Source organism: Diabrotica undecimpunctata, chromosome 6 (assembly GCF_040954645.1).
Source record: "Diabrotica undecimpunctata isolate CICGRU chromosome 6, icDiaUnde3, whole genome shotgun sequence".
Taxonomy (NCBI): domain Eukaryota; kingdom Metazoa; phylum Arthropoda; class Insecta; order Coleoptera; family Chrysomelidae; genus Diabrotica; species Diabrotica undecimpunctata.
In genome coordinates this window covers 16,398,739-16,528,421 of record NC_092808.1, presented here as the reverse complement: position 1 = coordinate 16,528,421, position 129,683 = coordinate 16,398,739, and the positions used below count along the sequence as shown (strand labels likewise).

Here is a 129,683-nt window from a genome sequence, read left to right as displayed (position 1 = left end):
TTAAGGTAAATTATTTAAATTTTTCCTATTTCAATTGCATAAAAATGAAGTTATGTGATATTTACTTTTTCATATTAATAGCACGGATCCATCTTTTTCTTTTCTCTAATTTATATGTAATCTTTGGGAACCTATAAAAACTACACTTACTATTTTTGCTATTATTAGCTCAATTAAATACGCAATATGTATTTGCACACATTTTTGATAAAATTTATGCGTAAAAAGGTAGGTCCAATTTTGTCACATTTCGCCGCTACGCACGCTGGCATCGTTTCAAAGTACCCCTACCATGGTCACGCACGGAGAGAATACAGCTCTGACGTTTGGCCACTGAAAAAAAAACATTGGCAACGCTGAGAGAAACGTAAATGAATTTTTGGAGAAAAGTGGTATAGAGTAGAAATGTTTTAAGGTGTAAAAGCATTTTCTAAGTATTTAGCGAAGACTTGAGCTTTCTGTTGTTGTTTTGGTCCAATTACCATTATATTTGTCTGATTGGATATATTGAAAGGATTTCTTGGTTGATTTCCATTGAGAGTGTCGGCAGATATAAGATTTTTGATGTAATAGTTGAAAACTTAATGAAGTCTTTAATAACACCATGAGTAGACGTAGTATAAATTATATAACTCCATTATCAAGAGTATAACATTGGAAATAAAGTATGAAAGATTACAGATAAAACAGAAAGATAATTATTACAGCTACAGAGATGGATTTCTAGATAAGCGCAGCAGGAAGGTCGAGAATGGAAAAGGTGACAAACGAAAGAATTAGAAAGATAATTGAGGTGAAACACTCATTAGACGATATCAAAACTAAACAGTTTTGATTGAACAGACACTTCCAGCAAAATCATCTCCAACAATTAATATACTTTGAACATGTTATGACATCAGACAGAAAATTAGAAGAATTACGGGAATGTGCAAAAGACCAATGCATGAATTAAAAGAAATGACCTGAGACAGACAATACACGACGACCCTTACAGTCCCTCCGGGGGGTCAGACCTGAAGAGAGAAAACTAAACTAATTTACGACTACGAAAACAGATGTTGAAATGGTCACCAAGAGGAAGAAGAAGGCAAGAAAGACCTGAAAAGTTGGAAAGACAAGTTATGTGAGCTGACATGGATCAGTGGCCGTTATTCATAAGCGTATGAATTATGTCTATAAGTTTTTTAACATTTCGTGAGGATTTATTGTATTTTGCAAATGCCACACACACACACACATTAACTGATAGAATAAAAAAGGAAGAGTCTTAAGTTGTTTGGACACCTACGGATGAAAAAAAGTAGTTCGCCCACTAGAGTATTTAGATGGAATCCGCCAGGAGCACGTAAAACAGGAAGAAGGAAAACCAAGGTTTCCATGAAGTGGAAATATCAAGACGGCTCTGGAGCGCAGGAATTTGAAGGAAGAGGACGCTGAGGAACAGACAAGGATGCTGACTAGGCGTGGGAATACGGCGTTAGCTGTTAAAATCCCTTAATATATATATATATATATATATATATATATATATATATATATATATATATATATATATATATATATATATATATACATGTATGTTGTGTGTGTGAAATATTTGTTTATATATTATGTTGACATATCAACATGCTTTATTTCTAATTTAGTTTCCTTTCATAATTAATCAAAATTTCGCTGACAAAAACCGTCCGCTATCGAGCGATATAGACTTATTTATTGAAACACTGAACAATACATAATAAACGGCGTTGGGCTAAAAGTGCATAGTAGGCGGATGTGCTGTTTAGATGCTACAACAATTAATCAAAAGACAGTCCTTCTTTGTAAAATTGTGAACGTACTTGGGACTTGAACACTTCTGTTTAAATCTTACTGTGGCCCGATTAGACTCACAGATTTAAAAAGTCTAACTAGGCGGGCTGGTGCGCCCGCATTTTGATGATTAACCCAATTAAATGCCTTTTGGTAGTCATGAAACGTACAATTATTAGTACCTGCAATCATCTAGAAAGTTCAATAAGTTGTCGCAGTTTCGACATTTGATCTCGAGCACCTTTTCCTTTTACAATTTGTTTTTGTTCTTTTGGTATTTGGTGATGTAGATAAACTTTTTATTTCTTTGATTGTAGCACCTTTTAATAAATGCAATATAGTAAAACAGAAATGCCAACGACGTTGAAATAATAAGTAAAAGAGATTTTCTAGGAACATAATAAAGATGTACGCTGTATTCTAAAGTTTTTGTGTAATGATCTAAATTAGAATATTAAATATATAGATTTGGATGAATCTCAGGGAAGAAAACCTTAATATTTTAATAAAAAATCTTGTAAAATTACTTGTTGCCAGTACACAGCCATATTAGTTTATAATGAAAACATGTATATATTAAAATTTCGCTAGATGTCATCGTATGTTCATAATCATCATAGATGCAGTAGGTGAACCTTAAGATATAGTTTTCTAAAATGATACTAAAGGGATCCGTATTTTTCTGCTCATATTTCTAGGGTTTTGTACTTTTATAAATTTAGATAACTAGGTTAGGAGTGTCGAATGGCGTGAATGTAAATTTTTGTTTTGACTATTGTAAATTTGTATATTTTTGTTTTTGTTTGTAATATAAGTATTTGTAGAAACAAAGTGTTTTAATACAGTTTCAATACCCTTTTGTCTTTATGCCCTTAAGAGTATTTATCTTTATAATACCCGTAATATACTATGTAATCTTAAATAGCCCCATATATATGGAGAAATTCACCAGTGGGATTTTAACTTTCAAATATTTTCATAAAAGGCATCTTTTATTTATATAATTGGATGTCCCGACAAGGCGAAAAGATCGGGTTCGTTCGAAAAAATATTCGAATGAGAGTTTTTTGCATAATCACTTTGATGAGATACCCCAAAATAAGCTTCAAGATGTCGCCCAGGCGAAAAGTTGTTCAAATTATTTTAAACAATTTTTTATAAACAAATTGTAACAATCAATTTTTTCAGCCTGGAAAATGTTTTACTTTTTTGGATGATTCTGAACAAAATTGAAATTTTTCTGTAATCTTGATCTTTTTCGGGTTATAAACAATTTGAAACTGAAAAAAAAACGCAAAATTACGATTTTCAAGGCTTAAAAACACGAGTAAGAAATATTATTTTTGAAATCATTAGCCTTTCAAGCCTTCTATCAGCTCTTGATAAAAATTATGGGCTTATTTTATTTTAAAACATTGTTTTTTAAATGTTAATCAACGCGTCCAGGCGGGCGCACATTTGTACAATCAGAATTTAAATCAGCAAAAATTTGTGCCATAGTAGGCTATTACGTCCAAAAAAAAAGAGGGCTACGGAACGTTAAAGGGGTTTTATACAGTGGCGGCTTTTGGGGGTAGGCAGGATAGGCCGGGCCTACCCAATAATTTTAAGAGCTTTAAAATTGAAAAACATATATTCAAAAATTATGTTAATGCATGTAAATAACTTTTAAATGTACTAAATCACTCAATACATTAGCGTCCGTTATAACAACTATGTTATTATATTACCACAGAAAGCATCGAATCGTATTCAGGCATTTTAAATATCATTAATAGGCCCGACCGGAACTGGCCGACCCAGCTCACATAAGGTCCCCGTACCAAAATCGTATGAAGTTAAGCAGCTTTTGCCGGACAACGATTTATATTGTCGTGTTTATGCTTGCTGTTTAGGCACCAGACGATCGGGCATACGCCGACCATCGTTGTAACTTGTAACGTAATTATCGAATTGTAATATAAATTTTCTTTTAAATTATCATAAATAAATATGTAACATAATCTATAATTGTAACATATTTTTAAACAAACAACACAATTTCAAACAAGTGCACGGTTGCCCAAATAAATTTAAAAAAAATCGTAAAATTCGAAGAAAAAAAAAGATTCCCGCTCAACCAAAAAAAAGATGTATTACACACACTGGCGGCTACAGAATTTTTTTTGGGGAGGTTATGGATCTTGAGGGTGATTACTTTTCTCTGATGCAAGGTCACTTTTAGTCTTATCACTAATACGATAAGTGGGTTTTCAAATATTTTTAGGGGGGGAGGGGTCATAACCCCGTGACCCCTCCCTCTGGATCCGCCACTGATTACACATAGGTATATGTAATTTGCTGGCTTGGTCTACCCAAAATTTTACCACACCAGCCGTCACTGGTTTTATAGTTTCATATGGTCAATGGACACCCAACTATGAAAAAACCGCGGAATGCGGTTTTTAAATTAAATGTAAATTAAAAAAAATTTAATTAAATTTAAATTAAAATTTAATTAAATTAAATTTAAGGGGTGCGTTTTTGAGTAAGGGGTGAATTAGTGCATATGCACTAGGATACATTTGGGTGAATTCTATGCACTTTTTTTTATATATACATATACAGAAAAATTGTTCAAAATTAAATATCCTATCCTAATGTCACCTTTTATTTAAAGTCAAAAAAATTTCTTTTGACGAAAATGTATTCAAAAAACGGGATATGGTACTCTCGAAGTGATCGAGGAGGGAAAGCACAGCTTTCCAATCGTCTACGCACGATGCGATGGTTTTTAATTTAGTTTAAATTAATTTATTTTAATTGAATTAATTTAATTCGTTTCAGTTTGATTCCGTTCGATTTTATTCGATTCAATTTCATTTAATTGGATTCCATTCTACTGCATTCGATTTGATTAGATTCGATTCCATTCAAATACATTCGATTCAATTTTATTTTGTTTTATTTTAATTTTATTTTATTTCAGTTTATTTTATATTATTAAGAAATACGCATGGGACTGCGTTTACTTCTCCCCGTAGTGTGTTGTCACACGATTTACGTTTCATCGCGTTGCTTTGGATTTTATTTTTCACACCTCAGCGCGATTCATTTTACCGGTCAATGCATTCCATCCGTAGTTAAATTAACAGCCACGATTAGATCATGATTAACTAATCGGGCACAAAATTGACCGGAAAGTGCCGAAACTTATTAAAAAGTAAAGAAACGGAATAGAGGACATCCAATAAAAAGCTGGATAAATGTAATTATAAAAGCACTTAAAGCCAGAAGGATGAACTACATAGAAATGAAAAGAATATCGAGAAAAAAAAAAGAATGAAAAACAAAAATAGACAATAACAGAGCAAAAAATCCGACACCCCAGTGGGTAAAAGGAGTTTAGAAAAAAGGAAGAATCAAAAGAATCATTTTTTGCAAAATATTTAAAGACATTTATCACGTCGGACTTATTAGGCGAGCGGTTTACCCCTATAAGCAGAGCATCAACCGACTAAAATTCTTTTGGCATTTCTAATGCACCAAACCTTTTTTATTCGATTCTATATATTTTTCCAAGATGAAATGTATTTTTTTTTTTTAATTTTTACAAGTGGGCCGGCAATTGTTATTAACAAATAACTTATACAAAAAAGCAATTTCACCGAATTTCGGAATCAATTTTTTAGGTGTATCTCATCAAAATAAACACTTTCTCTCTCTTGATAATTTTTCGAAAAATGCTTCCTTTTCGAGTTATTTGCATTTTTTTGTTGAAAAAATGCCTTAAATTCATTTAGTAGTTTTTTAGAGAAAAAATCCCAAAAATCACTAATTAAGGCATTTTTTCAACAAAAAAATGCAAATAACTCGAAAAGGAAGCATTTTTCGAAAAATTATCAAGAGAGAAAAAGTGTTTATTTTGATGAGATACACCTAAAAAAATTAATTTCGAAGCAATTCGGTGAAATTGCTTTTTTGTATAAGTTATTTGTTAATAACAATTGCCGGCCCACTTGTAAAAATTTAAAAAAAATACATTTCATCTTGGAAAAATATATAGAATCGAATAAAAAAGGTTTGGTGCATTAGAAATGCAAAAATAAATTTAGTCGGTATATTCTGTTTCTAAGCGTCTTTTGAGGGATAAACCGTTCGCCTATATTGATCGACGTGATAAATGTCTTTAAATAGAAAAAGAAATAAAATTGACAAATTGAAAATATTTTTCTTTAAACCTCCTTGTCGAATCCAAATGATTTGATAGCGAAACATTTTCTACTTACAAAAAGTTGCCAATTGTTGAATCTACGCATCAAAACTAAGATGTATGAGACTGACATTTATAAAATCTAGAACAAAGAGAAACAATTTTATACTTATATATTTTTTTTGAAATTCCGTAATCTAAGGAAATTCCAAACTCCTTGATCTGGATCAAGATTTCGAAACTAAAATAGTATATTATTATAACACATCCAAAATGTTAAAAACATTTTTCTTAAAACAGGTTTTTCTTGAATGGTTCGTTGCGAGGCCAACAAATTCAAAACTTATTGTTAGCCAACATATTTAAAACAGAATTCCGAAGAGAATTATTACGTATGTGTAATTTTAAGAGTAGCTGTTTAGTATATAAAAATTAGGTAAAAAAATATCTTGTTGGCTATTGGGGCTTTGGCCTGGCCAGGTAGCTGACAAGTTTTTTGAGTTTTATGGACCCTATAGTCTAGGAGCCAGGTGGGTTGAGTATGCGCTTTTATGTCCCCTCAGTACCTTTTTTATGTATTTTTGGGGCGTAGATTCAATTGTTCGAGAGTACCAGCCTGAAAACCGGTCAGTTAATTTGTTATTAATAATTTAATTGTTTAAATTATTGTTCTTATCTCCTAAACTATTAGAAATATTTAATTTTACCAAAATGAAAATTGTTCCTTTTGATGAAATGAACAAAATGGCGTTTGATACTTTGGTCCGATTGTTGAACTGCAATTTAAATTCGTAAAAAACAATTGCAAAATAGGCATTCGATGGGGATCGGATAACTCAGCTTTCATACGTGTAATGGTATTTTAATGGTAATGGTTGCAGTTTAAATTATTGCCGCTGGCGCCAATCTTTGGTTGCATTGTCGCTGCTCTGTATAGCTGCTTGTTAGGCATCGATAATCAATTATCACTATTATCAGTACTTGCTGAGAGTTTATTGGATATGCACGTGCGTTTTACAGATATTAGTAAATTTTTACGTCTGGTCTACGATTGTAGCCCGTACGCCTAATCTCCTAAGCATTTTTTATGTTAGGTGATTTCTCGATTACCATAAAATTTGTTTTTTTTTTACAGAAAATAGTATAAATAACATTGCAAAAACAAAGGAAAAGTAGTAATTGTGGTATTACATTTTTTAAGGAGTAGGGTATCATATTACCAAAACAAAACAAATGTGATGGGCTAGACAGTAGTGGATGGAATAAATCAGAAAATCGGGACCAAGAAAGGGAAAACAGTGCAACAGATCGAGTAAATGACAGGAGACCTAGAGGCCTAAGCAAATGGATATACCCAAAAAGATCCGACTCTCTCATACCTACGACATAAGGAATGCGAGAAGTAGAAGAAGAAGAAATTTATATTTGTGTAAATATTTATCTCAAAGGAGATTTTAATGCAAAAATTGGAACAAAAGAAGAGGGCGACACACAATATATCGGTCGCTTTGGGCTGGACAACAGGAACGAAAGGGGTGAGATGTTGTACAACTACTTAAACAACGAAAATTTATTTTGTCTCAACACTTTCTTTAAAAAATCTAAACAACGTAAATGGACATGGATCAGCCCAGACAAGAAAACTAAGAACGAAATAGACTATATACTCTCCAATAACAAAAACATAAGCACCGACGTGACAGTACTAAACAAATTCTATACCGGAAGTGACCATAGATTGGTTAGAGCGAATATTAAAATACAGACGAGAGTAGAACGAAACAAACTTATTAAACGAGAACGATACCCAACCACCGATGTCCTATTTCAAAAACAAACGGAATACCAAAAAGAGCTAAGCACAAGACTAAAATCAGTAGAGACACTGAGACAAATGGATATAAACGGACTAGCCAATAAAATAAAAGTAACTGTAACAAAATCGGTTAAGAAAATATGCTCAAACACGAAAACAGCCAAAACATCTAAACTTCAACCCAATACAATTAAATTACTAAAAGAAAGACGAAACAGAACAGATCGAACTTCGGACAGCTTCAAAAGTTTAAACAAAAACGTGAAGAAAGAAATTAGGAACGATCATAGAAACTATACTAACAATCTAATAAAAAATATAATACAAGATAACTGCAATATGAAAATACTCAAAGCAAAAAACTCAAACGGCACAAGAAAAATCATAGAAATAAAAAATGAGAAAAACGTCACCGTCCGAGACAGAAAGGAAATAAGCGAGGCCATTGAAAAATTCTACACTAAATTATACTCGGCAAATACACAACCACAACAACGACGTACTGAACGAACAATAATTAACACCGGCTCAGAAGAAATACCGGACATAACCGACTATGAAATAAGAATGGCCCTAAATCAACTAAAAACAAATAAATGTCCGGGAGAGGATAAAATTACAGTCGAAATGTTGAAAATCGGTGGAAGAAAAATAGAACAGGTATTAAATATTTTATTTAATAAAGTAATTGATGAAGGAAAGATTCCTCAAGAATGGTACAACTCAGAAGTCATTTTACTATTCAAGAAAGGAGACAAAGCAAACATCGAGAATTACCGACCAATATCCTTGCTCTCACATCTGTATAAATTACTAACTAAAATCATAACCAACCGCCTAACACATAAGCTCGATTTCTATCAACCTATCGAGCAGGCTGGATTCAGAAAACATTTTAGTACCATAGACCACTTGCACACCGTAAGAACACTGATAGAAAAATGCACCGAGTATAATGTTCCAATTCATATGGCGTTCGTCGATTTCCATAAAGCATTCGATTCCATCGAATTATGGGCAGTGCTTGAATCTCTAGAAAATGCACGTATACATTCAAGATACACTAACATAATTAAAAACATATATGAAAATGCCACCATGCAGATAAAGCTGGACGAAAGCACAAAAACTAATCCCATAAGACTACAACGGGGAGTAAGACAAGGAGACACCATCTCTCCCAAACTATTTACCCTTGCTCTAGAAGACATTTTTAAGAAACTAGAATGGAACAATAAGGGTATCAACGTCGACGGATCATACTTAAACCACTTGCGATTCGCAGATGACATAGTTTTAATAGCCGATAATATCCAAGAACTAAATGATATGTTACAACAATTAAATGCAGTTTCAGGAGCGGTAGGCTTAAAAATGAACTACAGCAAAACAAAAATACTGAGCCGAGACCAGACAAATATAACAATACAAAATCATACCATAGAAAATGTTGAACATTATGTATATCTAGGTCATGTTATCAAACTAGGAAAACCAAATCAAGATGCTGAAATTAAAAGAAGAACACAACTGGCATGGGGCGCTTTCGGCAAATTAGCATATATCTTGAAAAACACCTCCATTCCTGTAAACTTAAAGAAAAAGGTGTATAACACATGCATACTACCAGTTTGTACTTACGGCTTGGAGACGGTAGCCCTTACCAAAAAATCTGCTAAAAAATTAGAAACAGCGCAAAGAGCAATGGAACGAATCATGCTTGGAATATCACTAAGAGACAAGATTAGAAACACCGAGATAAGACGTAGAACGAAGATTAGGGATATTGTGGAAGAAATTGCAAAAATGAAATGGCGCTGGGCAGGTCACGTAGCCCGATATAGTGACAACAGGTGGACACGGAGAATTCTAGAATGGAGACCAAGGACGACAACAAGAAGCACGGGAAGACCTCAAAAAAGATGGGTAGATGACATAAGAACAGTGGCAGGCAAACAGTGGATTAGATTGGCGCAAGATAGAGAAAGATGGAAGCAATTGGGAGACCTACATTCAGGAGTGGATGGAAAATGGTTGACAAAGAAGAAGAAGAAAAAATATTTATACAATGATTTTAAAAACCAAACGTATTTATTGACTCATAGACAATTTTGAACTCATTACTATAGGTCACCGATTCTATAATATTTTTAAAAGTAATAAGTCAAGTACAACTAATATTTTTAAACTCTTGGTTTCGTTCAAACACATATTTATATTAATGCTATTAATTAAAATTATCATTAAAAACATTTCAGATGCAGCCTACAAACGTCCTTGAAAGTTGGAGCGCGCTTTACGGCTTTTACACTGCATTTAATGTTTTTATGTATATTTATATTTTTAATGTTAGAAATAGATAAAATAGTATTTATGACAGACATTTCAGTAGAAAACGTTCTAAACGTATATTAAATTAGACCCTGATACAACCTTATATTTTTAGAGCGACTTCTCCACACTAATAGGCAAATAGCGAGCACTTGTTCTTCTTCTTCTTCTAGTTCCATGACCGTTATCGATCGTTGGATATCATGTTGGCTACCATATTCGCTATCGTGACTTTATTGACAGCAGCTCTAAATAACGATATAGTTGATTTTCCATACCATTGCCTTAGATTTTTCAGCCACGATTTTCTTCTTCTACCAGGACCATGATTACCTTGGATCTTTCCCTGAATGTTCAGATGTAAAAGATCATATTTTTCAGGGTGTCTCATAATGTGACCGAAGTATTCCAGCTTGCGGTTCTTTATTATGTTGACCAGTTGCGTTGTTTGGTTCAGTGGTCTAAGGACCTCCTCATTTCTAACTCTGTCGACCCAGCTTATTTTCAGTAGTCGTCTGTATACCCACATCTCAAAGGCTGTCAAGCGTCTAAGGATAGCCTTAGTTAAAGTCCACGCTTCTACTCCATACAGCAGGACAGGAAAGATGTAGCAAGATGTCATTCGAACTCTAAGGTCAATGCTAAGATCGTGACTGCAAAGTACGTTTCTTATTTTTACAAAGGCAGCTCGGGCTTGTTCTATTTGGCTTTTAATTTCTGCTGTATATAATTGTTCAGTATTTGCCAAATACCGCATGTCTGGCGCCGCCTTTATAAAAAGGAACAGGTAGAAATTAAGGGGAAGTAAACCATTCAAATATTGAAGATTGAAAAGAAATTCTTGAGGATGCTAGTTATATTTAAAGAAAGATTGATGATGGTGATAAATAGAGGTCGACCCCCAACGAGATGGACAGATGACATAAAAAGAGTAAATACAAATTGGATTCAGATGGCGAAAAATCGGACTAAGTGGAAAAGCATGCGAGAGGCCTACGTTCAGCAGTGGCCGTTAAAGGCTAGTTGATGATGATGAAACATAGGATACGCTCACATAAATCTGAAACTGATAGTAAAACACAAATACACTAACTAACAATATTTCGAAAAATAGAGTAACAAAGTTAGCATAAAAAAAATGAAAAATGTTTAAACGCACAAATATCTAATCTCATTTTAATCACACATAACTACATAATTAATCACAAAAGTAAATAAATGGATAAACCATGTCATAGTCTGAGAGCCAGCAGCCATAATGATCGAAATTTGCATATTTACAAAAATACGATTGAAATATTTTATAGTGTGGTACAATAATAATTGAAGGGTTTATTTCAAAAACAACTAATGTCAAAAAAGTAAATTTTCAGAAATTAATAAAAACTTAATGAACTGGTAATATTTAAGCCAATGTTTATTTTTTCTAATTTTTATGAATTAGGATATATGCAAACAAATATTATTTAATATACTAGGGCCAAAAGGGTATTTACTTTTTGAAAAAATAATGAAACACACTTTTACATTCTGTTTTTGACTGAAATGCAAAAAATCCCACGTTTTGCTGTAAATAATTTATTAACCAGAACATAGATGACAACATAGTATGTTTTTTAAAAATTTGAGTTACTCATATCCACTGCTAGCGTCATCTTCATCAACTGCAACGTCAACAGTTGGTGAGGTTTCAGGGACTCGAAATTTTTGATAAAAGGGAACGCTTTTAGGGTTTTTTAAAAATGCAGATAGTGATACAATATTCTGAATTTTAAAAGAACTAATAGCAATCGGACACTAATACAACTTACCTAAGTCTATACCATTGGCCAATGGTCTCTTATTCCGAACAGCACAGTGAGTCCATGGACCAGAATATTGTAGTATTTTTATTAATCTAATTTATTGTCTTTATTTATTATCAAAAGTTCTACATTTCTAACACTTATAAGTTTATTAAAGTCTTTATTACAATATTCACTAATTTATTTCACAATATTTACTTATATTTATTTCCCGCTTACAAATTAAACTCGCTATTCAAAACTAGAACTAGAACTAACTCTTGTCAACAAAATTCCCTCTTTAAATATAAAATACTGTTAATCGAGAATGCCTTCGAATTCGGACGGCGACCCTTTTGAAAAGGCAAACAGGTTTTTTAGCTGAGCGGCGAACTTACTAGAATAGAATAGAATTAGAAATATGTTTACAGTTTTATGACTCATAATATTTATCGTAACATTGCCCCCTCTTAAAAGATGGTTCCTCCTGGAACCTTGTCGGGACTGGAACTGGAACGGTATCTGCAACTGGACCCTGTTTTACAACTTCCAGTTGTATAAAAATGACAAGGTACGGTTTTCTCTCCGCACCAGTAACTATGCGGATTGCAACAGACTAACACCTGGACTTTGGTGTCTTTAAAGATCTCCTCCACCATACTTCGGATAACCCTCCAATCTAATTGGCGGCACTCTAACTTTGGCATGACTAGTAGAGGTAGAAAAGGTAACGTGATGCATCTTGGAGTTTCAAGACTTTCCCGGGAGCTGGCACTTGGCATTAAAGTTCTGCAATTCGACCGAACTGCCTTTGAAAGACGGATGCTAACCCTGGTGCGTCTTTGATACTGTCCGAGATGGTAAGGGCCAGTGAGTAGTCATCGGGAAGCGCGAGTAGATCTTGCCTTTTTTCAGTGGTAACACCATGTCTTGTTTTACCAGTACCTCCTTAGGCACCCATGAATTCCTCAAACGTGAGGTCAGACACATCTTGGACTTGGTTTACTTCCACTTCTTCATCTACGTCATGGTCACCTTCAAAAGACGTCAGCCGGTTATGATTTACTATCATCGGCTTTCGCCTCTCTCCATAATGAGGTATGGACCTTTCCAAAACTGCTGCAACTTGGGAGAACAACTTTTTCGCTTCTTGGGATTATAGAGCCAGACTTTGTCGTTCTTCTTAAAGCAACCCTTTTCGGCTTGTGTATCGTACCGTTTCTTCATTCGGTCGCTAGCGATCTGAAGGTGGGAACGGACCAAGTCGTGTACATTGTCCATTCTTCTTCGTAGTTCGATCACATAATCTTCACCCGCTACGTCTTCTCCAGGTCGACACCCAAACTCTAGATTACAAGGTAGTCGCATCTCGCGTCCGAATAGGACTCTGGCTGGTGTTTAGCCTGTTGATTCGTTAACAGCAGATCTGTAGGACATTGTGAAGAACGGTAGATATTGGTCCCAGTCTCGCTGATGATCGGACACCATCTTTGTCAAATACTTGCCAACTGTCCTATTCATCCGTTCTACCATACCATCCGATTGCGGATGATATGCTGAAGTTCTTGTTTTCTTCATGCCTAGTCTATCACATATTGACTTGAGTATTCCAACTTTAGAGAGATTTTCCTTCTTAGTACGGCATACCAGATTTTGTCCCTGATACTTAACGAACGACTGGGACAGTATACTGACAATACAATAGGATCCTACCAAAGAGGCTTTTCGAAAAACAATGCTACCATTGACCACATATCATCCATCAAACATTACAAACAACGACAGAGCACGGCATAGACTTCCATTTCATCTTCGTAGATTTTAAAGCAGCGTACGATATTGATGACATACCTCAATTATATTTGGCTATGATCGAATTTGGAACACGAAATAAAATAACCATGCTAAATAGGCCTATCGGAAGAAGAAGAAGGGGACGACCTAAACTCAGATATCTGGATGATGTACAGGATGATTTAATGAAGATCAAAGTAAGGGGATGGGGAAGATAGATACTCGACGGAAAAGGATGGAAGAATGTTTTGAGGCAGGCCAAAGCTCACGAAGGATTGTAGCGCCAACTAATGATGATGAATATATTGAGAAATGGTTCCTTTTGTTCTGTTAACTGTGGTTCTGTTCGGTTATCCTTGAAGAGTTCCTGTGCTGTATGTATTTTCCTGTTTATACACGCTTCAATAATCCACGTTTCTCCTTGGTACTGTTTAATTTGCTAAGTATTCTCGTAAGGTCGTCTTCACTTTGGGTGGTAAACACTGAGTGTTTGTACAGTGTAAGTTCTATTTCCACCAATTGAAACGGCACCTTCTCAGTAATCTAAAACCAGTCCCATTCAAATCCAATTCACTACGAGTATCACGAAGATTAAAAACCTTTATATTGCTAGCTCTCCTACTAATACGCTGCTGTAAGCCGAGAAGCAGACAGTGCATAGAGCGTTAGTCACTGCTTAATTCCTCCTGAACTGAACTACGAACTGTGTTTACATCTGCAATGTGCTTTTAGCGTCTATAAAGACGGGTACCGAAATCATTGACGTTGAGTGTATTTCATTTCATCTGTTGGTAATTGCAGATAGTAGATAGATTATTCTTGTCAAAAAGAATGCAGAGTAGTGAGTGAGTTAGTGCAGTGCAGTATTGATGTGGGAGGATGTAGGAAATTAAATGTACAAAATATTAAAATAATCATGACAAAAAAAACGGACAATAAAAATTATAAATTCGGTGCTAAATGTCACGCGATAACTCATAGTGTCGTTAATTTTACAGAAACATTTTTTTACAAGTAAGTGTTACTATATTTTTAGGTTAGAAATATTTATTTTGATCTATTTTGGATTTAGAACAGCTGATACGAGGCGATTACCGGTAGCAACGGTAGTTTATCGATCGTTCAAAAGGACAGGGGCGGTATGTAGGGACAACAACTTTATAAACTTTTTTTTCCATTTTTTTATCGTTATTAATAGAAGTAATGCACTTAAAATGTGATTATCGTTAAAATGTTTACTGATTATACTAAAAATAATATGTATTTTGAGGAATCTGCAAAAATGCTAACGGTTGTTTATTTTTTGATACAATGATTTCTTTATTTTCCAATGCTTGCAGGTTTTTTATACTTGCATATCATTCAATCTTTTCTTTTTAACATCTGTTATAATTTATTTTTCGATGATAGTCCAGCGAAATGTTATTCCCAATTCCCATTATAGTACGCCCGTTAACTCTTAAGAATCATTTGGTGTCCAATATCGAGATCTTCCGTCATTATAATTCACCATCTTCTCTATTTCATCTTCCTTATATTTATTTTCTTCATTTGGTTCATTTTCTTCCCGCCTGGTCACTTTGTAGGATATTTTGGAATAAACACTTGAAAGCTTTTTTTAGTGTATGGTCTTTGGTTACGGCCTACATGTCATTTGTCTATGCCTTCTTACAGGGGATTGTTTGTTGAGATTGCAGGGAGCTTGTTTTTCAAAGTACTTATTTTCACGTTGTATTGATTTATATGACGTCTGTTCAAAAAAAATAAAACCTATTTCGATATCTACTGGCTCAAATCTAGCCAAAAAGCCAATCTAGAAGTGATTATTCGTTTCGCTTTTATCGCAAACCCCAAGCAGAAATATGTACCTATATCATAGACTTATAAGGTAAAATTTATCTAGTTTATCTGCTAAAGTGTGCTATCTAATTACTGGATGCGAATTGTGTGGAAACCACATAGCAGGCCACTTTAAGAAATTAAATGCACGGTAAATAAAAAAATTATGTAGACCTAAAAAAATGCTACAAATATGTTTGAAGGATGCTAATGATTCATTAGCTGTCACGTACGTACTATGGCCTTTCACGTGAATGAAAACGCGAAAAAGAACCAATTTGATCGAAGAAAGTAAAAAAATGATAGAATAATTAGTCAAAATCGGGGTAGGAAATAGTATATTACTTTATGAGGCGGAGAAGCATGACTTTTCTTGACGCGCCCGACATTGCGCGTAATAGAGGGCAGGTCAAGAAAAGTCGCTTCTTTGCCGAATAAAGTATACTATTTTTTCTTCAAACGTAGCAATTTTTAACCATAAATAGTACAATTCATACGCTATTTTTACTCGAAATTAACTGTGACAACTATCAAAGTCGTCTAGATGTTAGATATTAAAATAATTAAGTCGTCGGTGGGATTTGCGTCTCCCTGGTTACAGTTGTTTGCAATTATTAAAGACAGCTTATTGTTGTTGCAACCGCAAGCGCAAATTTAGTGCGAAAATGGAAAACCTAAACGAAATTGAGTCCGCGGCTAATGATGCAGTTGCACGTTGGAATGATTGCTGAAAGTTGTTCTCGACCATCAGTATCATCAACAATTACCAATGCGTATCAAGAGTCGGGAACATTTTTGCACGGTTTCAATTTTGAAAATGCCTCATTAACTAATTGTACTTTTAATATTACTATAAATAAAAATGATGTTTAATTGTTGTTAATGACATTTGTATTGTTGCTTTGTGACATCTTTCATATTGTTGCCATAACAACATTTTTCCCTCCGCCGTAAAGAAATGGGAAAAAAACTGCTGCCGGCGGAGACATCAAACTTTGACAGGATCAAGTTAGATAAGTAATGTCATCATTATTTGACGTTTGAAGAAAAACATGTTTTTAAAGTTAGCATATCCATTTTATAAGGTGGAATTCAGACCAAAACTATAATTTATTGTAAATTATTACAAAAAGAACAAGTTTATTAATTTAGCCGTTTACGATAAAGAATGATTATGCTAACTTCACGGTAAAACTAGCTTAGCCACAGTTTTATGTCGGCAAGGAGAAGGGCTACAGGGCTTACCTTGGCGGCATATTTTATTGCCAATTGATTGGAGATTGGTCAATATACCAATCACTAACAATTACTTAGCAATAAAATATGCCGCCAAGATGGCCCTGTAGTCCTTCTCCTTGCCGAGATATAGCTATGGATATGCTAGCTTTACCTTAAAGTTAGCATAACCAATTGCCTTCCAGCAATAAATTTTTCCTTTTTCTAATAAAATAGCAATAAATTATAGTCTGAACTCGGCTTTATAAAACGGGTATGCTAATAAAAACATCCTATTATATGGGTTGGGTATTTCAAACAATTGCTCTACGCAAAACATATCGTGCTTACTACTTATGACGAGTTAGTGCAATTTGGGTCATATGTAACCAATCTAAAGCAATAATCTGCTACAGCGAACCACATAAAGAGTCTACTTTGCCTTTGTAATGGAAAAGTGTTAACTATGAAGAAATTGCGACTTTATATTGGACCTAGTCTTGATAGAATCTGGCATAAAGGACTGACATATAAATAAAATGAGAGGCTATTGATACATTGGAGCCATGACGAGACTGATCTCTTCGTTCTTGGGCAACCGAAGCCTCAGAGTTCGAATAGGATAAGTCCTGTCCGAACTCGGAACGCTGGAGTGCCGCAGGGAGCGGCAGTGTTACTCCTAATGTACACAATATACACCGTCGATGTTCTAAGAACATCTGGAACACTACTTAGCCTTTATGCAGACGACACAGCGATTGCGGCCAAACACAGAAATATCGGCATAGCGGTCAACAACTTGGAAACAGCACTAGACGGCATTGAAGAATGGAGTATCTCTTCAAAAAGAAAAGGGAGAACCCAGAGGAACAATTGACGGTGCAAAACAATTCCATCGAATGGAAATGAGATACTAAATACTTATGATTCATAATGGACCAAGGATTGACATTCAAAAAACACGTAGGTACAATGTTACAAAACAAAAATTATATTAATAAATAGCATCATATTGCCTATTTTAACATATGCATCTCTCGCATGGATACAAAAGAACACAAGCGGCCCATAACAGCAGCCTACGCGAAGCAATAAATGTACCTAGATACGTCGCTGAACGTTTCTTGTTGGGAACTTCAACAAGTAAAGGTGATTGACAAGATGGTCGAAAAAGCTAGAGTTAAGTTCACTGAATTGGAAAACCACTAAAGTCCGATATTGCGAAAGATAATTAGGTACGATGCGTTCTATGGATGGAAGCACAAACGTCCAAAGCAACAAATCCTGGCAAATATATAAATGCTAGATAAGTTCGTAGCTCTATCAACGAAGATACTCATGGCACTACTTAAGTTTTTATTTTCACAAAAGTGAAAACGGCTTCGGCCACCAAAAAAATTACAAAACACTAACAAAAGGCGAAAGACACCCAAAAAAAATTAGCAAAACACCAAAACCTGGGCATAGCCCAGAGTCGCCGGACTAGGCATAGCCCAAAGCAGAGACTCGAAGCCCGAGCAGCAATTTCAGTTCGAAGATACGTCAATAAAGAAAGCAGGAAAAAATACCTCACGCTAGTCTGCATTGATCGGCTTAGGATATCGTGTTCTTATACCTCCCAGACGACAAGCACTTGGCTAATAAGAGAGCCCCTATCGCGCATCAGAGTGCTATAGGGAGGAAAGGGATGGTCTGGAGCATTGGAGCGCGGTGGAGTGGTTCCTGGTTTCAAGAATTAAGTAATACACCTCTCTCCAAAGAAGTGTAACACCCGAGTTTCATTTAAAGGAGTGTGTAAGTCTCTCAGGCTGAGTTTAACCAAATTGGTGCTGCTGCTTGGACCTACAAAAATGTTTTCTGTCACTTCCGTCAAAAACATTTTGAAGCTCTGTAGACGACTCAGTTCAAAGGCAATCTTTTTCAACCTCTTTACATTAAAACTTCAGTTCTTTATCCCCTAATTAGGTTTCTTAATTTTTATACAAACCAGCTATGTCTTAAAAAGGGATTAACGTTGCCCCTAATTTTTTAAATGTGAATAAAGGTCGCGGCATATTATCGTTGACGTATAGTTTCCGGCACGTAGCGTTTCCACTCCAGCAATTGGGATGCGCGTTCACATTTTCATACATAGAACGTTTTAGTTTGGTTCGGTGAAGATACGATCTCGCTTTTCTCGACAAAAATTATGTGCAATTGCTCTTCTACTTAACGATGAAGAATGAAAAACTGTGTTAAAAAGAAGGTTTAAAGTACATCCAATGCTAAGAGAAAGTAAGAAGGAATATGAATACTGGACTTTATACAGAGAATTAATTGATGACGATGAAAAATATTATGGACATTTTAGAATGAATAGGATTCAGTTTAAATATGTTTTTAATTTAATTTTACCTTCAGTTAAAAAACAAAATACTACATTTAACGAAGCCATACATATCAAACCAAAAAGTATTTTTGAAAAGAAGAGGTATCACTTCCGTACAAAAGTCCTAATTGTTTATCACTTCCGTGATTAATTGTCACAAAGCAATAAAAACACATGCATAAATGACAAAATAGCCTCGAAAATTATTTTTTTAAATACTCTGTATCAAAATCAAACAAATACCTAAATAAACAACAAGGGGAAAACGAAGGACATCTAATTCACATTATCCTTACCAACCGGTTACGACTCGTTACGTAGCCGTCGGCATCAGTAAAATATTGTTTTCGAATATATTGAACGGAAACGTTAAGTGTCTGAAACGCTATATTCCGGACAGTGTGCGTTGTTCATATTTAAAACCATTTAAATTATATTTTTCGGAAACTAAACGCTATGTGCTGGAAACGCAACGTGCATGATAATATGCCACGACCTTAAATGCCAACTTTTCGAATATGAAAAAATTTTTTTCCGAGCAGTAGTAAAATATATTTTTTTGTTTTTTATAAAATTGTTTTATAAGCTAAAGTTTTGGTATGTCGAAAATGATTTTTTTAAATTCTTTTAATATAAAACTTTCCCTCTTTATAAATCAACATTCAAAAATGGCTGTTTTAAAGCTTTAAACGTATGTTATTAGATAGTTACCTGAAATTTCATTTAAAATGGTTTATTTCTTACTGGTAGACAAAAGTACTTAAAGGGTGCCTCCATGGTTTACCTTAAATTGTCATTAATTTAGAAAATTCACCAAACGGGGTCAAAGTCCCGAGAATAACTTATTTATTTATCTGGATTACGTCGATTATGTATGTTTAAACAACCTTTGCCTAGATTTTAGATAATGAATGAAAAAATTCGTGAAGATGGAATAAATAAAAATAAGTTAAATAAAACAATATATAGATTAATGTATCAAATTAGCATTTTTATTGATATCTTCAGAATGATGTTTATGACTTTTATGATGATGATTGATTGAATCTTTGTTTGTAGCATCAGTTATCTTTAGTTCGGTACAACCATTTGACAGAAAAAGTTCTTTAATATATATATTATTATCTTCTTTATTTCAAACATTTCTAAAGTTAATTACGTATTTCTTATTTTTTAATATTTTGGATTAGATTTTCTATTTTTAGCTTTCTGATTTTTTGCTTTTGCGATCTTTTATATTAACTAATATTCTTATAAATTTCTGTCTACCTATAACTTTTATAAATTTCTATAGATTACAAGAATATTCAGAATATATCGTCGGATTTGAAGACTATAAGAAAGCTTTCGACAAAGTTAAACATAGTAGAGAAAACTTACAACAAACCTTTTTTGTTTATAATGATCCAAATAACATAAAAAAATATCCAAGCCAACAAAATTATTGTTACAAATTGTCTAAAAAAATTGTTTAAAAAAAAATTGTTTAAAAAAAATTGTTTAAAAAAAAAATTGTTTAAAAAAATATTGTTTAAAAAAATTTGAACATCTTTTTGCCTGAGCGAATTATTGAACCTTATTTTGGGGTATTTTATGAACGTGATTATGCAAAAAAATCTCATGGGAATATTTTTCCCCATGAAACCGTGATTTTTGCCTTGTCGAATAATGGGTTTGTTTCTGCAGTAGTTGGAAACGGTTTTACAACGCAGGAGTTTGCGCAGTAAAATAATTGTGTTCGTGCACGTTTAATTTCAAACTCCAACTGTTTGGTCAGATGTTCTTGCAGATTTGTCGACCATTTTCAAATCGTTGTCAAATAGTCATTCTGGTTTGAAGATTATTTTCCAACTAATAGTTTGACGCAGTCGTAGTAAGTATAAATCATGGTACAATGAATACACAAAGTATGATACATAATGTTCCAAAATCGGTTCGCTTTCGCGCATGACGTAGTCAAGAACGCTTATTCCCGCAACATTTGAATGTAGTTGTATAGGAAAGACTTGTAATGTTACGTTTTTTTATATAATTTGGCTAATTTAATTATAGTAATTATAAAGAGATGATAAAATTATGTTATTATAATATTTATCCTTTATAAACCATAGATATCCTTTATAAGACAAGTTTTAATTATCTTTTATTACACGTAGGTACAGGTTAATTAACTTATACTCCAGAGTTCGATATTTCAGATGTTTAAAAAGATACAGAAAAGTGGTAATGGAGGTACACAAAATTTGTAAGTATATATACCTACTGAACTAAACACAAAATCAAAATAAATAATGACAAAGTCAACTTTATTGATATCGAATGAGCTAGCTGGCCATCGAATATGAGTGTAGTGAGGGCACACAATATTGCACAACATTTAAAATGGCATCTTTACTGTACTTAACAAATCGATATGAAAAAACCATTTAAGGTTTCATGACTATTAATTAATAAAAATAAAGATTTAGACTTACGTCGTTGACCTAGAAGTAGTAAGAAGCTGCTCAACATACTTTTTGGACTCTCTGTGTTCGCTTCCTTGTACGCGTTTCTTTTGGTTGGTTAAAAGGGTAGCCGATGTTGATTTAGGCAAATAAAGACTAGGTACTGCCTCAGGTTTCAGTTTTAGACCCTTTTTAGGAACGTAATTTAAAAGTTCCTGTTGTAGATTTCTTTGGTAATCTTTAGTTTTAAAATGTGTAGAACAAATTCTTGCAGTATTACAATTAAAATTATCCTATCTACAACAAGATATAATCCACAGTTTTCTGGTCACACTGTCTTTAGGAAATGTATGAAACCTAAAGATTTTATCTTCATTGTCACTATTGCAACAAGCAATTGCACAGCATACTTTGAAAAAGGTACAAAACCAGATATACAATGGCAAATAAAAACTTTCAGTTTTACAAAAAAATATTATACAGTATAAATAAATAGTAACTAAACACCATTTGTATAAAGACACATATGTAAGCATATATCTAAATTATTTTTCTATTATAAAATAGATGACTCAGTCAGTATTGAGTTACTTTAAAATATATTTATTATCTTATAACTTGCAATTTGCAATAGTCACCATTGATAACCGATATTATTGTTGAACTTTTGTTTTTATACAAGCTTTCTGTCTTGCCGGTGTAAAGTCGTCTGAAATCGATATTTATTGTGTTTTGCGTTTGAACTAATTTGTGTCTTATTTTCATATTATTATATTGTTTGATACGTAAATTTTGCATATAATAATCGGTAGGTTATAGTTATGTGTATATTTTTTATTTTACTAAATTTCATTATAATTCATCTAAAATACTATATTGAATTGTAAAACAGATTTTTCTCTATTGTACTCTATTTTGTTTTTATTTCAGTAAAACTGCTTGGAAGTGAGTGACAGTAAATGAGAATAAGCAAATCTACTACTATTTACCTATTCACAGTATTTCCTCTGCAGAAAATTTTTAAATTTCAAGGGATTTGCATACAAAAAGAGTACTTATATTATTAGTATATGTATGAAAACAAAAATAAATATTTCGCCTGAATCTCTAGGAGAAGTAAAGGTTTTACGCTACTGAAAATATATTTTTTATTCATTTATAACCAAAACAAAACATTTAAAAAAAAATTAGATCACTTTTTAACCATAATTTCAAAATTAATGTGTACGTTAAGCTGTAATAATGGGTTCGAGGTGATTCAGGCGATCTTAACTACGTCACACTCCTGGGCCAGCTGTCAAATGTCATGCGCAATATCATACCTTGTGTATTCATTGTACCATGAGTATAAATAAACAAGGTTTATTCTAATTATTAATTATTCTAAACAATTCTAATAAGGCTATCCTTAAAAACGTTAAAACTAGGATTGGCACTAAACTATAATTTCCAGAAAACAGAAGGCAACAGGTGATTATAAACCGACTAAGAATTGGACATACAGCGTTAACTCACCAGCATCTCATAACAAAAGAACTACCACCGGAATGTTTCTATTGTGAATGTCCAATAACTGTTCAACATATATTGATTGAATGTCCTCTTTATTCCTACGAAAGAGCCATCAACAACGTACCAGAAAAAGCAAAGAAACTTAAAGATGTTTTAAACTGTAATGTATCAAATACAATCAAATTCCTTAAGGACATACGTTTACTACACAAAATTTAAGTTATATTATATGTATCATTTTGTAATTTGGTAATTTGTTATTTGTAATTTAATACGCAATTTGTAATTAGTATATTTAATACCAACTGTAAAATCTGTAAAACCCGCTAATAACCTTTAATGGTTGATGCGGAAATTCTGAATAAATAAAAAAAAACACACACACATACAGAACAACACTTTTCAATACGTAAACAAACGTCAGTTTTTATAGGTTGACAGATAAACTATTTAGAACATGGCGGATTCTCACAGAAATTTGGATTGCGAAAAAGCCGTTCGTTTCGCTTCTTGTTGTGTGGTGTATTCTGTGCTAATAATAAGCGATGAAGTTCATAGAAACAAATAAAACACCAAATTATGTCTTTCTAAAACCTCCAATTTTAACTCGTATTTTTTACCAGTTTTTTAAATTTTTATCAGTTAATTTTTCGTGGATTTCGAATATTCTCGAAAACTGGTCCTTTAATACGAGGTATTTTTAGATAAAGAAACCTTTGAAATGATATGTCACACGATCTTTCTATTTAAAATTTTAAGCTTAAAAATCACCCTCACTTTTAAGGTTGAAAGTTTAGAATGATTATATTTACAAAATTGCCTCTTAAAAGAACAAAACCTGTTTTTTAGTAACAGTAACAAACAAAGAATGATTATTATATTATCATCTTCCAGTATTGTTTATTACAATATAATAATTTAATTGCGTAATTATTAATACAGTCATCCATTTTGATTATTTAACACGCGAAATTTTTTTATGGATTTAATTAGAAATTAAATAATTCATAAATCATTAGTTTTAAAGATTATTAACATAAAAAATAAACTATGCGGAAATGTGTGTAAATATTAATCATGTGAAGATATGAAAACGAATTTAATTAGGCGTTTAAATTTAATTTATGAATCATTAGCAACTAATCTGTTTTTATCTAAACACGTTTTCATACAATTTTTTTTATTGAAATCATCCTTGAAACTAAAATTACTATCATTTTAAGTAATGTTTTAAGTATATAGGTATACTGAGTGTCCCAACTTACTTGTAGGGTACTTAATAATATGTTATCCGTTCTCATTAAAATTTAATATGTGCGTCGTGTTCTTGCGTCTTGGTTTTTGAAGTTATACTTCTATACGCGCGCTCCACGTTTTAAATTTGTACGGGAGTGAATCGGTGAAATCATTACATATGTAAGATAATGAGTACGAGAGAGACATAAGATATATTTTCTCTCTCTTCCTCTCTCGAGAATAAAAATGTTCCTTTTGTATATATATTTAATATTATAAATATATTATATTATATATAATATTATATATATAATATAATATTTATTAATATTATTATTTATGTGATATGTTTTGTATTATTTATTAAATGTTCATAATTATTTTAGTCTTTTGTATTTCTAAATAATAATCTCAATAAATCACTGTAAGACCCTAGAATAACAGAGACACATAGAAGCGACATAGCGGTCCAAAAGCGTGTACCATTTTTGTATACGCATGCCCGATTCTGGTTGTATTACTGTCAAAAACACGTGCTTATTCTTTAATTCTGGTTGTTTTCGATAGTCCGTAGGCGTCTATGGTAAATATTCGACACAACAAGTGCATTTGACCATTTATATAATTTATTTATAGTTAAAAGGTTATAGTTATAGTTTATAGTTAAATATATAAGTTTATAGTTATAGTTTATAGTTAAAAGTTTAATTTATATTTAAAATGTCTGGATATATTTGTGCGATTCGCGGATGTTCATCTGTGACAGGAAAAGGAATAAGTTTATTTAGATTTCCTAAGAATAATAACAGGTAATTACTATTGCTTTGTAATTATTATTAGTTATTACTAATTACATAATAGTATTGGTTTGACTTTCGAACAGTAAGCCGACGCCGACGTGTCTGTCCGAGCTATAAAAAAATAAACTTTGGTCTGCCAAGGGATACCTAGTTCAAAATGAAAACATTAAATTTGGTGTCAGTGCTATTTCTTTTATTGAAAGACGCAAGTCTCCGAAGGCTCAGGTCAAAAAATCAACAGATGGTGGCCAAATGTCGGCGCGCTCGAAGACAACAATACGAATATAGTATTTTTAAGAAATAAAAATATATAGAGGGTTTTATCATAGAATAATCGAACACACATAGAAGCGACGCAACGGTCCAAAAGCGTGTACCATTTTTGTATACGCATGCCCGATTCTGGTTGTATAACTGTCAAAAACACGTGCTTATTCTGTAATTCTGGTTGTTTTCGATAGTCCGTAGGCGTCTATGGTAAATACTCGACACAACAAGTGCATTTGACCATTTATATAATTTATTTATAGTTAAAAGGTTATAGTTAAAGTTTATAGTTAAATATATAAGTTTATAGTTATAGTTTATAGTTAAAAGTTTAATTTATATTTAAAATGTCTGGATATATTTTTGCGATTCGCGGATGTTCATCTGTGACAGGAAAAGGAATAAGTTTATTTAGATTTCCTAAGAATAATAACAGGTAATTACTATTGCTTTGTAATTATTATTAGTTATTACTAATTACATAATAGTATTGGTTTGACTTTCGAACAGTAAGCCGACGCCGACGTGTCTGTCCGAGCTATAAAAAAATAAACTTTGGTCTGCCAAGGGATACCTAGTTCAAAATGAAAACATTAAATTTGGTGTCAGTGCTATTTCTTTTATTGAAAGACGCAAGTCTCCGAAGGCTCAGGTCAAAAAATCAACAGATGGTGGCCAAATGTCGGCGCGCTCGAAGACAACAATACGAATATAGTATTTTTAAGAAATAAAAATATATAGAGGGTTTTATCATAGAATAATCGAACACACATAGAAGCGACGCAACGGTCCAAAAGCGTGTACCATTTTTGTATACGCATGCCCGATTCTGGTTGTATAACTGTCAAAAACACGTGCTTATTCTGTAATTCTGGTTGTTTTCGATAGTCCGTAGGCGTCTATGGTAAATACTCGACACAACAAGTGCATTTGACCATTTATATAATTTATTTATAGTTAAAAGGTTATAGTTAAAGTTTATAGTTAAATATATAAGTTTATAGTTATAGTTTATAGTTAAAAGTTTAATTTATATTTAAAATGTCTGGATATATTTTTGCGATTCGCGGATGTTCATCTGTGACAGGAAAAGGAATAAGTTTATTTAGATTTCCTAAGAATAATAACAGGTAATTACTATTGCTTTGTAATTATTATTAGTTATTACATAATAGTATTGGTTTGACTTTCGAACAGTAAGGTAAGGAACAGTAAGAAAACATTAAATTTGGTGTCAGTGCTATTTCTTTTATTGAAAGACGCAAGTCTCCGAAGGCTCAGGTCAAAAAATCAACAGATGGTTGCCGGGTGTCAGCGCGCTCGAAGACAACAATACGAATATAGTATTTTTAGGAAATAAAAATATATAGAGGGTTTTATACACGAGAATATTTTTGATTTAAGAGCGTAGGCGCAAAATTTCGGGCAAATGTTTTTTAAATGTATTCATTTTTTTCGAATCCTGAAAAAACTAATAAGTATTTTTGAAAAGTTTAAACACAGAGTGAAAGACCACATTATTACTGAGGGCCAAAAGTCCCCGAAAACTTCTATAATGTTTATTTTAATAAGTTACAGGGGTGAAAAAAAAAAGAGAAAATTTAGTGTGATTTTTAATTTCAAATATCTCATTCAAAAAAACTTTTTGTTTATTCTAAGGGACTTTCGGCCCTCGGTAATAATGTAATCTTTCATTCTGTGTTTAAATTTTTCAAAAATATTTGTTAGTTTTCTCAGGATTCCAAAAAAATGTTAAAAAGCATTGGCCCGAAATTTTGCGCCTACGCTCTTAAACGAAACAAAGAAATTACTAAAATGCTCAAACTAAAAATTGTTGGAAACATAATTAGACCGATAATTGGGAAAATCTTAAAATTACAACAGAACAAGACTTCAAAATTGCAAAAACATGGTTGCAAATAAACAAACTTACATTAAATTATGAAAAAACTAAATAGGTACTCATCTACTTTTTGCTATATACAAAAGTTGTCTGCCAATTTTTAATTCGTTAAATATAAATAAAAAAGATCAAATATATGGATCGAAGTACATAAAATATTTAAGAGTTTTAAATGGGAATTACAAATAAAAAATATTAAAACTTTATTTGTTGCATATCTCAATATTTACTGACATTTTTGTGACTTAGTCAGGAGAAAACTGACAATATACATATTACAATATACTTAGAATATACTAATACTCTTATAGTTGTAAGTAATAAAGTATTATTTATAAATACAGAAAAAGTTCTTTGTTTAAAATATGTTCTGTTAAAAATTTGTAGTGCCAAAGTGTGGATAGAAGCTTGCAGACGAGAAGATTTGTTATTCAAAATGGATTCACTTTATAATAATTATAGGATTTGTGAACTGCATTTTGAAGATAATGTTATTGTAAAAGGAAATAGAAGAAAAACATTGGCGCATGACGCAGTACCTTCAATGATCTTTGTTATTTATATTTAACGAATTAAAAATTGGCAGACAACTTTTGTATATAGCAAAAAGTAGATGACCACCTATTTAGTTTTTCCATAATTTAATGTAAGTTTGTTTATTTGCAACCATGTTTTTGCAATTTTGAAGTCTTGTTCTGTTGTAATTTTAAGATTTTTAGTAATTTCTTTGTTTCGCTTAAGAGCGTAGGCGCAAAATTTCGGGCCAATGCTTTTTAAATACAATAATTTTTTTCGAATCCTGAGTAAACTAACAAATATTTTTGAAAAATTTAAACACAGAATGAAAGATTACATTATTAACGAGGGCCGAAAGTCCCTTAGAATAAACAAAAAGTTTTTTTGAATGAGATATTTGAAATTAAAAATCACACTAAATTTTCTCTTTTTTTTTTCACCCCTATAACTTATTAAAATAAACATTATAGAAGTTTTCAGGGACTTTCGGCCCTCAGTAATAATGTAGTCTTTCATTCTGCGTTTAAATTTTTCAAAAATACTTATTAGTTTTTTCAGGATTCGAAAAAAAATGAATGCATTTAAAAAACATTGGCCCGAAATTTTGCGCCTATGCTCTTAAGAATTTATATTGTGTGATATGCCCACTGACTATTAATTTTCTGGTTGTTAGCTGCCATTGGCGGCTTGGCCACGTAACTTCAAAGGACTGTCGCTTCTCTGTGTTCGGTTGTTCTCTGGTAAGACCGAGAACTGTCAATTTTAAAATACGTTTGTGTCATGTCTGATTGGCAAATGTTTTATGTGTTTGGTTCATACGCTGGTGTATGTGAGTTCGAATCCCAATATGAATTTACTTTTTTATTTTTGAAATATTTAAAAACCCCTCGTTCATTTTATTAAATATATGTAATATACACAAAAATGCTAAATTTTAAAATAAAATGAAAATTTACAACATAATCCGAGTTGTTGGTTTTTGAAGTTATACTATTATTATATTGAATTATGTTGCAGTGTATTGTATTGTATTTTTATATTAATAACAAAATAAAAAATTAATTTCACTGCAGAGTACGTGTAAAAAAATGTTTTTTAATTCAATTCCTTTTATACATATATGAAAATAAAAATATATATTTTCATCAAAATATTAATTCAATCCTTTATTTACTTACTATACTTCTATTACAGGTCAAATGTTTATATACAGCAAACGATGCACCTTATACCTGTATACCTAATTCTTTTTCTCTTTCTGCTCTCTCTTACCTATAGCATTACATAAGTAATGATTGTGCAGATTGACTCCCATATAAATTTGTAACGACGAACGCGTGTATAGAAGTATAACGTCTACCCATGGTACAATGAATACACAAGGTATGATATTGCGCATGACATTTGACAGCTGGCCCAGGAGTGTGACGTAGTTAAGATCGCCTGAACCACCTCGAAACCATTATTACAGCTTAACGTACACATTAATTTTGAAATTATGGTTAAAAAGTGATCTAATTTTTTTTAAATGTTTTGTTTTGGTTATAATTGAATAAAAAATATATTTTCAGTAGCGTAAAACCTTTACTTCTCCTAGAGATTCAGGCGAAATATTTATTTTTGTTTTCATACATATACTAATAATATAAGTACTCTTTTTGTATGCAAATCCCTTGAAATTTAAAAATTTTCTGCAAAGGAAATACTGTGAATAGGTAAATAGTAGTAGATTTGCTTATTCTGATTCACTGTCACTCACTTCCAAGCAGTTTTACTGAAATAAAAACAAAATAGAGTACAATAGAGAAAAATCTGTTTTACAATTCAATATGGTATTTTAGATGGGTTATAATGAAATTTAGTAAAATAAAAAATATAGACATTACTATAACCTACCGATTAATATATGCAAAATTTACTTATCAAACAATATAATAATATGAAAATAAGACACAAATTAGTTCAAACGCAAAACACAATAAATATCGACTTCAGACGACTTTACACCGGCAAGACAGAAAGCTTGTATAAAAACAAAAGTTCAACAATAATATCGGTTATCAATGGTGACTATTGCAAATTGCAAGTTATGAGATAATAAATATATTTTAAAGTATCTCAATACTGACTGAGTCATCTATTTTATAATAGAAAAATAATTTAGATATATGCTTATATATGTGTCTTTATACAAATGGTGTTTAGTTACTATTTATTTATACTGTATAGTATTTTTTTGTAAAACTGAAAGTTTTTATTTGCCATTGTATATCTGGTTTTGTACCTTTTTCAAAGTACGCTGTGCAATTGCTTGTTGCAATAGTGACAATGAAGATAAAATCTTTAGGTTTCATACATTTCCTAAAGATAATGTGACCAGAAAACTGTGGATTATATCTTGTTGTAGATAGGATAATTTTAATTGTAATACTGCAAGAATTTGTTATACACATTTTAAAACTGAAGATTACCAAAGAAATCTACAACAGGAACTTTTAAATTACGTTTCTAAAAAGGGTCTAAAACTCAAACCTGATGCAGTAGAGTAGAGAGTCCAAAAAGTATGTTGAGCAGCTTCTTACTACTTCTAGGTCAACGACGTAAGTCTAAATCTTTATTTTTATTAATTATTAGTCATGAAACCTTAAATAGTTTTTTCATATCGATTTGTTAAGTAAGAAACTAGCCTCATCCTGCTATGCAATTTGCAATAAGAACTGTTTCGGAGGAAATCAATTTAGCATCTTCCAAAATAACATATTTTTCTTTGTAAAATCATCATACCTTGTGTATTCATTGTACCATGACGTCTACCGACAGTCCCACTGGACTGCCACACCCGTTTTTTTTCCTGTTCTGGCATTCATGTCTCTGATCAAGGAAATAGTCCAGGGAAATTAGTAAATTAAAATCGTTTATCATGACACTCTTTGATACAGGTAGCTAACAACTGCTTTTAAAGGCAAAACTGCAAAAGATTAAACGTCATTTTTTAATTATAAACAATGTATAAACACGGTAACATCGCTAGGTATTCGATTTTAAATACTAAAAGTGAAAACCGGTAAATTATATGGAAAAGTGACACAAGTTTACTGAAAAAGCATAGAAAATCGTTTTAAATTAGAATTTGTAATGTATTTTTGTTAATTTGACGCTTAATTATTGCAAAATTTTCGAGATTTTAAAAATTATTAATAACTTCTCTAAAAATGCACAAGAAAACTTTTGCTTAATTAACTTTTTTAGAGAACGATTTCCGAAGTGGAAATTGAAACGTCAATAAACGTACTTTAACCTTTAATTGTGGCTTATTCCCATTTAAATAGTAATTAATTAACTTAATTTCGCGCGATAATTGGGAGAGTATCACATGTATTGAGCTATAAAAAATTTCAGAAAGCTTTTATCTACAACGTTATTATGCATAAACTATTATAGGCGCGCGGTTTACCCCTAAAAAGACGCTGAGAAACGGAATACACCGACTATTTCTTTTTCATTTCTACCTCACCAAACCTTTTTTATTCGATTCTATATATTTTTTAACCAACTATGAGCAAATATACGAGAGATATTGTGTTATAGAAATCGGTTGAAATATTGGGCAAAAACAAGTAAAAAAAAAAAAGAAATCATTGGTTTGATCATGAGTGCGAAATGACCACAAATAGAAAGAACGCAGCATATCAAAAAACCATCGACGCAGGTTGTACGCGGAGAAAAAAAGAAGAGTATAGACGTCTTAGAAGAGAGGAAAAACGTATCCATCGACGTAAGAAGGGGGAATACGAACAGAACACTCTCAATGAGATAAAAAGTTTATTCGATAAAAATGAAACGAGGAAATACTACAAATCCTTTAATAATAGCCGTCGTGAATTTAAACCACGATTAAAAATTTGTAAAGACACTAGCGGTGAAATTCTACATGATAAAAACTTAGTTCTTAACAAATGGACACAACATTTCAGCGAACATCTAAATATAAAGGATATTGAAGGAGATTACAACATAGAAAATCAACAATACCTACAACGTGAACTACACAGTGAAGACCCAACAAGAGAAGAAGTGTCAAATGCTATCCTAAAACTCAAAGACAATAAAGCCCCAGGAATCGATGAAATCGTTCGGAAATGTATAAAAAAGGTGGTGATCAACTTTTTGCAGCAATCCATAAACTAATAGTACTTATATGGCAGAATGAATTGGTACCAGAATAGTGGCTAAAGGGAATAATATATCCGTTGCATAAAAAGGGTGATCAACTGGAGTGTAAGAAGTCGATGGCAAATAATCCTCCTCGAGTACCCATTCCATTTCGGAACCCGAACTGCGTCTCACTAATATCCTCCTCTAGCCTTTCGTATATTCTCTTATGTATTATTTTCAGCAGTACTTTTAAAGTATGACTCATGAGGCTCAGTGTTCGATAATCAGAGCACTCTTTTGCTGCTTGTTTTTTAGGGATGGTTATAAATGCTGGATAATGAGAATGAGATAACGATAATGGAGAAAGACTAATTGACCTGTACGAACTGAACAATCTGAAAATTACTAACGGCTTTTTCAGACATAAGGACATACATAAATACACGTATGTACAAACAACGAGAAACATCAGATCCATTATCGATTAAATAATTGTCAGCAAAAGTAGTACTATCAAAATTAGAGATACACGAGTAAAGAGAGGAGCCGAATGTGGCACTGACCACCGATTAATAATTTCACAAATGAGGTTTCCCTACACGTTGAACACCCAAACTAGAAGGAAGAAAGAACACGAAGAAGACCAAGTAGAAAATGAACAGAAAGAAGAAGAAATGAAGTTCAACATAAATTTACTTCAAGAGGAATCCATAAGGGACCTATACCAGAGAAGACTGGACCAGAAGTTACAGGATTTCGGTTTCAGAAACGTCAAAGAAACGTACGAGCACGTCAAACACGGCATAAAAAAGGCGGCATTAGAAACTTTGGGGAAACTTGAGAAAAGAAATACCCAACACAAAGTAAAAATAAACAAAAAAACCAAAAAATGTATTGAGGAGAAGAAAATTCTATATATGAAAAGTATGAGCACCCAATCCCCAGAAGACACACAGAAGTACAAAGAGAAAAACAGAGAAGTAAAACGAAGAAGGGCAAAAGAAAAGAATGAATAATGGGAAGAAACATGTGCACAAATTGAACAATACATAGGAGGAACAAGGAATTCGGAATCCTGGAAAATACTGAAATCTTTAAGGAAGAATAACAACGAAAAGGTTCAAATACAATACATATCAGAAAAAGAGTGGGAAGACTACTATAAAAAACTACTCACAGAAAACCGCCCAGATTTCATAGAGACAGACATAGAACAGGAATAACAACAAAATCAGAATGAAGAACAGATTGAGATAACATTAATCGAAGTAAAGAATGCCATAAAGACTTTAAAAAACAAAAAATCAGGGGGACCAGGAGGAATCGTTAATGAACTAATTAAGTACGGAACGGACAAACTACACAGAATTATACACGAAATGTTCAGTAACGCTATAAACCTGAACGAAATACCAGAAGAATGGTCCAAAGCATATATAACCTCGATACATAAAAAGGGAGATAAGAAGAAATGCGGGAACTACAGAGGCATCGGTGTGATAGCGTGTATGGGCAGGTTATATGGAAAAATACTGAAAGAAATACTGGAAAAATCTATCTCAAATAAAATCTGAGAAGATCAGGCGGGGTTCACGGCAGGAAGATCTTGCATAGAGCACATTTATACACTCCAACAATTAATTGAAAAAAAAAATGGCAAAAAATAGACCAGTACACATGGCATTCATAGATTTAAAAAAGGCATATGACACGGTCCCCAGAAAACAACTATGGAACACGATGAAGGAAATCGGAATAACCCAGAGGTTAATAGAAGCCGTAAAAAACCTTTAAAACAACAACAAGGTAAGAGTTAAAACCGGCAATAAATACTCCAACGAATTTAAGACCACAAAAGGCTTATTGCAGGGATGCTCTACATCTCCGACACTGTTCAAGATATTCCTCGAACAAATATTAAAACCATGGAAAAGGAAATGTGAAGGGATGGGAATACCAATCCGGGACAACTTCTTGTACACATTAAGCTTTGCAGATGAAGGCTCAAGATGAAGAAGATCTGTGCTATATGCTCCGAAAATTAGAAAAGGAATACACAAAAAATGGACTGGAAATAAATCTAGAAAAGACCGAATATTTAACAACAGAGCAAGAACCAGTGAGAAACTTGGAAATGGACGATAATAGGGAAATTAACGGCACTGACAAATTCAAATATTTAGGATTCATACTCTCAAAAAATGGAACCACCGAGCAAGAGATAACCAGCAGATTAGCACAGACAAGAACATGTATTAAACAAATGAACGGGGTACTGTGGGATAGACAGATTACCAGAAATACAAAGAAGAGAATTTATATCACCTTGGTACGCAGTATAATGACCTATGGAGCAGAGAATTGGGTAATAAATAAACGAAACAGGTCCAAAATCACAGCAACTGAAATGGAGTTCATGAGAAGAAGCTGCAGAGTGACAAAAATGGATCGCATCAGAAATGAGGAGATAAAACGAAGAATGGCAGTAGAACAAGACATACTCAGCTACATCGAAAAAAAAACGTTTAATTTGGTATGGACATGTGAGGAGAACAGATCATACAAGGTGGATAGCAAAGATTTTGGATTGGAGCCCAATAGGAAGGAGGAAAAGAGGTAGACCCCGAAGATCATGGAGGGATGAAGTGGACGAGGCCATGGAAAGACGAGACCTTAGAGACGGAGAATGACAGAACAGAAAGGACTGGAGACGTTGGCTGAAAGAAGGAAGGCGGCGACAGCTGTAAAAATCCTTGTATAGATAGATAGATATAAATGCTGACTTCAGCCACTCTTGTGGTATTATTCCCGTATCGTACACCGTGTTGAATAAATCTGACAATACTTCCATGTTATCCTCTTCCACTAGTTTTAACAGTTCTACTGGTATTTCATCTAATCCAGCTGCCTTATTGTCTTTAGAGTTTTGATAGCATATTTATTTCATCTATCGTGATCTTCTGTCCCTCTAAAGGATTTAATTCTTGTATTTTCTGCATTACACCTCTTTCTGTTCTGTTCTACGAGTATATTCTGCATTTTTGCTGTTAGCTTTTAATTCCTCTATTTTTGTTACTTATCAAGCATATTTTTTCTTATTATTCCCGATAGTGTTGTTATGTAGTTACTTTCTTAGCAGTAAATACAAAGGCAATTAATTATTCTATTGTTAATTTTACTTTTTACTGAAAGTTAAACCCCATGTTTGTTGATAGTGTTATGTAAGATAACGATAATAATGATATATTTTGCGGTTGTACGATGACGTACTTACGTTAGTATAATGCATGGTGTACGTTGTTTGTTGAAGTGTTTTTCACAGCGATACCTTGAAATAAAAAGTAGTCCAACTATTAGTTGCGTAAAATCGGTCTAAAATATTATCGATTAATGAATGAAAAAGCACGCTTTGATTAGTGGTATTATTATCATTTTCATCATCGTTTTTCTGGCAAAGTTTTAGGACGTCAATTCATCACGTTCGGTCTCCATTCCAGTATACATCATCAGTTGGCGCTACAGCCCTTCGTGAGCCTTGGCCTGCTTCAAAACATTCTTCCATCCTTCCCTATCGAGTGTCTGTCTTCTCCAGCCCCTCACTCCAATCTCCCTCAGATCTTCCTGTACATCGTCCAGATATCTGAGTTTAGGTCGCCCCCTTTTTCTTCTTCCGACCGGCCTGTTTAGCATAGTTATTTTAGTGGGATCACTCTCATCCATCCGCATAACGTGGCCCACCCACCTTAGGCGGTTTATTTTGATGGTCTTCACAATATCTGCATCACCAAAAAGTCTATAGAGTTCAAAGTTATATCGCCTTCTCCACAGATCCTGTTCGTTTACTCCGCCATATATGGTCCTCAATACTTTTCTTTCAAAGACTCGCAGTAACTCTTCATCTCGGGTCGTCATTGCCCATGTTTCCGATCCGTATGTAAGCACTGGTATTATTGTTTTATAAAGTTTGCACTTTGTTGCTATCGACATACTTCTCGCTCTTAGTTGAGGGCCCAAGCCAAAATAACAGCGGTTAGCTACGCATATTCTTTTTTTTATCTCGTTGGATGTGTTATTTTTGTAGTCTACCAGTGATCCTAAGTAGCAGAATTCTTCTACCATTTCTATCGTTTCGTGTGGCACCTCTAAGTTATTTTGTTGAATTCTTGATATGGCCGGCATATATTTAGTTTTCTGGATGTTAATATAGATAATATATATATATATATATATATATATATATATATATATATATATATATATATATATACGACTCTCCAAAATTTCTAAGTAATTATCTATATCTAATAATCTATTTCTAAGTAATTACGGTATTATTATTTTCTGGGAAGTGTCCTCCTGGAATTTCACCTAGATACGGGGTGTAAAAACAAATTTGATTTTTCATCTAATTTTGCAACACCCTGTGGAATTTACTTAAAGCAAATGTTACATCTTAATACTTTAAAAAAGTTTCATTTTTTTTTCAACATTTTCGTAAAAAAATCATCGATATCTTTATTATCAAAAAAGAAAAGTACGTCCAAAGCGTAACGTGACTTTATTGAATTGTAAAAATTCAACATTCAATTTCAAGAAATCTGAGCCGAAATGAATGTGTTCAGGCAATTACTTTAGCTGATGTATGCTTAAGTTATCGTGAAATAGGCTTGAGGTTAGGGGTATTTCATACTACAATCACGAGTCATTCAACGTTTTCGAGAAACAAACGACCATACAAAACGGCGTATATAAGGAAGAGGAAAACTTACAACACCTCGACAAGATCAGTTTATCAGGCTTCGTGCTATAAGAGAACGTTTTCTCACAATTCACAAATACAAGTGACAAATGTTCATAATATTCAAATTAGTAGAAACACTATATAAAGGCGTCTCGCTGAACAAGATCTGCATATAAGGATACCAGTCAGACCTTTAAACGTAAATCATTGTAGAAGTGGATTACAATTTGCCAGAGAGCACCTTGACTGAAATGTTGATGACTGGAAGTACGTGTTGTTCACTGATGAATCGTGGTATTGCTTATATAGCTCAGTGTGAGAGTTAATCGACGGCCAAGAGAATGCTACGCACAGTGTAATATACGACCTATTACTTTATTCAATGGTGGATCTGTAATGGTTTGGGGAGGAATATCTCTTACAGCGCAAACGGACCTTGTTGCTTTACGAAGAGATTTTTTAACAGGTGAAAGGTATATTAGACATTTTGTCTAACCGTGTAGTTCCATTTGCTCCTTACATAGGAAATAATTTTCTTTTAATGCAAGATAACGCTCGACCACATGTTGCACGTGTGGTTCTCAAATATTAGAAAGAGGCTGGAATACAAACCATGAACTGGCCACCCTGCAGCCCTGATCTCAATCCCATAGAGAATTTATGGGATATTATTGATTGTCAACTCAGGAGCCGACAACCATTACCTGTCTCTTTTGATGACATAGAAGTTATGGTGAGAGAAGTTTGGGATACCATTGATCAAGACCAAACTCCGCTTGATTTTAAGTATGCCTCGCCGCTGTGAAGAAGTAATTAGATATAGAGGTGGAAATACTCGTTATTAAATGTTTCCGGGAAAGGGCAATTGTTAAAGAATATTTAGGTTATATTTTCTTAGGCTTTATTTGTATTAAATGTCAATAAAGTTTATGTAATTAATGTTTTCTTTGCTTTAAATGTTGATAAAAACTTGTTACATTTAAAGTTCTGTATAATCTTTGAAAATAGAGATATCGAGATAATTTTTTCACGAAAATCTTAAGAAGGAATAAATCTATCTCAAAATATTAATAAGATGTAGCGTTTATTTCTAATAAATTTCACAGGGTGTTGCAAAAAACGATGAAAAAACACAACTTTATTTCTACACCCCGTATACGGGTAAAACGTTGATATTTTTCAGAAAACATTAATACATTGATTTACTAGAAATAGACCTAAAATATGAAAAAAACATCATCAAAATCTAATCATTCGTTCAGAAGAAAAATAGCTTCAAACTTCTGGTACATTTAAGGTGGTGCGTTAATTTTGGGCATTAGTGTATATATATATATATATATATATATATATATATATATATACCGGAAAAGGTTCGGATGGAATTGGTCTATTGGTCTTTTAAATTCAGAAAAAAAATTAACCAAACCCACACAATCGGTAATTCATCTATCAAAACCTGTATTTGGCTGTAATAGGAACATTACTGAGGATAATTGGTTTTCTTCTCTTCAGCTAGTGAAAGATTTACAGTCCAGAGGCCTCATCTATGTCGGAACCATGAGAAAATCAGAAAGGGAAATACCTCCAAAATGTAATGCAAACAAACAAAAACAAGTTGGTTCTGCATTATATGGATTTTCAAAACATGAAACGCTAGTTTCATAATATTCCTAATAGAAACAAGGTTATAATCCTCATTTCCTCTATGCATCACTGTCGTGCTACGGATGTTGAGATTAACAAACCTGAAATAATATCATTCTATAATTCACCAAAGGCGTTGATGCATTAGATGAGAAATGCACCATTTACAGCTCATCAAGGAGAACTCGGCGTTGGCCAATGGCTATTTTTTATAAAATATTAGATATGAGTTGTGTTAACGCATTTGTAATGTCTAATTTTTTCAAAAATAAAGAAAATACATCCCGAATCAAATTCCTGACAGAACCTTTTATGAGGAAACTATTTGAAAATCCTAGAATTAGCTTAGATATAAGAAATTCGATAAGAAAAATACTTGCACTCAAAGAACCAATAACATTTCCACCCGAAGAAAAATTAGAGATTCGGAAATATTGTTATTTATGCCCATCTCTACTTCATACTACCACCTAAGATTTGCCGATGACATCGATTTAATATCTGATAGAGTTGATAAAGCTACAAAAATGCTGCACACGCTCTATAAAGTGTCAAAAACAATTGGTCTTAAAATTAACACCTCAAAGACAAAATTTATGACCAACCTTGTAGTCAGCGGTAAAATTCTGATTGAGAGACATAGCATCGATCAAGTAATAGCTTACAAGTATCTAGGGCATGAGATTCGCTTAGGCCGAGACGATCAGACAACTGAAATACAAAGAAGGATAGGTCTCACATGGGCTGCCTTTGGTAGATTGAATAACATTTTCAAGTCTGTTATCCCAGTTTGTTTAAAAAGAAAGGTTTTTAACCAGTGCGTTTTACCGGTTCTTACATATGGTGCAGAATATCAGGTATCTGACAAAAAGAACAATAGATAAAATAAGAGTTACACAACGCGCTATGGAAAGATCAATATTAGGTCAGAGATAAAGTACCAAACTTAGAAATAAGAAGAAGAACAGGAGTCACAGATGCAGTGGAAAAAATAGCCATGGCTAAATGGGCTTGGGCCGGATATGTTGCCAGATTAACGGATGATAGATGGACCAGAAAGATTCTGGAATGGCGACCAAGGCAAGAGGCATATCGAAGCAGAGGACGACCACCGACTAGATGGACGGATGATATCAAACGCATCACCACAAACTGGATGCAAGAAGCACAAGATAGGAATAGGTGGAAAATTTTACGGGAAGCCTACGTTCAGCAATGGACAAATATAGGCTAATTGATTGATTGATTGATCTACTTCATAGAAAGACATTTTACTTATGCTATGATTGTAAAAAGCCTATACAGGGTGAGTCATGAGGAACTTTACATACTTCTACCATATGTAGAGTCCCTCAGGGAGCATATCATGTGGCCACTAAAAAATGTCAACTCCTCTTCTTTATTAATTAACAGGGTGATTTGTGTAATTGACCATTTATTTCATTTTACTGTAGTGTTTATACGGCTGATTTGATTTTTTTTATTTTTGCATGATACAGTACACTACTATCAAGCATTCGACTGGTATTAGCTAAACTAAAAAATTCCATAACTGGCTTTGGAAAAATTAATTTAGGGATTCGTATTAAATATTACACCCTGTATAATTTGTTTTTAAAATGCAATAAGTGATTTTCAAACTACATAAATAGTCAATGAAAACGACATATGCGACAATGTTGTCGCGCTTTTATTAAATTTTTAGTGAACGATAAAATCTTACCAAAAATAGAACAACCATAATGAAGTATCAAATTATAAGGTATTAATTTAAACAAATGTTATAAATTTCAAACATTTTAATTAAAATGAGTTCCTACAACATAACCTAATACGTAGGAAATTAACATCTTTACTGTCACTTTACTTTATGAAATACCATAGTTAATCCTACAAGGGAAGATCGAAGGTAGGAGGGGAGCCGGCCGCAAACAATTATCCTGGTTAAGGAATATTAAAGAATTGACAGGAATACACAATACAGGCGAGCTGTGTCACGCCGCCAAGAACAGAATTCTAGTAATGAGATAGTCGCCTACGCACTTTGGTGTATGGCATGTTAAGAAGAAGAAGAAGACTGTCACTTTGTATTATCTCTACGATAGAATCAATTGTTTTTCAATTATAAATTTTTACTCATAGATCGTATTGGGGCATTATTTTCGATAAATAATAAATTAAATTGATTAAAAAGTCAAACCTCTTGTATGTGTTAGTTTTTGTTGATTGTAAATGAGTAAAATTTTATGTCAAATAATAATACATTGCATCAACTGTACTAAATAAAAATAAATCTAAAAAAGTTTAAAATGAAGGTTGGCGTTGACCGTTTGACGTTTCTTGATATTTTATACCCATTGTGATTATTGTCATTATCAATTGTTATTTATGTGTACAAGAATACATATTTCTTGTGTCATATCTACGTTAAGTACATTGTGTTAGTTTTGGTAGAGCTTTTGTTACTTTCGTTCAAAATGCCACATCAGTTTTCGACCACAGAATATGCAGACATAATATTTGTTTATGGATTCTGTAATGGGAATGGTAGGGCTGCTAGTAGAGAATATCGCAGGAGATTTCCTAATCGTCGAACTCCCAGTCATCCAACATTTGGGTCAGTTTTTAATTATTTGCGAGAAAATGGCACTTTTCCTAGTGAAACAACAGAGCGACATGTAGATGAAGCGCAGGAAGATGACATTATGGACGCCGTTACTATGAACTCTACAATAAGCACTAGACAAGTAAGTCGAGAACTCAATGTTACTCAATCAAAAGTAAGTAGAGTCTTACAAAAAAAATAATCTATACCCATATCACATTCAAATGGTTCAGCGACTACATGCTGGAGATGAGATCGATAGGTTGGAATTTTGTAGATGGATTAACAATAATCGACCAACGCTATACAGGACACTATTTACAGATGAAGCCCAATTTACCAGAGACGGGATAAATAATTCACGAAATTCACATGTGTGGGCAGAAGAAAATCCCCATGCTATTCGAGAACGTCGTTCTCAGTTAAGGTTTTCGGTTGACGTGTGGATTGGTGTCATAAATAACCAATTAGTAGGTCCTCACTTTTTTGATGGTCCTTTAACAGGGCAGGTCTATTTGAACTTTCTACAAAATATTTTGCCGAGTTTGCTTGCCAACGCGAACGTTGCTATCCAAGGGATGTATTTTCAGCATGATGGGCACCCCCACACTTTTTACTGGCAGTGAGACAACATCTCAATAATGTTTATGGCAACAGGTGGACAGGACGTGCAGGTCCTATTTCGTGGCCTTCAAGATCCCCTGATTTCAATCCCGTTGATTACCATATTTGGGGACGATTGAAGCAACTAGTTTACGCAGTGAATATTAATAACCGACAACAATTAATTGATAGAATTATACATTGTTGTAATACTATTAGAAACGATCCCCAGAGTATCCGTAATTCAATACGTCAATTAACAATTCGGCAACAAAAATGTGTACAGGCTGCAGGGTTCCATTTCAAAAATCTATTTTGAATTATTTTTATTTTGTTACCATTATTGTATCTTTTCCAGTTCTAATTTATGGGTTTATCATAACTATGTACATATTTTTAGTTTTTTTTTTAAATTGTTCTTTGTTAGTAGTTACTGTTTTTTGTTGTGCAGTGACTCAGTTTATCATTTCAATTAAAATGTTTGAAATTTATAACATTTGTTTAAATTAATTACCTTATAATTTGATACTTCATTATGGTTGTTCTATTTTTGGTAAGATTTGATCGTTCACTAAAAATTTAATTAAAGTGCGACAACATTGTCGCATATGTCGTTTTCATTGGCTATTTATGTAGTTTAAAAATCACTTATTGCATTTTTAAAAAAATATATACAGGGTGTAATATTTAATACGAATCCCTAAATTAATTTTTCCAAAGCCAGTCCTGGAATTTTTTAGTTTAGCTAATACCAGTCGAATGCTTGATAGTAGTGTACTGTATCATGCAAAAATTAAAAAAATCAAATGAGCCGTATAAACATTATAGTAAAATGAAATAAATGGTCAATTACACAAATCACCCTGTTAATTAATAAAGAAGAGGAGTTGACATTTTTTAGTGGCCACATGATATGCTCCCTGAGGGACTTACGCTTTAAAAAAATCTATGGAACAAAACAGGGTACGTAACATGGCTATTCTGTCTACTGAAAATTCTATGGCCCTTTCTTTAAACTTTAAACAGCTCGAGATAGGAGAAAAGAATTGCATTAATAAATATCTTGTTAGCATTAAATTATTATTATAAATATGTAATAAATATGATTCTGAAAATTAGATATTTAACTAAAATTAACACAATATTACTTTGGTTAGGTCACAACTATCTCTGTGATTTATTAAAATTAAGTTACAATACGACGATTTTTCTTGTGGCCTCCATCCAACTGAAGCCACGGGCCTCAAATGGTATAGTTACGCCACTGTACTGAGAGATAGCATGAGAGATTAGTTTTTATCAATTTTGCATTCATTATAATTATGTTACGATAAGTTACTGTAGTTTAATGTCTACTGGAATATTGTGGACTTTTAAAACTTCCGTTTAATTTTCATACCCCTGCACGTAGCGATTGTGCAACCCACTTTAACTTAATACCAACCAATTTATGTTATCAGCTAGACTATAAATACAGTAGAACTCTAATTATCCGAATGAATTTTGATTTTTTATAAAATAAATAAAAATTATCATATGTAAATAAAATAAAAGTCATTGTTTCCTGAACATCTCGGTCAAAGTAAGCTGTTATGATTATCGTGATCCGTTTTCGGGCAGCCAAGTCACACATCCGCTTGACAATAAGAAGTTTAATGTGGTCACATTCGGGCTGACGCTCCATCCACTTCAATGCAGTTTCGAGACCAGCAAATGCTTCACTTGCTGATGGTCTCGTGTACGCTTAAACTTTAACATTAATGTCCTCTTCTTCCTCGACATTTTCTTCTGTCAAACTTTCAATAAGCTCATCATTATTTAGAATATTTGATATCTAAGGTCTGATCAATCACACACTATCCTATATCTTTAGCGCTAACTTCTCAACAAATAGGAATTTTTAAAATAATGTTTCTTAATTCCTCAAGCATTTGCTGGTCTCGAAACTGCATTGAAGTGGATGGAGCGTCAGCCCGAATGTGACTACATTAAACTTCTTATTGTCAAGCGGATGCGTGACTTGGCTGCCCAAAAACGGATCACGATAATCATAACCTCTTACTTTGACCAAGATGTTCAGGAAACAATGACTTTTATTTTATTTACATATTATAATTTTTATTTATTTTACAAAAAATCAAAATTCATAGGAACAGTATATAATCAATCTATTCCATTACGAGAGGGAAAATGAACAAGATATAGGTGAAGAAAAACAATAAGTATAAATTTTACCCTCAGAAGTAAAGAATGCCCTACATAATGCAAAACAAGGAAAAGCACCGGGTCCTGATCAAATTCCAGTTGAACTGTTAAAAGCCTTAGATGACGGTAATATAAAGAGACTCACCCGAATTCTCAACCAGATATATGTAGAGGGTAACATCCCGGAGGAATGGCTTAAGTCGATATTTTTACCTCTACCAAAAAACAATGATCCCAAATCATGTAATGACTATAGATTGATAAGCCCAATGTGCCAACCTTTAAAGATTCTCTTGAAAATTGTTCAAAACCGAATGTATAAGAAATGTGAGAAGCAGATAGATCAACCGCAGTTTGGCTTCAGATGAGGCATGGGTACAAGAGAGGCATTATTTGCGTTGACGGTACACTTGCAGAAATGTCGCGAATATAACAAAAGTGCATATGTATGCTTCATAGACTTTATAGGCCTTTGACCGAGTGCAGCATATGAAGTTAATAGATGAATTAAAAAACATCAATTTAGACAAAAAAGACATTGAGTTTATTAAGGCTTTATACTGGAACCAGAAAGCAGTAGTAAAGGTGAACGATATAGAAACAAATAATATACCGATTGCGAGAGGGGTCAGGCAAGGATGCGTCTTGTCTCCGACGCTTTTCAACGTGTACTCACAGGTCATATTCAGAAAGCCTTATGGGAAAGAAAAGAGGGAATAAGAATTGGTGGAAAAATCGTAAACACCATGAGATTTGCAGATGACACGATAATTATGGCTGAGAGTATAGAAGAACTACAAACTTTACTAGATGCAATAAATAGTGAATGCATTCAAATCGGACTTGACATCAACACAGATAAGACCAAATTTATGATAGTATCAAGAAGTCCAATAAATAATGAACAACTAACTCTTGGTGAACAGCAAATAGAGAGAGGGACAAAATGTAAATATCTGGGAGCTCACATCAACACAGAATTAGATCCAGACCAAGAGATCAGGATACGAATAGAAATGGCAAGGGCAGCGTTCTTAAAATTCAAGCAATTGTTCTGTGACAAAAATCTGAATACTGGGCTGAGACTGAGGTTTGTTGAATGTTACGTCTGGTCTAAACTATTGTACGTAGAAACATGGACGTTAAAAGCGCAAATAGTTAAGAAGCTTGAAGCCTTTGAACTTTGGATATACCGGAGAATGTTGACCATTCCATGGACTGCCAGGGTCACCAATGAGGAAGTGCTGAGAAGGATGGGTCGAGACAAAAAAATGTTGAGAACAATAAAAGTACGCAAGACTGCATACCTTGGACACATACTGAGGAATGACAAATATAGTCTTCTGCAGGTCATCATTCAGGGTAGAGTCGATGGCAAAAAGGGAGTAGGTAGAAAGAGGAAGTCATGGCTGCGAAATATTCGAGACTGGGCAAACATGACTGTAGACGAATTATTCCACATTGCTAAAGACAGAGAAACTTTTAGAAATGTGGTCGCCAACCTCCGTTAATGGGGACGGCATAAAAAGAAGATGATTCCTCAAGTGGCAAGTCATTTTTATCATCTCCTGCATCATCAGCTGATATGATTTTCAACTTGTTCCACGCACGTCGTAAGCATTAACCAAGCTACAAGCTTCCGCCACCATGTAAGCGCAATCTTTCAATTTTAATTTTTTATGGTTAACCAACACACTTTCGTCTTCGCCCTCTACCAAAAGTTTCCCTAAAAGTTGCTTTCTATAACTGCGTTTGTTTAATTGTTTCGATAACAGACTGGTCCATTGGTTGCAGCAAGCTTGTAACGTTTGGGGTAAAAACATTGTTGTAAACTGGCCATTGACTCTTTCCAACAATTCTTCGGTGGGATGACTTGGTGCATTAACAATAATCAAAAGCATTTTACTGTCTTCTTTTCCAAGATATTTTTGGTACTTTTTCACTTCAGAGATAAAAATGTCGCCATACCACTCGGTAAACAATGCTGAAGTCATCCAAGCCTTGTATTGGTTTTTATAAAAAAGGGGAAGCCTTTTCACATTTTTAAATGCTCTTGACTTTCCTATCAACAGAAGCGGTATTTTATAGCTTCCCGTAGTCCCGTACAATTCGCTCAGTTCGCACCGTAACACGGTCTTTACTAACTTTATGTTCGGGAGTACTACACTCCTTTTTAGAAGCTAAAGTTGTTTTAGACAGACCCCCCCCCCCCCAAAGAACAAGAAATATTTCATCGGCGTTGTGCAAAAACTCAGGATCGTAGGAGTCTGCTACAACTTTAAATTTTTCTATAAATTCTTCTACAGCTTTGTAGTCTGCTGATAACTTCTCGCCGCTTACGTCAAAGGCGCAAATGACGGACAATGTCTTAATTCACAGACATGATGCCTGATCTTAAAATTTCTTAAAACCAAGCTTCTCAGCTACGATCTTAGCTTTTTCACAAAGAATAGGACCCGAATTGGGGTTTCCCAGAGCACGTTGCTGCAAAAATCTCTTGAAAATGACATTTTCTAAATCTTTGATGATTGTTGCTTTTCATAATTATTTTTAAACACAGACACGAAGTTTAAAAGTGTATGTTTGTCTGAAATTGTGGAGTGTTCAACATCGTACATTCTCACTCTTTTTACTCGTAACTCGTACTTTTTACCCGTAACTCCTTTACCTGGTTGCTATATCTTTCCTCCGCCATAATATTGCGTGTTTTATGCGGATGATTCAATTAAATAAATGTTGAAGTGTCATATAAGGAAGTATCAAACTGTTTTGATAAATTTATCAATGTATTACTGTAATATTATCACAATAATAAACAATATTATATCTGTCATTCTTTTGAATGTTTTTGTTTTTAAAAGGACAGTGTAGAGTACAATTTTTAATGTAAATAAACAAAGCGATATGATTTAATTTGATTTTGATTATATTACATAATAAACACTTTTAAATAAAAATTGTGATAGTGGTGACCGCGAACATAAAAGTGCTAACGAACTTGTCGAACGTCGTATTGCTGAAAATGAAGCTTGTTGTGTTAGCTGCCCCTTGTTGTTACACCTAGTCTAGAATTTTTCTACCCTTTAGAAGTGTGTACCTTTTCTTTTTCTTGGTGTGTTCTTAATATACCAGGGTCTCTCCTTGACTACCCATATAGTTTCCGTCTTTTGCAGTCCAGCACTTCGCCAACATTCCTGTTACTTTTCTCAGTTTATTCCTGTCCAAATGGAGCAGTTATTTTGTTCTTTTTGTACATGGTCCACAGAATCTCTTTTAACATCGCTCATGACGTTTTCGGGTCCAGTCCTCTGTAGCCTTTGGTACTTCCTTGGCCACATCTGGTCCGTTTGATTAGTGCGATCCTCTTTTAGCAAATTGATCTGCATTTTCATTGCCTTCGACGCCCTAGTACTCAGACAAGCTCAACATTAGTCTGGCCTCCCAGTTTATTCAGTTCTCAGATGCAGTCCCACACCAGTCTGCACGTCACTTTCAGACACGACAGTACCTTCAGACAGCTTGACTCTCAGGCAATATGAGATCTCTCTCATTATTTCTCTTTGTAGATTACAGTATCGTATAAATCTCCGCTTGGAAAACGGTGCAATTCTTCTCCAAGGCAGAGGTTTTGCTAATTCTTCGATTTTTGAAGTATATTCCTGCTCCCACACCATTTACAGTCTTGAATCCGTCTGTGTACCAGGTCTTACTCTATTGATTATATATTCATTCCTTATACATTCCCTTCTGGAATAGACATCCTCTATGAATTCTTAAAATTATATCTTTTTGTCATGCGATCCAATATATATATATATATATATATATATATATATATATATATATATATATATATATATTAAACGTAGATCTAAGATTAATACTAGACAGGAATTAATATTAAACTTAACAGTCTTCCGCGTTGAACGGCGTCGATTATCATTGCGTGACCTTTCGACATCCTCTTCGATGTCTTCTTTTGATGTAAGGAAGAAAAGCTTTCGTATGATGAGGGTCTGTAGTATATATATATATATATATATATATATATATATATATATATATATATATATATATATATATATCGAGAAAAGGAGTACGACCGTCAATCCAATATAAACTAAGGAACACTCGAAGAGTGGTGGGTTTTTCAGTGGAGAAATAAAAGACAAAGAAGGTGTCTACTTCATCTATTTATTGAAGACGTTTTCAAGAAGCATCATCGGTTCATCTAAAAAGAACAATATGAAAAACCAAACATCCATGAAAAAGTTATTATAAGTAGGTTACCTTAAAAAGATATGTAGCAGTCAAAGATATAAAATGTGTAAAGAAGCTTATGATAATGGACATTAAATATTATGTTGTATAGACAATTAATTGAACTAAATACAGTTTACAAATTAACTCAACTTAGCACACCAAAAGACATGTGGTAATGGTACATGTATATAAAAAATATGTGAAAAAACTTAAGTAAAAAACATTAATTTATAGAGAACCAAAAAGATCATATGATGCACTTCCAACAGTATATAATTATTTAAATTTGATTTTAACTTTAGGTAACATTATTAAAATTGAATTGTAGATATTTAAAAAATATATATAATGAAGTTACCACTCTTAAGCTTCTCAGTCGCTGTCGGTGAAATGCGACCAGAAATTTAGGTACCACGCCGAACGAGAAACGACAGTGGCCTTGAGGTCAAAAATGTGACAGAACAAAATTTTGCAATTTTTAAAAAATGCCTTGCTGTTCTGTCACATTTTTGACCTCAAGGCCACTGTCTTTCTCGTTCGGCGTGGTACCTAAATTTCTGGTCGCATTTCACCGACAGTGACTGAGACATTGTATTGATATTGGCAAACAGTGTGCAGTAGATATAGATACGTTTATAATTATTTTCTTATTTGATAGCAGTTATTTTTAATTAGAAAATAAATATTATAAACAAATTTTTGTAATACCTAAGTAAGGAAAAATTAGCCCAATTACTGCTGCGTATGTTATGGACGATCTGTTGGACATAGTCATTTTTGTTTTGCCCTTTAAACCTTTTTTTATTAAAAAATATGAAGTTGTCATTATTTTAGCTATACCCAAGGACATGTTTAAATAATATTACTTTTAAAAAGGGATAATCCCCAGGAGTTGGCTGTATACGATATAGTTAAAAAACTGAAACATACAATTAAAACACGTCTGTTGTAGTTGGTATATTTAATTAAATTAAATTTAAAAACCAAAAGGATCAAGTTTAGAACGTTTTCGGACTATCGCTCCGAGAATGAGCAACGAGTACTTTGTAATGTTTCTGTGCACGATAGGCTTATTATTTTACCATCTGATCTTCTTCTCTTTGATCACCTTGAGCTGTTTTTCGTTACAAGAAAATCGATTGTCAGTATTTCATTTTGTATTGGATAGCATTATACGATCTGTAATTCAATCAAGATTAGATGGTAATGCTTTTATCTCAAAGCTGGATAAGTGTATTCCACAATTAAAAAAAAACAAAACTATGTTGTATAAATATTTGCGTTCTAAAACTAATATTGAGAAGTGTTTCTAATTTTGATTGTTAACACAGATACTTATTTCAACTTTAATAACCTTCACGTAGGTAGACCATACATTTATATTAAACACACTCGTTTATCTAGTTGAACTACATACATACTACAATGAATTTTCTTAAATAACTTACAACATTATGAAGTATTTTTACGGAACTGAGCAAATATTAACAAAATACAAAATGTCAGGAATAATTGAATTGTCAAGTAAAGTTTACAATAACGATAAATTTTATAATAAATTATAAATAGTTGCTACAATCTCAATTATATGGCATTTTAAATAAATATGTTCTGTATAGTGGCTATAAATATAATATCATAGTCATTTCTCAGTGTGTATACTACTGGTCAAATTCCTGAGGAATGGCTGAGGCTGTTTTTATAGCGATTCCGAAACAATAACGAACAAAATATACCAAGAATACAGATTAATTAGTGTGATGAGCCACACATTAAAAATTTTTCTTCGCATTATTCACGGAAGAAACTAAATGAAACCCAGTTTGGATTGAGGAATACGCTAGGTACCCGTGTACTTTTTGGCTTAAATGTAATTCTCCAAAAATTCCGCTACCAACGTAAAGATTTTGAACATATTCAAAACGAAAAGCATTGATGGTAGCGATCTACGTATTATAGAAAAAAAAACTTATATGGAAGCAGGAAGCAGTCCTTTGAGTCGATGGGATTAACCGACGAATATTACATTTAAATAGGTGTCAGACAGGGATTCATTCTATCCCCACTGTTATTTAATATCTATTCGGATATAATTTTCAAATAGGATTAGCAAAAATATGTTGGAATGAAAATCAATGCTGAACTGATTAATAATCTTTGATACGCTGACGATATCTTGCTATCTTATGTGATAGTCTCTAAGGCCTTGAAAATTTGTTGGATTGTGTTGATTCGACAGAAAGAGAAATGGGTCTAAAAATGAATGTTTCTAAGACAAAATTTGTGATATTAAGTCGTCAGTCTTACAACAATGCTTCCCTACATAAAGATCAACAAAAGATTGGGAAAGTACATTAAATGTCAGGGATGCTACATTACAGACCAAACTAGACCCAAGTAAATAGATCAATTCCAGAATTGAAGCAGTTCGTATAACGTTCGAAACAAAATATTGAACGTACCAAACTGGCATCTCGCCAGAACAATGAATGAGGAAAAGGTAAAATGGGCCATATTGTGCTTCACCCCTTTCAAACCACTAGGGCCTGACGGCATATATCCAGCCCTACTACGGTGGGGACTGGGTATCCTTCTGCCGCACCTTGTGAGAATATTCAGAGCCTCTTTGGATCTGAGATATATCCCTCTTAAGTGGAGAGAGCTACTTGTGGTCTTCATACCAAAACTAGGTAGGATGGACTATACCCTACCAAAGACTTTCCGACCAATTAGCCTAACATCCTTTCCCTTGAAAACGATAGTTCATAGGAAGATAGTTCTAGACACCCTGGTTGACCAACAAGTACCTTGGTATTACCCTTAACAGTTAACATGGAACTCACACTTAGATGGTAGAGCTAAAAGAGCATATATATTGCCTATGAGCAGTGTCGACGAACGGTTGGACGCACCTGGGGCCTTTCATCCAGGGTGATCGCCTGGGTCTACACTGCTGTCATTAGGCCAATGCTAACTTATGGAGCTATTGCACCAAAAGTGCTACAGGCAACAGCAATTACCAAACTAAACCATATTCAGCGGATGGCTTGCGTAAATATAACAGGTGCCATGAAAACAACACCAAATGTTGCAATCAAATTGGTCATTGGCATCACGCCTCTAGACATGTATGTCAAAGAAATGGCGCTGGTGACAATGATGCGACTGCGCTCAGCTGGTGCAAACCTTGATGTAGGAATGGGACAATTGAGAACTCGTTTCTGGCGGAGAGAGCTGGATGCGCTGGCAGGCTGTGACTAAGTTAAACCAAAGTTTGTCTTTGACAAACCCTATAAAATCGAAACACATCGGAACACATCGGTGTATATGCAATGCGTATTGCATATACACCGATGGCTCCAAAATAAAGTGGGGTATGGGCAAAAATGCCAGCGCAGTTCAGACAGAACTGGCTGGTATCTCTATAATCGCAAAAGAGATAACCCAAAAAGGTATAGCCGGGAAAACTATAATAATCTGCACATATATCAGACAAGCGCTACTAACCTTGAATAGACCACGTGTCACATCAGGTTTAGTAATGGAGAGTCACGAGTCACTAACTCAAGCTTCGAATGGTACTACCATCATCCTCAGGTGGGTTAAAGGACATAGTAGGAATAAAGGCAACCGCATTGCTGACCAATTGGCTAGGAAGGCGGCAGGCCTAAGACTCTTAGGACCTGGGCATCTTTTTAGTTGGTCCGTGAAACCGTGAAAAGATGGGAACAAGGGCAAGGATGTAGACTTGCTAGGGTAACACTAAGTAACCTTGAAAACTCAGCATCAAAAAAGTACTTGGAAATGACCAGGAAAAACCTACGCTTGACAGTTGGTTTTTTAACTGGTCATTGTCCACTAAGCAAACATCTCCACACACTGGGGCTAGTAGACACACATCTATGCAGGAAGTGTGAACGAGAAGATGAAACTGTAGAGCATGTCTTATGTCAATGCCCGGAGTTATCGTTAATACGAGAGTACGCGTTCGGCGAGTCTTGGCCCACACCTGCCCACATAAGAGAGATGTCTCCTGGTGACTTGTCCACCTTCTTAGAAATGGCAGGATTGACAAAGAGCTAAGGGTGACAGCTCCCTGGGAGGATGCACAATGGGTCAATTGTGACCTAAGTGCTGTGGAAATTAACACGCCCTCCCTACTCTACAGATAGAGGGATACAGATATTGAACGAAATTTAGATTGTGTATGAAGAAGATTAATATTGATATGATACAAAAGTAGCCTACTGAGAAATGTCACTAGGAAAAGTATAGGGATATAGGCAAAAAAATATAAAAAGAATGTATAAGAAAAAAAAATACTACTGTTAAAACGGAGATACAAATTCGCGAGAAGAAAAGATGATATCTTTAAAGATTTTATAGTCCAATTTATGATGCAATGAATTCGTTTCTAAAAACAATAGTTGCATTTGAAATATAAATTGCTTCAACATTTTCAAGGATATCAATATTGATGTTTAAAACTTAATTTATATTCTATTGGATATTATTTTATAACAATAGTGTTTCCCTTCCTTGATAAATAAAATTGAAATGATGATAGTGCTAGTTAGCATGTTAACGTTATTATTTATGAGGTCATGAACGTAATCTTTGAACGTAATTGAACAAATTAGTAAGTAGGTAATTAAAATGGTATGTAATTTAAAAGTAATTAATTGTGGTAATACATTAATAATTCCCGTAATAAAATTAACATAGCTACAAACTAGGTAACTAACTGATATGTAAGTCCTCAAATGTCAAGTTCAAGTGCGGGACATGTTTGCAATTTAAAACTTTTAAACTTTTATTGAAATTATTGCACCATTCTCTTGTTTTTTGCCTATCCCATCTCACTATATCTTGTATGCCGCATTGTTCGTATTTTGAGAATGATTTCCGAAGTGGAAATTGAAACGTCAATAAACGTACTTTAACCTTTAATTGTGGTTTATTCCCATTTAAATAGTAATTATATTTAATTAAGTGTTCAAAAATGTTTTATGGTTTTAACAATCTAGAAACTCGAAAACTAGCACATGAGATGACCAAAATGAACAATATTGACTGTCCTAAAAACTGGGAAGCTCCAAGAATGGCAGGAAAGGACTGGCTATACGGTTTTATGAAACGCCATCCAAGATTATCTCTCCGTGCTGCTGAAGGATGCAGTATTGCACGTGCAATTTTATTTAACAAACATACTGTGAATGCTTTTTTAATAATTATGAAAAATTAATCAAAAGATACCCAGAACTCTGTGACTCGTCCAGGATTTGGAATATGGATGAAACAAAAACTGAAACTAACCAAGAACCTTCTCGTGTGATTTCACAAAAAGGCCAAAAACAAGTAGCAGCTGCTGTAAGTGGTGAGAGAGGAACTCTGGTTACTACAGTTTTGTTTATAAATGCAGCTGGAGATACAATACCTTCTGCTCTAGTATCCGAGAGTGCACTTCAAGAGCCACATAATAAATGGAGCGCCAAACGGGACCTTGGGTTTGGCTCATCAGTCAGGTTGGATGACCACTTCCAATTTAGTTCATGTGATGTGATGACTTTATAAAATGTTCAGGTTCCTCTGAAAAGAGAAGAATGCTTCTAATTTGCGACAATCATTAGAGCCACTTGTCAATTGAGGCAATAGAACTAGCAAGAGCTAATGGCGTGCATATTCTAACAGTTCCACCCCATTGTACCCACATGATGCAACCACTGGATGTGGGATTGATGAAACCTTTTAAAACATATTATAATGCTGCAATTGATTCATGGTTGAAGTCTAACCCAGGCCAACGTTTTGGAATCTGTCACCTGGCCGCATGTGTTGGAATAGCACATAGCCGTGCCATGCTACTAGAGCATTATAAATTCTTTCAAAAAATAGGAATATTTCCAGTTGACAGGCACATTTTCGCCGACCATATGTTTGCTCCCAGTTTGGTCAGTGAGGGACCTAATCCTCCAGACGAAATTCTTCCTGATGAACCTCTAACATTCCAACTAGCTGCAAGTATACCAATTTTAGAATCTGAAACACCACCCTCATCTCCCCAAATTTCAAGCGAAAATTTTCAGCAACCAATAGACACTCCATCAACATCAAGCTGCCAAAACTCTACGCCTATGCCCTCTCAACAGCCTGACTGCTATTTAAGTCCTATGGAGATACGAGGATATCCAAAATCGAAACTTAATACTAGTTCCAAGAAACCAAGAGAAAAGGGGAAAAGTAGAATAATAACTAACACCCCAGAAAAGCAGAAAAACAGATCAATGAAAAAACAAAGAAAACCACCAACTCTAATGCTGAACGTACTAAATCTACGAAAAGAAAACTACTAGAAAATGAGAAGACAACTGATGATGAAAATGGCAAAAACTCTGATGATAAAGTATTAGAAGAACCACAGAAAAATTTGGACAGGAGTGAATTGAAAATTGAAGATTTTGTGCTGGTTAAATTTGGGACTGTAAAACAAAAAGATATGTACTATGTTGGGAGAATCATTGGTAAATGTGATGATGGGATGTTGAAATTTCATTTTTGAGAATGTCATCTAAAGTAAATTATAAATTTTTCTACCCCATCGTACCAGATAGCTCTAGTGCTTCTTTATCAGAAATTGTAGCCCTTTTTCCAACTCCTTCTGAGCAGGGTACAAAGCGACAGAAATCATTATTATCTTTTTCAGTTTCATTGGAAAACTTCAATATGCATTAGGGGTTTGATTAGTATCATAATATAGTTTTAAATATTGTAATAAATAATTTCTAAAACATTTATTTTCATTTTTCCAATTGTGTCTGAAGCTGCCCCATTCCCTGTCTGAAGGTGCCCCCAAGTGGGGCACCTTCAGACGTTTTTGAAAAAGTGGTTTTGATTTTTTTTACAAGTATACGGTTTAATATTAATAGCATATATACAGTGAAAGTTGGGTGAACAATGTATTTTATGAATATTTTCTTTCTTTATTTGGTGAGGTATTTAGAGTGATATGACAGTTCAAATTTTTATGTCTGAAGGAGCCCTACTCTCCCCTACCTCAGACAAATAAAAACATTGAGGAAGAAGGTAAACCTTGTTTATATCGATGAGTATTGGACTAACGTTGGTGCTTCAGTCAAAAAGGAATGGAGGGACAAAACGACTAAGAATCCACGAGATGCCTTCCTAAAAGGGCTCTCTACTGCACTGAAAGCTCCCACCCAAAGAGGTCCTCGGTTTGTTCTTCTTTATGCTGGAAGCGAAACTGGTTTTGTGGCATGGCCCGAATTGACTTTCTTGGTCAAGAAGGGAACCGCTGATTACCACGACGAAATGGACGGGGGAAAATTGTGGAACAAAAGGCAAATCAAGGATTGGCTAATCGAAAGAACATTTTTTTCGAGAAAGATTACCTAAAAAGTGAATTACTGGATACTGTGGCGGCATTTAGAGACGAGTACGGCAAGTACAAAATTGAAACAATTGCGGAAAAATATGGCGTTAAGATTTTGAGATTGCCTCCTAACCATTGCGAGGTGAACCCGATTGAGAAGGTGTGGCGTCAATTGAAAAGGTATGTGGATTCAAACAACGTCGATTTTAAAGAAAAAATGGTAGAACGGTTAATAAAAGAAGCTTATCAACGCGTATCTAAAGAGCAGTGGCATAATTATGTGAACCACGTCAAGAAAGTAGAAGAAAAAATGTTTGCGATGAACAATTTGCAGGAAAATATTGAACCGGTGATAATTAATATAGGAGATGATTCAGAGGATGAGGTCGATTTACACATGGATTGCGATTAGTATTAATTAACGAGAAATATCTCAGATTTAATGCTCATTTATTTTTTTATCGTGTCGTATAGGGTAAACTACTTGCATTTTTTTGTGTATATGTATATAAGTATTTACGACGTATTATATATTTTATGTATACATGCATTTTTTATAGAATTAATTTTTTTTTGTTTGTTCTCTTAGTTGACTCAATTAAATTAATAAGTAAATATTTTTGAAACGAAGCGCGTACGGATCTGATTCCTCAGTCTATCGCCAAACTACCACATACCTACCCTTGTGCTGACATGAGCGGCATCGCTGCGCGCCGTAAGACCAACACTGCTTTCTAACTGACGCTGCTATTATAGAATATCTGATAATATGACAAAAACATTTATTCTTCATAATTCTGATTAATTGTATTCTATTTTTTTAGGTTAGGATTATATATTGGACAACACCCAAAAAGAACAATTGTGATATGTTGGATAGTAGTACTTGTAAGCGCTTTAGGATTTATACGGTTTCGCCAAGAAAAGAATCCTCTTAAACTTTGGGTTCCTCCAGATTCATCTTTCGTTAAAGACTCAGAATGGCTTATGAAATCCTTACAAATTGCGTACCAAGAAGAAGTGGTTATGCTTACGGGTGACGATGTACTTACTCCAGAGTACATACAAAGGGTAAGTTTTCGAAAATTGAGATATTTATGACCAGCCGCCACTGTTTTCTGTGTATTTATACACAGAAAACAGTGGCGGCTGGTGAATGGGTGCTACGAGACACCAAACTACAAAAATTATGTACATAATATTTAATATTGATACTATAATTTTTAGTTATACCAACTCGACCAAGAGGTTCGGAATTCGAAGAGTTCTAAAAATTTAACGCTTAAGGACGTATGTTTTTTGTAAGTATTGATTTAATCTATTAAATTTATACTGCTGTTTAATCATGTATTGCATTGATTGGCGCTTTCTATAAAGTTTCATGTAGACTAGCAAATGCTACTTTTTATCTTTTTTTAGTTACCTATGTAATTATTGTTCTTTTATTTATTTTGCTTATAATAACAGTTCTGAAACATGTTCTAAATATTTGTGGTAGTTTCTCTTGTTTTCGGTAGTCTCACTGTGTAAGATATGTGCTTTTACCCATTTTACTATTTTTTCTGAATCCATTCCATCAAAGAGGTTATTGTTACGATAAAGATGACTCAATATTTAAGCTGTAAATGTAAAAACCTGCCTGGTTCCATGTCGTTCGAGAAAGTTCAAAAAAAAGGTCATCAAGATTCTACGGAACTCCAGAACAACGGTTAATAAATATATATATATATATATATATATATATATATATATATATATATATATATATATTGTTATGATTCATTTTATCCGCCAAAGATAAAATTAAAATTACTAAATAGACCATCTAAATAGATTTTCAAGATATCCTGGAGAGTTGTTATACTATGTAAAATTAAAAATAATATTGGTTTGCTCTTAATATATTTCAAATTATAAAACATAATAATTCAAAATATTTCAACTGATAAACTATGAAAGAAATAAAGTCCATTATCTTTGGATTACCTGTAGTAAACAAAATTTAAGATATGCATAAATTATTTTCTTTGTAAAATATATTTGAGTGAACGTAGTGAATTGAACAATACGACCGGGTTTTCCAAATGGACTTGTACAGTGAATAAAGACAATAGGGTAGAATTTAGAAATTATATTTCTCCGTTAGTTTTTAAGAATTTGTAGAAACGATTAACATGTTAATAGTTTTTAGGAAAGTTATAATTGTAGTTAAGGTTGTTGTTTGTTATCTAAATGGGGATGAATATGACGAACTTTGATTGGCAAAGAGTGAAAAAAAGTGGGAGAGATAGATGAATGAGAGTTTAGCTAGATTTTAGAGGAAAAAAAGATCATGAGTTTTTTTCAAAATGTGCAAGGCGAACAGTCGTTGTTCTTTGGCAGTTCCCAAGTGATAGTAAGCATTAGAAGTGAATGTTTGTGAGTTTTCGTGGACTAAGTGTATCCTGACGGAAGCTGATCCAGTAAAATATTGTAAGTCATACTTTTCTACTTATATATTCCAAGAGTCACTGTTCAGGCCGGAACGAGAGATTCAGTTTATCAAGAGGAGAAGAGGCTAGCGTTTTTTTTAACGATACGTGTATCTGAAGGAGATCATTGAAGACGAGAGGCTCGCAATAATTTGTTGTAAGATTGCTGATTACCTAGGGAACTGCTAACAATAGATCGTGTAGGCTACCAGGAACAAGGATTTGGACAACTCATCATCGGAGAGATATTTTTTTCACCATTCGGCAGTTTTTCTTTATCAACAAAGTTTTTTTTATTGCTTCAGGAAAGATAGAAATATTTATCATAAGATATAGAACAACAATTTTGATTTGAAATTTTAATTTATATAGTGTATAACATTAAATTTTGAAGGTTCACATACGTAGAACAAAATTTTTTTGATAATCATTATATGAGATATTTTTGTTTAAGATATTTGAGTGTGGATTTTATTTCAATATATAATTTTCTATCATATATGACTATTATTCCGATATCCCTTAGACCTTACCTATCATATGTAAAGCATAGATATTGATTATTGAATAGATAGGTAAAGCATAGATAAGTTAATTAATTAATTAATTAGCTAATTAATTTCTTGGTGCACCTCTGACTTTTAATATCACATTAATATATATATATATATATATATATATATATATATATATATATATATATATATATATATATATATATATATATATAGAGAAATTTTTATTGTGTAGGTAGTCGGCCTGAATAATTACATCGAGTCGTTGAATTGTAACGCAGAAATAAATTAGTATTGTAAATAAATAATATAGTAGAAATAAAAAAGCAGGATACACCACAAAGATAACAGTTGAAAGCCTGCAAGATGATTCAATAAGAAATCTTTTCCAAAAAAATATAATCAAAAGAAGCAGAAACATATAATATAGAACGTTAGGGAATCAAAGAAAGTTAAGCAAAAATTAAATTAAATATGTTAGACCTCGCTAAGTAAGTTCTTGGTGAAAGAAAGTTACAGTTAAAGAACAAAATAAATGGTTTTTATGGCGAATCAATCTATGATAAATTCATGTACACAAGTGAAAAAAATGTAACGAAACGAAAAACGCTTTCCTGAGATGCTTGTCTCGTATCTTGTATATTACAAATGATCTTCTTCTTTATGTGCCATCTCCTCGAAGGAGGTTGGTAATCATTATGGCTATTCTGATCTTAGATGCTGCCGCTCTGAATAGTTCGATTGCTATGCATCTGTACCATTCCATCAAGTTACGCACCCATGAGATTATTCTCCTTGCTACACTTCTCTTATGTTGTTGTATCTTTTACTACGCATAACATGCCCCAGGTATTGCAGTATTCGTGTCTTGATAGTTTCCAATATTTCCATTCATTTGTTGACTCTTCTCATGACTTCGTTGTTTGTTACATCCTAGGTCCATGATATCTTCAGGATTCTTCTATACACCCACAGTTCAAATGCTTCCAACTTTTTAGTAGTCGACGCGTTAAGTGTCCATACTTCTATCCCGCAAAGCAGAGTCGAGAAAATATAACACCTTGCCAGCCTAATTCTCAAGTCTAATTTCAGTTCTCTTGCACAAAGTACTTTTCTCATGTTATTGAAGTTTGTTCGTGCTTTCTCTATTCGAACTTTGATTTCTTTGGAGTAATCATTTGTGTGGTTAATTATTGTACTAAGATAATTGTAGTTTTCAACTTGTTCTAAAATTTTACCGTTAATTGTCAGGCTTTTATCATTATTTTGGGTTTTTGATATGTTTATTATTTTGAAGCGGTTGGTCAGTAAGTGTGGGATTCCTTATACCCGCAATCGCTCGGTGGAATTTTCGCCATATCTGGCTACCCTCACTTAGTTTATCCTGCAGACCAACGCAGTTGCCCGGGGTGTGGCACGTGGAGCCATAAGTGAGAGTTAATTGTCTTATGAGGACCAGTTATCAAGAACCATCTCCCGTCTATGACGCTAGATGGGGTCGTTCCGATAAAAGGTATTACGCCTATAACACAACTCTACATCCTTACAAATGATATAACGTGTATTACAAACGATATAACACGTTTAAAACTGCTACTTTTCAATGACACAAGTATGTTTTTCAAAACTAAACAGCTTTAACTATAAATTCAACCCGATACCGTCTTCGTGGGTTAATTTTTCGTGACATGTTCCCAAAACTAAAAATCGAAATTTCATGCTATAGATTTTAAAGATTAGTCTCTAGAAATAAAAATTCCACTACGACCGGTCAATGAAAGTGATAAATTTTATTGATCTCATGAGAATCGTAAAAAATGGCAAATATCACGCAACGTTTATTTATTGAACAGATTTATAGAAACTGAATTCATTTGCGGCAAAGTACAAAAATTGCATACGAATGCTGCAGTCTTCATCTTTAAAACACATCTTGACTTTTGTTGATGGGACTCTCTGATCAAAAGATATCTAATTTTTACCGCCGGGTTCCCTCCCTACGAGGTGGAGTTTTCGGGGGAAGCTGTTTAACGTATGAGTGCAAGTTTTGCGTATCTTTTCGGGGTCCTAAAATTGACATTCTCAGCAAAATTCTGCTTGTTCGTATGATTTTTAGAGGTCAACTCTGACGACTGGACTATTTCTTTCCTTGGTTTATTTCTCAAATAATAATGTTTAAGGATGACGTCAACTTTATGCAGCTTTGAAAATTATACTAATGGCTACATCGCGCTATTTGTCATGTATGCCTAAAAAAGGTTATGAGGTTTTATAACTAATGGTTTTTTTAGATCGTAACACCCGATCGTAGACCGTAGATGTTTTAGACATACAATACAAATAGACTGAGTGCTACAATACGGTCGCGTTCCCCCAGTACGACAGAGAAAACTGACGCAAAGCAGTCCCAGCATATCTTTCTACTTTGCCAGGTTTATCGACCACGTGACACAAATGACCAATGAGAAGGTCACGTGGTCGATAAACCGGCTCATTAGAAAGAGATGTAGTGACTGCTTGGCGTCAGTTTTCTCTGTTGCACTGGGGGAACTCGACTGTATCGCATCAGTCAGTCTATTTGTATTATACCTATGTGTATGGTAGCACCCTAATCGGCGAAGGAGTTTACTTATCAGACCACCAGATATCACCCTTGAGATTAATTTATCCATACACTTTCATAAAACTTGTAATGTCTAAAATGTCTTCTAATTTTAGTATCAAATTGTAAGATGTGTCACTTTTTTAATAAAGACGTTAGCTAAAAATGTTGGTGATATTTTTGTGGGGTTATAACTAGTCATCTACCACGTGATTTGTAGTTGTTCGTTCCGACATCTTGCAGGACATTATACACAGTCTTCTTATAGTTCGAAACATACGAGTGAAAGCAACATATTCTTACCATAACCCTTTTAAAATTTAATAAAAACAAGAAAAATATAATAAAGCAATAGACATTTATATATTTTAGGATACCGAAGGTAGAACCGAGTCTTCTAAAATTACTCGACTATAACGATACTCGTGTAGACCCAAGCTCCCAAATGAATCCTGCGTTATACTGCAGCTTTGTCGAATCAATGAGGAAAGAGTGTTATGTCAAAAGTATATTAGATCTATGGGGATTTAAGAAAAAGACAATTATGGCACTTACGAAGGAAGAAATTGTCAATGCCATTAATGTTGAATCTGAGTAAGTACAAGAACCTATATTTTAGTTTTTATGTAAAGGTATTTATTATATTTTGGTGGAATATTTTCCGAATATGTTGAATAATTTAGTGGTGGAATTATTTAAAGGGTTGTCGACAAAGCACTTGAAAAATTACTGGGCGCTATTTTTCAACTGGAATATCTGGAAGTCAATAGAAAAGGCATATCATCTCGTGTGTCTCGAAATTTTTACTGCTTCATGTTTTTTTATTAATATTTAAGCAAAAAAAAAACGGCTTTTCATTCATTTCAATATTGTGACAAAAATACACATTCTAGATAAGAACGTTTAACAGACGACTTTCTTGAAAATACTTTCTCTTTAAAATGAGATTGTCTAATAAAACATGTTTGTAAACAAAAAAGTTATTGCAAATTAAACTTGCGAAAGTAAGCATTTTTTCAATAATTGTTAATAATCATTAAAATAAACAATAAAAACGTTTAAAGTTACTATATTTGAGAAATATGGGTTCGATCGGTTTAGTACTTTTTAAACAATTCTAGGTACAGTACAACCTCGTTTAACCGGACTAACTGGGACCGGAAGCGATCCGGTAAATCGAAAATTCGAATAATCCGGAAATATAATAAGGTTAATAAAACTACATGTGAAATGATAACTTACTATATTCACACCCTATATGATTTACGCGAGCATTAGTTTTTATTTACAAAAAAGTCATTGATCTTCCTTTGTTTTAATTTTGTGTGTCGTTTCAATGCGGCACGATAGCGTAAACGTTTCTCCATCATTATACACACTTTACACTACGTGATTTATCATGTGATTTGTCATATGATTTGGTCATAAAGTGAAATTTACATGTTTACACTGTGTGATTTGTCATAAGTACTGTGATGCGGCTCGTCATAGCTTGTCACAGGAGAATAAGACGGTCCTATTCCGCATGATAAAATCATATGATTTTCGGTAATAATACGGGTATCACCAACATATTTAAATATCGCGCCTTATTCTTATGTCAATTCAGTAACATTTCCTTATCCAGAGACAAGATTATGTATTTATTTTTTGTTTGTTGCATTGATATTGAACCTGTTATCTAATTGTGTCGTATTTTCCTTTATTTTTTATTTAGTTTATTTTATTCTTAATTTAGTATTTGATAGTCTTAGTCATAATTTTAGTTTAGTTTCTTTATTAATTATTTTTAATTTTTTAATTTAATTTAATTCAACACTAAATTTGATATAGCCTGTCCACGATTTCTTTGTAAGAGCCACTTGCAAGCCCAAAGGCGTCTGATATTTTTCTTCTTACTGCTGTACGCTGTACGCAATTGTTGCCGGCGTATTATTATTAAAAGTCGGGAAGCCAATGCAATCAAATATTTATTTTCCATTATAATGGTTTCAAAATCTAATAGTTGATATCTATACTGTGTCTAATATCTAAAAATTTAAAAAACAAAATGAGTTGTGGAATTGATGAAATACCCACTAAAATCCTTAAACTTTGTATAAAGGAGATAGTGAATCCTCTCACTACAATCATAAATAATTCACTAAAATCTGGTGTATTTCCTGAATGCCTGAAAACTGCCATAGTAACACCTGTTTACAAAAAGGGTGATCCTAAATTAATTAATAACTATAGACCAATTAGCCTTCTATGTTCCTTTTCAAAAATCTTAGAAATGACTATGTATAGGCGGATAACAGAATTTTTAACAAAATGTCATATTATTAGTGCAAATCAGCATGGTTATCAACAGGGAAAATCAACTCAGACTGCGATTTTTCAATTTGTCTGGGATATTTTGAAATGTACTGAGATTGGTCATATGGCTTTGAGTCTCTTTTTGGACCTATCAAAGGCATATGACTGTTTAGTGCATGACCTATTATTTGATAAATTGGAGAAATATGGTATACGTGGACCAGCATTGAACTAGTTTAAGTCCTACTTGGCAAATAGGAGACATTTAGTAAAAATACATAAAAACACTGAAATAGGCATCTCATCTGAAAGCACTATCAATATTGGAGTACCACAAGGAAGTGTGATTGGTCCTTTACTGTTTGTGATCTATATCAATGATCTTCATGGTCTAGTGGCTAATACTACTTCCAGCATAACAAATTATGCAGATGATACAAACATTTTAGTCAGTGGTAAAGACATGTCTGTTCTAAGCGTTAATGCTAGTTTAGAGTTCCAGAAAGCTAAAGACTGGTTTTTTATGAATAGGTTGGTTTTAAATCAAAATAAAACAGATCTTCTTTTGTTTAAGACAAATTATGCACATTCAGATATGCCAAACAGTATTATTGTAAATAATGACACTTTAAATATTAGCAGCAGTACCAAATTTTTAGGATTATATATTGACAGTTTTTTATGTTGGGATAAACATGTTGACCAGTTATGTATGTCTTTGAGTAAAGTGATTTACAGCTTTAGAGTTCTAAAAAAATACATGAATAGTAGGTAACTCATTAACAACAGTGTATCATGCTAATTTTGAAGCAAAATTTAGATATGGTCTAATAAATTTTGGCCACAGTAGGGACATAAATAATGTATTTCTGGTTCAGAAAAAAATAATCAGAGTTATGTTTGACTTAAAAAGTAGGGTATCATGTAGAGGGCATTTTAGGAGTAATAATATTTTAACAGTTTACGCTGTATTTATTCAAGAATGCTTACTGTTTCTATATAAGAATAAAATACTCTTTAGGAACTTTGCCGCCTCGCCCTCGTCTGCTTCCTGAGTAGATGTACACGCTGCAATTATTTCGTCATCTGTCATGACACGATAACCTCCCTCGTTGTTGTCTGATAACCAATCATTGACGTCGTCGATATCAACATCGGAACAACCATCAATTCTTGCAAACATGCCTAATAATTCCTCTGCATTAACAGTGGTTTCATCTGATTCACTTGTGTGCGAAGTGCCAGCATTCATTATAAGGCATATGTTTGGCCACAATTTTTTTCCAAGACTTTTGAAGAGTGATTTTTTTTACATGATCCCGAGCGTCTGCAAGCATGTAGATTACGTCTTTAACGTTTATACGCTTTAACAAATCAATCAGGCTCTGTTCGCCTTCTTCAATAACTTTGCTTAAGAGTTCCGTGCTATAAACACGCTTGACAGTTTCCAAGACACCCTGATCCATGGGTTGCAAAATTGCAGTCACATTTGGGGGGAGAAATTTAACTTTTGATATCCCCGTTTATGAGATCTTCTTCTGCAGGATGAGATGGTGCATTGTCCTCAACTTTAGAAGCCAAAGTTTTGCTCGGTAAAACAGTCCTGTTTCGTCCGCATTGTAAATTTGGTCAGGTGACAGGTTCTCAAAAGAAATAATTTTTTGAAATTTGTCCTTACATCTTTCACTACCTGCCTGATCACTAGAAAGGCTTTCGCCAGTGACGGATAATTGTCGGATGCCATGCCGATTTTTGAACCGCTCTAGCCATCCCTGGCTAGCTGTAAAATCTGGATCTGGATTTGGTAAATTTTTGTTTTAGACAAAAAACCGCTTTCTCAGACAAAATCGGCCCAGAAATAGGGACACCACGTTCTCGCTGAGCACTATACCACATAAATAATGCCTCGTCCAACAATTAATTTTTAGCCTTTTTGATAGTTCCTCTACCCTGTAAACTGTCTTTAGATATCATCTTGAAACAAAAGTCTTTAATATTTTTCCGTTTTTTTTTCCAGTCCTACACAGTTGATGTCGCCACACCAAGCTCTGCAGCAAGTTTATTTAAAGGTTCGCCCCTGTGATTCGGTTCGACGCATCTAACTTTTTATCCATTGTAAACACATTTAGTTTCCGTTTCGACGCCATTTCAACGCACACACGCACACGCTAACGCACGAATATCTGATCACAGTGTTACAAAATATACACCGCACCGCACAGTACGATAGCAGAACGATGTCTTCCAGTGGCTAGCACGTGACAGACTGACTGTCTGTCTTTGTGTCCGGGACTCCTGTCGTCCGTGGCGAGGCCTTTGCCGCATGAGTTGGGTGAGGGGTGGGGGTGCGGCGGTCATTGCTCCTCGACTTTCTCTTTCCAGCGTGTTCCTCGACCGTCCGATCACTCAAGGCAACAAATTGGTGACCGGGAAATCGCATTACATACATACAATTATCAAAATTTTTTTTTTATTTTTTCATTCCGGATTGATCCGGATAATCCGGACATCCAGATGAACGAGGTCCGGATTAACGGGATTGTACTGTACTTGTTTATCCTTTTTGAGAAAACAAAGGTCATTTTCAAATGATTGTACCTACGGGTACTTCGTCAATACTTAGAATGGTTTTTTTGGTACGATTCTCTTTACAAGATCTCAAATTTTCATGTTTTTAAAAAAGTATGTTAATTTTTATTTGTTTACTTATAAATATATGATGCAGAATGAAGCACCATTTTTCGCCATTTTTGCTGACACATTCCCCAGAATTTTCTGCAAACGCCTGGCCTATTTAACAAAATTATCTACCATATCGGCAAAAACTTTTATCACTGTAGTTTTTCGTCGTATGCTTAAACCATAATACAAAGAATACCGGTTATAAATAACAAGTTATTCTTTGTATCAAGCACTTAAACGGCCTACACAATTTCCGACAACACCACCCAACTGTCGTGACCGACAACGTTGGGCCCGATGGTTGGTGTTTGCACGCTTGTTGACCATGGTACAATGATGTAGAGGAAAATGCCTAAAACTGGACCCCCATTTTGTTTTTCAATTCATGCGTATGAAAAATAGCAAAAAAAATATTGTAAAAGTACATACCATTTACTTCATAATGTTATAATTCATTTATACTCAACTTTTATTAATAATAATTAAAAATTAATATAAAAAATATGTATTTTCCAAAATCCAGCCTTTGGCGAATTGGGAAAATAGTTTCTAAAAGTGGACCCCTTAAAACTTATTTATAAAGTTGTACGAATAATTGGAAAAAAGTATTAAATAAAAGAAAACATGATCTAATTTCTAAATCGACGTATATTGCAACAATTTCCAATATAAAACATAAAATATACAAAAATATTTAGCACAATTATTAATTTATCTGCAAAAATCGCATATGTAGGCATCCTTATCAGCCCCAGCACAATCCACATGAGCCCACAACGAACACATAATGCACAAGACCCAAAGTTCGCCTTTACAATCTTCCGAATATTTTCTGTAACAAAACATGCACCAAGCGTCATCCTCTTTAGATGGTGACATTCCCGGAATAATGTCCAATTTAGATGTTCCAGAAGAGACACTGATTTCATCTTCGGTGTCTGATTCTCGTTTCTCAAAATTTAGACATTTTTATTCTATCTCTTTCCCTTTTCTAGAAGGTCCTGCTGTCGAACAACCTTTTATGCCGCGGTTGCCTTTGAAACTTTGATCATGTTCTTGCTGTTCAGTTTTCAGGGCTTCTTTAGCTTTTTTAGATTCCATCAACTTGAATTTATAAGGAGAAGCTGTGATGATTGTTGAACTGCAGGCTTTCCGTCCCCTATTAGTGACCTCTTTTTTGATTTTTGGAATAGGAGTGATTTCAAACGGGCTTATCATAGACGATTTTGGACTATGAGGATTATCAAATGTAGATGGTAACACAGGATTACCTTGACCTGCCGAAGATGTTGACGGTTGATTCGGGTCAAACTCTGCATTAACTTGTGATTCATTCATCGTCATAACACATTTTTCACTGATCCTGCCGTTTTTTGCTTTGACATGGATTCGTGGAAAGATGAATCTCGCATTTTGTTTTCAATTTTTCAATTGTTCTCTCATATTTTTTCTTTGAAAAATCACTAAAGGAGGTACGAATGAGCCAGTGGCATTCATACAAGCAACAATCGTTATAAGGGCTCCACGTTCTCGTGATTCAGGGCAGCAATCTGCCTTTTACCTTTAAGGCCTATAATTTTGGGTATTTTAGACTGCACCAGACTAATTCCGCTCTCGTCTACGTTATAGATTCTATCAGGAGTATTTTGCGCATTTTCCTTATTGAACCCAAGAGCCCTGCTATAAATGTTCCAGTGGGCTTTCTTTCTGAGAGTTTTGTTTTGTGCCGTTTAAGAAATAGATTGGCCCACTTTTTACCAGCTATTTCTTCTTTGAATGGATGATTAATGCCATTTCTCTGGGTCATTTGCTCGGCCATTCTTCTTAAATCACTTCTAGTGAGTCCAAAAAACGATGCTTCCATTGCACAACAATATTGGACTAGCTCGTCTTCCAGATTTTTGCCCAATATTGTAGGTCTGCCTCTTTTTGTTTTTGCTATTTCGATAGGCGTACCATACTTATCTTTGCTCAATCTCATCAGCGTTGTCTTAGGCACATTAAATATTTGCTCGCCTTCTTCCACCCCATCTTCTTATTTCGAACTGCATCAATGGCCTTAGTCATTTTAGAAGGACTCCACTTTCTTTGTTCGACCTTCACCATTTAATTGATTTTTAATCTATAACAAAATTGCAAATCATAGAAGTGCGAAGTTGCATAACAGCGAAGTTTTAACGCTAAAAAATAAGGGGTCCGATTTAGGTTTAAGCGACTATAGCATAAATTTTAATAATGTCATAATTTTTTAACCTCACCATTATATGAACTGTATTAGTGAGAAACAATGACCTCAAACCCTATTATTTAAAATAATATATAGATTGAATAGCTTAATTGCTAATATCTCGAAGAAGTAATGAAAAATATAACACAACGTAAAAACTTTCCACACAACCAACACATGTGCAAGACGACTGGCAAGCAATAAGTGACGTAGCCGGCTTGTGCACTTCACCATTGAGTCATGTAACTCTAATATACCATTTGCACTCATTGCCGCAACGATTCAAATTGAAACGTACCAAGAAAGCTAGGGGTTCGCTTTAGGAGAATGGTCCACATTTGGGCACTTTCCTCTATTCATTGTACCATGCTTGTTGACCGACAAAAATAGTTGTCCATTGCGATTCGGTTGGGGAACATCCATAAACTACGTCGTAAAAATGTTGGACTTTTTAATACCTCCTAAAACTTTATTTACAAATGGATGTGATACTTTGAATAATGCTGTGTGCTGGAAGAAGTTAGTTAAAAAATTATATTTATAGAGACAATAGCGACAAATTGAAATTAATTCACCAAACGAAGTCGGTGTATGTGAATCTGTATGTGCACTCATCGCATCCTCCCTTCTGTCGAATCGAATACCATTTATCATGGTACAATGAATACACAAGGTGTGATACATAATGTTCCAAAATCGGTTCGCTTTCGCGCATGACGTAGTCAAGAACGCTTATTCCCGCAACATTTGAATGTAGTTGTATAGGAAAGACTTTTAATTTTAAGTTTTTTTTATATAATTTGGCTAATTTAATTATAGTAATTATAAAGAGATAATAAAATTATGTTATTATAATATTTATCTTTTATAAAACATAGCTATCCTTTATAAGACAAGTTTTAATTATCTTTTATTACACGTAGGTACAGGTTAATTAACTTATACTCCAGAGTTCGATATTTCAGATGTTTAAAAAGATACAGAAAAGAGGTAATGGAGGTACACAAAATTTGTACGTATATATACCTACTGAACTAAACACAAAATCAAAATAAATAATGACAAAGTCAACTTTATTTATATCGAATGAGCTAGCTGGCCATCGAATATGAGTGTAGTGAAGGCACACAATATTGCACAACATTTAAAATGACATTTTTGTAATATTCACACCTAAAATTATCTTGGTATTGTTTATAATAATGATAAAATTGTATATTTTAATAATGATAACATGATTTAACAAAGAAAAATATGTTATTTTGGAAGATACTAAATTGATTTCCTCCGAAACAGTTCTTATTGCAAATTGCATAGCAGGCTGAGGCTAGTTTCTTACTTAACAAATCTATATGAAAAAACCATTTAAGGTTTCATGACTAATAATTAATAAAAATAAAGATTTAGACTTACGTCGTTGACCTAGAAGTAGTAAGAAGCTGCTCAAAATACTTGTTGGACTCTCTGTGTTCGCCTTCTTGTACGCGTTTCTTTTGGTTGGTTAAAAGGGTAGCCGATGTTGATTTAGGCAAATAAAGACTAGGTACTGCCTCAGGTTTGAGTTTTAGACCCTTTTTAGAAACGTAATTTAAAAGTTCCTGTTGTAGATTTCTTTGGTAATCTTCAGTTTTAAAATGTGTATAACAAATTCTTGCAGTATTACAATTAAAATTATCCTTTCTACAACAAGATATAATCCACAGTTTTCTGGTCACACTATCTTTAGGAAATGTATGAAACCTAAAGATTTTATCTTCATTGTCACTATTGCAACAAGCAATTGCACAGCGTACTTTGAAAAAGGTACAAAACCAGATATACAATGGCAAATAAAAACTTTCAGTTTTACAAAAAATACTATACAGTATAAATAAATAGTAACTAAACACCATTTTTGTATAAAGACACATATATAAGCATAAATCTAAATTATTTTTCTATTATAAAATACATGACTCAGTCAGTATTGAGTTACTTTAAAATATATTTATTATCTCATAACTTGCAATTTGCAATAGTCACCATTGATAACCGATATTATTGTTGAACTTTTGTTTTTATACAAGCTTTCTGTCTTGCCGGTGTAAAGTCGTCTGAAGTCGATATTTATTGTGTTTTGCATTTGAACTAATTTATGTCTTATTTTCATATTATTATATTGTTTGATAAGTAAATTTTGCATATATTAATCGGTAGGTTATAGTAATGTGTATATTTTTTATTTTACTAAATTTCATTATAACTCATCTAAAATACCATATTGAATTGTAAAACAGATTTTTCTCTATTGTACTCTATTTTGTTTTTATTTCAGTAAAACTGCTTGGAAGTGAGTGACAATGAATCAGAATAAGCAAATCTACTACTATTTACCTATTCACAGTATTTCCTCTGCAGAAAATTTTTAAATTTCAAGGGATTTGCATACAAAAAGAGTACTTATATTATCAGTATTATGTATGAAAACAAAAATAAATATTTCGCCTGAATCTCTAGGAGAAGTAAAGGTTTTACTCTACTGAAAATATATTTTTTATTCAATTATAACCAAAACAAAACATTTAAAAAAAAATTAGATCACTTTTTAACCATAATTTCAAAATTAATGTGTACGTTAAGCTGTAATAATGGGTTCGAGGTGGTTCAGGCGATCTTAACTACGTCACACTCCTGGGCCAGCTGTCAAATGTCATGCGCAATATCATACCTCATTGTACCATGACCATTTACCATTGTAATAAGCAAAGTACCCCCCTCCCTCTTCTCTACGACGTAGTTTATGGATGTTCCCTTTGGTAATGGAGAAGTCGGCTGTCGGAATGTCGCGGTTGTACATGCAAATTGGTCGGAACGACCGTTGGGTCTATTATTTTTGCCGGTCAATAAGCCTACACACACACCAACCATTGCGTCAGGCCAGGATTTTCACAGTAGTTAAGAGGTCTTGTCGGGACGTGTGTAGGCTGTCGACACGATATTTTCTTGGCAGTACCTGTGAAACTAATAAATTGATTTTTTGTTCGATCCAATGACAAATGAGTTTTCACTCCTGTAATTTAAGAAAATGTCTCTTGTATAAAACTCGTCGTTTTTAAACAGATAAGCTTGATAAGTCATTTTTTGCTATTTTTAGTTTTTAAAAATACATAGTTGAGTTCGCATGTTATAAATACAGAGCAAAAATTTACCTATTTATACTAAATTTATTTAACAAGCTTGTTTTTAACTAACAATGTATGAATATGCAAAATATGCATTGACCTTTTGCACTGTTGTAATTAGTTGTTTACAACACTGTAACAATCATTATGAACACTGTGTAAAATTCAAATGTTGTACTAAAGTACAAAAATATACGTCAAATGCGTTATTCATTTTTTTTTATTTTTTGCGATAGTTCTAAAAATTATCATTTAGAACTATTGTTATTTTTAATTAATTTTTTTATTAAACTTATATAGCATTATAAGGAATGATATATAAAAATGAAAGAGTATCATAAATACAATATTTCTAAAAAATACAATATAGTGCGACCCATTTAAAAAAATTTAGAAAATCGTAATTTTGTTTTGTAGTTTACCCTGTATACAAACTTTAGTCAATGATTTCAATTTAACTTAATTTAAAAGCTACAATATATTGTTTACCTTACTATATAAAATAAATAATTGATTATACATTACTTCTTTATATACATGGTGTTGATTTCATAGAGATTTCGAAATAAAAATGGTAATAACTTGTTAAATACGCTGTATAGTAATGCAAAGCCAAATATTATAAGAACAAGAATTATGAGAGAAATATAAATATGAAAAAATATATAGGGTGTCTCATTTAAAGAATTCTATGTTTGCTATACTACGTATTTATTAATCACCCTGTAGACTTCCAAATATTTTCCAAGTATGGAGAATATCATTGCCTACATTTTTTCTAAATAAGTTTTTTGGATATCTTGTACCACAATGGAATTATCGACCGATGTAGCACTAAACAGTCATCCTATATATATATATATATATATATATATATATATATATATATATATATATAGATACATATATATATATATATATATATATATATATATATATATATATATATATATATATATATATATATATATTCAAAATTCTAAATTTAATAACACCACGTAATCGTGTTAAAATGTCGGGACTGCGATCTGCGGCTTAAATTGAAATTACAATTATTTTTGGAGTTCGATATTTCGTTGATTCTTTTATTTTTTTAACTTAATCAGGAGTATACTAGAAAATTAACTAACAATTAGATACACACATAACATTATAACATTCAACAATGTTATAACTTACGAAATGCTGTATTTTCGTTTACGAAACAAATTTTATTGGAGAGACACACGTTGTTCTACGAACGTAAAGAGTGGCACTGATTTTGGTCTATTTTTTTCACATATGTCATTAGGGCCAACCATTTTTATTATCGACCGAGATGTTAGATATTTTTATGTTATCAGAATTTTAAAATATTACAATACATGTCGCTTAACTTGAATGTGTCTGTCAATGAATCGCCTTTTTGTTTTTGTTTCCATTCCATTTAGCACAATATATGTACCACGCATCTTTAACGATTTGACCTATTGTAAATCATAGGACTTTTTTTTGAAACGCCACTGCTTTGTTAAGTTACACTTACTGTTCCAAGAAATTTTCGCCACTGCATTTGAAACCCACTATAAAAATTATTATTAAAGTAATTATTATTCTAGTGAATTCTTTGGAAAACTAAAAAGCCATAAAGATCTCCTTGGAATGGTTGAAAAAAACGAAACTGGACATATCGTTGGAGCTAAAGCTTTATACAATTATTGGTATTTGACAAAAAACTTTTCGGCTATCGATATGGATAAAGTTGGAAATATGGCAGGTACCGGTGATTGGGTAAGTAAATAATTATTTTCTTCAAACGTCAAATAATGATGACACTACTTATCTAACTTGATCCTGTCAAAGTTTGATGTCTCCGCCGGCAGCAGTTTTTTTCCCATATCTTTACCACAGACCACTAATAACTAGACATTTCACGCAGGTAGCTCAAGGTCAAACTAAACTAAATGTCATTTGTAGTACCGATACAAATCTTAAGATGTCGCTATACTCTGTCTATAGTCTATACTCTGCAGTTTAGGTTTAGAACCAAACTAAAAATTATAACTGTCAATCGCAAATTGTCAGTAGCTGATTAGCGTCAATATAATCAGATTTCGGATGGTTATTATTCGTCTAAATTGTTTGATTTAATGGTTATTATTGCAAAAAAATCAAACTAAACTTGGTTTAATATCTCTGGGTTATTGTTAGCATCAACCTCAAATTAGTTTGTGTTTTAAATGTTCCTGGACTTCAAATAATATTTTGCAGATCAATAATAATTAGTTAAATATAGTTTTTCACAATAAATGTTGTATCCTACAATGTATCAATGCATCAACAATTAGACATGCCTTTCCAAATTCTGCTAAAGAGATTATACGATTTAGGAAGTGGCTTAGTGTTTTAAATAATCCTAATTTTGATATGATGAATTCCACAATTCCACTACAGTTTTTAAAACAAAACGAATATGCCACAGCCACTTTGAAGATAAGTTTGCTTTTACAAGGAGTCATAGCTTGTACCAAAATGCAATTCCCGAGAACAAATAGCTGATTGATTTTAGATTCCTGCTCTAATCTACATCCCAGAAGTATTTCAATGTTGTACGCGGAAGCAAATGTAACAGAAAGTAAGTAACCCTGTAATTAATAAAAAGTATGTAAAAAGTAATTAATAAAAATTATTTTATTTGAAGTGAATCATGGTATAAATTATTATATTAACTTTTTATTTTAGTTAAAAGTTCTTCAACAAGTAGAGATGCACAATCTACAATCTATGTACAAGTAACTAAAGTATTTGTATAAATATATATTTCAGTATCACATGCAGCAACTAAAACTATGCAATTTATTTAAATTTTGCAATTTGTGTATTTTATTATCTTTTATTTTGTGATATTTACGATTTAAATTTTGTTGTTATTTTTCTGACTTTTTGTAAGCTTTGTCCATAAAATTGTACAATTCTCAGTAGTAATAAAGCATATTTCTATTGTATTCTAAATTTATGTATGTACAAAGTTGTTTTATATGTATTAAATAAATAAATAAATTATTTTTTGCCTTATTTTTTCGTAAATGGTATCGTGTATATTTTAATTAAAAAATAATTTGCACATTTTAAAATTTTAAATGCAATTTTTTTTTTAAATACCAAATTATATTTAAATATTTTAAGCTTTATATAAATTTTCCCACCAAAATTAAATTTTGAAATTCCCGCGTAATTTCCTGCTTGAATTAGTTCCGATACAAATCTCTTGGAGCGCTGAATTTCATATCTAACTAAAGTATTGTCGTGAAGCATCTAGAGGTAGGTGATCTGTGATCTTTACGGCGGAGGGAAAAATGTTGTCATGGCAACAATATGGAACATGTCACAAAGCAACAATACAAATGTCATTAACAACAATTAAACATCATTTTTATTTATAGTAATATTAAAAGTACAATTAGTTAATGAGGCATTTTCAAAATTGAAACCGTGCAAAAATGTCCCCGACTCTTGATACGCATTGGTAATTGTTGATGATACTGATGGTCAAAAACAACTTTCAGCAATCATTCTCGATGTTGGCGAATCATGAGGGTTTAAAATTTTTTTAGCATTATCGTTCTTATTTCTTATTGAATCCTCTATATATCCTTCGGCAACCGTGCTTGATTTCCAGCCCCCATGTCGTTTGAGGCATTCTAGATTTCCGCCTCCATCAATTAAAAGTGTTGCTGAAGTTCGTCGTAAAGAGTGACCCGTGTATGCGCTTGCATCGTTTAAATTTAAATAACTAGCTACTTTTTGGACTACTGCGCTGATCGAATGTATTCCCATGACGCTTCGGTAACACTTTCCATTTTGGTACTTGATAAAAAATCGGTTTTCTGTGAAATTTTCAGGCCGCAGTGATGCATACTTTTTATACAGTTTAATGTAGTTTTGACCAATTATCGTAAAAGATCTAATTTGTCGTGTTTTACTGTCTGTGATTTTGTTAATTATTACATTTTCTTTATCCTCAATGTCCAAAGTCTTCATTTTTACCATTTCGTCGCATCGACAGGCGCCGGTAACCCCAATTAACAAAACAATCTGAAATATTTTTATAATTTAGTAGAGTATACTACATGCTTTGCAATATAATTTTTTTTACCTTTAATCCTAAATACAACTTATCTGGCGCTTCAAACAAAAATTTATCAAACTCGTCTTTAGTGAAAACTTTAGACTTCTTTGCAGTATATCCTTCGCTTGTTTTTTTCAGAAAGGCACGTAACTTTAAAAATTTGCTTATATCCACATTTTTTCTAATAACTAACTCGGATTTTATCATAGAGTATCGTGACTACATTGTAGAAGATTTACATTTATTTTCATTTTCCATTATATTAAAATATGCCAGTAAAACGTCTTCGGTAACTTGAAGTACTCCTCTTGTATCGCACCACTCTTGGAAGTGCTTGTACGCTAACCGATACTTTATTCCGGACTTGGAGGGCCCCAAACGTGCTACTGCATCATTAGCCGCGGACTCAATTTCGATTAGGTTTTCCATTTTCGCACTAAATTTGCGCTTGCGGTTGCAACAACAATAAGCTGTCTTTAATAATTGCCTCACTTCGTTCGGCGCGTAATATCAGGCGCGTCAAGAAAAGTCATGCTTCTCCGCCTCATAAAGTAATATACTATTTCTCACATACCACAAAATATCACTAAAATAGATATATTTTAGTACCATTTATTAATTTAAAAACTTATCATTCTATAATCTGTAAGCTTTAGCTGAAGCCGTCGTTGACCACACTTAAAAAACATTAAAAAAATATTATTTGACAGTAAATTTAATCATTATATAAACTAGATAAGATGTTTAAAAATAATATTTGTATTTATATGAAATTCTTTTAAAACGAGAATTATTAATTACAACCGTTATGAATCGAATCTTTTAGTGACATTTTACTCTAGAGAAATACAAATATTACAACGTCGGTACCTATAGAAGCTTCGCTTCAAAAATGACGAGAGGCTAATTCGCCCAAGTGATGCCGACGTTGCCAAATGGTGATGTGTTGGTCTTTTGTCAGTCACAACCGCAAGGTAATATAAAATGTGAAGGTATGCCATTTAATTTGAAAAAAAAAACAGACTTTGAAAACTGGAAATGAGAAATCGAAATTACAAACAATTGCTCTGACATTTTAAAAATTAAATGTAATAGTACCACAGTAGCAATACTTTATTTTAATTGTATTAAAAGTAAATCAAATATGTTAAAATATTTCACTGAATAGTTAAATATTCATAGATTTATTCTTTATAGGTTATGTCCCAAAAAATACAACAAAGATCTAGATTACAAAAGGGTCAAGCATCACGTAAGATAGCAATTCATGTACAAGTACAATTAAAATAATTATAGAAAACAACACAATTCTTGTAGAATGGCAAAAACATCATTTTGGTCATACCAAAGAATTTCGTTAGTCATACTTTTGATTCACAACATAAATTAAAAAAGGAAGATAAGAACATAATAGGTTCAAAGCTAAAAATCGGAGTCCCACAGCAAAGGTAAAAAAATTGTCTTTCTTTTTCTTTCTGACTTACAAAATTCTCTCCGAGTGTATTAAACATTTATTTCTGGTCGTTTTAGAATTCTAGAAACTAAAAATACATATTGATTCACAAATCAGATTTTTTCCATAAAAAAGAAGAGAGTGCAAGTAAACTCCAGTCTTATTCCAGTCTTATGAGATCTAATAGACAAGTACTCAGCGATATTAAAGAAAATTTATAACATTCCAATGAAGAATCATGTTTTATATTTAAATCTATATAGCCATCACGACATGAGTATCAATATTAAATATATATACATTTTCTAAAATGTCGAATTTTTATTGTGTTGCAACTTGAAAATTAAAATTTATTAAATAGAAATGTGTAGTTTTTATGTACGAATATTGTAATTTAATATACTAATAAAATTTTGCAACAGTTGCTTTAAAATAATAAAAAAATGTATAATTCATTCTAGAGTCAAACAGAAACGTTAGGAAAATATTGACCTCTTCCTTATAATAACAAATAATAACATCGTAACCGTCAATATAAAACTTTTACAAGTGAAGTTTTGTTTTAAATAAAGTATGTATTCCTTGCTAATAACGAATCAAATACTCAAAGTATTTATTTCTTTTAAAAAATAACTACAAAAATATTTCATTCATTTGTTAATAACATGGAAGACTTTATTCAAAACAAATCATTGTTTTGAATAAAGTCTTCATAAAAAATTTTCATTTTGATGGTTACGATGTGTTTCCCGAAAGAGGATTATTACGCCTCCATTATTTAAAAATCGCGCTAAAATCTAGGTAAAGAAAATCTGGCAACGTCGGCACTGCTTGGGTTAATTAGCTTCTCGTCAAAAATGTGGCTTATTCTACCTGAATCGTATTTTAGACATCTCTTTACCATGAATCAGCAGTTCCGACCTCTCAATCATCACTATTAGGATAGTTTAAAATGTTTTAATGTGCTTTATATAGTAATTATTGCCTTTCCTTCCTATTGATTTATACTAAGTTTTTAGGCAACAGAAGAAGCCGTAGATTGGGAAGGTTTATTCCTAGAAATATTGGAAAAATTTAGCCAATCAAAAGAAACGTTTTACTACGCAGGTAGAAGGTAAGTGTGATAAGGATCGATTGTCCTTTACTTATAATAAAATAAACACTCAAGGTGCCGAATGAAAAGCCCTCAATTAGCGGATCAATTTAGGAGTATTCTCCAATTTTGCTAACTCAAAAATTGTTCGGATCTCGATTTGATCTTTCTAATTGCACACAGTGGCGGATCCAGGGGAGGTCACTGGGGGTCATGACCCCCAAATATCAATCAAATAATGCTAAAAAAATTATTTAAAATCCATCAACCCTATAAGCAGGAAGTCAAGAGTTGATTCAAACTAATTTATTCTAGGGGTAAGTGTAGAATTATGCGGAAGCTTTTTAAATTGCTCTTTAAAAAATCAGCAATTCTGGATACAGTAATACCTCGACTAACGCTACCCCGACTTCCGCGAATTCACAGTTACGCGATTTTCAAATTTTGTCAACTCGTCATTTGAGATTTGAGTGCCAGAAAATCGTTCGTTAACGATGAGATAGAATTACCGCCCACACATTATTGCTCATTCAATGTACATGACATGACTTTTCGCACGAAATCAGCACATTTTTATTTTGTATTAGGTATTTCTTATCTTCAGTTTTGTCTACGAATTGATTGTTGGCAATTTGAATATGTATTATAATTGTTGAGACTGTGTGCTACATTTTATAATTTATCTATAATAAATATCAAAGTGAATATAGTTGTTACATCAGCTCTGATACGTTAGTGAATTCAAATAAAGAAACTGGGGGCTGCTGCCCAAGGTATTTGTGAAACTCGTTGGGTTGAAAGGCATGAAGGTCATCTTCAGTTCCAGGGCGAATCAATCATCAAAATATACAACGCTGTTGAAACAATTTCTACGTGGAAGGACAGTAAAATGTCAGCTGATGCATTTTTATTAATGCAAACTATTAGGAGCCCAGAATTTCTCATTTCAGTAGTTTGTCTTAGTGATATTTTAGGTACAACTATATCACTTAGTCGTCTTCTTCAGTCACCAAAATTAGATTTCAAGAAGGCTACTGAGGCCATAATAGACACTAAACGCATTCTTCAAAATAAAAGATCCAATGCTGAATCTGTTTTTAGCAAACTTTACTATGAAGTAAAGGAAATAGCTGAACAACTAGACATTGCATTGCAGATGCCTCGTATAGTTTCTCGTCAAACCTGTCGTCAAAACCAATCTGCTAACTTTTGCGAAGAATGTTTCGGAAAATCTATTTATTTACCCCTTTTAGACAATATCTTAACTGATTTAGAAGAACGACTTTCACCGAAAGTTATTAATCTATTTAATCTTCGAGTTGTTTTACTTGAAACTGATACCACACCAGAAGATAAATTTGCATTAAAAAAAATTGTTGACACCTTCCAGGATATTATTGGACCATTTACTGCATATTCCACCGTAGATCAAGAGTTTTCACTGTGGATTCAAACGTGGAAAAGAGTCGTGCAAATTGAAGGAAAACTTCCTGATTATATTTTAGAAGTATTAAAAAACAGCGATATTCATATGTATCCAAATATCAGAATATTTCTGTAAATATTAATTACATTGCCAGTCAGGACAGCAACAGCAGAGCGTAGTTTTTCTACGCTTAAGCGTCTAAATACTTGGCTTAGAAATAGAACTTCAGAGGAAATGTCAGAGGAAAAGTTAACTGGTTTAGCACTTATCAATGTGCATCCTGAAATTTCTCTAGATTCTTTGCCGGCTGTTGCTGACAATTCGTGAGAAAAATTTCAATACCAAGTAAAAAAATATTTTACTCACTTGTAGCCTAATGTGTAGCCTAATATGCCTAATTATAGAAATAACTATTCTTAAATTATATCATGTTTTTTGTTGAATAAATTAATTTAAAATATAATGCTGTTTACACTGCTTCTTAAGGTTCCTTCTTCATTACGGAAGGGTGGCTATAATTACAGCAAATTGCTCTCTATCTTGAGCTGTTCTTAGTATCGAATGCGTGTCCATGCTTGTCCAGTCTCTTACATTCTTCAGCCAGGAGCATTTTCTTCTTCTTCGACCTCTTTTTCCTTCTACTTTCCCTTCCATTGTGAGTCTTAGAAAGTTATATTTTTCTCCTCTGTAAATATATCCTAGATAACTCGTTTTTCTGTTGTTTACAATATTTAGGAGTTCTCTTTTAGTCCACATTCTTCTCAGCACATCGTTGTTGGTCACGTGCTCTGTCATGTGCTTCAGCATTCTTCGAAAAATACACATTTCAAAGGCTTCTATATCGCTCATACTTGTAATTCCGAGAGTCCATGTTTCCACTCCGTATAGCAATAAGGAATAAATGAATACATGAACGAATAAATGAATGTTTACAAATTGATATCGGATATCTAAATAAGATAGATTTTATTAAGAATGTTAAATACATTCATTAATGTTTACACTTAAATTGAGTTATTGCATTTAAATTACTTAACTTTGGTTTATACTTATTTATCCTTGGTTTGTTCTTGATTTTGTAGCCATAGGATAGGTGGGTTTAAATTGACAGTCCTAGATTTTTCAATATTTATATTTTAATAACTTTCCTTTGGTTTAATAGTCTTGTACACTTGATTTTACTGTCAGAGTATGTGGGTTTAAATTATTTTTTTTTGGTTTAAGTTTAAAACCTTTTAATGTTGTACTCTTCTTTGCACCCGTAGGGTATTTGGGTTTTATTAACTTCTCATTGGCTTAATATATCGCTTAAAATAATTATTGGGAAAATGGCTTACAAATCATATCAATAGTAAAGGTGCAAAAATATAAATCCTCTATCAAAATTACTCTCAAGACCCATGATCCCCCCCCCCCCAATAAACATTTCTTAATCCGCCACTGGTTGCACATAGCCTATGTGGAACCAGAGATAGAGAGTGAGACAGAAAGTAAACACTTATCTAAGGAACTGTTTAAATAGAAGTTGCATCTGTTCAATTATTTGAACACATATGGGAGCTCTATTGCAATAATTTTCAGTATGTTCAAAAGACTGACAAGTTTTACGCTGTCGTAGTAATTTAATATTTTTATTTGCCTCTACGGTAACAGCTGCATTGCAGACTGTTTTAATGTTATATATTTTATTTTTGAGCTTATAGATGAACCTCACAAAAAAGAAATATACATTATATATTTACATTGCATGCTGGTTGGGATTGCAAGGAATCCAAACCGACATGAAGCAGTAGAAAACCTTGATGTAGGTTTCGGTGCCATAGAGAAATACCTGGAAATGAATAAACTAATAGATTGTAGAAGTGCTTCAAAAATTAGCTCAAATGCACGCCAAAGTGATTTTCACGGAGAGTATTTTGAAAAAAACTTAACTAGTTTTGTCATTTATAGTTAATAACATACTTAATTATAAGTCAATTTATTAAATTTTTCTCTTTTTAGTTTCGGTGATATAAGCAATGCAGCTTTATTCCAAGATATGGACTTAATCGTCTTTGGAGTCACAATTATGATACTTTATGTTCAACTAGTTATATCCAAATTTAATTTTGTTGAAATGAGAGTAAGTATTATTAACAAAAAAAATTCTGTGTGTTGAGAATTTTACACAATAAGTTGAATGTACATTGTTAGTTATTTAGAAGTATTATAATTCAACCTTTTTATTCCGCTATAGTGTTTGCCAGTGAAAAGGATATAACGGTTTAATTTATTAGTTTTATTCAACGTATTATTTCGACACAGTTAAAAATATAAAATAACCTTTACTTTGTATAAAACAAACTTTTAGTTAACCCTTTCATTACTGATTTCATTGCAGCTAAATAAAACTGTTTAAAATGACTTTAATGATATTTTGATACCTAGAGACCTCACAAAGAGATTGATTTTTTTACATTGTTGCGTGTGCTTATATCCTTAGAAATGACATGGGACATATATGTCCCATTAGTGTTGAATGTTGAATGACGGGATAAATAAATCCCGTCAATAAAAAAACAAACAAAATAAAAAAAAAGTACATTACACAAAAAAAAACATTACTTCTTATGAATGATGTGGTAAAAAACAATTTTTGTATAGAGGCGCATTGCACGCTGTACTAATAGTCGTAGTTCGAGTTTCTGATTTATTTTGTGGACATCTAAAGCACTTTCTCTTAGTAGGTATTTGTTGTGGCAAATGACCTCCAACGTTGATCATCTGTTTCTGTCGTTTAGATTGTCATCGAATGCGATAGTCTGTGGACTAGTACGCATTTCGATGCGCATCACCCCGCCTCGAATTTTCCCATTGGCTCTTGACCTGGAAATCCCTATTTATCGCTCGAACGGCGCATATAAATATTGGCGATTTTCAGGTCAGCCAGGTCAGTCCCTTACGGGCTCTCCGAGAGCTTAGTGCTCTCGGGGCTCTGCTTCCTGCATTTATTTACCATACTCTGTGGCTGAGAATTGTTTCAACTTAACTTGGTGTTTTATTTCGACGAAGAAATTGTCATGTAAGAAATATCTTGCCTTTTTCAAGGCAAGACACCGAAGATAAATATTTTCCAAGTCCATAACCCGAAAATGGACTTAAGTAGGGGAGCCCTCGACAGTATATTCGAAGCCCTGTACAGAGCACCCGGAGACAACAGAAGGTGGTTAGACCCTTATTTGTTCCCCCGAGGTGACAAGATCGGTTCCAGAACGGTCACTTATTCGTCTGTTTACATTTGATTTCGATCTTCCTAATTCAATTAGCTGTTCTGCTAGTGGTACCAGATAATTCAAAAGTGAAAATTTTGCATTATCTTGTTGTACGCTTACTTTATGCAAATCCTTGTAAATCATCCAATAATTTACAATAGCGTACATTACTAATCTATAAAAAACTTTTCTCCAACATTTCGCAGATTTTCGGTCCATATCATATGTGCTAACGTTTTTTTAGGCGAGATCTACTCCTCCCATAAAATTATTGTCTAAAATAATTGCTTCTGGACAAGTGAACTCGGCTTTTTCTCTAGTTTTAAGCTTTCTGTTGATAATTCCAACAATTTTACTGTGACAATTTGACATCAGCATCACTTCTTTCGTATCTTTCCATTTACTCGCTAAAATTCCTTCGGACGAAACTAAAAACTACATATCTCCCCTTAACATTTTGTTATTTTCGAATTTGAAAAATCTATCAAAGCATAGAGACACATCTGGTGACTATATGGTGTTAACTAGAGTTTCAACAACTCGTTCTCCGAGAGTTTCAGTAGTTGGTGTGGATTATTTTCCCGAGTAAATATTAAAATCGGATATATGTATCCTGTGAAAGAATCACTTCGTTGCCACATTTTTATACCTCTTTTTACTGGTTTCATAGGAAGATACTGCTTCAGAGCAGATCTTCCTTTGAACTTAGTCATTGATTCGTCGACGGACTGATGGGAACTCTCAGTCCTCGCCTTTACAAAAGTTTGTTTCAAACAAGAACTCACTTCATCGATGTAGTATGTTTTTGATGTATTACCATTTCTTTCAGAATTATCATAGTAGGACTTGGATAGCAGGAATAAATAGAGATCTCTTGAAATAGCTTTTTTTATAAGGGAATTCGAAAGTGATTTGTTTTGTGACCAGTAGTGTGAGATATATGGTACTTTATTGTAACACATAACCATAGTACAACCAATCACTGTCATCATTTCGTACATATCTGTTTTTTTGTGTTAAATTTTATATTTCTTTTTTTTTTTGGAAGTGCTGCTATGCTAAACTATGCGGAAATAATTTTATAAAAATATCAACAGGACGAGAACCTTTATTAATATTTAGTATTGTTATCTCATTTCTCTGGGTAGGAATTTCTTTTTACAGACAAAAGTTTTGTAATGTATCAGCCACATACCCAAGGGAAACAACCCCACCCCCCAAATGCAATCGTTAATCAGTTAGCCCGGTATGTAACAAGTCAACATAGCAAGAAAATAAAAGAAAAAAAATAAGAGGTAGTTAGCCTAGAAAAGAATAATTAGAATTAATTAAAAAAAATCATTATATACTCCAAATTAAATAAAGAATAAATTCGACACAGTTTAACGTATACATTTCAAATTAAAAAAAGAATAACAATTCGACCTAGTTTTGACACAAGCCCGAATGTTTAAAAATTACGAAATGTGAAGACCTTCGTTGGGAAATAATACAAAATACGAAGCGACACACGAGCGATAAGAATTGAGCTGAGTTAGGAGGTTGCACATGGCATGATCCATTTTAACACGTGGAGCAGACGGCGCGGTCAGCAAAAACTCTAGGGAAAAACGGCAAGAAGCAACGCTCCACTTCGGACTGTGACGAAGTAATTTAGGGTACGCGTTGGCGGTACATAAAAACAAAAGAAGTTGGTCAACGAGAGAGTGGAGTTCTGGCAACTGAGCCAGAGAGTAGTGCTGGGCGACCGGCGCCAGTGGTACTTCGGCGCTCTGGCAGTCAGTGCGGGGCGACCTAAGTTGTGTTAATTGGTCAGCCGTCCCGGTGTGTTCAGCTCAATTAGCGTGATATCGTGTCCGACGGAAAGTAGAGAGATAGCAGCGAATTTTCGTCTCTCTTAGTACCGCCCTAACCCTGAGTTCCAGTTCGGACTACAAGGCGTATTCTTTAGCTTGGGCCTAAATACGCTAAGGTAACGAAACAATAAATACTAACCATTGGGGAAACCAAATAATAGTAGGTTGTCCGCCTTTTGACTCCCTTGGTAAAATCTCTTCTCGACTCCCGTCGCAAAAATTTGATAAACAATACTAGCTATCTTGTATATCTTGTTGTATTAGTTGTAGATTTACGATTTGTTAAATACATAGTAAGTTTTTTTTTGACCGTTCAGGCAGAGACTAGAAGAGAACACATTTTCGCTTTGTACATCTCCCCGGCTTCTAACGCAAGCCAATAACCTCTAACTCTTTACAGGGCCTACATCTGAGTGTCCTTCAGCCTCTATCCCATTTTTCCTACCCTCTTGTAAATCCGCGAGGGCGAAATCACGACCAATTCGAACTAGTGGACCAGTACGCCACAAATCCGCTCGCAGAGCTAAGTCTCCCTTAACTATATAGGACTAGGATATTACAGAGTGGTGACAGCGTATTACGTTAATATTCCAGGCAGTATTACAGTAGGTAAATTTAACTACCCTCCATTATTACAGTGGTGACAGAGCTAAGCATCCCTTAGTTCAACAGTGCTCTTTTTTATTACAGTTTGTATTTGGTATTTGTATAGTATGTGTTTGGTCCATTGTGCAGTCAATTCATTCCTTTCAGACTCATTGTAATTTTATTGTTGAATCACAGGAATAAGAACAATTTAATTATTTAATAACCAAAATGATTCTAGCGTCTGACGATACCAGCAATTAGTAACGAAAGAAGAAAATTAAATAGACAATCAGGTCTCACAATTCCAGCACCGGTTTTTTTTGTTGTGGACGCATCTGGTGCTGCTCCTGGTTCTGGTTTTGGTGGCTCGGTGTCCTGTGCAAACGCAGTTAATTAAGTTGAAGATTCTTTCGGAGACAGAACTGTCATCAAATTAGCTCCAGCATATTAATATATCTAACGATAAAGAAAATGTCAATGAAAAAAATATTTCAGACTCATCTTCAGATATTTCCGCGTTATCAGAACTTTCTTCGTCGGAAGCAATGATGTTTACATTCACAGGTTCGGGAATATTCTCAGGTACTTGATCAGAATCTGGAGCAGAATCTTTATCAGGTACATAATCGGACTCTAAGGCAGCATTAGGTTCTTCTTCGGATTCATTTTCAGAAATATTTGAGGGGTTTTCAATTTCTTCTTGAAGCTCTTTTTGCGTTAGAAAACGTCTACGTGCCATAGTAAGTTTGCAACCAAACAATATGAATGGAGTAAATACGACTCGGTATAAACTACTATTGGGACACTAGAGTCCCGCCTAGAAATTATGGTAAAATCGATGAAAACAATATCAAAAATAAACAATATATATCTATAACCTGTGTTAATCAGCAATTGGATTATATATAATCGGTTAAAAAACAGAGCAGCCACTTTTTCTTTACTAAAATTGTATTATTTACGAGTTGTTGATGCACGTGTTTAATTAACATAAATTTATAGGTTACAGACGTGATATGTAGGTTGCATACTACTGGGTAATGAGTAAGGAATGTCGAAAAATACGGATTCGTTGAAATAACACGGGCTTTGGAGACAAACAGATGCCAGCAGATTTTTTGTAATCCGCTGGGACATATATGTCCCCACAGTAAGAAAGGATTAAATATCAAAAAACATCAAAATTATTATCGAATCTATAGTCTCAAACGAAAAATCTTAGTAACTACCTTTGTATGAACGATGGAACCACTGTCGTATTATGTTTTGACTTCACTGCAATTACATGATGGAAACGAAAATTGTTGTAATAGATGTGCATATCGATCGCCTTGATTTTCTGCGTGGTAGGTGGAGGCCACGAGCGCTTTCAGTTATGCAAGGCATATTGCTGTTGATTGTAAGAAAATAGATCCAATACACTCAGATTCTCTTTGAGTTAAATTTGTTGAATAGTGTTTTGTAAATAGTAGACGCTTAATGTGTGCTGATCATCTAATGCGTTTTTGCGAGAATTTAATATGACATTTCTTAACATTTTGTAGCAAAGCTATTTGAAATTTTAAATGAGATAATCACTCAAAACATAAAAGATATAATACTATTGCGAGTCACGCTATAATTATTAAAGTAGTTAGTAATTGTAATATTGGTAATTGAGTTTCTAAGTTAAATAAAGTAAAAATTCACAAGGAAAATGAATTTGTAAAAAGTATAATAATAGTGTTGTACGTTCTGTGATATAGCCCGATAGGGTTTTTATATTTTTGTATCTTTTATAAACGATTTGTGAAATAAAGTTAGTTTAATTACGTCGTACTTCACTTAATCTCTGAACCCACAGACTAACGTAACCATACATTAAAAATGAAAATGTTCACTATGCTCATTCTGTGCATTCAAAAATTTATCTTTAATAGTTTTTTTTATAAAAATTCTCTCACACAGAATTCCATTATCACGTTCTATGAACACATTGATTAATACTTTTAGTAAAAGATTATTCTAGGCTTTATTGGATTACTATCTATAGGAATGTCCTTCGTCGTAGGCTCAGGAATCTGTTCACTTGTAGGAGTTCCTTATGGTCCTGTTCACACATCGCTACCGTTTCTACTAATGGGGTTAGGTAAGTTAAAACATTTTCTTAAGTTATCTTCTTCTTCTTCTTAGTCGTCAACCTGATGCAGGTATCGTGATATCATGAAGCTATTAGCTAAATTTCCCAATGTTCCTCCACGTTTTTCTATCTTCTGCCATTCTAGCACATTCTGACAATGGAGCGCCAATGGTAGCAACAATATGGTCCGTGTATCGTGTGGGAGATCTACCTCTATTTCTTTTGCCTTCTACTTTTCCCTGGATGGTAAGTCTTTCAAGACTATTTCTTCGAAGCACATGTCCAAAATAGCTTATTATTTGTTCTGATATTTGTGTTCTTAGTCTTTTCTTTATGTTTAGCTGGTCCAGTATGGATTCATTTGTTCTTCGGGCCACCCATGGTATTCTCAGCATTCGTCTCCAGCAGTACATCTCAAATACATCTATGTTCTTTTTGTCTTTCTCAGTAAGGGTCCAGCATTCCGATGCATAAGTAAAAACTGGAAAAACTAGACTTCTTACTAGTCTCATTTTTGTATCAGTAGTTATTTCATGGCTTTTCCAAATTTTTGTTAATTTTGCCATAGCGCTTTTTGCGATTGCTGACCGCCGCTTTATTTCTTCAGTACAACCTCCTTTGTTGGTTATTAATGAGCCCAGATACACAAATTTATCTACAACAGCGATATTGTTTATCATGACCAGATGATTTTGATTGTTGTTAGCTCTGTCAATTATCATGATTCTCGTTTTATCTCTGTTTATTTTAAGGCCCATCGTTAAGCTTACGTCTTCTATCCGTTGTAGCAGGTGAATCAATTCAGCTTCAGAACTAGCGAGGATAGTGCATATCATCTGCATATCTCAAGTTGCAAATCTTCTTCCCGCCAATGGTGATGCCACCGTTCCAGTCCTCAGTAGCTTTCCGCATTATCCATTCACCATAGATGTTGCACACCTTCAATCGCTGATTGTTCACTGTAAAATGGTAGTGTAGTGTATTATTTTTAGATTTGGTAGAGTTCGGGTCTCATTTTCTTGATCGAAGAGTAGGTTGGTTGACGACACATGAGAAGATAAATTGCTTTTTAACATCTGAAACGTTTGTCTCAGTCCAGTATGAGTTGAAGATTTTTTGTCTTTCGCATTCTGGCAATCTTTCAGAGCATTTCATGCGACACATGCAAGGAGGCTTTAACATTTTTGCAGTCATGTTTTCGCCTCTTTTACTGAGACATTCATTCCCAAGAGCTTCGAAATCTTAAATAGGAATCCCCATTTTTATTGCAGAGTTGGATTCCACATAAAAAAAATAGGTAACTTTTGTAAGAAACATTTTCGAATTGTTAATAGATGGCGCTATAATTGGAAAAACGGTCTAATATCTTGAGAAATACACTTCCAAATGAAAAACTAAAAAGCACATGTTTAATATTTTCAAAAATCTATCGAATGGCACTAAACACGACTCCGCACTCCTACCTCACCTGGGAAGGTGAGTAAGGTATGTAATAGGAAAACGTATAAGTACAGATCAGAAGTCTACAAACTCATTTTTATGGTTTAAATAAATACAGTTTTTTAAGAATATTTTGTAGAATTAGAATCTGCAATAAAAAATAGGGGTTCATATTAAATATTTTAAGGTGGCCCCCACCCCATTCCCAGGGAGTGTGGTGGGAGGGGCGGGGTTCATGTTTTTCATTTGGAAGTTTATTTCTCGAGATATTAGACCGTTTCTATTATATAAGAGAAACATTTTTCTTAATTGCCGTATTGCCAGATTCCAGTAAGAGCCTAAGAAGGTATCCAGTGAATTCTGGCAGGCAACGGTGGGGGAAATCTTTTTTGGATATCTACGTCACGGAACAAGACCCTGGCATCTTTCGGCCGAGAATTATTTATATAAGAGAAACTTAGGATAACTTCAGCATGCGATTGAAAATTGTGGTTGAGAAACACCTGGTTAGATTTATTTATTTATACTTTTTCCTATTTTTTGATCTTTTCTTGATCTTTATGAATCCTTAATAGCATTATTATATTGATAATTCATTCTTATTTAGGGATAATAACATCCCTACTATTTTTAATACCTGTAGGAATAGGGTAACACAAAAATACTTAAATATTCTTATTGATAACTTGTAGGTGTTGACGATATGTTCATAATAATTGCGTGTTGGGAAGAATTAACTGCGGAAGAAAAGAAATTACCGATGGAACGAAAAATAGCACTGACGCTTAAACACGCCGGTGTATCCATCACCATAACTTCAGTTACAGATGTAATAGCTTTCATTATTGGTTCCTCGACAGTAAGTATATGCATATCTAATTTATTAAATTGAATTAAAATTCTAAACTGAACCAAAATTCAAATATTTCTCTAATGCGCTTTTTACAATATATAAAGCAGACAGATTGATCAATTTATCGTCAAGGAGAATCTACAATTTGCATTCCACGATCTGTTGTCCACCACGGCAAATATCCTTCGCGAATTAGTTTCGAATACTCCAAAAATGAGTAAATAAATAAAGCAAAAAGACGTTTGAGATATATTAGAATATATATTAGAATATTTTGTTTGAAATTTGAATTATTTTGATTAAGGGTGACGTGCTGTTTAAAAAGAAATTAACATGTGGCTAGAAATAATGCACCGTTTTGCCGGAAAATCGAAAAAACTGTAGACCATTGGATTTTTATCAAATTTCGTTAATCGGCTATTTTGGCGTCAATTTTTGTCCGAGAGTCAAGCAAATGGATATTTCCTACATAAAATTGGCCGCTCGTTCTTCTGCCATACTCAGAATTTTCCTACATCTAACGGTTCGTGAGAAAAATTTCCACTTGGATGTCTGTATTTGCTGAAAATTTCGTGAAAATTAAAAGTGAATATTTTGTTTGAAATTTGAATTATTTCGATTAAGGGTGACTTGCTGAATAAAAAAATATAAACACGTGGCCAGAAATTATGCACCGTTTTGCCGGAAAATCGAAAAAATTGTAGACCATTGGATTTTTATCAAATTTCGTTAATCGGCTATTTTGGCGTCAATTTTGGTCCGAGAGTCAAGCGAATAGACATTGCTTACATAAAATTGGCCGCTTGTTCTTCTGCCATACTCAGAATTTTTCTACACCTAACCGTTCGTGAGAAAAATTTCCACTTGGATGTATGTATTTGCTGAAAATTTCGAGAAAATTAAAAGTGTATATTTTGTTTGAAATTTGAATTATTTCGATTAAGGGTGACTTGCTGATTAAAAAAATCTAAACATGTGGTTAAAAAGTATGCACCGTTTTGCCGGAAAATCAAAAAAACTGTAGATTTTTTAATTCGATTTTTCCTCTTTTCCGGCAAACTGGGGTTAAGGGATCAGAAAAAAACACATGTTAGGAATAAGCTGGACCAAGTGCATGTACCAAAATATTAAACAAATTTTTTTTTTTTGGAAAATTTGGAAAAAATTTTCCAAGGGGGTACCCTTGGATTTTTATCAAATTTGGTCAATCGGCTATATTGGCGTCAATTTTGGTCCGAGAGTCAAGCGAATGGACATTTCCTACATAAAATTGGCCGCTCGTTCTTCTGCCATACTCAGAATTTTCCTACATCTAACGGTTCGTGAGAAAAATTTCCACTTGGATGTCTGTATTTGCTGAAAATTCCATGAAAATTAAAAGTGAATATTTTGTTTGAAATTTGAATTATTTCGATTAAGGATGACTTGCTGAATAAAAAAATATAAACACGTGGCCAGAAATTATGCACCGTTTTGCCGGAAAATCGAAAAACTGTAGACCATTGGATTTTTATCAAATTTCGTTAATCGGCTATTTTGGAGTCAATTTTGGTCCGAGAGACAAGCAAATGGACATTTCTTACATAAAATTGGCCGCTTGTTCTTCTGCCATACTCAGAATTTTTCTACACCTAACCGTTCGTGAGAAAAATTTCCACTTGGATGTATGTATTTGCTGAAAATTTCGAGAAAATTAAAAGTGTATATTTTGTTTGAAATTTGAATTATTTCGATTAAGGGTGACTTGCTGATTAAAAAAATCTAAACATGTGGTGAAAAATTATGCACCGTTTTGCCGGAAAATCAAAAAAACTGTAGATTTTTTAATTTGATTTTTCCTCTTTTCCGGCAAACTGGGGTTGAGGGATCAGAAAAAAACACATGTTAGGAATAAGCTGGACCAAGTGCATGTACCAAAACATTAAACAAATTTTTTTTTTTTGGAAAATTTGGAAAAAATTTTCCAAGGGGGTACCCTTGGATTTTTATCAAATTTGGTCAATCGGCTATATTGGCGTCAATTTTGGTCCGAGAGTCAAGCAAATGGACATTTCCTACATAAAATTGGCCGCTCGTTCTTCTGCCATACTCAGAATTTTCCTACATCTAACGGTTCGTGAGAAAAATTTCCACTTGGATGTCTGTATTTGCTGAAAATTTCATGAAAATTAAAAGTGAATATTTTGTTTGAAAGTTGAATTATTTCGATTAAGGGTGACTTGCTGAATAAAAAAATATAAACACGTGGCCAGAAATTATGCACCGTTTTGCCGGAAAATCGAAAAAACTGTAGACCATTGGATTTTTATCAAATTTCGTTAATCGGCTATATTTTGGCGTCAATTATGGTCCGAGAGTCAAGCGAATAGACATTTCTTACATAAAATTGGCCGCTTGTTCTTCTGCCATACTCAGAATTTTTCTACACCTAACCGTTCGTGAGAAAAATTTCCACTTGGATGTATGTATTTGCTGAAAATTTCGTGAAAATTAAAAGTGAATATTTTGTTTGAAATTTGAATTATTTCGATTTAGGGTGACTTGCTGTTTAAATAGAAATTAACATGTGGCTAGAAATTATGCACCGTTTTGCCGGAAAATCGAAAAAACTGTAGACCATTGGATTTTTATCAAATTTCGTTAATCGGCTATATTTTGGCGTCAATTATGGTCCGAGAGTCAAGCGAATAGACATTTCTTACATAAAATTGGCCGCTTGTTCTTCTGCCATACTCAGAATTTTTCTACACCTAACCGTTCGTGAGAAAAATTTCCACTTGGATGTATGTATTTGCTGAAAATTTCGAGAAAATTAAAAGTGTATATTTTGTTTGAAATTTGAATTATTTCGATTAAGGGTGACTTGCTTATTAAAAAAATCTAAACATGTCGTTAAAAATTATGCACCGTTTTGCCGGAAAATCAAAAAAACTGTAGATTTTTTAATTCGATTTTTCCTCTTTTCCGGCAAACTGGGGTTAAGGGATCAGAAAAAAACACATGTTTGGAATAAGCTGGACCAAGTGCATGTACCAAAACATTAAACAAATTTTTTTTTTTTGAAAAATTTGGAAAAAATTTTCCAAGGGGGTACAATTGGATTTATATCAAATTTGGTCAATCGGCTATATTGGCGTCAATTTTGGTCCGAGAGTCAAGCAAATGGACATTTCCTACATAAAATTGGCCGCTCGTTCTTCTGCCATACTCAGAATTTTCCTACATCTAACGGTTCGTGAGAAAAATTTCCACTTGGATGTCTGTATTTGCTGAAAATTTCATGAAAATTAAAAGTGAATATTTTGTTTGAAAGTTGAATTATTTCGATTAAGGGTGACTTGCTGAATAAAAAAATATAAACACGTGGCCAGAAATTATGCACCGTTTTGCCGGAAAATCGAAAAAACTGTAGACCATTGGATTTTTATCAAATTTCGTTAATCGGCTATATTTTGGCGTCAATTATGGTCCGAGAGTCAAGCGAATAGACATTTCTTACATAAAATTGGCCGCTTGTTCTTCTGCCATACTCAGAATTTTTCTACACCTAACCGTTCGTGAGAAAAATTTCCACTTGGATGTATGTATTTGCTGAAAATTTCGTGAAAATTAAAAGTGAATATTTTGTTTGAAATTTGAATTATTTCGATTTAGGGTGACTTGCTGTTTAAATAGAAATTAACATGTGGCTAGAAATTATGCACCGTTTTGCCGGAAAATCGAAAAAACTGTAGACCATTGGATTTTTATCAAATTTCGTTAATCGGCTATATTTTGGCGTCAATTATGGTCCGAGAGTCAAGCGAATAGACATTTCTTACATAAAATTGGCCGCTTGTTCTTCTGCCATACTCAGAATTTTTCTACACCTAACCGTTCGTGAGAAAAATTTCCACTTGGATGTATGTATTTGCTGAAAATTTCGAGAAAATTAAAAGTGTATATTTTGTTTGAAATTTGAATTATTTCGATTAAGGGTGACTTGCTTATTAAAAAAATCTAAACATGTCGTTAAAAATTATGCACCGTTTTGCCGGAAAATCAAAAAAACTGTAGATTTTTTAATTCGATTTTTCCTCTTTTCCGGCAAACTGGGGTTAAGGGATCAGAAAAAAACACATGTTTGGAATAAGCTGGACCAAGTGCATGTACCAAAACATTAAACAAATTTTTTTTTTTTGAAAAATTTGGAAAAAATTTTCCAAGGGGTACCCTTGGATTTTTATCAAATTTGGTCAATCGGCTATATTGGCGTCAATTTTGGTCCGAGAGTCAAGCAAATGGACATTTCCTACATAAAATTGGCCGCTCGTTCTTCTGCCATACTCAGAATTTTTCTACATCTAACGGTTCGTGAAAAAAATTTCCACTTGGATGTCTGTATTTGCTGAAAATTTCATGAAAATTAAAAGTGAATATTTTGTTTGAAATTTGAATTATTTCGATTAAGGGTGACTTGCTGAATAAAAAAATCTAAACACGTGTTCAGAAATTATGCACCGTTTTGCCGGAAAATCGAAAAAACTGTAGACCATTGGATTTTTATCAAATTTCGTTAATCGACTATTTTGGCGTCAATTTTGGTCCGAGAGTCAAGCGAATAGACATTTCTTACATAAAATTGGCCGCTTGTTCTTCTGCCATACTCAGAATTTTTCTACACCTAACCGATCGTGAGAAAAATTTCCACTTGGATGTATGTATTTGCTGAAAATTTCGAGAAAATTAAAAGTGTATATTTTGTTTGAAATTTGAATTATTTCGATTAAGGGTGACTTGCTGATTAAAAAAATCTAAACATGTGGTTAAAAATTATGCACCGTTTTTCCGGAAAATCAAAAGAACTGTAGATTTTTTAATTCGATTTTTCCTCTTTTCCGGCAAACGGGGGTTAAGGGATCAGAAAAAAACACATGTTTGGAATAAGCTGGACCAAGTGCATGTACCAAAACATTAAACAAATTTTTTTTTTTGAAAAATTTGAAAAAAAATTTTCCAAGGGGGTACCCTTGGATTTTTATCAAATTTGGTCAATCGGCTATATTGGCGTCAATTTTGGTCCGAGAGTCAAGCGAATGGACATTTCCTACATAAAATTGGCCGCTCGTTGTTCTGCCATACTCAGAATTTTCCTTTATCTAACGGTTCGTGAGAAAAATTTCCAATGGGATGTCTGTATTTGCTGAAAATTTCATGAAAATTAAAAGTGAATATTTTGTTTGAAATTTGAATTATTTCGATTAAGGGTGACTTGCTGAATAAAAAAATATAAACATGTGGTTAAAAATTATTCACCGTTTTGCCGGAAAATCAAAAAAACTGTAGATTTTTTAATTCGATTTTTCCTCTTTTCCGGCAAACTGGGGTTAAGGGATCAGAAAAAAACACATGTTTGGAATAAGCTGGACCAAGTGCATGTACCAAAACATTAAACAAATTTTTTTTTTTTTTTGAAAAATTTGGAAAAAATTTTCCAAGGGGGTACCCTTGGATTTTTATCAAATTTGGTCAATCGGCTATATTGGCGTCAATTTTGGTCCGAGAGTCAAGCGAATGGACATTTCCTACATAAAATTGGCCGCTCGTTCTTCTGCCATACTCAGAATTTTCCTACATCTAACGGTTCGTGAGAAAAATTTCCACTTGGATGTATGTATGTGCTGAAAATTTCGAGAAAATTAAAAGTGTATATTTTGTTTGAAATTTGAATTATTTCGATTAAGGGTGACTTGCTGATTAAAAAAATCTAAACATGTGGTTCAAAATTATGCACCGTTTTGCCGGAAAATCAAAAAACTGTAGAGTTTTAATTCGATTTTTTCTCTTTTCCGGCAAACTGGGGTTAAGGGATCAGAAAAAAACACATGTTTGGAATAAGCTGGACCAAGTGCATGTACCAAAACATTAAACAAATTTTTTTTTTTGAAAAATTTGGAAAAAATTTTCCAAGGGGGTACCCTTGGATTTTTATCAAATTTGGTCAATCGGCTATATTGGCGTCAATTTTGGTCCGAGAGTCAAGCGAATGGACATTTCCTACATAAAATTGGCCGCTCGTTCTTCTGCCATACTCAGAATTTTCATATATCTAACGGTTCGTGAGAAAAATTTCCACTTGGATGTCTGTATTTGCTGAAAATTTCATGAAAATTAAAAGTGAATATTTTGTTTGAAATTTGAATTATTTCGATTAAGGATGACTTGCTGAATAAAAAAATATAAACACGTGGCCAGAAATTATGCACCGTTTTGCCGGAAAATCGAAAAACTGCAGACCATTGGATTTTTATTAAATTTCGTAAATCGGCTATTTTGGCGTCAATTTTGGTCCGAGAGTCAAGCGAATGGACATTTCCTACATAAAATTGGCCGCTCGTTCTTCTGCCATACTCAGAATTTTCCTACATCTAACGGTTCGTGAGAAAAATTTCCACTTGGATGTATGTATTTGCTGAAAATTTCGAGAAAATTAAAAGTGTATATTTTGTTTGAAATTTGAATTATTTCGATTAAGGGTGACTTGCTGATTAAAAAAATCTAAACATGTGGTTAAAAATTATGCACCGTTTTGCCGGAAAATCAAAAAAACTGTAGATTTTTTAATTCGATTTTTCCTCTTTTCCGGCAAACTGGGGTTAAGGGATCAGAAAAAAACACAGATTTGGAATAAGCTGAACCAAGTGCATGTACCAAAACATTAAACAAATTTTTTTTTTTTGAAAAATTTGGAAAAAATTTGCCAAGGGGGTACCCTTGGATTTTTATCAAATTTGGTCAATCGGCTATATTGGCGTCAATTTTGGTCCGAGAGTCAAGCGAATGGACATTTCCTACATAAAATTGGCCGCTCGTTCTTCTGCCATACTCAGAATTTTCCTACATCTAACGGTTCGTGAGAAAAATTTCCACTTGGATGTATGTATTTGCTGAAAATTTCGAGAAAATTAAAAGTGTATATTTTGTTTGAAATTTGAATTATTTCGATTAAGGGTGACTTGCTGATTAAAAAAATCTAAACATGTGGTTAAAAATTATGCACCGTTTTGCCGGAAAATCAAAAAAACTGTAGATTTTTTAATTCGATTTTCCTCTTTTCCGGCAAACTGGGGTTAAGGGATCAGAAAAAAACACAGATTTGGAATAAGCTGAACCAAGTGCATGCACCAAAACATTAAACAAATTTTTTTTTTTGAAAAATTTGGAAAAAATTTGCCAAGGGGGTACCCTTGGATTTTTATCAAATTTGGTCAATCGGCTATATTGGCGTCAATTTTGGTCCGAGAGTCAAGCGAATGGACATTTCCTACATAAAATTGGCCGCTCGTTCTTCTGCCATACTCAGAATTTTCCTACATCTAACGGTTCGTGAGAAAAATTTCCAATTGGATGTCTGTATTTGCTGAAAATTTCATGAAAATTAAAAGTGAATATTTTGTTTGAAATTTGAATTATTTCGATTAAGGGTGACTTGCTGAATAAAAAAATATAAGCATGTGGTTAAAAATTATGCACCGTTTTGCCGGAAAATCAAAAAAACTGTAGACCATTGGATTTTTATCAAATTTCGTTAATCGGCTATTTTGGCGTCAATTTTGGTCCGAGAGTCAAACGAATGGACATTTCCTACATAAAATTGGCCGCTCGTTCTTCTGCCATACTCAGAATTTTCCTATATCTAACGGTTCGTGAGAAAAATTTCCACTTGGATGTCTGTATTTGCTGAAAATTTCATGAAAATTAAAAGTGAATATTTTGTTTGAAATTTGAATTATTTCGATTAAGGATGACTTGCTGAATAAAAAAATATAAACACGTGGCCAGAAATTATGCACCGTTTTGCCGGAAAATCGAAAAACTGTAGACCATTGGATTTTTATCAAATTTCGTTAATCGGCTATTTTGGAGTCAATTTTGGTCCGAGAGACAAGCAAATGGACATTTCTTACATAAAATTGGCCGCTTGTTCTTCTGCCATACTCAGAATTTTTCTACACCTAACCGTTCGTGAGAAAAATTTCCACTTGGATGTATGTATTTGCTGAAAATTTCGAGAAAATTAAAAGTGTATATTTTGTTTGAAATTTGAATTATTTCGATTAAGGGTGACTTGCTGATTAAAAAAATCTAAACATGTGGTGAAAAATTATGCACCGTTTTGCCGGAAAATCAAAAAAACTGTAGATTTTTTAATTTGATTTTTCCTCTTTTCCGGCAAACTGGGGTTGAGGGATCAGAAAAAAACACATGTTAGGAATAAGCTGGACCAAGTGCATGTACCAAAACATTAAACAAATTTTTTTTTTTTGGAAAATTTGGAAAAAATTTTCCAAGGGGGTACCCTTGGATTTTTATCAAATTTGGTCAATCGGCTATATTGGCGTCAATTTTGGTCCGAGAGTCAAGCAAATGGACATTTCCTACATAAAATTGGCCGCTCGTTCTTCTGCCATACTCAGAATTTTCCTACATCTAACGGTTCGTGAGAAAAATTTCCACTTGGATGTCTGTATTTGCTGAAAATTTCATGAAAATTAAAAGTGAATATTTTGTTTGAAAGTTGAATTATTTCGATTAAGGGTGACTTGCTGAATAAAAAAATATAAACACGTGGCCAGAAATTATGCACCGTTTTGCCGGAAAATCGAAAAAACTGTAGACCATTGGATTTTTATCAAATTTCGTTAATCGGCTATATTTTGGCGTCAATTATGGTCCGAGAGTCAAGCGAATAGACATTTCTTACATAAAATTGGCCGCTTGTTCCTCTGCCATACTCAGAATTTTTCTACACCTAACCGTTCGTGAGAAAAATTTCCACTTGGATGTATGTATTTGCTGAAAATTTCGTGAAAATTAAAAGTGAATATTTGTTTGAAATTTGAATTATTTCGATTTAGGGTGACTTGCTGTTTAAATAGAAATTAACATGTGGCTAGAAATTATGCACCGTTTTGCCGAAAATCGAAAAAACTGTAGACCATTGGATTTTTATCAAATTTCGTTAATCGGCTATATTTTGGCGTCAATTATGGTCCGAGAGTCAAGCGAATAGACATTTCTTACATAAAATTGGCCGCTTGTTCTTCTGCCATACTCAGAATTTTTCTACACCTAACCGTTCGTGAGAAAAATTTCCACTTGGATGTATGTATTTGCTGAAAATTTCGAGAAAATTAAAAGTGTATATTTTGTTTGAAATTTGAATTATTTCGATTAAGGGTGACTTGCTTATTAAAAAAATCTAAACATGTCGTTAAAAATTATGCACCGTTTTGCCGGAAAATCAAAAAAACTGTAGATTTTTTAATTCGATTTTTCCTCTTTTCCGGCAAACTGGGGTTAAGGGATCAGAAAAAAACACATGTTTGGAATAAGCTGGACCAAGTGCATGTACCAAAACATTAAACAAATTTTTTTTTTTTGAAAAATTTGGAAAAAATTTTCCAAGGGGGTACCCTTGGATTTTTATCAAATTTGGTCAATCGGCTATATTGGCGTCAATTTTGGTCCGAGAGTCAAGCAAATGGACATTTCCTACATAAAATTGGCCGCTCGTTCTTCTGCCATACTCAGAATTTTCCTACATCTAACGGTTCGTGAGAAAAATTTCCACTTGGATGTCTGTATTTGCTGAAAATTTCATGAAAATTAAAAGTGAATATTTTGTTTGAAAGTTGAATTATTTCGATTAAGGGTGACTTGCTGAATAAAAAAATATAAACACGTGGCCAGAAATTATGCACCGTTTTGCCGGAAAATCGAAAAAACTGTAGACCATTGGATTTTTATCAAATTTCGTTAATCGGCTATATTTTGGCGTCAATTATGGTCCGAGAGTCAAGCGAATAGACATTTCTTACATAAAATTGGCCGCTTGTTCTTCTGCCATACTCAGAATTTTTCTACACCTAACCGTTCGTGAGAAAAATTTCCACTTGGATGTATGTATTTGCTGAAAATTTCGTGAAAATTAAAAGTGAATATTTTGTTTGAAATTTGAATTATTTCGATTTAGCGTGACTTGCTGTTTAAATAGAAATTAACATGTGGCTAGAAATTATGCACCGTTTTGCCGGAAAATCGAAAAAACTGTAGACCATTGGATTTTTATCAAATTTCGTTAATCGGCTATATTTTGGCGTCAATTATGGTCCGAGAGTCAAGCGAATAGACATTTCTTACATAAAATTGGCCGCTTGTTCTTCTGCCATACTCAGAATTTTTCTACACCTAACCGTTCGTGAGAAAAATTTCCACTTGGATGTATGTATTTGCTGAAAATTTCGAGAAAATTAAAAGTGTATATTTTGTTTGAAATTTGAATTATTTCGATTAAGGGTGACTTGCTTATTAAAAAAATCTAAACACGTGTTCAGAAATTATGCACCGTTTTGCCGGAAAATCGAAAAAACTGTAGACCATTGGATTTTTATCAAATTTGGTCAATCGGCTATATTGGCGTCAATTTTGGTCCGAGAGTCAAGCAAATGGACATTTCCTACATAAAATTGGCCGCTCGTTCTTCTGCCATACTCAGAATTTTTCTACATCTAACGGTTCGTGACAAAAATTTCCACTTGGATGTCTGTATTTGCTGAAAATTTCATGAAAATTAAAAGTGAATATTTTGTTTGAAATTTGAATTATTTCGATTAAGGGTGACTTGCTGAATAAAAAAATATAAACATGTGGTTAAAAATTATTCACCGTTTTGCCGGAAAATCAAAAAAACTGTAGATTTTTTAATTCGATTTTTCCTCTTTTCCGGCAAACTGGGGTTAAGGGATCAGAAAAAAACACATGTTTGGAATAAGCTGGACCAAGTGCATGTACCAAAACATTAAACAAATTTTTTTTTTTTTGAAAAATTTGGAAAAAATTTTCCAAGGGGGTACCCTTGGATTTTTATCAAATTTGGTCAATCGGCTATATTGGCGTCAATTTTGGTCCGAGAGTCAAGCGAATGGACATTTCCTACATAAAATTGGCCGCTCGTTCTTCTGCCATACTCAGAATTTTCCTACATCTAACGGTTCGTGAGAAAAATTTCCACTTGGATGTATGTATGTGCTGAAAATTTCGAGAAAATTAAAAGTGTATATTTTGTTCTAAATTTGAATTATTTCGATTAAGGGTGACTTGCTGATTAAAAAATCTAAACATGTGGTTCAAAATTATGCACCGTTTTGCCGGAAAATCAAAAAACTGTACAGTTTTTAATTCGATTTTTCCTGTTTTCCGGCAAACTGGGGTTAAGGGATCAGAAAAAAACACATGTTTGGAATAAGCTGGACCAAGTGCATGTACCAAAACATTAAACAAATTTTTTTTTTGAAAAATTTGGAAAAAATTTTCCAAGGGGGTACCCTTGGATTTTTATCAAATTTGGTCAATCGGCTATATTGGCGTCAATTTTGGTCCGAGAGTCAAGCGAATGGACATTTCCTACATAAAATTGGCCGCTCGTTCTTCTGCCATACTCAGAATTTTCCTATATCTAACGGTTCGTGAGAAAAATTTCCACTTGGATGTCTGTATTTGCTGAAAATTTCATGAAAATTAAAAGTGAATATTTTGTTTGAAATTTGAATTATTTCGATTAAGTATGACTTGCTGAATAAAAAAATATAAACACGTGGCCAGAAATTATGCACCGTTTTGCCGGAAAATCGAAAAACTGTAGACCATTGGATTTTTATTAAATTTCGTAAATCGGCTATTTTGGCGTCAATTTTGGTCCGAGAGTCAAGCGAATGGACATTTCCTACATAAAATTGGCCGCTCGTTCTTCTGCCATACTCAGAATTTTCCTACATCTAACGGTTCGTGAGAAAAATTTCCACTTGGATGTATGTATTTGCTGAAAATTTCGAGAAAATTAAAAGTGTATATTTTGTTTGAAATTTGAATTATTTCGATTAAGGGTGACTTGCTGATTAAAAAAATCTAAACATGTGGTTAAAAATTATGCACCGTTTTGCCGGAAAATCAAAAAAACTGTAGATTTTTTAATTCGATTTTTCCTCTTTTCCGGCAAACTGGGGTTAAGGGATCAGAAAAAAACACAGATTTGGAATAAGCTGAACCAAGTGCATGTACCAAAACATTAAACAAATTTTTTTTTTTGAAAAATTTGGAAAAAATTTGCCAAGGGGGTACCCTTGGATTTTTATCAAATTTGGTCAATCGGCTATATTGGCGTCAATTTTGGTCCGAGAGTCAAGCGAATGGACATTTCCTACATAAAATGGGCCGCTCGTTCTTCTGCCATACTCAGAATTTTCCTACATCTAACGGTTCGTGAGAAAAATTTCCAATTGGATGTCTGTATTTGCTGAAAATTTCATGAAAATTAAAAGTGAATATTTTGTTTGAAATTTGAATTATTTCGATTTAGGGTGACTTGCTGAATAAAAAAATATAAGCATGTGGTTAAAAATTATGCACCGTTTTGCCGGAAAATCAAAAAACTGTAGAGTTTTTAATTCGATTTTTCCTGTTTTCCGGCAAACTGGGGTTAAGGGATCAGAAAAAAACACATGTTTGGAATAAGCTGGACCAAGTGCATGTACCAAAACATTAAACAAATTTTTTTTTTTGAAAAATTTGGAAAAAATTTTCCAAGGGGGTACCCTTGGATTTTTATCAAATTTGGTCAATCGGCTATATTGGCGTCAATTTTGGTCCGAGAGTCAAGCGAATGGACATTTCCTACATAAAATTGGCCGCTGGTTCTTCTGCCATACTCAGAATTTTCCTATATCTAACGGTTCGTGAGAAAAATTTCCACTTGGATGTCTGTATTTGCTGAAAATTTCATGAAAATTAAAAGTGAATATTTTGTTTGAAATTTGAATTATTTCGATTAAGGATGACTTGCTGAATAAAAAAATATAAACACGTGGCCAGAAATTATGCACCGTTTTGCCGGAAAATCGAAAAACTGTAGACCATTGGATTTTTATTAAATTTCGTAAATCGGCTATTTTGGCGTCAATTTTGGTCCGAGAGTCAAGCGAATGGACATTTCCTACATAAAATTGGCCGCTCGTTCTTCTGCCATACTCAGAATTTTTATACATCTAACGGTTCGTGAGAAAAATTTCCACTTGGATGTATGTATTTGCTGAAAATTTCGAGAAAATTAAAAGTGTATATTTTGTTTGAAATTTGAATTATTTCGATTAAGGGTGACTTGCTGATTAAAAAAATGTAAACATGTGGTTAAAAATTATGCACCGTTTTGCCGGAAAATCGAAAAAACTGTAGACCATTGGATTTTTATCAAATTTCGTTAATCGGCTATTTTGGCGTCAATTTTGGTCCGAGAGTCAAGCGAATGGACATTTCCTACATAAAATTGGCCGCTCGTTCTTCTGCCATACTCAGAATTTTCCTATATCTTACGGTTCGTGAGAAAAATTTCCACTTGGATGTGTGTATTTGCTGAAAATTTCATGAAAATTAAAAGTGAATATTTTGTTTGAAATTTGAATTAATTCGATTAAGGATGGCTTGCTGAATAAAAAAATATAAACACGTGGCCAGAAATTATGCACCGTTTTGCCGGAAAATCGAAAAACTGTAGACCATTGGATTTTTATCAAATTTCGTTAATCGGCTATTTTGGCGTCAATTTTGGTCCGAGAGTCAAGCGAATGGACATTTCCTACATAAAATTGGCCGCTCGTTCTTCTGCCATACTCAGAATTTTCCTACATCTAACGGTTCGTGAGAAAAATTTCCACTTGGATGTATGTATTTGCTGAAAATTTCATGAAAATTAAAAGTGAATATTTTGTTTGAAATTTGAATTATTTCGATTAAGGGTGACTTGCTGAATAAAAAAATCTAAACACGTGTTCAGAAATTATTCACCGTTTTGCCGGAAAATCGAAAAAACTGTAGACCATTGGATTTTTATCAAATTTCGTTAATCGGCTATTTTGGCGTCAATTTTGGTCCGAGAGTCAAGCGAATGGACATTTCCTACATAAAATTGGCCGCTCGTTCTTCTGCCATACTCAGAATTTTCCTACACCTAACGGTTCGTGAGAAAAATTTCCACTTGGATGTATGTATTTGCTGAAAATTTCGAGAAAATTAAAAGTGTATATTTTGTTTGAAATTTGAATTATTTCGATTAAGGGTGACTTGCTGATTAAAAAAATCTAAACATGTGGTTAAAAATTATGCACCGTTTTGCCGGAAAATCAAAAAACTGTAGAGTTTTTAATTCGATTTTTCCTCTTTTCCGGCAAACTGGGGTTAAGGGATCAGAAAAAAACACATGTTTGGAATAAGCTGGACCAAGTGCATGTACCAAAACATTAAACAAATTTTTTTTTTTTGAAAAATTTGGAAAAAGTTTTCCAAGGGGGTACCCTTGGATTTTTATCAAATTTGGTCAATCGGCTATATTGGCGTCAATTTTGGTCCGAGAGTCAAGCGAATGGACATTTCCTACATAAAATTGGCCGCTCGTTCTTCTGCCATACTCAGAATTTTCCTACATCTAACGGTTCGTGAGAAAAATTTCCACTTGGATGTCTGTATTTGCTGAAAATTTCATGAAAATTAAAAGTGAATATTTTGTTTGAAATTTGAATTATTTCGATTAAGAATGATTTGCTGAATAAAAAAAAATAAACACGTGGCCAGAAATTATGCACCGTTTTGCCGGAAAATCGAAAAACTGTAGACCATTGGATTTTTATTAAATTTCGTAAATCGGCTATTTTGGCGTCAATTTTGGTCCGAGAGTCAAGCGAATGGACATTTCCTACATAAAATTGGCCGCTCGTTCTTCTGCCATACTCAAAATTTTTATACATCTAACGGTTCGTGAGAAAAATTTCCACTTGGATGTATGTATTTGCTGAAAATTTCGAGAAAATTAAAAGTGTATATTTTGTTTGAAATTTGAATTATTTCGATTAAGGGTGACTTGCTGATTAAAAAAATCTAAACATGTGGTTAAAAATTATGCACCGTTTTGCCGGAAAATCGAAAAAACTGTAGACCATTGGATTTTTATCAAATTTCGTTAATCGGCTATTTTGGCGTCAATTTTGGTCCGAGAGTCAAGCGAATGGACATTTCCTACATAAAATTGGCCGCTCGTTCTTCTGCCATACTCAGAATTTTCCTATATCTTACGGTTCGTGAGAAAAATTTCCACTTGGATGTGTGTATTTGCTGAAAATTTCATGAAAATTAAAAGTGAATATTTTGTTTGAAATTTGAATTAATTCGATTAAGGATGGCTTGCTGAATAAAAAAATATAAACACGTGGCCAGAAATTATGCACCGTTTTGCCGGAAAATCGAAAAACTGTAGACCATTGGATTTTTATCAAATTTCGTTAATCGGCTATTTTGGCGTCAATTTTGGTCCGAGAGTCAAGCGAATGGACATTTCCTACATAAAATTGGCCGCTCGTTCTTCTGCCATACTCAGAATTTTCCTACATCTAACGGTTCGTGAGAAAAATTTCCACTTGGATGTATGTATTTGCTGAAAATTTCGAGAAAATTAAAAGTGTATATTTTGTTTGAAATTTGAATTATTTCGATTAAGGGTGACTTGCTGATTAAAAAAATCTAAACATGTGGTTAAAAATTATGCACCGTTTTGCCGGAAAATCAAAAAACTGTAGAGTTTTTAATTCGATTTTTCCTCTTTTCCGGCAAACTGGGGTTAAGGGATCAGAAAAAAACACATGTTTGGAATAAGCTGGACCAAGTGCATGTACCAAAACATTAAACAAATTTTTTTTTTTTGAAAAATTTGGAAAAAGTTTTCCAAGGGGGTACCCTTAGATTTTTATCAAATTTGGTCAATCGGCTATATTGGCGTCAATTTTGGTCCGAGAGTCAAGCGAATGGACATTTCCTACATAAAATTGGCCGCTCGTTCTTCTGCCATACTCAGAATTTTCCTACATCTAACGGTTCGTGAGAAAAATTTCCACTTGGATGTCTGTATTTGCTGAAAATTTCATGAAAATTAAAAGTGAATATTTTGTTTGAAATTTGAATTATTTCGATTAAGGGTGACTTGCTGAATAAAAAAATCTTAACACATGTTCAGAAATTATGCACCGTTTTGCCGGAAAATCGAAAAAACTGTAGACCATTGGATTTTTTCCAAATTTCGTTAATTGGCTATTTTGGCGTCAATTTTGGTCCGAGAGTCAAGCGAATAGACATTTCTTACATAAAATTGGCCGCTTGTTCTTCTGCCATACTCAGAATTTTTCTACACCTAACCGATCGTGAGAAAAATTTCCACTTGGATGTATGTATTTGCTGAAAATTTCGAGAAAATTAAAAGTGTATATTTTGTTTGAAATTTGAATTATTTCGATTAAGGGTGACTTGCCGAATAAAAAAATCTAAACACGTGTCCAGCAATTATGCACCGTTTTGCCGGAAAATCGAAAAAACTGTAGACCATTGGATTTTTATCAAATTTGGTTAATCGGCTATATTGGCGTCAATTTTGGTCCGAAAGTCAAGCGAATGGACATTTTCTACATAAAATTGGCCGCTCGTTCTTCTGCCATACTCAGAATTTTCCTACGTCTAACTGTTCGTGAGAAAAATTTCCACTTGGATGTATGTATTTGCTGAAAATTTCGAGAAAATTAAAAGTGTATATTTTGTTTGAAATTTGAATTATTTCGATTAAGGGTGACTTGCTGTTTAAAAGGAAATTAACATGTGGCTAGAAATTATGCACCGTTTTGCCGGAAAATCGAAAAAACTGTAGACCATTGGATTTTTATCAAATTTCGTTAATCGGCTATTTTGGAGTCAATTTTGGTCCTTGAGTCAAACAAATGGACATTTCCTACATAAAATTGGCTGCTCGTTCTTCTGACATACTCAGAATTTTCCTACATCTAACGGTTTGTGAGAAAAATTTCCACTTGAATGTCTGTATTTGCTGGAAATTTCGTGAAAATTAATTTCAATTCAGGGCCACTGCCATCCGCTTATACGTATTTAGAGATGGCGTTGTAATTCCTATATAATTATTTTTATATTAAATTATACTTTTATGACGGGAGACATTTATTTTCAATCCAAAGCTTCTACATATGTCGCTCTGAGGAGACCTAAGAAGGCCAAAATACGTATAAGTGGATGGCAGTAGCCCTGCATTGAAATTAAATCTTGAACGTCTTTCTGCTTTATTAAATTGATTTTTTCTACTTGTCTACTCCGCTACTTTCTTTGTTTCTTTCTGCACCTGTAACATAATATTATGTAAACATTTGTACTGGACACTGTTCCATTTTTCTGCGCTCCTGAAGGACGGAAATTTAATTTTGTATGGTTCGAATATTAGAAGCGACAATAAAAAAATGGGTTTCAGAATCGATTCGAAGTACAGAGATGGAAATAAATGGCATTGGCACCAGAATAAATTATAGGGAAAAGTGAAACCCGTTAAATTAAGATCTGGTGTTAGACAAGGAAATACCACCCCTACAGGATATCTACAAGAAACAACACTGAGAGGAACTACTTATTCAAATAGATGGACAATAGCGGAATCAGGGAATATACGCTATTGGTGGTCAGTGTGTAGTAGTGGTATATTGTATTTGGAGTTTATAGACCGTGCATAGCTCTAAATACAGAATACAAAATCATTACATACTTAAATCATTTGCGATATGCTCCGATGGAATTTTGATCTAATACTATGTCACCTCAGGAGGTTTCTAAGTCTTTAATTTGATCTCGACTATATGTATGCACGTGTAAATACATATCCCCAGGGTGCTCGTTACTCCATAGAATTATGGAGCTTCTTCCATATCGATATAGCCTTAACAATGGCGTTCCTTTGTTTACTATGTAAGGTATCATTATTTGGGGTGTGTTTTCCACTTTACAATGAATTGAGGTTGATGAATAAAACTTTAGAGATTCGAAGGTACGATGGTTACACCAGCTACAGAGTTACATACTCATAAGGCATTAAGCTTGTAAGGGCCAGGGACTCCCGGCATGGTAGCCCCAGCAGATCGCTAAGAACCAAGATCGGAACATGTAAGGTGAGGAGCGATGCGCAAAGTACGCTGATTGACCAGGGTTCTAGCTAGCGTACGGCGACATCATCATCATCAATCAGCCCTGAGTTGTCCATTGTTGAACATAGGCCTCCTCTAGACTTTTCAATCTGCTTCTGCTCTGCGCCTCTGCTATCCAATTAGTCACGATTCTTTTGAGGTCGTCGGTCCATCACGTTGGGGGTCTTCCTCGGCTTCGCTTATCAGCCCGTGGTCTCCACTCTAGCAATTTTTTGTCCAACTGTCGTCTTTCATTCTTGCAACATGTCCTGCCCATCTCCATTTTTGCCTTGTAATATGTTCGATAATGTCTTCCACTCCGGTTCGTCTACGAACTTCCTCGTTTCTTATTATATTTCTTAAGCTTATTCCAAACATTGATCTCTCCATCTTTCGTTGTGTCCTTCTCAATTTTTCGGCTGATGTTTTTGTGAGAGTTAAGGTTTCTGCTCCGTATGTGAGGACTGGTAGAACGCACTGGTTAAAAGCTTTTTTTTTTTAATGGATCGGTATATTTGTTTTAAATACGTCTCTCATTTTTCCAAATGCAGCCCAACCCAGACTTATTCTTCTGAGTAGCTCGCATGTTTGGTTATCTCGCGTTAACCTTATTTCGTGACCCAAATACACATATTTTTCCACAAGTTCTACGGGCGACTTTTCGATTTCTATTAGCTCATTGGGGACGGGATTGGTCATCATTTTTGTTTTTCCATAGTTTATTTTTAAACCGACTTTCTGGGTTACTTGCTGTAGTTGTTGTAGCATAACTCTGGCTTCTCCTAAGTTGTCTGTTATGAGAACGATATCATCGGCATATCTGAGATGATTGAATATCTTTCCATCGATGCTAATACCCTTTGATTCCCACTCTAGCCGTTTAAATGCGTACTCCATAACTGTTATAAATAGTTTTGGCGACAAGGTATCTCCCTGCCGCACCCCTCTGCCAATTTTTATCTTCTCAGTCATGCAATGGAGGTGAACGGTTGTTGTCGCATTTTCGTATATATTTCGAATAATATTTGCATACCTGTGATCTATTCTGCATTCTGATAGTGCTTTTAAGATAGCAACTGTTTCGACTGTGTCAAATGCTTTGTGGAAGTCGACAAAGATAAGAGCAAGGGGTCTGTTATATTCGATAGACTTTTCAACTAGAGTTTTAAGGCATTGCAAATGGTCGTTTGCTCCGTGTCCCGCTCGAAATCCTGCCGGTTCTTCTGATTGATAGAAATCGAGTTTTGCTTCTAATCTGTTTGTCAGTATTCGAGTAAAGAGCTTGTACGGCGACAGCTCACAATAAAAAAAAACGTTAGAATATTATTATAAATTCTGCCCAATATTTAAGCTGATCATAGTCATTAATATGTCTATGATCTTGGTGGTCAATAAACCCCGTCCATTAGAAAGAGATACAGGGACTGCTCGTCACTTTTTTCTCTGTCGCACTTGGAGAACGGGGTATTATAATGTATATGAACCTGATACTTTTAAACCTAACTTAACCTAATCTAACTTGATACTTTTTTTTAGATCTTGCCATCTTTGGAATCGTTTTGCATCTACGCTGCAGCAGGTGTACTTATGACGTTTATATTTGCCGTTACGTTTTTCGTAGCGTGTTTTGTGATAGATCAACGACGAGTTGAATCAAATAGGCATGGTGCATTTCCGTGGATTGTGTATCCCAACTACGAACCAAACCAGTGCAGTCAGAAAAATTTTACTAGTATAATATTTAATAAATTCTACTCTAATGTGATATTAACGACGCCAGGAAAGGTGAGTTGAGTTTTATATAAAATAATTTCTATGCAACTGAACATAACAGTTTACAAAATTCATGAACTTAAAAGGCTACATATATATTGTTACTTTATCTTCCTTTTTATGTTTGTACTTATTTTCTATCTTGGATATATTAGACTCTAATAATACAAGAAAAATATCATATGAATTACAAAATAAGAAGAAATTATCATTTACTTACTTATATTTTCTGTCGTCTATCCATCTTTTAGTCGTTTTAAGATCCCTCTAAGAGAGGGATCTTAAAACCATGAACATCAGGCAATGGCGAAGGAAAGTATCCGACAGGGCAGAATGGAAGAACATTGTTAAGCAGGCCAAGACTCACAAAGGGTTGTAGCGCCATTAGAAGAAGAACAAGAAGACTTATATTTTCTGTGGGGTTTTTTTTCCTTAACTGTATATAACAAATTGAAACCCATTGGGGTACAATTGAGGGTTGACAATTTGGGATACTGTAACAAATTATAATAATAATAATAGAAGTCAAAGACCCTCAGGTCCAAAACGACAAATGCCGATATGGCTGTCAAGCCCAAGAAACTATCCAACATCTTATCGGAGGCTGCCAGGCATTTGCTGCAACTGAATATAAGGAAGGGCATGACTCAGTAGGGAAGATCCTCCATCAAGAGATAGCTTTTAAACTGGGACTTTTACAAACAAACCATCTCCCATATTATCAATACGTTCCTGAGAGTATGCTTGAAAATGATAACTACAAGCTATACTGGGATCGCACTGTGCTCACAGACCAAACTGTAGCACATAATAGACCAGATCTCGTGCTAGTTAATAAACTAACAAGACAAACAACACTAATCGATGTGGCAATACCTAACAACAATAATCTGCGTGTTAAGTACAACGAAAAGATCGCCAAGTACAGAGATCTGGAAATACAAATAAGGAGACAATGGAAAATGAAAAGTACCCAGACGATACCTATTATTCTTTCTACCACTGGAGTCATCCCGAAGAACCTACTAGAAAACATAAAAAAGCTGGGTCTAAATGAACATCTATATAAAATCATGCAGAAAGCTGTGCTACTTTCGACGTCCAGATGCGTGCGAAAATTTTTGGGAGATACACCGACGTACCAAGTCACCTAGGACTCGATAACATGAAAAGAGTCCCACCAGAGCTCAATCCTTTTGATACCGTAGGTATCTGGGATGAGTGAATTTTCCTCTTAGAGGGAGTGTAAGCCGTATGGCTAAATCTGGATAATAATAATAATGGTGGTACAAACAAAAATTAGAGTTGAAAAAAGTAGAAAAAGAAACAGAATAATTGAAAACATTCTTCCTTCACGTTTTGGAGAAATGATGTTTCATGTTCGATAGAATTGCTTCAAAATTTTGACTTTTTTATGTAAGAGCGATTTGAATACAGTCTTCGGCGTTTAATCGATTTCTGTTCTTAGTTTTTATTGTCATAGTGAAAAAGCCTTGTTCGCACAAATAAGTTGCTCCAAATGACAACAACTTTTTAACCGCTTCTTCATGTGCAATTTTGAAAGCCTTTGCAGCTTTTGACATCCAAAAATACGACAGATTTGGTTTACTCTCAAATTGAATACGTGCTTTAGTATTAGATCGAAGTTCAAGAATTGCTTCTGCCAAACCTGAAGGTTCTTCTGGTATCATAGCAATTTCACATTTAAAAGGATCTACAATCCAACTGACAGTACGTGTATCAAGATCTGGAAAGTAATCTGAAAACCGCTTTCTGAGTTTGATAAGATGTCTTACAATTGTACCCTTGATGTCAGCAAAAAGTAATATTTTCGCAATCTTCCAAAAACAAAAATAACCTTAAAAACGAAGCTATCTTGTTCTGTTCTACTTTTTGTCTCGAATATTGCAGCTTTAATCCAAACGCTGACATTTTCTCTCGCTGAAATGATATTAATATTCTTTCCTTGCAATTATTTGTTTAATATATTTATACTCTCAAAAATGACGTGTCCATTGACCATTTGATGTGTTACAAAAGCACAAAACTGCACAAAAAGAAAAATTGTTCATTTTGATAAGATCGCAAGAAACATCATTCAATATTAATAATTATTTTGTTTTTAGATAGCTGTGATAGTAATTAGTATTATCTGCGCTGGATTTAGCATAGAAAGTTGTATGAAGTTAGACAAAAAATTCAATCCCGAGTGGTTTATACCGGAAGGGACGCATCTCGGAAATTTTTTTTCGGCCAGAAATACATACTTTCCTTTAGTTGGATTTGACGCTGGGTTATATATGGGATCAGTAAATTATTCGCACGAATTGACAAATATTAAGAGGGCTGTGGACAAATTAAATGAAATTAGTAATGTTACTGAAAATGTTGTATCATGGGTAGATCCTTTTAGGGACTTCGTTATGTTCAATTTTCATCATGGTAAGTATAGGGAACATTACTATTGTGGAAATTTGTTTTTCCCTAAATTTCTATCTAAAATGCTATCATTGCAACATATTATCTCGTATCTTATTTTACCTAAAACTCAATATTTTCCTTTCATATGGTTCTGTTCATTTCACGAATCTGGTTTTATGAATCAAGTTGCTACAGGTTGTTGCAGGTTGCTATCGTACGCAATATGTTCAACCACATTGTCCCACGGGTACAACATCACTATTCAAAATAATTAAATTACATCAAACAACATTCTACTAACGAATTGCTACATCACTAATCAACATAATTAAATTTCAGTAAACAATACTCTACACACTACTAACGAACTGCTACATCACTATTCAATTTCAAGTACATTCAAATTTCAGCAAACACTCTACTGTTGCCGAGAGGGGGCATTTGGGCCTGTAGGACCCATTGCCGGCTCTTCGGGCTTCTTCCTATCCCCGGAGTTGGATCGGGTATTCACCATCTTTGGTTTGTCGCTGGTAGAAAGGTTAAATACCACCGCTGTTATAAATAACAGTTCCATTGACAAATATCTGTTATAGGTAACGGTTCCAAGGAACAGTTACAAAGTAACAGAGCAAAAATGGAAAACAGATAGGTAAAAATGATCTAAGTATTCCTTGTCTTACGGAAGGAATAACTTAGTAAACAAGTAAATTAAATGGTATAAAAATATAATGCAAAGAAAAATGTTTCTAAGTGTTTCTTGACTTACGGAAGAAACAACTTAGGACAGAAATATAGATAAATGAAATATGTAAATGTGAGAGTAAAATATGGAAATATTTCTAAGTGTTTCGTGACTTACGGAAGAAACAACTTATAATAGAAAATAGGAAAAATCAAATATAGACAAGATGTGAAAATATTGCTAAGTGTTTCTTGACTTACGGAAGAAACAGCTTAGCAAAAAAATGGAAAAATGAAATAGACAAATATATAAGTATTTTCTTAACTTACGAAAGAAAATATCTTAGATAAAATATCAAAAATAATAATGCGATATGAAAATATTTCTAAGGGTTCTTTTGACTTACCGGAAAAGAACGACTTAGACACACAATACAATAACAAGTCAGATACTAGAGAAATACTTCTAAGAGCTCTTTGACTTACCGAAAAGAACTACTTAGATACAAAGTACAAAATCAAATATATAAAATAGAAAAGGCAAGATAAATATTCCTAAGTGTTCTTAACTTACGGAAGAACAACTTAGACACAAAATACAAGAAAAATAAACAATCAAAATAATCAAATAATATATCAAACAATCAGTACATGAACAAATATAGATCAATGTAATATTCTAACCTGAAAAGGTCTGAATATACAATAATGCTAAAATAAAATGGTATATAGGAAATAAGAAATAAAACAATAACTTAGTAGGAACAATAATAGCACCGACTAGGTCTACCGTAGAAGAGGCAAGCTCGACTGACCGATGAGAGAAAATCTACCTGCTTTTATGTAAAACAAATCCTTTGTTTTACGTAGCAAAAGTGGAATTTCCCTGCATCGAGTCAATTAGAAATTTGGATTTGGCCAAACTTGGAATTCCCAAGTATTTTGACCAATATCCAAATTCCTTGATGCGTCCGGCACGGCTGTCAGCTCCCGGCTGACACGCCTCCGGAGGACACTACACTCTACAAACAGAATGCTTTGCACAGACATCCGGTCGATTGTAAAAAGAGGGGATCAAACTTCGCCGCATGTAAAGCGGTCTACATTATATTATGTTACCGCAACTATAATATAAAACTAAATACATTTACCATAAAAATATAATTCATGCCATAGTGATACCAGATTTTACATTGCTACTCGTAGTTTGTTATATCTCAAGATATATGTTTAAAGTTTTCTAATATTTTTCAGATGTGTTTATTGAACCTTTGGATGATGATCGATTTTCCATATTTCTATCAAAATTTCTAATGAGCCCCAATTATGCGCAATATCAAGGAAATTTTATTTTTGAAAGGGAGCTTGAATGTGGAGTTCCAGCTCCAAAAATTAAGGTAGTATGTTTTTATGCTGTTTCTATATATTTTTCTAAACAAACAATAAATTGTGTTTCAGTTCTCTACAATTGACTTCTTCTTTAAAAAATCATCTGAAACGCAACAGCAAATATCGGCGATGTATCAAGTTAGAGGTATAGCTGAAAATATTAATTTTACTTCTGGAGATAGGTTCGCAACGGTATGGTCGAAATTTTTTGCAACGTGGATTACAGATGAGGTATATAATGTACATATTTTATCATATTGAAGGAATTCCATCATAAACTAGCATTTTCCCCTGTTATAACTTTTATTTATATTTTTACACAATTTTTTACACCACATTTTAATATATATATATATATATATATATATATATATATATATATATATATATATATATATATATATATATATATATATATGTATATATTACATCAAGTAGCAGAATGTAAATATACCTCTGAAAGAATAGTAAGTGAAAAAGTTAAACTGGATGTCAAACCTCTGAATGTGATAGAAATCTATGCACCAGAGAACAACAGAATACCACCACAAGAGAAAACTTCTATGAACACCTCCAGTCTGTAATAAATGAGACCCCAAATGATAAATATATAATCATTATCATTATGGGTGATTGTAATGCCCATGTTGGCAATGATTTAGTTCCAGGAATAAAACAGCGATATAATGAAAATATCAGAAATGAAAACCGAAACCCCTGACGGACCTCTGCAGCATAAACGAAATACGAACAAGCAGAATTGCTTATAAAGAGGAAGAAGAAGAAGATAACTTTTATTCCACTTTTTGTATGTGAAAAAGCATTAAATACGCGACAGATTTTTGCGACCGTCACCGCTACGCAAATTGATCGCAAAGTCGCCAGCTAGAGAACGGTTCGACGGATCGTGAAGTATGAGGTTTCATTGGAAACGAGAGTGAATATGTTCAGACAAAAAAAAACAAACATGGAGGAATTGCCAAAAAGGCATTATATCATATCTCCGTTGTTATTGGTCCGATTGGAGCATATGATGCGGTAAGTGAAAGAGAAGGGGATAACGATTATATTAAGATAGAAGAAAAACAAGACGACTACCAAAAGGCACTACACAGTATCTTCGTTATTAATGAACTTATAGCTACATTCGAGATATCATAGGGCACTATGGATGAAAATAGATTTACTATAAGACAAATTTTAATTTATTGACTTGAAAAAGGCCTCTGGCTGAATCAAACAACTGATCGAATCTCCACATGCAATATAGCAAATGAAAGGGGAAGATATAACGAATATATTGAGATAGAAAAACAAATAAGGCGACTAGTGTACACAAAAAGATTTTTCCAAAAACGCTTAATTTTATTTACACTTTACAATTTTAACGTTGTGATTTACTTAGTTTTATACAAATCAGTATATATTATTTCTTTTTAAAATATTGTTATTAAACAATCCTTTATAAAAGGTAAATTAATTAAAAGAACCCGTACGGTCTAAATCACAAAACGTTTTTGGAATAAATATTCTATCGTCAGGGCTGCTACTAGGTATAGATGTTTAATGCCAATAAATAAATGGGTGAAAACCCTTTAAATGTTATTTAATTTGTATTAAATTACATGGTTGCTGATAATTATGTAGGATCTTAAAATTTTAAATAGGATCACTTTATTACAATTATGTAAGATCTTAAAATTTTAAATAGATTCACTTCATCGCAACTAGATGTAATCTAATACCACTTAAATAACGTTTAAAGGGTTTTCACCTATATATTTAGTGGCTGTTAACATGTATACCTGTTATACATGTTTGTCGAAATGTTATGGATGTTTGCAAAGTCGAAATACAGGGCGAACAATCACAGGCATTTGAAACACATGTTGGGCTGCGACAGGGAGATGCGCTGGCGTGTCTCCTTTTCAACATAGCTTTGGAAAAGGCGGTCAGGGATGCCCAAATAGACAGCAGAGGAAACATTTTTAATAAATCATCCTAAATTTTGGCATATGCAGATGATGTTGATCTAGTTGCCCGCACAACACGCAAGCTAGAAGAAATGTATACCACCTTGTCAAACGCCTCAAAAATATGGGCCTGCAAGTAAATGAAGATAAAACTAAGATAATGGCATCAACACCCAACAATAGAGCCAGAAACATCGGCCACCAATTCACGGTTGATAATTCTACCTTTGAAGTGGTGGACAAATTCACATACTTAGGCTGTCTGATCACCAAGGAGAACGTCATGACGGAAGAAATCAAGCGAAGAATAATCCTAGCAAACAAATGCTATTTTGGACTGAGTAGACATATGAGAAGCAGAAACTTAAGCCAAAAAACAAAAATAACCATATACAAAACCCTTATACAACCAGTGTTGACATATAGCTCGGAGACATGGACCATTTCCAAGGCAGATGAAAATCTCCTGCTTATATTTGAACGAAGGATCCTGAGAAGAATATTTGGTGGCATCTGTGAAAATGGTGTTTGGAGAAAGAGGTACAACTACGAGATATATCACAGATATAAAAATATATTTGGTAATAAAGACGTAGTATCCTTTATAAAAATAGGAAGACTAAGATGGGCAGGACATCTGGCAAGATCACAGCAGAACAACCCTCCTAGAAGAATCCTTATGTCACAACCTGTGGGAAGTAGAAGTAGGGGTAGACCAAAACTCAGATGGAGGGGATGGTGTAGATGAGGATGGTAGACAAATAGGCGCAGCAAACTGGCAACAGTTGGCAATGGATAGAACTGACTGGCGTAATAGACTTGGGAAGGTCGAGGCTCTTTTATAGGGCTGTAGCACCAATGATGATGATGATGAACATGTATACCTAATAGTAGGACTGAGGATGGAGTATTTATTTCGAAAAAGTTCTGTGATTTAGCTCGTAAGGGTTCTTTTAAATAAATATACCTTTTATAAAGGATTTTTAATAAAAAAAATTGTGATATATAAAACCGACTACAGGAAATTAACTATTTCCTTGTGGATTTCTTTTTAGTTAATTGGTATAGAGGTACTACGGAATCTCCAACTAGCTCTCCTCTGCGTGATGCTGTGTACAATTCCTCTAATAGCAAACTGGCAAATAAGCTGCCTTATATTTTGCTGCGTTTTAATCACAATGGTAGACGTATGTGGCTTTATGCAACGCTGGGGTATCAACGTCGATCTCGTCTCATGTATTGGACTGGAGTTGGCGATTGGGCTGTGTGTAGATTACGCTACGCATGTCGGACACACATTTTTGACGGTTTCCGAAGGAAATAGACAAGAACGTGTAATAAAAACTGTTACTTCGATTGGATCTGCTGTTTTGTATGGAGGTTTATCAACTTTTATTGGCGTATCTATGATGAGCTTCTCGAAGGCGTACACTTTTCAGTCATTTTTTAAGGTGAGTTGCAAAACTAATATAGGTAAGTATATACGATCATTTTTATTAAAAAAAAAAAAAACAATAGATATGCACTGTAAAACTTGAAAGTTTACCGTTCAAAATGAGTCTAGCCAGTTAAGAAGGTGAAAAATGCCCCCTGCGATATCTTAAAAACAAAAATACCATCTTCTATATCGAAAAGTACGGTCCGACCAAAAAAAATTTTTGACCCTTAAACCCAAACATAACCTCAAAAAAATTAAACGTGTTTTTTCGTTTTTTGACGATATCTTCGGTTCTAATCATGGTAGAAACTCACACTTTTTTCCATTTGTTTGATATTTTATTGTCTACATTATGGTCAAAAACTGTCTTGAATGCCACTCTTGTAGACGCTGCACTGGCTGTCCCGAGACACAAGTTACAAATACGGGACTTTGACAGAAAGATAGATGTTTGCGGAGTTTTACTAACTGGTTTATAATGAGAAGTCAGAAACTGGCCCATAGGTTCGTGAATTAGAGTGCGATTTTTTAGTCAGTGCAAGCGCTATGCTTACAGACACCGTAAATTGTTAAGTTTTTTGTTTGTTGTTGGTTAATCCTAACCAACTAGTTAATTTTCGAAATCACTAACCTACTTAGTTTTATTTTTAACCTGCCCATTTCGACAATTTCGTCTAAAAAATAAAATTCAACATAAACTTTATGAAAATATATGTGACTACACTTTTTCTTGTATATATAATAGACAACCACACGATAATGTTAGTTAATGTTAGAAATGTTTTTGTATTTTGAGGTTAGAACAGTAAGAAATGTCCGAAAATCGTTCGCAGAGAAGTAAAACCTGTAAACTAATAACCAATCGCGCCAGCGCACGGCATTACGTTGAAAACTACTCAGTAACTGTCTCCGCGCACAAGCACAAAGCTAATGTATATCATTTTAAATCTTATTTACTCTTTTACTCAGAAAATTTAGTTTCGTGACAACTAAAATATTACCCGATTTCTTGAGGGATTTTCTATTCGCAAATATTCAACTCATGCTGCAGTACGAAAAAAATAAATAAATAAAAATCTGACAAACACAAGTTTTGTCAAAATTGTCGGTCAAACTGATAATTCTTTTGTATTTATAATGTTTTAACAAGGATATTATTATGTTATTCTCTGTATTGTTTATTAAATAAACAAATTTGACTAAAAACATATTGAATACTAACCCAAATCAGTAGTATAAAAAAAACTAATGTAGATATACTTATCTGTTTTTACTCTTATGTTCTAATTCGTTCAAATGATGTTATTTTTTTAATTAAAGAATTATAAATAAAATTGTTAGCTCATTTTATGTGTATAATTTCGTTTTTGTACAATGAAAAGCATCGCATTATAGTAACAACACAACAAAATTGACTCTACTATAAATCAAAGAATGAAAATTTCAGAAAACGAAAGTTATGTAGCCGAAACTGGATACCAAAAAATTACATAACCGTATTTTCTGCGTAAATAACGTATATCAACTTTCCCCATACGCCTATAAAGTTTGTAATAGTTTTCAAATATATAAAATGGATTTTCTCTAAATAAATCGAGTTTATTTGTTTTAGATCTTCTTCCTGGTTATCGTGTTTGGATTGTTTCATGGAATTGTATTGCTGCCTGTTATTTTAAGTTTCATCGGTCCCTCTCCTTACAAAAGTCACAAGAAACCTGCCGTAGAAGAGTCAGAACTTAAACCTCTGGACAGCTGACAGTTAACGACGTTAACAAATATCTAGAGTTTAAGTAGGATTGATAAATTTGTTTAATAGAACAAAACTAAATAATTGGGCCGTTTCAGCTTAATTAGAATAATGAGATTTTAATGACAGTTTTTGTTATGTTTAATAAAAATATTGTTTTTTAGAAGAGTTCTAATTTTTTTTATTTATTATACTTAATCAAATACAAATTATGAAAACTTTTCCAATTAAGTATGTAGTTTAGCGTGCCGCTTAGAGGCAAACGATCAGTGAAATAGTGCACACGTGCTGCTGAGTTCCGGTCGGATTTGACCTCACCATAGTAGTTACGTTATTATTATTTAAGATAATACATTAAATTGGCTTTAAGAATTAGCGGAAGTACGGTGGCAAGTGAGAATGTTTTTGACTTTCTCGAATCCCTGGAGGCGCTAACCCAGAATAGTGACTCTAATAACAGTGATACTGACAGTGAAAGTGAACACTTGGATCCATCGGCACCATCAAAAACTCGCATACAGCACATTATTATACGCCTTCCTGGTCTTCGTGGACCTGCCTTAGAAATAAAACCATCCAGTCCACTTGAATCCGGGTCACTTCTTATAACTCCTGACATCTTGGCCTCTATTCTAGAGTCATCATCATCATCACTGGCTCGACAACCCTTTTTGGGTCTTGGCCTGTTCTAGGATTCTTCTCCATTCCGATATCTGTTTCGTGCTTTTTTTCTCCAGTTTTTTATTTTTAAGGTTGTTATATCATTTTCTATTTGTTCTAAGTATCTCAGTTCCGGTCTTCCTCTTGTTCTTTTTCCTACTGGCATCTGTTTGAATATTTTGTTTGGTATTTCGCCTTCTTCCATTCTTTCTACATGTCCTATCCAACGCAGCCATCCTATTTTGATGAATGTTATAATATCCGGATCCTGGTATATTTTGTATAGTTCAGAGTTGTATCGTCTTCGCCATATTCCGTTTTCTTTTGTGCCCTTATATATGTGTCGCAAGATTTTTCTTTCGAAGGTGGCTAACAACGTTTCCTCTCTTTTAGTAAGTGTCCAGGTTTCTGAGCCATATGTGAGTACCGGTCTTATTAGGGTTTTATATATTTGGCATTTTGTCTTTCTTGCGACGTTATCTGATCTTAGGTGTCTAATTAAGCCATGCTCTATTCTAGAGTACACAAATGAAAAAATTACCGAGCTCAGTGTGAATTATGGGGATACCTGTACATTTGTCGATCATCTAAACGAAGGTGAACTTAAGGCTTTTTTGGGTCTTTTATACCTTTTAAGTGTACTAAGGTCTAATCATGAGAATGTTAATTCATTATTTTCGACAAGTGTTTTAGGTAGGCCAATTTTTCGTGCTACAATGTCAAAAGAACGCTTCTTATTTCTTTTCACAGCAATAAGATTTGACAATCACAAAATAAGAGAGCAAAAGAAGGCCAATGGAGATCAACTGGCAGCAGTGTCCTATTGATTTAACTATTTCGTAGCTAACAGTATAGCAAACTACACCTGTTCCGAATATGTTACAGTGGAAGAGATGATGGTTGGGTTTAGAGGTAAATCCTCTTTGAGAATGTACATGAAAGCCAAACCAGTCAACTACGACATTAAGATCAAGTAAAACAAATGATCCTAATCCTCAAAAGCTATCCTATACCTACAAGATCAGTACTTGCTTTAGTGGAACCAATTACCAATAGTAACGAAATATCACTGGTGATAACTGGATCACCTCAATAGAGCTAGTTTATGAACTAAAAAAACTTCGGCATGTAGGCACAATACGTTAAAATAAGAAAGAAATTCCTTCACAATCTTAACCAAATAAAAATTACGAAGTTGATAAGTGTTTAATTGATTTTACACGAGACAATACAATCGTATCATATCTCCCTAAAAAACATAAAAGTGTAATTATGTTGTCGTTCATACATCACGACAAATCTGTTGACCAGGAAAGTACTAGCACTTGATCAAAAATGTGCAGTTTATTGTTCAGGTCGAAGATGCCAGCGATGGTCTTTAGTAATTTGGTATTCCATAATGGATAATGCTATACTAAATAGTCAAACTATCTTTCACGCAGCTAATCCTGGGGTTAGAAAAAATCAGTCTTATAAATGAACATTTAGAAGTAAGATTTGCAATGCGAAGTTTGTCTAGAGAATTACGCTCGATAATTTCCAAAGCATTAAAAAAGAAAATTACTCATCAAGATCAGCCTAGACCAGAAAGGCCAGTTGTAAGACGTAGATGCTACTAACTAGAGGTAACGATAACAAACTTTTCAGAAAATGAACCGTTAATTTCAGTTTAACATATATTTTTTTGTTATAATAATGAGTCATGTTTTTGATCAAAATTTCGTTTAAAAATTCTATAATTTTTATTATAAGTAGCATCTTAATTTTATTGAAATAAAATTTAAGTTTACAAAAATCTCTTTTTTATATACACATGCATTTATCAAAAATACGAACAAAAAAAATAATAAATATATTTTTATATCTTGTTTAAAGGTTTTTAAAATTCGGGTCGTCTATGACCCCACGATAGTAGTTTAGGGTTAATTGCATTACTGACACGTACTGAGATTTGATTTGTTTTACGTTCTTACGTTTTTTGTCAATATCTTCTCTGATATCATTTATCTGATTTTTTTACTTCAAGGGTTTTCTTAAATGCCTTAGCTTTAAGAGTTTTGTAATGTTTCTACGTCAAACTTTTTAACGTACATCTTCCAGTGGTGTAACCTTCTGGCTTAGGTTTTTTAGTGTTAACAACTAGGTAGGTACTTACTTAGCCATGGCCGACGACTTTACGAGCCCTCCGAAATATGGGGGTGACGTAGCTAAATGATGAATTAAAAAGCTTCTGGTGTCTGTGCCGGAATCGTACCCGGGCAGTTCCGCTTAGTAAGCCAGTACCTAGCCTCTGAGCTACTGCCGCCACTCAACATATCCTTCGTTATTGAGCGTATGTACAACATGCAGAATCTACAATTTTAACCGAAAATAGACATCCTAACGAATAGAAAGTAAATAATTGTGATACTCTAAAAAGAACATAGTAAAGGTACAAAGATGTAGCAGAAAAATTAAAGAAAGCAGTAAAATTACACTATAATTATATATCGACGGAATAATAGGAATATTGAAGATTTCGAATAGATCCTTCACTAAAGCTATTTCCATAACTAATTTAGGGTAATTGATGAAATACACCAGATAGAGGGGTACGATTAATTTTTAGAAAATTCGTAACAAAATTTCAATTAAAAGCAATTCTATATGAAAAAGTGGTTTATTGGCATAATAAAAATAATTGTTTTAGGAAAGGAACAATTTTTTGTTAAAACATTAATTATACATATAATTATACAATTATAATAATATAAAATTTTAATTTTTTTTAAATCCATCTCACCTAACCCGTGTGGGTAATATTAATAACTCCGTACTTAAGATTTCATTTAGACAGGTGTAGACATTATTTTATAGGTACACATATATATATATATATATATATATATATATATATATATATATATATATATATATATATATATATGTACCTATAAAATAATGTAAAAAATAATAAAGAACATGTGGTTTTTTATACATGTATAAGTAAATTTTTACTTATACATGTATAAAAAACCACATGTTCTTTTTGCTGTGCTTAGTTTGAACAAATTGTTAACTGTATTTAGTTCAATATTTATTGTTTATACATCGTAATCGTATAATGTCCATTTACTTAAGCGTCTTTACAATTTTAATATCACTGACTGCTACATATGTTTTTAAGGTAACACATGTAACAACTTTTCCATGCTTGTGTGGTTTTTTCATATTGTTCTTTTTAGATGAACTGATGATGCTTTCTGATTAAGAAAGCGAAACGTCTTCAATAAATAGATGAAGTAGCCATCATCTTTGTCTTTTTTCTCCACCTTTTGACCCAAAAACCCACCACTCTTCCGAGTGATCCTTAATTTATATTGGATTGACGGTCGTACTCCTTTTCTCGATATATATTGTTACGATAAATATACTGGCCTAACTTTTATGACTAATTATTCTGTTTTATTGTAGAAATTTCGGTGGAAGTCTAGAACCAAAATTATGGTGAATGAGCCGGCTAAGCTTCTCGATCTTTCGATGCAAGACAATGCGATCTTTCGATGCTGTTCTAGTATATCAGGATTTCGTATATAAATACAACATTTTTATATGGAGGGACAGTTAATTCTGAACCCGCGCTCGCGAATTTGTTACGTACGGATATAATAAATTATTGTAAGATAAGTTAATATAAATAAAGAAATAAATTAAATCCGTAAGTGTTATAAATATTGAACCTTTTAATAAATTCACAACAAATGGTGTCAGAGTGAGATCGAACATAAATTAGACTTATAATAATAATACAAGTGAATATAAAATAAATTGTGAAAATGGCTACGATTTATGAGCTGACAGTGACTAACTTAAGAAGACATCTTGAAGACAGAGAATTATCTTCCACCGGAAAAAAGGCTGAGTTAGTCCAACGACTAAAGAACGCTTTGCTAGAAGAAGGACTAGATCCAGAGACTTATATATTTGAAGACAAACATGATGCTGTCATCTCGTCGATTTCGAAATTGGAGAACAAAGTTTCTGACGATATTTCGAAAGTTTCTTCTGATGTAGCCAAAGTTTCCGGCGACATCGCATCATTGGAGAACAAAGTATCCGGCGACATCGCTTCTTTAGAAAGCAAAGTTTCTAACGAGATTTCTTCTCTGGAAAGCAAAGTCTCTGCTAACATCTCTTCGGAAATCTCTAAAGTCACTTCTGAGATGTCTGCCCTGGACGATAGAATATCTTCGTTAAAAAACCAAGTTGCTGCCGATATGTTGGCCTTCGAAGAAAAGATATGGAAAGAGATGGAAAAGAAGATGGAGGAAACCGGGACAGCAGAGAGAGGAAACAATCCGATTACAGTGGAGATAAAAGAAGACGAGACGAAATTTAAGTTGGAGACACGGCCGAAATTTGAAGGAAGTGGAGGTTCTATTCATGTTAAAGTCCCAACTTTCGACGGAAAATCATCATGGAACAACTACATGAAACAGTTCGAATCAGCCGCAAGAGCAAATGGATGGTCTGAAAAAGAAAAGGCGGTAAACCTGACTATCGCTCTTCGAGGAGATGCCTGAGATGTGCTTCAGACCATAGCAGTAGAGGAGACCGATGATTTCGAACAACTGAAGAAGAGGTTAAATATGCGATATGGCCACGAACATTTGGAGCATGTATATCAGTCGCAGCTTAAAAATCGTAGACAGAAGAAAGATGAGGCTCTTCAAGAATATGAGGTAGATATTGCCAGATTAGTACGATATGCTTATCCAACAGCTCCCGAAGACATGATGGAAAAATTGGCCGTTCAAACGTTTATTGATGGTCTTCGTGATCATGAAATGCAGAGAACACTACGATTAGCTCGTCACAAGACGCTGGTTGATGTCTTATCCGCCGCCCTCGAATACGAGTCAGCTACGCAGGCCTCTGGCGGTTACAGTAAAGTTAGGACTGTAAAAGAGGAAGAAGATGAAGATAAACTTGACCAGCTCGTTAATATGATAAAAAGCATGACATACAAGAAAACGAAGACCATCAGATGCTGGAATTGTGGCGAAATAGGACACGTACGAAGCTCCTGTAAGCACCCTAGGTACGACGCAAATCAAGAAACTCACCACCAGGAAAACTAGAACGGGTCAGCCTTAGGGGGGCAGCTTTGACCCAGAACTTTTCCAAAGACCCTCTCATACTAATAGCTTCTTTGAAATGTCGTGAAGATAGTGTATATGTAGATGGAGACATAAATGGTAAAAAGCATACGTTGTTGGTGGATACCGGAGCGACCAGAACCATTATACGCCCGACAGTTATAAACAGCCGAAAGAAACTGTTACCAACGAGGTTGCGACTTCGGACCGCTACAGGTGAAAATGCCAACATTCATGGAGAAATCCAGGTACAATTGGGAATTGGAGCAGAAAAGTTCGTCCATACTGTTATAGTTGCTGACATCGAAGAGGATGTTATATTAGGAATGGACGTAATGAATATGCATGGATTCCAATTGGATTTTAAGAATAAGGTAATCAAAGTTGGCAACGAGGAGGTATTTCTCCATCCACATAATGACAACACTGTGCAAGCAGCCATTACAGAAGATACAGTCGTGCCTGCGAGAAGCGAAACGATCATAGTAGCGCGACTACAGGGAATTGTAGACGAAGGGAGACCTGTTATGATGGAGCCTTGGAACCACGACGATGAGGTTGGCCGTGGAATCATAATTGGAAAGGAATTGGTGACTTCGGCTAAAGAAATTCCTGTGAGACTTATCAATGTCAACGACTACCCAGTGACCATAAAAAAAGAGACAAAAGTAGGAACTTGTGTACCTGTGACATCCATAATCCGTCAGGCGACAACATCTGATAATTCCAACGACAAATTCGACCAAATGGTTGCAGTTGCAGGACAGTCTCTAAATCAGATGGAGAAAAGGAAATTAAGGGAATTTCTTCGGCAGTATCGTGATATTTTCGTACCGAAAGGAGGAAAGACGGGAAGAACTACGGTTGTTAAGCATAAAATTGATACTGGTAATGCTAAGCCAATTCGTCAAACAGCTCGACGATTACCACAGGCGAAAAGAGAGGAAGCTGAAACGATTGTCCAGGAAATGAAGAAAGACGGGGTGATAGAACCTTCTACGAGCCCATGGGTCTCTCCGGTGGTCCTGGTTAAGAAGAAAGACGGAACGACGAGGTTCTGTGTGGATTACCGTTTGCTGAACAACGTTACCAAGAAAGATAGTTATCCTCTGCCTCGGATCGATGACACATTGGACACATTGGCTGGAAGTAAATTGTTTTCTACTTTGGATTTGAAGTCTGGATACTGGCAGGTAGAAATGGACCCAGTAGATAAAGAAAAGACAGCCTTCACCACAGGATCTGGATTGTGGCAATTCAACGTTATGCTATTTGGACTCTGTAATGCTCCTGCGACATTTGAGAGGCTTATGGAAAATGTGTTGAGAGGGTTATCTTGGAAAACATGCCTGGTTTATTTGGATGACATAATCGTCTTGGGGGAGACATTCGAAGAACATCTGAAGAATTTAGAAAACGTTTTTAATCGACTTAAAGCTGCCCAATTGATGTTAAACCCCAAGAAGTGCCAGCTATTTCAAGGTAAAGTCAATTATCTGGGTCATATAGTCAGTAAAGAAGGAGTGGCCGTGGATAAGGGAAAAATCGATTCCATTAAGGAATGGCCAAAACCAACTGACAAACATCAAGTGAGAAGTTTTCTTGGACTATGTACTTACTACCGGAGGTTTATTAAGAAGTTTGCAGATATCGCTAAGCCATTAACGCGACTTACGGAGGAAGCAAGAGATTACCGCTGGGATACAGACTGCCAAAATGCCTTTGAGACCTTGAAAAAGCATTTAATAACAGCACCAATTTTAGGGTATCCACTGCCAGAAGGAGAGTTCATCTTAGATACAGATGCAAGTAATGTGGGAATTGGAGGAGTGCTGTCTCAGATTCAAGGAGGACAGGAACGAGTCCTCGGATATTTTAGTAAAGTTCTTTCAAAACCTGAGCGGAATTATTGCGTCACGAGAAGAGAACTTCTGGCAGTAGTGAAATCAGTAGAGCACTTCTATCAATACCTCTATGGAAGAAAGTTTCTAATCCGAACCGACCATGCCGCCCTTAAGTGGTTGATGCAGTTTAAGAATCCAGAGGGTCAGATAGCCAGGTGGATCGAACGACTCCAAGAATACGATTTTAAGATTGAGCACCGGGCCGGAGTTAGCCACAGAAACGCTGATTCTCTTTCCAGAAGGCCATGCTCAGCAGAGTGTTCCCACTGCAACAAAACGGAATCCAAGGAAGCAGCAGTGCTAAGAACGACGATTGTCAACGACGACTGGACGCCTACTAAGATCAGGGAAGAACAAGAGAGAGATCCAGTTATACAGAAAATCCGAAAATGGAAAGAGGAAAACCGTCGACCACCTTGGCAGGAAATATCAAACCTATGCTCAGTAGTTAAGACGTATTGGGCCCAGTGGGACTCATTTATCATCGAAGATGGCTTGCTTAAACGAGTCCTGGAAAATGATGACGGTTCAGAGAAGAGAAGACAGTTGGTGATCCCAAAGAGCAGAATAGCCGAAGTACTTCGTCAGTTACACGACAGTCCATCGGGAGGGCATTTTGGTGTAAGGAAAACCCTTCAGCGAATTCGGGAACGGTTTTATTGGATGAACAGTTCCGACGATGTAAAAGACTGGTGTAAGAAATGTACTATTTGTGCCACGAGTAACGGGCCTTACCGAAAAAGGAGAGCTCCTATGAGACAATATAATGTTGGAAGCCCGTTTGAAAGAATAGCTTTGGACATCGCTGGGCCATTTCCAGAAAGTGAAAATGGAGGCAAGTACATGCTGGTAGTAATGGATTACTTCACTAAGTGGGTCGAGATTTACGCACTTCCAGACCAGAAGGCCGCCACCGTTGCAGATAAGTTGATCCAAGAATATATCAGCCGATTTGGAGTGCCTTTGGAGATCCATAGTGACCAAGGCAGGAACTTCGAAAGCGATCTATTCCAAGGAATATGTGATAGACTAGGCATGAAGAAAACAAGAACTACAGCATATCATCCGCAATCTGATGGTATGGTAGAACGGATGAATAGGACAGTTGGCAAATATTTGACAAAGATGGTGTCCGATCATCAGCGAGACTGGGACCAATACCTTCCGTTCTTCACAATGGCCTACAGATCTGCTGTTAACGAATCAACAGGCCAGACGCCAGCGAAAGTCCTATTCGGACGCGAAATGCGACTACCTTGTGATCTAGAGTTTGGGTGTCGACCTGGAGAAGATGTAGCAGGTGAAGATTATGTGATCGAATTACGAAGAAGAATGGACGATGTACATGAGTTGGTCCGTTCCCACCTTCAGATCGCTAGCGACCGAATGAAGAAACGGTACGATACACAAGCCGAAAAGGGTTGCTTTAAGAAGAACGACAAAGTATGGCTGTATAATCCCAAGAAGCGAAAAGGTTGTTCTCCCAAATTGCAGCAGTTTTGGGAAGGTCCATACCTCATTATGGAGAAGATCAACGATGTCATCTACCGAATAAGCAAGATTCCGAGGGGAAAGCCGATGATAGTACACCATAACCGGTTGGCATCTTTCGAAGGTGACCACGACGTAGATGAAGAAGTGGAAGTAAACCAAGTCCAAGATGTGTCTGACCTCACGTTTGAGGAATTCATGGGTGCCTATGGAGGTACCGGTAAAGCGAGACATGGTGTTACCACTGAAGAAAAGCAAGATCTACTCGCGCTCCCCGATGACTACTCGCTGGCCCTTACCATCCCGGCCAGTATCAAAGACGCACCAGGGTTGGCATCCGTCTTTCGAAGGAAGTTTGGTCGAGTTGCAGAACTTCAATGCCAAGTGCCAGCTCCCGGTAAAACCTTGAAACTCCAAGATGCATCACGTTACCTTTTCTACCTGGTAACAAAAGACACTGCCCGTGACCAACCTACCTACCGAGATGTATGGGAAGCCTTACTTCAATTGAGAGGGCACGTACTAGAGTCCGACGTGCAAAAGTTAGCCATGCCAAAGTTGGAGTGCCGCCAATTAGATTGGAGGGTTATCCGAAATATGGTGGAGGAGATCTTTAAAGACACCGAAGTCCAGGTGTTAGTCTGTTGCAATCCGCATAGTTACTGGTGCGGAGAGAAAACCGTCCCTTGTCATTTTTATACAACTGGAAGTTGTAAAAGAGGGTCCAGTTGCCGATACCAGCATACAGTTCCGGTTCCAGTCCCGACAAGGTTCCAGGAGGAACCATCTTTTAAGAGGGGGGCAATGTTACGATAAATATACTGGCCTAACTTTTATGACTAATTATTCTGTTTTATTGTAGAAATTTCGGTGGAAGTCTAGAACCAAAATTATGGTGAATGAGCCGGCTAAGCTTCTCGATCTTTCGATGCAAGACAATGCTATCTTTCGATGCTGTTCTAGTATATCAGGATTTCGTATATAAATACAACATTTTTATATGGAGGGACAGTTAATTCTGAACCCGCGCTCGCGAATTTGTTACGTACGGATATAATAAATTATTGTAAGATAAGTTAATATAAATAAAGAAATAAATTAAATCCGTAAGTGTTATAAATATTGAACCTTTTAATAAATTCACAACAATATATATATATATATATATATATATATATATATATATATATATATATATATATATATATATATATATAAGAATATTATTTAGTTAAATATACTATGTAGTAATTAAACACTAAGATAACATTTGGCTTCTTTTTGAAACCAATAATTTATTCATTCATTCATATATGAATAAACAAATCAGTTATGAACTAAGACATATTGTATTAATTTCACCAATATTTATTCACAGTGAAAATTATGTTTTACTAG

The 129,683-nt window shown here is 33.9% G+C and overlaps 1 protein-coding gene across 1 annotated transcript; it reads left to right on the top strand.

The window, feature by feature from the left end:
* Positions 1–14,413: 14,413 nt before the first annotated feature.
* On the top strand, positions 14,414–119,263 carry LOC140443191 (patched domain-containing protein 3-like). The gene is made up of 15 exons (XM_072534300.1): positions 14,414–14,746; positions 56,266–56,512; positions 56,669–56,742; positions 61,402–61,623; positions 72,996–73,167; positions 77,978–78,072; positions 81,479–81,599; positions 87,171–87,300; positions 89,424–89,590; positions 109,207–109,455; positions 111,570–111,885; positions 113,800–113,942; positions 114,004–114,165; positions 116,963–117,358; positions 118,958–119,263. Exons 1-15 carry the CDS (start codon positions 14,649–14,651, stop codon positions 119,099–119,101), a joined length of 2,736 nt encoding a protein of 911 aa, XP_072390401.1. The 5' UTR covers positions 14,414–14,648; the 3' UTR covers positions 119,102–119,263.
* The last annotated feature ends 10,420 nt before the right edge of the window (positions 119,264–129,683 follow it).

Coding starts and splice junctions, on each gene's coding strand:
- LOC140443191 (XM_072534300.1), top strand. CDS start 14,649: ATGACAAAAAAAACGGACAATAAAAATTATAAATTCGGTGCTAAATGT. Junction 78,073..81,478: donor TTTTACTACGCAGGTAGAAG/GTAAGTGTGATA, acceptor TTCTCTTTTTAG/TTTCGGTGATATAAGCAATG. Junction 113,943..114,003: donor TTCCAGCTCCAAAAATTAAG/GTAGTATGTTTT, acceptor ATTGTGTTTCAG/TTCTCTACAATTGACTTCTT.